Source organism: Oncorhynchus clarkii, chromosome 14 (genome assembly GCF_045791955.1).
Source record: "Oncorhynchus clarkii lewisi isolate Uvic-CL-2024 chromosome 14, UVic_Ocla_1.0, whole genome shotgun sequence".
NCBI lineage: Eukaryota > Metazoa > Chordata > Actinopteri > Salmoniformes > Salmonidae > Oncorhynchus > Oncorhynchus clarkii.
In genome coordinates, this window is record NC_092160.1 from 3685870 (window position 1) to 3830048 (window position 144179).

At 43.5% G+C, this 144179-nt stretch overlaps 1 protein-coding gene and 2 pseudogenes across 3 annotated transcripts; 2 read left to right on the forward strand and 1 right to left on the reverse strand.

The window, feature by feature from the left end:
* Positions 1 to 19214: 19214 nt before the first annotated feature.
* Positions 19215 to 83937, forward strand: LOC139366142 (peroxisome proliferator-activated receptor gamma coactivator 1-beta-like). 3 transcript variants are annotated; one of them, XM_071103288.1, is made up of 12 exons: positions 19215 to 19322; positions 62540 to 62725; positions 63753 to 63935; positions 70148 to 70279; positions 73772 to 74723; positions 74965 to 75010; positions 75505 to 75569; positions 77426 to 77963; positions 78077 to 78152; positions 78266 to 78384; positions 78512 to 78645; positions 79534 to 83937. In XM_071103288.1, exons 1-12 carry the CDS (start codon positions 19242 to 19244, stop codon positions 79623 to 79625), a joined length of 2604 nt encoding a protein of 867 aa, XP_070959389.1. In that variant the 5' UTR covers positions 19215 to 19241; the 3' UTR covers positions 79626 to 83937. The 3 variants fall into 3 exon arrangements, with proteins under 3 accessions (XP_070959389.1, XP_070959391.1, XP_070959390.1); XM_071103290.1 differs by lacking the exon at positions 19215 to 19322 and adding an exon at positions 39233 to 39283; XM_071103289.1 differs by lacking the exon at positions 19215 to 19322 and having other exon boundaries at positions 62601 to 62725; positions 63757 to 63935.
* A 1523-nt stretch (positions 83938 to 85460) lies between these two features.
* Positions 85461 to 105511, reverse strand: LOC139365911 (rod cGMP-specific 3',5'-cyclic phosphodiesterase subunit alpha-like; annotated as a pseudogene).
* A 6752-nt stretch (positions 105512 to 112263) lies between these two features.
* Positions 112264 to 113452, forward strand: LOC139365912 (sulfate transporter-like; annotated as a pseudogene).
* The last annotated feature ends 30727 nt before the right edge of the window (positions 113453 to 144179 follow it).

Sequence of the window (144179 nt, forward strand, 5' to 3'; positions counted from 1 at the left end):
ATTGAGGAACCCCTTACATCCTCCTGGGTGGCCGTCATACCGCTCGGGGGCTGAGATCTTGGTTTCCCAGTGCAGGTTCCCTGGAGGAACTACGACGACGCCTGTAGCACTTGGCGATGAGACGTGAACATTGGCTCCTCATTGGCTCCGCCCCAGCAGTGCTTCTTGGTGGGTTACAACCTTCTTGATCTGGGTGATCTCTGCTGGTTCCATGTTTTGGCAGAAGCTTGCTGTGACGTGGTGAGGTTGGGACCCAGGTGCAGAGAAGAGAGCAGTTGGGGAATCAGTGGTTCAGTATAAACATAATACTTTACTGAGAATCAGTAGCCACAGGATCACAGTACACTTGAGAAAACAACAAACACTAACTCTCGAAAACTCTCTCAGGAAACGAACCCACACGGTAAACAATTCAATCTTCTGCAAAGGACAACAGAAAACACACATCTTTTAACAGGGAAATCATAATGAGTAAAATGGACACATCTGAGTGTCATTAATGTCTCAAGGACGGTCTCTACCGCCCTCTGGTGACAGGTGGAACAAAGACAGGCACACTTGAAATGCGTTCCAGGTGACTACCTCATGAAGCTAGTTGAGAAAATGTCAAAAGTGTGCAAAGGGTGGCTACTGTGAAGAATCTCCAATATAAAATATATTTATTTGGTTACTACGTGATTCCATACACAGTTAAAGTCGGAAGTTTACATACACTTAAATTGTAGTCATTAATAAAACTAGTTTTTCAACCACTCCACAAATTTCTTGTCAACCAACTATAGTTTTGGCAAGTTGGCATCTACTTTGTGCATGACATAAGTCATTTTTCTAACAATTATTTACAGACAGATTATTTCACTTATAATTCACTGTATCACAATTCCAGTGAGTCAGTTTACATACACTAAGTTGACTGTGCCTTTAAACAGCTTGGAAAATTCCAGAAAATGATGTCATGGCTTTAGAAGCTTCTGATAAGCTAATTGACATCATTTGAGTCAATTGGAGGTGTACCTGTGGATGTATTTCAAGGCCTACCTTCAAACTCAGTGCCTCTTTCCTTTACATCATGGGAAAGTCAAAAGAAATCAGCCAAGACCTCCGAGAAATAATTGGAGACCTCCACAAGTCTGGTTCATCCTTGGGAGCAATTTCCAAATGCCTGAAGGTACCACATTCATCTGTAAAAACAATAGTATGCAAGTATGAACACCATGGGACCACGCAGCTGTCATACAGCTCAGGAAGGAGAAGCGTTCTGTCTCCTAGAGATGAACATACCTTGGTGCGAAAAGTGCAAATCAATCCCAGAACAACAGCAAAGGACCTTGTGAATATGCTGGAGGAAACAGGTACAAAAGTATCTATATCCACAGTAAAACGAGTCCTATATTGACATAACCTGAAAGGCCTCTCAGCAAGGAAGAAGCCACTGCTCCAAAACAGGCATGAAAAAAGCCAGGCTACGATTTGCAACTGCACATGGGGACGAAGATCGTACTTTTTGGAGAAATGTAATCTGGTCTGATGAAACAAAAATAGAACTGTTTGGTCATAATGACCATCATTATGTTTGCAAGCATCCCCCTTTTTCCTCCAATCTGAAGAACACCATCCCAACCGTGAAGCACGAAGGTGGCAGCATCATGTTGTGAGGGAGGGACTGGGGCACTTCACATAATAGATGGCATCAAGGGATAGGAAAATTATGTGGTTATATTGAAGCGACATCTCAAGACATCAGTCAGGAAGTTAATGCTTGGTTGCAAATGGGTCTTCCAAATGGACATTGACCCCAAGCATACTTCCAAAGTTGTGGCAAAATGGCTTAAGGTATTGGAGTGGCCATCACAAAGCCCTGACCTCAATCCTATAGAAAATTGTGGGCAGATCTCAAAAAGTGTGTGCGAGCAAGGAGGCCTACAAACCTGACTCAGGTACACCTGCTCTGTCAGGATCTGTACTATTATTCTGACATTTCACATTCTTAAAATAAAGTGGTGATCCTAACTGACCTAAGACAAGAAATTGTTACTAGGATTAAATGTCAGGAATTGTGAAAAACTGAGTTTAAATGTATTTGGCTAAGGTGTGTGTAAACTTCCGACTTCAACTGTATGTTATTTCATAGTTTTGGACAGATTGGAGTGGCAGCAAGTCTTAAACCTTAAATAGTTGAGGATTTAGCCATGTCATCTTGATCGGTTTTTCCCTGTAGTCGCTGCCACCGAGCTGCCTGTAAGCTACAGTGTAGTAGAGCCATGCAGAATGCTCCCTCCATGCTGCCGTGTTAAAATGTCAATGGTGCCTGGAGGTCACCCTTCACCCTCTTCTACCAGGCAGCTGACTCCTAGATGTGAAGCGACACCCCTGGAATGTTGGAACTAGCTGCTCATTTGGAACTAACCTTTCTCCAGTGGTAGGGGGGGGGGGGGGGGGAGAGATTATATATATATATATATATATATATATACACACACACTGGAGCTAGGCTGCTGACATATGCTTTTCTCGGCTATAGGAACCTGTAGCTGACCCCTGACCTCCTATAGCCTTGGAGGATTACTCTGTCCATCTCTACCAAGCTTGGATTAAGGAAACTCTGCATGCTACACATTGCACTTTAAAAAGCTTATTAAAACAGTGTTCCTTATTTAGGGCATATCAGATCATTTAAAGGTCTCCGGATTGGTATACTACATCAGTTAAATGGAGCTCATTAGCCTTCAATTCCATACTATAGACAGACAGACAGACAGACCCACCCACCCTACCTATTCACACACACCTTCAGTGACACCAGCCTGGCCAGTGGCCGTCCACCCACAGGGCATGCCAAGCTCTTGTTGACTCTAGGAAGGAGAGGCTTGATAAGTTACAGACACAAAGTTGTGAAAATAAGGTGATCTGACAGAAAACCTTGAAATTAGGATATTTTCGGTGTATGCTGCTTATGCAATAGTTGGCTACACAATGAACTATGCACTTTGCAGACTTGGTAATACACAGTATTAGTCATGTTATAACATATTAATAACCTTACACCCACGTCCCCTACATTCCTTGCAGCAATCACTTTGTACTTGCACTTCAGTCTAGCAGACACCAATCTGACTGATAGAGAAACTGATAACTGAATGCAATTCTATTCAGATTATAATCAGATGATCACATTTCTTGGGAAAGGGTGTGTGTTTGTGTCTCTTAGGTTCTAGATAACACTTTTTTTTAAATATCTAGAACCTAAAAGGGTTATTCACCTGTCCGCATAGGAGAACCCCTTTTTGTTCCATATAGAACCCTTTACACAGAGGGTTCTACATGGAACACAAGAGTTCTACCTGGAACCAAAAAAGGTTCTAACTGGAACCAAAAAGGCTTTTCCTGTGGTGGACAGCCAAAGACCAATTTGGAACCCTTTTTTCCTAAGAGTGTAATGAAGTGAACTGTATCTGTATAAAAGGCTAACAGTGAATGATGACAAGGAGTTTTATGGTGGCTGGCAGGCTGCCTAAGGTGAGCAGAGGTACTGCTGTGCCAGCCTCCAGACTCTAGCCTGGTATGTATCTGATCTGTGGCAAATTGATACACATCACGTGGGAGGGGACGTGTCATGATGGCGTCATGGTAGCTCTTATCCTAGCAGGGTTTTTGTCAGGTCCCTGTCCCCGTCACACTGTCTGTATACATATTGCAGCTTAGAAATGGCCTTGGTCTCAAAATGTGCATCCCAAATGGCACCGTAATGCCTATGCCGTGCCCTACATAGTGCACTATGTAGGGAATGTGGTGCCATTTGGGACACAGCACAGTCTCACATTGCACTCAGAGAGAACAGAGTTCAGATTATTACATGTTATTACTGTGGGCCGAGAGTTTTTCCTGAGCATGTGACCTGACTAGGAAAAACCCATGTCCCTAATTATGACTACATATGAGCAACAACTGCAGGTATTTGCTGCACATCTGGCTCGTCATTTTCACTCATTGGTACGGAGAAGGAAACAGTAGCTTTACCGAAAGCATACGAGACAATACGGAAGTATTTCAAAAAGCCCAGATGGAGGAGGTGTGGACTGCAGACCCCCCAGCCCACTGTGTTAGTCAGTATCAGTGAGACAGATGATGAGGAGGAGGAGGACGGTGAAGGTATTGGGATTTGCTTTCACAAGTGGTGTGTTGCATTGCAGACACAGTGACTGCCTGAGAGTGAATTGGATGGTGAACTGAATGCACCCCCAACCCACACAGATGAATCAGAAAGATTTCCTCTTTTCAGGCGTTGCGTGGTTCAGACTTCTTCTTTAAAAGGGCTGTACTCTTCCTGACTCAGTTGACGCCTGTGTATAAGGCCTGAGGGGAAATTCCTAGGCTGCGTCTGAAATGGTACCCTATTCCATATATAGTGCACTACTTTTCACCAGGGACCACAGGGCTCACAGTGCACTATATAGGAAAAAGCGTGCCATTATGGACATAGCTCTAGATTCTGTACATAACTGTGGAGGTATGTAGATCAAATTGTTTTGACTCCCTCCCCTCTTAGTATTCTGGTGGTGTTTCCGAAAGCTTGCAGAATTTTAGGATTTGTAGAGGTTATTTGGGGATTTTACTGTGGTCATGTGCTCTCTAATCTTGAGGTAATTATGGAAGACTTCCCCTTTTACCACATCAGGCCACCAGGGACAGCTGGCCCTGGCCATGTGTCGATGTGGCAACACTGAAAGATTGACACCAGCATTCTCTCTCCATCACATATCCCCCTCCTCCTAATAGCCCCTTCGTCTTTTCTTTCGATCCTCGCTAACCCTATTCTCACACTGTTTTCCAAGCAGCAGCGTTGGTCCATGAGTAGGCCTAGTGAGTGTCGCTATGACAACCGACAGTGAAAGGTTGACACCGGCACTCGCTCTTCCATCAAATATCCTCCCCCTCATATCTTCCCTTTTCTTCTTTCTCTATCCTCTCTAACCTTATTCTCCCTCTTCATTTCCACCAGCAGCCTCGGCCCATGAGGAGTTGTCGCTCTGACAACAGGCAGGGAAAGGTTGATGACATCCCCCTTTCTTCCATCACATATCCACCCACTTCATCCACAATTCTGTCAAAAGCATCCGCAGCCTGACTTAGAGGGAAAACCCTTCTTTAAAAGACGTCCAGGAAGTATAGATACAGGGACTCTATAATACAGCTGTTTAATGGATACATTTACCAAAAGACTCTTGATTGGTTAATAGGAGTGCACATATGTGTTGAACTTTCACTGTAAATACGATGCCTATTGCACTTTCCATATGAAATGTCTTTGGTCTTTTTAAGCACATGACTAAACCAATTTCCCCCTGGTGGGATAATAAAGTGTTCCTAATCTAATCCTCCTTGTAGTGCTATCTTCTTGTTCTTCTCTTTCTATCATCCCTACTATTCTAACCTCCCTCCGTATTCCCCCCAGCAGTACGCTCTGGGGTATATTGACGACCAGCTTGTTCTGGCCTTCTCAAGGCAGGAATAAGAAAGGCCAGGGTCATGTATTGTAATAGCCAGCATCCTCGGTGCAGGGTGAACTGCTGCTGGTATGGGCTCCCTCCCCCTTCCCTCCCCGCCTCCCTCTCATTGTGCTCAAACTAAGAAGACCCAGTAAGCTGGTGTTCTGGTTCAACTCCAACAACAGCTGTTTCCAAGGGAGGGAGAGACAGTGGATGTGTTTGTGCGAAGGGAAGGGGAATGGGTCCATGGTCTATACACCACATCACAGATCCAACTCTGGCTATGTGGTCATGTAATGTCCTTGTAACAATGTAATCATACTGAGGTGAAGCCAGCAAAGCCATAGTTGCAGACTGTCTGTTGTGGCCACAGCCAGAGTCCCTTAACCTTTACATGCCAGCACGATTGGTTCTGATTGAACATTTATTGGGTGACATATTATACAGTTGGGTGTAGTAAAAACATTCACTTCGATCGCCACCGGAGGAGTGAGCTTGGCAGGAAAGGTCTCTGCCCTGTCAATATATCATGACACACACACACACACGCCAGGATAGTATGAGAGAATACGATGTGTATATAAAGTGTGCAAGCCAGGCTGGATGGTTTAGTATTAGACGGACAGCTTTGTTTGGGTTCATAGAGATTACCCTGGGGCTAGTCACGTGGGAGAAAAAAAAATGAATGTATCTGATTGGTTCACAAGATGTCTTGAGTCATGCTGTATCTAAGCATTATTTCAAATCACTGATGTATCCATGGGTCTCCGGAATGGACCGTTAAAAGGGCTGAAAGCCAGCATTAGGAAATGCATGATTACATAAAAAGCTCTTTTAATGTGACAATTTGATGTACTGGGGGAAAATGTTCCCATCTAGAAATGCTGCTACATCATTCACAACGGTCCCGTATGGAACGTTACATTTACACCACAAAAAAAACGACTTTCCTCGGTGGATCCATCCTGGCAGGGTAGTGTGATGACGTGGTGTCGTCCTGGGATCCTAACAGATCCCTGTGCGTAATGTTACATTATGCTCTTTTCTCTGTATGAACCAAGGTGAATCCAGGAGGATTATATTGTATAATCTGCATATGACTAACACACCAGACACTGAACAGCAGAGAGGCTGGTGAGCATAGAGTCAGAGTCAAAGCAAGCCAAGGAGCCAGGAGACAAGAGTCTGTTTAACTGTCCGTGATGCTTTTTGAATTCTTCCCCTATTCATGCAAATGGCCTCATGCACAATTCAATTACTGCCCGTATCACCGGTAAAGAGGTGTGCTGCACTGAGATAAGAAGGCTCTGTTATAGAAGCTTTTATGTCTCTGTGTTTTTGGTGTGCGTGCATGCGCGTGAGCACGCGTGAGTGAATCTTTGTGTGTGGTTGTGTGTATGTTAAATGACCGTGTGTGTATGATGAGATTATGACCAATTCTCCTACACCCATTTCAGACTCCCAAAATGAGACGCTAGCCTCAAACTGGATTTAACTTTTGGTCCGAATGATTATAGAGGGAAGTGACTCTAAAGCCTTTCCACAGAGGGTTCCATATAGAACCCTTTCCACATAGAGGTTCTTCATGGAGCCCAAAATGGTTTTTACCTAGAACCAAAAAGGTTCCAAAGAAGTGTATCTGAAGAGTTTTTTTTTCTAAAACACTACTGTATATCCACTAAATTTTCACATTTGTGTTTTTTCATCAGAATGATTGTTTATGAGTACTTTCATGTGTGTGTTAGATATTAGTGTTCTCAGATGTTTTTTTTATTTTAGAGGCAGAAAAAAAATCATCAAATGTTAGCTTTTTCTCTTGCAAAACACTATATATCAATTGTTTGATAGAATGAAATGTTTGTATTAGAGGTCGACTGATTATGATTTTTCAATGCCGATACCGATACCGATTATTGGAGGGCCAAAAAAGCCGATACCGATTAATCGGACAATTTTTTAAATGTATTTTTTATTTGTAATAATGACAATTACAACAATACTGAATTGACACTTATTTTAACTTAATATAAAACATCAATAAAATCAATTTAGCCTCAAATAAATAATGAAACATGTTCAATTTGGTTTAAATAATGCAAAAACAAAGTGTTGGAGAAGAAAGTAATATGTGCCATGTAAAAATGTGTGCCATGTAAAATATGTGCCATGTAAAAAAGCTAACGTTTAAGTTCCTTGCTCAGAACATGAGAACGTTGGTGGTTCCTTTTAACATGAGACTTCAATATTCCAAGGTAAGAGGTTTTAGGTTGTAGTTAATATAGTATATATAGGACTATTTCTCTCTATACCATTTGTATTACATATACCTTTGACTATTGGATGTTCTTATAGGCACTATAGTATTGCCAGTGTAACAGTATAGCTTCCGTCCCCCCCCGTCCTTGCCCCTACCTGGGCTCGAACCAGAAACACATAGACAACAGCCACACTCGAAGCATCGTTACCCATCGCTCCACAAAAGCTGCGGCCCTTACAGAACCGTTCGATATTTTATCTAACGGGTGGCATCCCTAAGTCTAAATATTCTTGTTACATTGCACAACCTTCAATGTATGTCATAATTACGTAAAATTCTGGCAAATTAGTTCGCAATGAGCCAGGCAGCCCAAACTGTTGCATATACCGACTCTGCGTGCAATGAACGCAAGATAAATTACACAATTTCACCTGGTTAATATTGCCTGCTAAACTGGACCAGTAGTTATAACTAGTGATTATGATTGATTGTTTTTTATAAGATAAGTTTAATTCTAGCTAGCAATTTACCTTGGCTTCTACTACATTCGCGTAACAGGCAGGCTACTCGTGGAGTGCAATGGTTAGAGCGTTGGACTAGTTAACTGTGCGGTTGCAAGATTGGAACCCCTGAGCTGACAAGGTGAAAATCTGTCGTTCTGCCCCTGAACAAGGCAGTTAACCCACAGTTCCTAGGCAGTCATTGAAAATAAGAATGTGTTCTTAACTGACTTGCCTAGTTAAATAAAAGGTATAAAAAATAAAACATATATTTTTAAATAATTGGAAATCGGCGCCCAAAAATACCGATTTCTGATTGTTATGAAAACTTGAAATCGTCCCTAATTAATCGGCCATTCTGATTAATCGGTCGACCTCTAGTTTGTATCCTGTATATTGGACTGTGATATGTGGTTGTCTCACCTAGCTGTAAGTCGCTCTGGATAAGAGCATCTGTTAAATGACTAAAATGTCAAATACACAAGTTTTACATACTGATCTCAAATAACTGCATTTAATTATTTAAATAAAAACATGTCATAGATGTATCATTTGTACAGTTATTTAAAAAAACATTTGTTACATTTGACTGTATAAAAATGTCAAACTTATTTCTCTGAGAGTAAGGCAGATATGTAGCATTTAGCAAAAATAAATAAATAATTAATTGTTTCTCTAAAATGAAACCATCAAGTGGTAGATTTTAAACAAATACATTTCTGTCATTGAACAAACCTATGCCATGATTAGATAGTGAAAAAAACACACCAAGCTCTTTAATAATTTATTTAAACAATAAAATATATAATTTACTCAAATTTCTGAAAATGGATGTAGCGTTTTGGAATGAAACTTTCCATCTATCTCTTGCATGTTGTGTTTTAACTGTGCCATGAGGGATTCCTATGTTTGCCTGTATGGTCCAGAGCAGTGTGAAACTCATATAAGGAGGATAGAGAGGAGTTTCCCTTGGTACTTGCATATCCAGATCGCTTAAATGCCAAACATCTGGGATGCTTACCAGATATGCCTCTGTCTTTCCACGGAATGGACCAAAATATAACAACCGCCAATCTCTTTATCGGCTGCTCCCTGTATTGCTGTGTTCCCAGAGGCAACACAGCCCCCCCCCCCCCCCCTTCTTCTCTCACCCAACGGCACAACCCCCCAGGAGTGCCTGGCACTGGCCACCGTGGCTAGACTATATTTACCAAAGTATGCTACACCCACTGCATGCCCCTAATGTCCTTCAATCCTCAATAAATACCTCCGCTCCTATTGCTTACACTGCTTATTCTGACATGTGCCTGTCAATTTGTACGTGTGTGTGTGCACATGTTTGTGTGTGCACTATGTATTAATCGGGATTTACGTCTGTTTTGTCTGCGCGCGTGCTTGTGTGTGTGTGTGTGTGTGTGTGTGGAGGGGGGTGTATTTGAGGTCTTAAAAATCCAACTGAATGGGATCAATGTTTATTATACCCAACGCTAAGCATTGCTTCATTATTGCTAAACCTGGGAGGGTTGTGAAACGTGGGTCCCCTCCGGTGCTCTCCTCAAAAAATCAGTCTCTCCCTGGGGAGGGAGAGGCAGGGTGGGAGGCAAGGAGGAGGGAGGGAAGTGAGGTAGATGGGGAGGCAAGAGGGAGGGAGAAGGCAGGGAGGGGGAGGCATGAGAGAAGGGGAGGCAAGGGGGAGAGACGTGGGAGGCAGGGGGAGGTAGCATCAGGGCACCCAGAAGGCAATGCTCTGGCTCAGCCTCCAATACTAATCTGGCCTAGTTTGCCTGCCTGGACTACATCTTGCAGCGGTGCACTCACACAGCATTATAGCAGGTGGGCTGTCAACATCACAGGCTGACTCCAGCAGTCTAACCTCTCCCATTTCCCAGAAAACACACAGAGATCCAGCTGAGACCAAATCAGACAATTCAGCATTATCCTAGATTCTCTGTTCATCACTTCAAATCAATGTACACATGCAGATAGTCTATCTTAAGAAGGTAGCCAACATCCAGTCACCCAGTAGTCAGGGAATATCCTTATAGAATAGACTACTTAGTCTTAACACACATTCACATTTCTTTCCCCATTTACCAGTGCTTTGATTGCACCGCTTTGGTGTCCTGGAGGATAATAATTTAGTAGATAGGATAGAGACTCAGATCTCTCATTTCCCCAGTACGGGGTTCCACACCCTCTAATGTGAGCTTATCTTAATTACAGTCTGTCTCGCTGCCTGTCTGTCCAGCAGGAGCACAGAGGAAGGGCTTGGCTGGTGGTGGTGAGAAGGTGGAATGAAGCTTACTGGAACTATGAGCGAGAGAGTGTGTGTGTGAGAGAGAGAGAGACCTGCCAGGTCTGCAGACAGTGACAGATATCGTCCCCAGGCTCTAGGCCAGATGACCTGCCCCCTGACAGCCACCCATCAAGTGGTCACACGCACGCACACACACACAATCTCTCTCTGAGGGGAGGATGTCTGATCCTTACAGATTCACACACCTGCGTCACTCTAGTCCCAAGCTGTAGAAGCCTAACAGCTTTCTGTTGTGTGAGAATGCGAGCACAGAGTATGTGCGTTCATGTGTGTGCACATGAGTAGGGGGAGTGTGTGGTGTGTGAATCTTTTACGTCAAGGTGTGGAAAATCGTGCCTTTGGAATCACTTTGCTGGCTTAGCGTGTCTGACAACCCAAATTGTTCTATTCCCGACACCCCTCTATTCACAAAACAATGGCAGGAATGCTACATATCCCACAATGTACACACACTGTACTGACTCAGCCACTCTCAATGCAGTGCACACGTTCTCACAGGTCAAGGAAAAGACAGCCCCAAAGAAAATGCCACTGTCCATTGTCTAGACAGCAGTTTGTTTTCGATTTGTCAGAGTAATTAACCATTTTCGTCAGAACTTGTTTCTGCGGTCCTGTCATCGACAGTGCAGTACTGAGACTGAAGAGGAGCCAACATCCGCTGGGCGGGTTTGATATGTAACCTACCTGTAGCAACTCAGTGCATCACACTTCCTGGAAGAAAAAGTGGCAGTGGTGTAACAAACGGCTGGGTTTCTCCGTTCTGCTTCATCCTATGACTAATCATAGTTTCTTTGTTGTTGTTGCTTTTTAGTGTTAACACATTCCTACCCATCCAGGAACATATAGTAAATAATGTGTGTTTGCTCTTGATCAATATTCTGCGACGGTCCAAGAGACTTCTGGATTTGACATTCAGATCCATGTCGGGACAAAAGGAGGCAAACAACAGAATATGGATCTCTATTCATTTACACCTGTCGTTGTTCAAACAAGTCCAAAACGCAGAAGCTCCCCAAACGTGGAGAGGCTTTCCAAATGCAAGCGCTTTCCAAGCACAGTTTGCAGTTTGGTCTGTTGGTGATCATCATGGCTCTGTCCTCATTCCTCGATCTAGAAATGTTCAAATTTACAGGGGATGGGATATGACCAAATGTTACATACTATGATGGTAAAAAGGGCCTTTGGCATCCCTCTATCCCCTAGCCGCTAAATATAGCCCCACTCCTCTTTGCCCTAGGGCGATGTCTGGGGGTAGTGGCCCTGGGAGAAAGGGGAGGGAGGACTGGACGAGGTCTAAGCAGAGAAATGTCTGGCATGTGACCGCTCAGCCGGAGCAAAACTTTTCACCCCCACTGCTTGTTTGTGTTAGATCAGACGACTTGGAAACCCTTTATCACCTGAGTGACTGGTTGTGGCAGTTTGTTTAACCAGCCCGACAATAAAGTAGTGAGAAAGAGAGTGGTGAGCAGCGGAGGGAGCCGAGCTTGCCTGCCTGCCAGCATTGTGCTGGAAGAAAAAGGGAGTCGTGATGGAAAGGCACGTGTTGGCCGGGGGTATCGGGTCTCCAGCTCTCTCGCTCTAGCTCACTACAGACTCACTCTCCTTCCTCCTCCACTCAGAGACAAGAGCCCTGCCAGCCAATCACAGAGCGTTGAGCACGGAATCTTTTGCGTCTTTGTCGAGGCCTCTGACTTGCCTCCAAAATGAAAGCCGTTAAGCCGGAGGAGCGCTCAACGGGTTCAGTGTGCTGTGCTCTGCTGTATGCATATAGGACGCTATCACGTCACCGTGCCACACAGGTCATACTGCGGGTTAAGCATCCCCCTCAATACATTGCATTTTATACATGCCTCAGTGGAGAGACATTTAGGTTGCTGAACATCTGGCTGTTTTTTTCTACAGCTCTGTAGGTGATGCTCAGTCGTGAGAAGCACACGCACACCATTCATTCAAACTCTTTCCCGCTCTTGTTGTTAATTGTACATTGACTTATTAAGAGCATGTCAGTGATTTTATATGTATTGTAGATTTATCACTCAGTCCGGATTATCCACGTTACATGAATGACAGTGACCTAAGATTCGGATGAAATTGGATGCTATGAAGAGATGTCAGAATCAATTGTTGTTTTGTTTATACACATTACCAGAGATAAATGTGTGTAAGCTAAACGCTCAATGAAATCAATCAACCACAAGAAAAGCCACTAATTTCCAAATAGTGTCAAACAACTGCATCAAAAGTTGGCATGTAAATATAGAATAGGGCATTTCCGTTCTTCTCTCTTATAGAACTCTCCCAACCATACATTACTGACTGATAATGGACATGGTATCGATGACGCCAATTATTGACTTATGAGCTGACCTGTCCTCTTAACCCCCCCGATGGATCACAACAAAATTGTCAGTGATCAGTCACAGGTAGCGAGCGGTATGATAAGGAGGACCCAGACTAGAGCTTACCACTTACGGTGCATCAATCCCTAAAATGATCCACGCAATTAGATCAGACATGTGACTGGGGCTATGCCAGGCCGCGTGACATCGGGAAATGTTGTCGACGTGCGGCGAAAGCGACGTGTTGCTCTCTTTTCCTTCCCATTGATCACGACTGAGCAAAAGACCCCTGTTGCCAATCAACAACAGTGGCGTGCTAGCCCCCCCCCCCCTCTCGGAAAAGATTGTGTGAATCCGATTGATTGGCGTCCTTGAACAACTGGGGTAGGCTGGGCTGAACGTGCAGCAGGCAGCCTCGCTGTATTGACCTCCCACATCGCATCAGGCCTTTCCTCCTGACAGATCAATGAGATGATATAACTGATGAAATGGGGCACTCTACTGATTGATGACCATAGACAGCCTAGTTCTAGTAGTAGCCCACGACAACAACGTTTCCTAGTAGTCTACAGCAACATTTCCACTAGCCTGGTCCCGGTTCTGTTTGTGCAATTCCTATGGTCATTGTCATTGTAAAATCAAGTGTTTCGCATCTGAACACATAACTAAAAACTTTTCTGCAACACTTTTTAAACGTGTCAAGCTATTTAGAATTTAAATGAAAATACGTTAGTGTTTTTGTAAACATATTTATTTGCTGTAACACTTTTTAAATGCAAAAGCACGTTTATTCAGTACAATGCGTTTAAGTTTTAACACTATAGGGTGTAAAGCCGTATTTGCATATTTCCCAGCATGTCTTTTGAGTCAATGTGAGAGATACCCACCCATGACTGTCTTTGTTAGTGACAGAGACATGCCTGTTGCATTCATTAATTTCTATTCCTGAAGCCTTCACCAAGTGACTGCCAGAGTGAATGTGTTTCAATTCAAAGTGAACACTTTATGACTGCATATTATACATTTAATAAGGCCTTTAGTTATGGCCTAGTTATCCTCAACATTATGGTCTGAAAATCCTGGCTCATGGGCCACATCAGACCTGCAAGTCACATTATGCTGGTTTGTGAAGTGATTAGTAATTCCCGTCGGAATCCTGCCAGAGGGAAGAATTTGAATATTTCATCACCCCCAACCTGTACTCAGAGTGACTGCTAAGGTGAAGGTCTCAATAAACCATGTGCAGTAAGTTCAACCCCTTACAGATTGGAATAGTTTAGAAAAATGTTATTTATCTTTGTATAAGATAAATGAATCAATCAATGTGCATGAGGAAACATAGATATTAAAACAAACTATTCTAAACATAAACCTGCAACAAAGCATACCAGGAAAAATTATAATGAGGCCCCCCTCCCATGTCTTTTTCACGCTGAGAGTTAACTGAAATGAACTCAATACAGTTGAGTAACAACAACACCACGCAATTGAAAAGATGACAAGAATCAAATGACCTGTTCAGTGCTGAAATATAGGTAAGGTGACAAACATTCCTAACACTAACCAGGTTTCCATACAATTGGCGACAGATTTTTATGGTAATATTCTAGAATCGGCATTAAGAAAATATGCGCATTTTCCCACCAGTGGTGTGTTTCCACCAAATTGACTTGTTGTGGACAAAAATCTGTTTTCATGTACCCGATACCTCTACCGATAATTTTGTCACAAAAACTGCATTAAATAGCAAATGTGACTATTCTGATTTTAGCATGTGCGCTTTAGCAAACCAACAGCTCGCAGATACAGTACAGGTAGGCTATGCAAGTCTACCTGATGAGATTATTATGGTAGTCAAGCATTATTCATGTCACCAGAATAAGACCCTCAATATTTATTGGAAAGGAGCATCAAGATCACCACGCACTTTCACCACCCTGTGAAGTTTATCAGAATTTATAACATCTGTAGCCTAATAAACTGCATGGTTTCAAAATCAAATCAAATTTGATTGGTCACAGACACATGGTTAGCAGATGTTATTGCGAGTGTAGCGAAATGCTTGTGCTTCTAGTTCCGACAGGGCAGCAATATCAACAAGTAATCTAACAATTCCACAACAACCACCCAACACACACAAAACTAAGTAAAGGGATGGAATAAGAATATGTACATATAAATATATGGATGAGAAATGACCGAGCGGCATAGGCAAGATGCAAAAGCTGGTTTTAAAACCCTTTGCGATGAGACTCAAAATTAAGCTCAGGTGCATCCCGTTACCATTGATCACACTTGAGATGTTTTTACAACTTGATTGGAGTCCACCTGTGTTAAATTCAATTGATTGGACATGATTTGGAAAGGCACACACCTAGGTTCCACACATAGGTTCCACAGTTGACCGTACATGTTAGATCAAAAACCAACCCATGAGGTCAAAGGAAATGTCCGTAGAGCTTCGAGACAGGATTGTGTTGAGGCACAGCTCTGGGGAAGGGTACCAAAACATGTCTGCAAAAAAATTGCTTGGCCCCGGTGATGTACTGGTCCGTACGCACTACCCTCTGTAGTGCCTTGCGGTCGGAGGCCGAGCAATTGCCATACCAGGAAGTGATGCAACCCGTCAGAATGCTCTCGATGGTGCAGCTGTATCACCTTTTCAGGATCTGAGGACCCATGCCAAATCTTTTCAGTCTCCTGAGGGGGAATAGGTTTTGTCGTGCCCTCTTCACGACTGTCTTGGTGTGCTTGGACCATGTTAGTTTGTTGGTGATGTGGACGCCAAGGAACTTGAAACTCTTAACCTGCTCCACTACAGCCCCGTCGATGAGAGTAGGGGTGTGCTCGGTCCTCCTTTTCATGTAGTCCACAATCATCTCCTTTGTCTTGATCATGTTGAGGGAGAGGTTGTTGTCCTTGTACCACACGGTCAGGTCTCTGACTTCCTCCCCATAGGCTGTCTCATCATTGTCGGTGATCAGGCCTACCACTGTTGTGTCGTCAGCAAACTTAATGATGGTGTTGGAGTCGTGCCTGGCCGTACAGACATGAGTGAACAGGGAGTACAGGAAGGGAATGAGCACGCACCACTGAGGGGCCCCCGTGTTAAGGATCAGCGTGGTGGATGTGTTGTTACCTACCCTTACCACCTGGCGGCGGCCTGTCAGGAAGTCCAGGATCCAGTTGCAGAAGGAGGTATTTAGTCCCCGGGTCCTAAACTTAGTGATGAGCTTTGAGGGCACTATGTTGTTGAACGCTGAGCTGTAGTCAATAAATAGAATTCTCACATAGGTGTTTCTTTTGTCCAGGTGGGAAAGGGCAGTGTGATGTGCAATAGAGATTGCATCATCTGTGGATCTGTTGGTACAGTATGCAAATTGGAGTGGCTCTAGGGTTTCTGGGATAATGGTGTTGATGTGAGCCATAACCAGCCAGTATTTCATGGCTACAGATGTGAGTGCTACAGGTTGGTAGTCATTTAGGCAGATTACCTTAGTGTTCTTGGGCACAGGGACTATGGTGGTCTGCTTTAAACATGTTGGTATTACAGACTCACACAGGGAGAGGTTGAAAATGTCAGTGAAGACACTTGCCAGTTGGTTAGCGCATGCTCGAAGTACACGTCCTGGTAATCCGTCTGCCCCAGCGGCCTTGTGAATGTTGACCTGTTTAAAGGTCTTACTCACATCGGCTGCAGAGAGAGTGATCACACAGTCACCCGGAACAGCTGATGCTCTCACGCATGTTTCAGTGATACTTGCCTTGAAGCGAGCATAGAAGTAATTTAGTTTGTCTTGTAGGCTCGTGTCACTGGGCAGCTCTCGGCTGTGCTTCCCTTTGTAGTCTGTAATAGTTTGCAAGCCCTGCCATATCCGACGAGCGTAGGAGCCGGTATAGTACTATTCGATCTTAGTCCTACATTGACCCTTTGCCCGTGTGATGGTTCGTCGGAGGGCATAGCGGGATTTCTTATAAGCTTCCGTGTTAGAGTCCCGCTCTTTGAAAGCAGCAGCTCTACCCTTTAGCTCAGTGCAAATGTTGCCTGTAATCCATGGCTTCTGGTTGGGGTATGTACATACAGTCACTGTGGGGACGACGTCCCCGATGCACTTATTGATAAAGCCAGTGACTGATGTGGTGTACTCCTCAATGTCATCGGAAGAATCCCGGAACATATTCCAGTCTGTGCTAGCAAAACAGTCCTGTAGCTTAGCATCTGCTTCATAGACTGAGTCACTGGTGCTTCCTGCTTTAATTTTAGCTTGTAAGCAGGAATCAGGAGGATAGAGTCATGGTCAGATTTGCCAAATAGAGGGCGAGGGAGAGCTTTGTACGCGTCTTTGTGTGTGGCGTAAAGGTGGTCTAGAGTTTTTTTTCTCCCTCTGGTTGCACATTTAAGTTTCCCTGCATTAAAGTCTCCGGCCACTAGGAGCGCAGTCTCTGGATGAGCGTTTTCCTGTTTGCTTATTGTAGGAATACAGCTCATTGAGTGTGGTTTTAGTGCCAGCTTCGGTCTGTTGTGGTATGTAGACAGCTACGAAAAATACAGATGAAATCTCTCTAGGTAGATAGCGTGGTCTACAGCTTATCATGAGATACTCTACCACAGGCGAGCAAAACCCTGAGACTTCCTTAGATATCACCCCAATCTGAGTGATATTGTCTCCATTGAGGTGTAGTCTTTGTGAATTACTTATCAGTTAGGATCAAGGGCTAGGAACCAAGAAATGATATCCTAAAGACATATTTCAATTAATTATTTGCCTTGAAAATCAGAGCTGATTATTTATTTTCCAAGGACTTCTATTAGGTCAGCACAGGGATACATTCAACCTCGAGTTCAAGACACACAACCAACCACCAGCAAATTCATCTCAAGAACCTAAAATGTACATACAGAGCATCAATCATACTGTCAATCAAAAAGAGCATATTAGAACAAATCAAATTCTAATGAAATGACAAATGCATTATGCTTCTTTGATATACTGTGCAACATGCTTGGCCCACATTCATCTGTATTGCTGGAAGACTTGTCCAAGATGACAGGAAGATTACAGACGAACATTAATGCCAGCCTATGTGGGTTCTTTTTGGAACATCCTTAGATTAATTTATTTAAACCAAATGTCCAACACAACATGATGAAGACACATCATAGAAAAGGGTTAAGGGACCTAAAAATAGGAATGAGAGTACCGGTATATGATTTCTTAGACAGTGGCATAACAGAGTGAAGACGTAACAGCAATTGTCCCTGGCCTTGTCATGTTCAAAGCCCTACTGTCCAGTGGTGTGACATGCTGGCATCAGCTGCATACTAAAGCATAAAGGACTGTGTTTGTGCGCGTTTGTGTGTGGTGAGCAAACCAATTAGTTAGCTAATCACGTGTAAACCTTGCTAGGGCAATTGTACAATTCATAACCTTCATAAGATAGCTAAGTCAACAATAAGCATCACTAGCTGCCTGTGTTGAGTTGTGAATGGTAAATAAATGAAGTGGGGCATTGGGGAGTAGATGGAGGAACCACAATGTAGTAGCCTAGCTTAAACTTGTCCCTGAAACATGATCCAACTGATATGCAATCAGGAGGGGCAAAGGTGGGCCAAATGAGCAAACCATATATCCTTACCTGCTGTCAATAGGGATATTGTAGGCATAATAGCAAGGAATGACAAATGTCCATTTATTATATTTAGATTTTGATCACCATTTTTTTTTGGGGGGGGGGGGGGGGGTTGCCAAACCTAACCAGACCTCAACATGGGTGTTAGAAAAGGCACACTGTTGGAGTGGTGGCAAATGCCCTGAATTCTGTGCACTTTATGGATTACAGGAGTGTCAAAATAGAAAATAGAAAATGAAAATTGAAAAGTATGTTCAAATATGAGTTATAGATATGCAGTACTTTAAATTGTTAGGCTTGTTGTGTAAACAGATTAGTTGCTTTGCGTGTTTAACTTGTAAATGAGTCATCATCGTAGTCACCACACGCATTCTGAGTCCATTCTAGCCTGGCAGAAATTCATATTTTGCTCATATCAATGTTGTTTTTCCAAGCATTACTTATGTCAAGGTCAATATGCCTACACATCGATTGATTTGCACCTTTCGTGGGTAAATGTATCTAATTTGCTTATTCAAACAGTGTTATGACATCATTACTTACTAGGCTCGGTAATAGTATATCTGTATTCAGTCTATGCTGTCTATAACAACGCCCTCAACCGGCGACTAGCTGCAACTGCATGTGAACAGACCTGTATCACACTGTACTACATACAGTCTTTGCCTGTATACTCCGCTCTCTGACTTATCCGCTCTCATTCTCTAGAAAATGGCGGACTGCGCTTCACTGTTAGATGAGGAGCTCACTTCCTTTGTCTTCAATTACCTGACAGAAAACTCCGGGAGCCAGGTAAGGGATGTTCATATTCTATATGTGCAGGGTCAGGACTACATTGCCGGGGTTTCATGTTTGCATGTTATTCGCAGAAGCATGCGTAATTTCATCTTCATGTGTGCTCTGGCTGTAAGCATCACCGCTCTCGATAGCTAACCGGCGTCTTCAAACCTTGACGCCTGGGCTTCACGTGGAGTTTTAAGGAAATGTCATTAGCGCATACAACGTGGTGATAGGACGTCATAAAACATTTAGTTGAATAGTTTTGTTTGTGCTAAATGATTTTGGTTTTAACAGCGACATAACAATGTATATGTGGCTTTTAAAACGTTTACTCTACTTTTACTCCTTCTTACAATTGTTTTACTAACGTCAGTCGTGCCAAATCAGAGACTAACGTTAGTACTAATGGCATGAATGTGACTTGTGGCTCTTTAAACATTTGATATTGAAATAACTGTAAAATACGGATATGTTGGCAATATTTTTTATACAAAGGTTTGACTAACGTTATCTAGAAATATTGATGCATTTGTTATGTTGGTTCTACTACTACAATGCAATGTTCCCCCATCCTATCTACGTTAATAGCCAACAATCCATAAGCAATGGGTCGTTACGGGACGAAGCAAGGTTATGTTTTGATTCATGTTTCTGTTATTGCAAAACAATACAATTTGCTTGTGTTGACTAGCCTACTGTTTTACCATCACCAGCCATCTGAAAACGAAAGATATGTCAACTAGACCGGTAGGCTGCTGTTTCTGTATAGTACGCCTCTCACGGTTCAAAGTTTAGCAACTTCAATGCAACGAGAATGATGGTCGACGTCCTTGGCGTTTCAGGTGCTGCAAGAATGACGATGAGATTGACAAATGCGTAATATTGTGCCCGTCTGTGAAAAATTAATGCGATTATGTATTCGTAGCTAATCGTTTGCGTAAGCACCTTGTTACCGGTAGTTCCCAAAAGTGTCTGTCCTAGTGTAACAAAATAATTAGGGTGAAACATTCTGGATCTGATTCGCAATAGTGATATTAGCATTGTATAATTATATTCGTTGCGGTGTTACATACTGTTGCACGTTCATTTAGTCGGGTTGTTGGGTTGACAGTGCTATATGGTCATTGTAATAGTACTCGATTCTCGTGACCAGAATTATAGAACACGTAGTTGCTGCAGTCATGTGCTTTCTGCAGTTATGCGTAGTAGTACGGAGGCGGTTCCAGTGACGTGCATGAGCGACAGCTACACTCCCTTCTTTTGGTTGCATCATGTGACTGCTACTGCCGCCACTGCTGCTGCTTCTAAGCAGCCTAGATCACGACTTATGCTGCGTTCACAACGATGTGGGAAGGTGGTATTTACCACATACGACTGGGGAAAATATCTTGAACGCCCCTCCAACTGGTAATAAGTGGGAAACTCGTTTATCATCAGTGAGGTCTGATTCATCCCACATGATGACCTCTGCCGTCACCTACTAAGGAAATTACCTCGATAACATCATTTTCTATAGTTAAATGGAAACAACAAAACATTATTTATTAGAAGCAATCTATTAATATGTTTTTTAAACAATATAATTTGTTTACAAGCATGTTAGCTGTACTTTTAGTTTATGTTGGAAGTGGCTTGTTGGCCATTGGCCAATCAGCCTTACTCAACAAGTTCAAAGCACGTGAAAGCATCCAACTGGTTTTTACGACTTTACAACTGGTAATTACCACCTTCCCATTTCACCTGGTCTACTCAAGTCTTGTCCAGTTAAGAGGATCTAAAGATCAGGCCTACTTACACACAACCCTGCCTGAACCACATAGTTCTAGTTTAGAAATTGATCATGCTGGATCTTATGTCCTGTAGTATTTGCAGATCCATCTCAATCCATTTTTATTAAATTTTTTGGGAAATGCTTCATCAAATGTAATTATCCATTTTGATGTAAATATTTAAAAGCCTGTGCTATTATGTAGCCCAGTTATGTTCTTCCCCTAATATTAATGAGATACATACATAGCAAATTAATTTGTGTCGTTTGTTTCATCATAGCCTACATCATACAGAATGTGGTTTTTAACAGCTGCCAGTCAGTGGTTCATTTGATTCTGGTTGCTGAGAGAGTTGTTGTCCAAAAGGACTCCTGGCTCAGTCATCAAATGTATTATGGTCATATCAGCTTCGAAACAGAAGTCTTATGTTCCCAGATTTAGTCAGACAGAGAAACAATATAGCCCACTGCACCAGGCAGAGTCCTCACTTTGCTCAGCAGTCTCTCTCTCTGCAATGAAATGCTGTGTATTATTACACAGACACAGAGCTGTCCTGTCGTGATGGAATACTGCAGTGTTATGTGTTCAGCTTCCGTGATATGGGCTGAGTCACCTGTCAGCCCTAAAGTGCAGACCTATTCTGTAACTAGAGCAAATGCGTTAGGCTATGTCTATGAAATGAGGACTTCCTACCGTACCCCTCCCTGTCTCTCAGATGGAATAAATTAAATTAGCTTTGGTTATGCTGTGTACTGATTGACTGAAGATGATGGATAAGACTGGCCTTTGTTTTTGCTCAGGGGGGTTCGATGCTGGTTTAAACTGGGCACGATCCACAGGACACTTTGAAGAGAAGTGTCAGACAGTGGCTTATGTGTTTGGATGTTCACTGTGACATTACTGTATCTTTTAGCCCTATTTTAAATGGTGCTAATCTGGGAAACCAATCAATGAAACTGTTACAGAGATGATTCTTATCACTGATAAGGATGCTTCTTTTTTTACCTCTTATGTTTTTAAATGGATTTGAGTGGATTATCATAATATACAACCCACTGGGCACAGACATCATTTCAATGTCTGGTTTTAATTTACATTTGTTTGAGTTGTCAACCTAATGTGAGTTCAACGTGAAATCAACAAAAAATGCACCTTGTCATTGGATTTAGATTCAACGTTGAGTGAAAAAGAGATGGAAGTTCCTTACCTTGACGAGTTTCTGCAAACCCAATCAGTTTTTCACCATGATTCAAAGTCATTGAATATACATTTTGTTGTTGTTAATTAAAATGACGTGGAAACAACGTTGATTCAACCGGTTTTGACCAATTGGTGGAGCTAATGTTAACATAATGTTGATCTCGGAGTAGCATTTCCCCTATATTTTCAAATTTGCTCACATTATCATATGAGGGTCATCCTGAAAGATACCACCCACCCTTTAATGTTCATTACCCATATCCATTTGGAACATATTCAATATTTTCATGTTTCAATTTGTTCATCACTCAAAATGATCAAATCAAATGAGGATTAAGGAGTCTAATCTCCCAGAAGTGTTACTGGGAGGTTTTGCGTGTGTCACTGCCTGGCTGTGTGGTTTGTCACTGAGGATGTGAATGGTTGCTTCCTCTCCCAAAGCCCCAGAGATCCATCATCCGGCTGAGGCTTTAAAGCTCTGAGGCTTCTCCTCAGGGAGGCCTGAGGATGCACTGTCACGGATCACTGTACCGCTCCCCTCCCCTTCGCTCTGAGCCTCTATTTGCTTCCCAAATGGCACAATATTCCCTTTCATAGTGCACTACCTTTGCCCTGATGAGCTCTGCTCAAAAGTACAGACGCAGGATCTTAATTTGAGCCAATTTGCTGCAGCAACTATGAAACAGGTGATTAGATATCAATAATTGATGCAGACTAATACGTCTTCGGCTGATTGCACAACTGGCATCAAAGGTTAGCCTTTGCATGGACTCGTGAGGCACACACAGACTACATCACGCAGTTGGTTGTCTACATATTCAGGCTGTGTACTTCTAAGTCAATAAGGAGAAAATGTTTTTGCTTTTTATTGTGTTTTTATTATCTCTTGTCCTATGACTCATCTTTTGCTGTGCCAACATGCAAATGTCGTATCTTTTTGCATTTTCTTTTTGAAATTAGCCGTGGTTTTTAAACTCGTCTAGAAATATGATATTATGAAAGAATGGGTTATGTATAGTCAAGCCATACTGTTTTGCCTTTAAGATTAAGATTGAGTTATGTCCTTAATTAATTATTATCCAAGTGTTTTCTATTCATCACAACAACTAATGATATTGACAACACCATCATGAGGCTGTTTCATATTCTGTACCTTGCTTGGGGAAATACATCAAGGGCTTTAACATTATGCCTATGGGAGTAAATGACACGTTAGAGCTGAGAAAGGTCGAAACACAGATTCAGCACCCATAGTTAAAAGTAGTGCACTATATAGGGAATAGGGGGCCATTTGGGATGCACAAATTTACCCTGGAAAAGTTAGGAGCACAGGCAGCTGCTTCACTTTGTAGTCTGCCGTGTGTGTTTGCTTTTCCTGGCCACTAAAGCAGATGACTGTTGAGACAGGTCATCATATGCTGCAGAGGCCAGGACAGCAGCAGACTGTCTGAGGAGGCTGACTTATGCAAAGAGAAGTTGGAACTGGGTTGCCAGGTGTGCCCGTCCCCTGATGATATTCACCACCACCTGCTTTACTATTTAAATGTGCAATCAGGCATTTGGCCGTAGTCAGCATCCTCCAGGTCATTGTACTGTACCACAGGCAAACAAAGGATCTGCAGGTATTGTTGATGGATTAGGAGACAGATTGTGTGAATGTAGGGTCAACAGGCTTGCAAGTTAGTTTTTGAAGTTTATGGTTTTTATGGTGTGTATAAAACATTAGGAACACCTGAACAGACTGACCAGGTGAATCTAGGTGAAAGTTATGGTCCCGTATTGAAGTGGATTGAAAGGGTGACATCAATCATTGTAGATGAAGGGGAGGAGACAGGTGAAATAATAATTTTTAAGCCTTGAGACAGTTGAGACATGGATTGTGTATGTGTGCCATACAGAGGGTGATTGGGCAAGACAAAAGATTTAAGTGCCTTTTGAACAGGGTATGGTAGTAGGTCCTAGGCGCACAGTTTGAGTGTGTCAAGAACTGCAACGCTGCTGGGGTTTTCACACTCAACAGTTTCCCTTGTGTATCAAGAATGGTCCACCACCCAAAGAACATCCGGCCAACTTGACACAACTTTTGGAAGCATTGGGCCAGCATCCCAGTGGAACGCTTTCGACACCTTGTTTTGTCCATGCCCCGATGAATTGAGGCTGTTCTGAGGACAAAAGGGGGTTCAACTGAATATTAGGAAGTTGTTCCTAGTATTTTGTACACTCAGTGTATTGTGTTAAGACGAAATGGGCCTGAAGATTTCTTTCCTGAAAAAACATAAGATGAACGTTCATAATCATTTAGATGATTTAAAGCTGGAATCCTTAATGGTCAAACTGCCACGTCTGTTTGCGACAGTACAACAAGAAAGGAGTTACTGCAAAAAAAATATATATTTTTTTTTTCATTGTACAGGCGATAGAACAGAGTAATATATACTTTTACCATGTTATGTGATGCTCTTTACCTCCGCTTCATCAACAAACAATAACAATAATAATAACAACGGCCGTGGGGCGGATTCCCCTACAATGGCACCGTTTCCCCTACCATCTTTTCGGGACAGTTTGTAGTAGAAGTTTGTAAAACAGCGATTAATGAGAGAGCGAGAGGGTTGCAGTTGGTTCAGTTGTAAATTCAAGTCTGGTCAGGTTGAGTGGGCAACGGTCCAAGTCTTCATCAGCCCTGAGCCATGGTAAATTAACACATTCTCTAGCAGATAACACTTCACAGCCCAAAGAGTGGTCTTGCTTGATCATAACAGTGCGTGCTAGGGCAACAGAGTACAGACTCCTCTTCTGTCAAAGGCGTGGAGAGTGTGTGTATGCGCCAGTGCGTGCGTGTGGAATATGGATTGAGATACTTAAACCCTGAGGTTTAAATAGCCAGTCTGATCGGCATTGCTCACTAATTCAGAGTGTCAGGAGAACCATTAGATGTAGATATGAATAGATTAATTGAATAGAATTAAGCAATAAGGCACGAGGGGGTGTGGTACATGGCCAATATGCCACGTCTAGGGGTTGTTCTTAGGGTACGACGCAACGCGGCTTACCACAAACATCCTAGGTGTCTTATTGCTATTATTTGTTACCAACGTAATTAAAGCAGTACAAATACATTTTTTTTTGTCATACGGCTTTCAGCCAATCAGCATTCAGGGCTTGAACCACCCAGTTAATAATGTCCGAGGCAGCACTTTACATGTGATTCTGTTGTTATTATGCTGTTATTTATTTATCCCTAAAGCCCATCCATCTGATGATCTGGGTGATAAATGCATGACTTTTCCACAACAAACCCTCACTGTTGGCGGACCAACCGGTTGAGGCGGAAGCCTGCCTCATACTAAATGACCTCCACTCTTTGTAGTAAAGTCATGTGCACTCTAAATAGCCTGGTGGCCTGAGTAGCCAGAGGACGTGGCCAGGGTCAGAAAGCGTTCAGCGACGAACTCACTGAGATGTGGGCTCCTCTCTCTCTCTCTCTCTCTCTCTCTCTCTCTCTCTCTCTCTCTCTCTCTCTCTCTCTCTCTCGGGTGTGATTGTAAACCACGGAAAGGTTAAAGTAAAATTCCAAGGTCCTGATAGGGCAGTACTGTACGGTTTCGCCGTGTACCAGCCCTGCCATGGTAACTCAGCACATGGGACTGGGGAGGGCAAGCTCAGACTGGCAAGGGCTTACCTCCTAACACTGTCTGGGTTATGGATGGCAGCTCAACTCAATGTCATAACCTGCTCATTAAGTAGTGGTGTGTATTGTTCATGTTCAGAGCAGGAATGGACGTTGACTTCCTGTTCTTTAGTTTAACAAGTTTAGAACTCACCGGGTGACAGTAAATGCCTAATCTGTTATTATGTCAACTTGGTGGCCAGGCACAGGTGGTATGTAGTGCTTGACCTGCAGCTATAGCCTACTCGGTTATTTATTCTCCAGGCTGGATATTAGTGATGTATATCACATGCCCAATCAGAACCCAATAACCTTGTGTCAGACATCTCTCATGTTGTTCCTCTGTTGGCAGTTGAACACACAGCTCATGGCTATAACACTGTTCTTAAAAAAACTGGTCGCTAATGACTAGGGCAGGGAATTGCCAGGGACCTCACGATATGATATTATCACAATACCTAGGCGCCGATACGATATGTATTGCGATTCTCACGATTCTATATGTATTGTGATTCTCACGATTCTATATGTATTGCGATTCTCACGATTCTATATGTATTGTGATTCGATACTGCGATTTTTATTGCGATTTGATGTTCCAAACCTATTGCTCACCATATGACTGCTGCAGAGAGACAAGAGAAAGCAAAAGTAGTTTTTGTCAGTCATGGAATAGAAGTGCTGAAAACATGACGGCTCACTATTTAAAAGATGGAGAACAAGCTCTAGGTTGAAAAACAGGTGCAGGTTCAGCCGACTAGCGCAAGCTAACACACTTAAAAAAAAAAAAAAGTTCTTACTTTGACTCCAAGTATTGTTTTGTATCGCTATAATATCGGCCAAAATAATATTGCGATATGTAGCTGCATCAATCACTACTAATGACACAGCCAGGTATACAGAGCCTAGGACCGGCTGACAGTAATTGAAGTGAACAGAAATCCTGCATTTCTTTAAAGGCTAGGGTATTACTATTCTTATCAGCACGATTCCTTGTATTTCCGCTGCTCAAATGAAGGTGCAGTTTATAAATAGCTGCCATGGCAGTGGCACATTTCTGCATCTGCATGATGTGTTGTCAGGTTAGATGACCTGACCGTGTGAAGTCATGATGCCGTCTAATCATCATCAAGCTCTCTGGGGGATTACGACTCCTTACAACTACTCTCCTTACTGCAACCTGAACACAAGATAGAGTAAGAGTTACTGCCTGGTTGTCTTTCTATATGATCTCCCATCTGCACTATCCAGAGTGGCCTATCTGATCCTCACTGCTCTGTGATGTAGTAACCAGTTATGAAAGGGTAAACACGAACCTGCCCTGTGGAAATGGACCGGACAATTGATCTGACCCTTGTAACGTCATGAGTGCAGGCCATCACTATCATCATGATCTGACTGTTAACTTAACCTCGGAGTTATGAGTAGAACACTTTAACCATGATGGTGACCTTTTCATGGACGCCTGGCACACACTTTTAAAACTTCACCTGTGTTGTGTTGTGGTGCCACACCTTGGGGAATGGTGCCAGTGCAGGGCCTGAGGACCTGACGGCAGAAGGTAGCAGGGTTGTTTCCGTTAGCTGACAATTGCTGGGTTTTGGCCGATAAATTAAACTGTCGCCAGCGAAAATGACAGGGAGAAAAAAAAATTTCTTCTCCCGGTCATTTTCGCCGGCAACAGTTTTATTTATCAGCTTTTCATTTTTTTTATTGGCCAAAACCCAGTTATTTACTAATGGAAATACCAGTCGATGGAAATACATTTGACCATCATGCTTATAGGTCTATAGGTTAATTAGCATAATTTGGGGGCATTCAATTGGCTTTTGTGTATTTTCGTTAGTCATCATGCATCTTAGTTATCCAACACCACTATTTTTTTATTTTACCTTTATTTAACTAGGCAAGTCAGTTAAGAACAAATTCTTATTTTCAATGACGGCCTAGGAACAGTGGGTTAACTGCCTGTTCAGGGGCAGAACGGCAGTACCTTGTCAGCTCGGGGGTTTGAACTTGAAACCTTCCAGTTACTAATCCAACGCTCTAACCACTAGGCTACCCTGCCGCCCCCCACTATCACACATGCACTGCACACAGAGCCTATTTGAGCAGGATTTCTCCTGCAGCTCCTCAGTTGGTTGGTGCTGGAGTAATACATGCTTTTATAAGCCCATTCATTGCGCAACAATTCTAAATGCAATTGCGTGTTAAACAGTTTTGTTGCACCATTAAAAAGAGCTACTATTTTTATTTCTCAATTGGTAATTGAAGCGCGCCTCCCATTCACCATTCAAGTTGTATCAGCGCGTCACCCAACACTTTACAATGTGAGCTGGAGGCAGTATGCATTTTTAAAACATACTTAATTGTTTGAAACCTGAATGTTTTATTTCCTATTATGAGGCACGGCTTACCTTGCTTCATAGTAGCCTATTGCAAAATCCCACCATGGAAACTTGGAGGTAATTATTTTATAAAGACTTCATAGGCAGCGCGTGAATTTCAAGTTTGGGGAAGCTTACAATTGATCCTACCATTTCGACCATTCTGTGTGCCAGTTATGATTTTCAAATGCGCATTTTCGTGGAACAATTTCAATAATAAAGTTTTAATTTCTCAAAATCATTGTTGCATGGTTAAATATAAGTCTGAATTAAAATGATAACAATCTAAAAGTTAAAAGTCAACTAATGCTAGATCACCAGCCTCTGCCATATGGACATATTGATACACAGTAATCCATTGGCCGCTACGAAAATTAGCATATGGAACTCATAGCCTATAGGCCAATGCAGCAGTAGGCCTACAGTATAACCTCCATTGTTCTTTCACATGAGAATTGGTGATTATCAAGGGGGGTGGTTGTAGGAAAGATTTTTCTAATAGTTTAATGTGAAAAACTATGGTTTTAATTTATTATCATGTTAAAAAAACACTTTCCTACATTTCTGTGCAGCAGGCCAGGTAGTTCAATGCGTGCTCAGGCGCGCGCGCTCCCTCAACATTATCAGGGCAGAGAAACCAGGCACTTGCTTATTGCTCACATGGACCATTTCAAATCATATATATATATATATATACATTTTTTTTTTTTTTTACAAGGCTAGGGTATTATTTTACAAATCTCAGAAATAATGGTTATGAAATAAACCAAAACTGTATAACACTTTGTGAACTTTGCAAACAACGGTAAATGACTGTAATTAATACATGCATTAACAGAAATATGTAACCAAATGACGTGGATTAACGGTACATTTACTACTGGGGAATTGATACCATTTTTATTTAATAACTAGGGAAGTCAGTTAAGAACAAATTCTTATTTTCAATGACAGCCTAGGAACTGCCTTGTTCAGGGGCAGAACGACAGATATTTTTTTCAGCTCGGGGATTCGATCTTGCAACCTTTCGGTCACTAGTCACACGCTCTAACCACTAGGCTACATGCCGCCCCAAAAGAAACAATGAATGAGCAAGAATTGGTGGGAGACAGCTGAGCCATTCTGGAAAGAGACCCTATATCTTTGCCACACATCCCTCCCCTTTTCTTGCCTCAAGATTTTAAATTTCACTCAAGACACATTATCTTCACACATATTTCAGATGCTTTTCACTGACAGCCGCAACTCAATAATCAGCTAGGCTTATTCCCAAATAGGCATAGGCCTACGAGCTTGTGATTTGAAACAATCCACAGCTATTTTTTTTAATAGAAGCTAATGATCCTTGATTCCTCTGTGGCTAAGTCATGCTTTCTGGTGAAGTATTTTTAATGATTTAATTTTTTTCTGTTTAGGCAGGTGTAATTATATCATTTTGGCAAATGTATTTCCATTTACTTCCCTATTGGACCCAATGCCATGCCATTTCTCTCCTGTTCCATTGGTTTTCATATGAACTTTCTTTCGTTGTCCAGAAGCCAAAGGCACAATCCTAGTCGTGTTAGCAACCCATCCCAGTTGTTGCATCTTTAGATTCCCCCTCTTTCTAAGTTTCTAACAGAGATTTTCCTGTCACTTGTGGAACTGCTATCAGTTGTAGTGCAATAGTGTTTTCCCAGGTGCGTTGTTTAAAATGGTGTTTTCCTGCAAATGACATTTTGGCAAATGTTTGAAAATAACATTTTATTGGCTGCTTCATTACATTAGTTGCATGTTCTGTTAAGATGTATTACCATAATCAAAATGTGATTTGTGTCATTCTGAGCACGGTGGGTGGATGCCCTTATGGGTTATGCACCCAATGAATATGGATCTGGTAAATGTATCAAATGAAATAAATAAATACAAATCTTCCCAGTCACATTTTCCTCATGGAAACCCTGGTAGGTAGGTAGGTAGTAAACATGTTGCTGAGGGCTGCTACTGCCGTGGAGGGTGTAAATGTTACACAGTATGAAACTGTTTAGGTGAGTGAGTGATGGGGTGCACTGCAAGCCACTACCCACACACATGTGTAAAAAAAACATTCCACTCACAGAGAAGAAAAGGGCTCCGCTCAACAGTACAGGGATGCGAGAGGCTAGCAGTCTACTGGTAACGGTGTTCAGTGACCAGCACAGTGCCCTCCCGCGTCAACAAGGCAACACAGTGTTCCACCACACGGTGTGTTGGCTAGGGAAACTACAGGAGCAGGGGAGGGATCTGATTGGTGGCCTGGTTCTCTAGTGCCTCCCTAAACTCTCTGATTCCCTGACAGTGGCCTCCAGCCAGCCAGGCTGCTCAAAACCTGTACATTTCCATTATCTCTGTTCAGGCGGTTTGGCAACAGCAATGGCTGGTTCACCATTATGGCACCCAGCGTCGCAGGTGAACCCCCCCCCCCCCCCCCGCCACTGACCTAGTTCAACAGTGAACCTTTTGCTTGGCAGGCTTAGGTGTTGGTTGCGTGACTGGAGCTTGGGGGCTGAAGCTGGTTTTTGACTTGGGAGCTTGACTGGCTTTACTCACAGCAACCCTCTGACCCCTGCTGCCGCCCTGCACCATAAATGTCCTTCTCACACCCCGCCCCTCCCCACCACCCCCTACACTGCTCCCCCACCCCACCCTTAGGCTTTCTTGCTGTTCTAATAAGAGACCATTTCTCTGCTGACTGTCTAATGCACAGGTGGTGAAGGGCCTGGATACAACACTTTATTACCTTGTTTTGTAAGATAACTTTGTATTGGCTAGATGGTCTCTTCAGCTGGGATTTGTACAATTTTGTTCAAACTAGTGTTGGCTTGTCCTGTGTCTGCACATGATTACAACTAAGAATACCAACCCATCTCATAGTATTTCCTCCCACTCGAAACATACCAGATTCACTCTGTTGAAATACGGCGTGCCATGATGCAATACAGGTAACTCTTACAATCCTCAGTGAAGGCTGTTACCTTGAAAACCGGTTTCCACACTGTGAGTTCCTTCCAACATGCGTATTAAAAGGGTAGGCTACATCTCCCAAATAGGATCATAAAAATACTAAGAGAAAATATTGGTATAATTGTGGATTCCCATCCTTGACTTGCACAGAGAGAAATCAAATTGAAGATGACTCTCTCTCTCTCTCTCCTTTTGCGGGACATATCTTGGGATGATATTGTAGCTCTATGTCTTAGGTTTTTAATTTTTTTTTATTTATTTATTTTTATAACCTTTATTTAACTAGGCAAGTCAGTTAAGAACAAATTCTTATTTTCAATGACAGCCTAGGAACAGTGGGTTAACTGCCTGTTCAGGGGCAGAACGACAGATTTGTACCTTGTCAGCTCGGGGATTTGAACTTGCAACCTTCCGGTTACTAGTCCAACGCTCTAACCACTAGGCTACCCTGCTGCCCCGCCGCCCCGTTTGACTGATATGGAACCTGACGGAGCCCAGTGACATCTCCTACTCGCTGCATTTGACTGTTGCTGCTTCTGCCCCACTAGAAACTAGGTATAAGTAGCCTAAGTTAAACCTTTCTAACTTCATGGAAGAAAGTGGTGTGTTTCTGCGATAAAGGACTGGCTGTCTCGGTCCTCGAAAGCCCTTGTCTTCAACCACCGAGGGAAGAGTGAGTTAAGTCCTTTAGACAAGGTCTACTCTGGGCCCTCGTTGTTGTTCAATGCCAATGGGCACATTTTTTGCAATCACCAAAGAATGTTCCGGAGTCAGTTCTATTCCTTGTCAAAGCCTTGAATTCTGCCCACTCCACAAAATGCTTTTTCTTTCTCGTTCTCTCTCTCCCCCTGCATTAGTCCTTTCATGTACTCTCTCAGCACTCTTTGTGCTTTTCACTGCTTCACTGCTGCCTAGCCTGACCTTATTTTCAGCCTTTCTCCGTATTCGTCAACACAAGGAAGCAAGAGCCAACTCATTGGGACGACTGCAGATTCATTTGCATGTTTTTCTTTGAATAAATTATTCGAACCTGATGATATCAGTGCATCATCAGGTTCGTTACAGAATGGATTGTTTGACGCAGACAGGTGAAAACACACACACACACACACACACAAACACAGGAACACCTATTAGCAGAGACTGTAGGCGTTATCCCCATTTTTATTTATCATGTATCTAGTAAAAGTGTCAGTCACCTGGGCAGACGCCTGGATGAGGAAGGCAAACAGTGAACGGAGTTGACATGGGGATGCTCTCTGGCCCTGATGACTCATTGATTTATCTGCAGGTATTTGTCTTGAGGTGATTTTAGGAAAGATATGGAAAACGATTTGCACAGATTCCCACTCTGCCCACTTTCCAGACGCTTTCTCAAGGGACTGTTTCTGCTTTTCTCTACACTCTATTTAGATAACGTGGCCAAGGGGGAAGGTCTGTGGTTGGCTGCGAGTCTAGAAATGCAGAAGATATGTCTGCCTGGGAAGATTTGTACTTGTGCTAAGCCATTTTGGGTTTTCCTTTTGTCTGTAACTAGATCAAATGTTTCTCTGCTGTCTCCCTCTCTCTGCTGAAGGTGCTATGCTGAAGTCACAAGACTGAGCAGCAGCCTGATGCCTGATGATTTTTCTTCAAAGGCCACTCAAAAACAATCTTTAGGGATCTGTTTCATTAGTACATTGTCCCAAAATGTTCCGTGTGGCTCAGTTGGTAGAGCATGGTGCTTGCAATGCCAGAGTTGTGGGTTCAATTGCCATGGGGGACCAGTTAAAAAAAATGTATGCACTCACTCCTATAAATCGCTCTGGATAAGACGGTCTGCTAAATAACAACAACAAAAAAGCCCCACTCTGTTTGGAGAGAGTATGGCACTGTGCAGTGGAAAGGGAATGCATCATGTTCTGGTCTCAGACAGCTCATCAGGGACTCTAAAGGCCAAGCACATGTTTTAGAGGCTTCTGCCAAGCTGTGGTATCACTGACAATACAATCCTGCCTAATTAGGAGTCGGGTCATGTGGAGGCTGCTGAAGTTGTCCTTTCATGTTGGGGTACATGGCAGTGTTTGGGTGGTGTCACCATGATTGTCTGTTGATGGTGGTGGGCCATAGTGAGGACTGAATGCTTTCAGAGGGGTCTCTCTGTCTCTATCTGAAGGGTCATTAGAATGCGAGAGGCACATTGGGCCATTTGTTTCATGCTATTTAACCGCAAGGTTGGTACAAAACAAGGCTGAATAGAGCTGGAATTGTTAAGAACCTGTGGAGTAAGTTTTTCTAGAATGTTCTAGCACCATGTTCTTAGCAATGCAGCCGAGCTGAAGGAATAAGACATACCAGCAACACAGATTTAAATACGTTACAACTAGGGATGCACGATATATCGGAATCGGACGATATTAGCTAAAGATGCCAACATCGGCATCAGCCGGAAGTCTAGTTTAACAGCGATGTTAAAAACTGATGTCAAAGCTGCCGTGCATACCTATGTAACGTAGGTACATGACGTGATGACGCCACATACAATTTTGCTCTGCACGTGCAACACAGCATCCCTAACCTAGCCTACAATGTCTCATTTGTGGATCGAGTAGTCAACAAGTCGAGCAGTCATTTGAAAGAGTAAGAACATTTCTGCGAGACAACTCAAAGGCGAAATCCATTAAAGCCAAGATAATTGAGTTCATTGCCCTTGACAATCAACCATTCTCTGTCATGGGTGATATTGGCATTCTGGTCGACTGGTCGAGCACCGGTACACACTACCAAGTGTGCTATTTTTCAGATGTTGCTATACCGGATTTACACAGCTTCATGACATACATACTATGGAATGCCGTTTGGGTCTTTGCGTGTCAAAAAAGGTACAGTAGCACTGTCAAAGCTGTACAAAAAAGTATGTAAACACCAGCCACAAACAATGTGTTTTCAATACCGCGTTGGTAATAAAACATCATTTGTTCGACCGCAACTTCTGGGGTAGCTAGCTTTAGCTTGGTACCTAGCTAGCACCAATACATCCCGCCTGAAAACAATGACCAATAGAAACTGCAGTAATTTTCATTATTCTTAGCAATGATTTAGGAATCATTGTGACTAAGTATTAGCTAGGTTGCCACTTGTTGTTCGCCTATTGAAATTGAACTTCAGTTCATGAAAATAAATAGCTAGCCAGCTACTTAACCCAGTTGCCCAAAGCTAACGTTATAAGCAGCGAGTTAGCTTCATTTGGCTAGTGAGGCTCGACCGGACCGGGTTATGTGTTGTGAAGCTAGCCACAATAAGGATTAGGCACAATAGTGGACTTTGCGGTTTGCCTTCAAAATAAAAGTATGTCATTGACAGTGATGCAAATGAATACAAATTTTATTTTGAAGACTAACCGCAAAGTCCACTATTGTGGCTAATCCTTATTGTGGCTAGCTTCACACAGATGTGTCCGACCACCATTCATCAAATAAGAACCGTCTTATAAATTAGGGTTATTTTAGATGATGACACCTAGCTATATAGTTAGCTAGCTAACTATAGCTACTGAAACAGATTGTCGTTTTGCTATGTTTTTGGGGAAGAACATTGTTTGCATCCATGAGCTAGCTAGCTTTTTTTATGACCAGCACTGTAGGTGCGCAAGACAACTTTACCAGCATCATAGCATACGTATCGATGAATCATTGTGACATACAGTGCCTTGCAAAAGTATTCATCCCCCAACTGGCAGATTCATTAAATAGTACCCACAAAACACCAGTCTCAACGTCAACAGTGAAGAGGCAACTTCGGGATGCTGGCCTTTTGGCAGAGTTGCAAAGAAAAGCCATATCTCAGACTGGCCAATAAAAATAAAAGATTAAGATGGGCAAAAGAACACAGACACTGGACCGAGGAACTCTGCCTAGAAGTCCAGCATCCCAGAGTCGCCTCTTCACTGTTGAAATTGAGACTGGTGTTTTGCTGGTACTATTTAATGAAGCTGCCAGTTAAGGTCTTGTGAGACGTCTGTTTCTCAAACTACACTCTAATGTACTTGTCCTCTTGCTCAGTTGTGCGCCGGGGCCTCCCACTCCTCTTTCTATTCTGTTTAGCGCCCGTTTGCACTGTTCTATGACGGGAGTAGTACACAGCGTTGTACCCGATCTTAAGTTTCTTGGCAATTTCTCACATGGAATAGCCTTCATTTCTCAGAACAAGAATAGAGTGACGAGTTTCAGAAGAAAGTTCTTTGTTTCTGGCCATTTAGAGCCTGTAATCAAACCCACAAAAGCTGATGCTCCAGATACTCAATTAGTCTAAAGAAGGCCAAATTTATTGCTTCTTTAATCAGTCCAACAGTTTTCAGCTGTGCTAACATAATTGTAAAATAGTTTTCTAATGATCAATTAGCCTTTTAAAATTATAAACTTGGATTAACTAACACAACGTGCCATTGGAACACAGGAGTGATGGTTGCTGATAATGGTCCTCTGTACGCCTATGTAGATATTCCATAAAAAAGCTGCCATTTCCAGCTACAATAGTCATTTACAACATTATCAAAATCTACACTGTATTTCTGATCAATTTGATGTTGTTTTCAAGGACAAAATGTGTGCTTTTGTTTATAAAACAAGGTCATTTCTAAGCGACCCTAAAGTTTTGAACGGTAGTGTATCTTTTTTGACATGTAAAGACCCAAAGAAATCCTGGTTGAGAATGAAATGATTGAAGAAATGAACAATGAAAAAGCACAGCAAGTAAGTGAAATAAATCCTTTTTGATTATGTTTTACTGGTAATGGGGACATTTGTAAATGCCAACAAAATACTTTTTGTGTGTGTGTGTAACCTTTTATTTACAGTGCCTTGCGAAAGTATTCGCCCCCCTTGAACTTTGCGACCTTTTGCCACATTTCAGGCTTCAAACATAAAGATATAAAACTGTATTTTTTTGTGAAGAATCAACAACAAGTGGGACACAATCATGAAGTGGAACGACATTTATTGGATATTTCAAACTTTTTTAACAAATCAACAACTGAAAAATTGGGCGTGCAAAATTATTCAGCCCCTTAAGTTAATACTTTGTAGCGCCACCTTTTGCTGCGATTACAGCTGTAAGTCGCTTGGGGTATGTCTCTATCAGTTTTGCACATCGAGAGATTGAATTTTTTTCCCATACCTCCTTGCAAAACAGCTCGAGCTCAGTGAGGTTGGATGGAGAGCATTTGTGAACAGCAGTTTTCAGTTCTTTCCACAGATTCTCGATTGGATTCAGGTCTGGACTTTGACTTGGCCATTCTAACACCTGGATATGTTTATTTTTGAACCATTCCATTGTAGATTTTGCTTTATGTTTTGGATCATTGTCTTGTTGGAAGACAAATCTCCGTCCCAGTCTCAGGTCTTTTGCAGACTCCATCAGGTTTTCTTCCAGAATGGTCCTGTATTTGGCTCCATCCATCTTCCCTTCAATTTTAACCATCTTCCCTGTCCCTGCTGAAGAAAAGCAGGCCCAAACCATGATGCTGCCACCACCATGTTTGACAGTGGGGATGGTGTGTTCAGCTGTGTTGCTTTTACGCCAAACATAACGTTTTGCATTGTTGCCAAAAAGTTCAATTTTGGTTTCATCTGACCAGAGCACCTTCTTCCACATGTTTGGTGTGTCTCCCAGGTGGCTTGTGGCAAACTTTAAACTACACTTTTTATGGATATCTTTAAGAAATGGCTTTCTTCTTGCCACTCTTCCATAAAGGCCAGATTTGTGCAATATACGACTGATTGTTGTCCTATGGACAGAGTCTCCCACCTCAGCTGTAGATCTCTGCAGTTCATCCAGAGTGATCATGGGCCTCTTGGCTGCATCTCTGATCAGTCTTCTCCTTGTATGAGCTGAAAGTTTAGAGGGACGGCCAGGTCTTGGTAGATTTGCAGTGGTCTGATACGCCTTCCATTTCAATATTATCGCTTGCACAGTGCATCCTTGGGATGTTTAAAGCTTGGGAAATCTTTTTGTATCCAAATCCGGCTTTAAACTTCTTCACAACAGTATCTCGGACCTGCCTGGTGTGTTCCTTGTTCTTCATGATGCTCTCTGCGCTTTTAACGGACCTCTGAGACTATCACAGTGCAGGTGCATTTATACGGAGACTTGATTACACACAGGTGGATCGTATTTATCATCATTAGTCATTTAGGTCAACATTGGATCATTCAGAGATCCTCACTGAACTTCTGGAGAGAGTTTGCTGCACTGAAGTAAAGGGGCTGAATAATTTTGCACGCCCAATTTTTCAGTTTTTGATTTGTTAAAAAAGTTTGAAATATCCAATAAATGTCATTCCACTTCATGATTGTGTCCCACTTGTTGTTGATTATTCACAAAATAATACAGTTTTATATCTTTATGTTTGAAGCCTGAAATGTGGCAAAAGGTCGCAAAGTTCAAGGGGGCCGAATACTTTCGCAAGGCACTGTAACTATGCAAGTCAGTTAAGAACAAATTCTTATTTACTATTTTCTGCATTGTATAATAATAGTGAAATAACATACGGAATCATGTAGTAACCAAAAACTGTTAAACAAATTATTAAAAGTTGCCTTGATGACAGCTTTGCACACTCTTGGCATTCTCTCAACCAGCTTCACCTGGAATGATTTTCCAACAGTCTTGAAGGAGTTCCCACATGCTGAGCACTTGTTGGCTGCTTTTCCTTGATTCTTTGGTCCAAATCATCCCAAACCGTCTCAATTGGGTTGAGGTCAGGTGATTGTGAAGGCCAGGTCATCTGATGCATCACTCCATCACTCTCCTTGTTGGTCTAATGGCCCTTACATAGCCTGGAGGTGTGTTGGGTCATTGTCCTGTTGAAAAACAAATGATAGTCCCACTAAGCGCAAACCAGATGGGATGGTGTATCGCTGCAGAATGCTGTGGTAGCCATGCTGGTTAAGTGTGCCTTGAATTCAAAATAAATCACTGACAGTGTCACCAGCAAAGCACACCTCCTCCTCCAAGCTTCACGGTGGGAACCACACATGCGGGGATCATCCGTTCACCTACTCTCTCACAAAGGAACGTTGGTTGGAACCAAAATCTCAAATTTGGACTCATCAGACCAAAGGACAGATTTATGCCTGTCTAATGTTCATTGCTCGTGTTTCTTGGCCCAAGCAAGTCTCTTATTCTTATTGGTGTCTTTTAATGGTGGTTTCTTTGAAGCAATTCGACCATGAAGGCCTGATTCACACAGTCTCCTCTGAACAGTTGATGTTGAGATGTCTGTTACTTGAACTCTGTGAAGCATTTATTTGGGCTGCAATTTCTGAGACTGGTAACTCTCTAATGAACTTATCCTCTGCAGCTGAGGTAACTCTGGGTCTTCCTTTCCTGTGGCGGTCCTCATGAGAGCCATGGTTGAGAGCCATGGTTTCTTCAAGTGCGACTTAAAATGTTCTGGATTGACTGACCTCATGAAGCTGGTTGAGAGAATGCCAAGAATGTGCAAAGCTGTCATCAAGGCAAAGGGTGGCTACTTTGAAGAATCACAAATATAAAAATAGAAAATATATTTTGATTTGTTTTACACTTTTTTGGTTACTAGATAATTCCATGTGTTATTTCATAGTTGTGATGTTTTCACTATTATTCTACAATGTAGAAAATAGTAAAAATAAAGATAAACCCTTGAATAAGTAGGTGAAGGGGCAAGTTACTACATCTGCATGCAAGGGTAGTAACTTTTCACGTTTCACAATCCGTTACCATGAATGTGAGGCCAGTCGTGTGACGTTTCTGTAGGATTAGCAAAAGACTCCAGGGATGTGAGGGAAATGTGAATGTTGGTGAAATTAGTAAGTCATTCTGTCCTCTCGTCTAGCAGTGAATTCACCCTGTGCTGTGCTGCCGACTGACACCGACACCTGTCCTGAAATATTCTACGGCAGCACTTACAAAACACCAGGGAATTTTCAGCACACGATACCTCAGGTATTTGTCCGGCAGGTCTAGAGGGCTATTTTCTCTCTATATCACTGGCATTAATAATTAAACCACTAGCCTTGATGTTGTGGACTGTTCAGGGCTAGCTAACGATCTCTTGCGACACTAGTTGGAAACGTACTGGGGCACTTTCATCAAAGGTGCACATCCGTCACTGGTGAATCGTGTGTGTGTGCCACTGCCAGGGGCTTCCATTAGTGGAGTAGCGTGGATGACAGCGGAGCGTCAACAGCGCAGAGCACCCCCCCCCCCCCCCGGTCTTCTGGTGTCCCGCAGGGGTACTGAGCTGTGAAGGGGACATTCCTTTCTTTCGCCCCAATTCCTCCCTTCCTACACCAAGGCCTGCCCTCTCTCCTCTCCTCTGTGGACTGTCACGGGGGACACCTAGTCAGTGGGTGGACACTTCCTGATGACATGAGGTGGGATGGGAGGAGGTGGGACTGGACCCAAGAGGGGAGAGGGGCCTGGAGATGGATCACCTGGTGTCTCTTTCCACTGATCACCACGTACGGCACAAAGTCCTAAGAGGACCTCTTTCACAATCCCTCTTTCACTGTTTCCCTCCTCTACCTCTCCTATCTTCTTGGAGAGGACACAGTGTCACACAGTCAGTCAACAGCAGGAACATGATGCAGTGATTAACAGTACCAGGGGTTAGGGTTCTGCTCTGCCTCAGAACAATCACCAAAACAATTGCAACACGCTTCACACGCCTGCACTTGTTTGCTCTACTTTAGTTTAGCTCCTAAACCCGTGACCCTTATTGATACATTTCAAACACTTATATAGTGTATCACAATTAGCAAGAGTGGTTACACATAGTTAGGAAGAAGAATCAAATAAAGACAAGCCTAACCAATCACAGGGTGTTCTGTGGGACTTCTGGCGTGAAGGTCACCATGGTGCCATAAAGAGCTTCACTGCTCGAGGTCACCCGCTCCATCCTGAGGGTGACACCAGTGTAGCGTGTCCACATCCCTCCCCTCTACAGGGAAGAAACATGGGGCCGGGATAGGCCTTCAGAGTCTGGAATCACAAGGTCACTCGTGAGATGAAGTGAACTGGACGGGAGAACGAGCTTCACAGCCATGTATTATTTACTACTATTACTGCCTCAGCAAACAAGCGTATAGTGCTGCCTGCCTGCCTGCCTGGATACAGCGGCCCCATACGAGGAGGACTGAGACAGTTTGAACCTGCATGGCTTAAGGTTTACAGTAGAGCTGGGGAAAATGAAGCAGCCCCATGGTGGCCTATAGGCCTTGCTCTGAGAAAGAGAGAGATTGATGGAGAGTGGAGTCATTTGGTCCACATTATTCCTCCACTGGGTCTGTTTGTTTGAATTCATGTATAATCACCTTTTTGCGAAGTGTAATAAGAGAGATGAATAGAATAGTCTTGATTGTTACCTTTGTGAAGCAAGTGATTTTTACATGTGTTTGGGCTGGGGTCTTTGCTTTTGGGGACGTAGGCTTGTGTTGTGTGATTGCCATGGATCTGTGCGATAGCGGGACTGGCAGAGACCAGGCTGTTTGTGGAAATCTCAAAGGAAGATGCTCTTTGATCGGACAGCTGTGAAGTTCAAAGGACTAGCGCCTTGTCTGATGAGAGAACGCATGTCCTTTTGTAGTCGCCCATGTCCTTTTTAACCGGAGCTGCTGTTCTCTCTGATAAGATAGGCTGCACCGATGACACACACACACACACACACACACACCATTTTACAAAAAGAAATGGCCAAGTTAACGAAAGCCAGATTTGTGTAACTATTATTTTTAGCCAGTCAGTGGGCTTGTCTTGAGTTGACTGTATTTGGTGATTGATTGAGGAAGTCAAGCAGCCTAGCTGGGTTTAGTGCAGAATCTGCAGACGTTTTTCTCTGTCACTGTTTTACTCAGATGAGGTTTTTCTACCAAATATGGCAGTGGAGCTGGGGAGTCACATGCTGCTAGAGCCTCACAGTTCACTGACGTGGTTCTCATAGTCCCTGTTGTTTCAACAGTGTTTCAACAGGGTTATTCCACTGGGTAAACAAGTGTGCACCTCTAATCTCTTCCAATCATTTTCTTGGAAAAAAATGTACCGCTAACCAACACGACACCAATGTCAGATCTGCTCATGATGATTTACTCACACTATAAATGTTGTAACTGTATCATGGTGAAATAATGTTAGAGTTCACCGATTTCTCCACTAAAGTCTCGTCTCCAAAGGGAAAAATAGCCAACTCTGTAAGCTTTTAAGCTTTTTTAAATTTATTTAGTCAAGCTAGGAGGATCTTTTTTAGGGTTGTTGTGTCAAGGCAGAGCTGAGACTGTCTGCCATCTGTCAACTAAATGTTAAATGTGAACGTCCATTTCTGTGTGATGTTTTTCTCTATAACTCAATTAGACAGAATAAAGCCTATAAGACCCTGCAAATACAGGGAAACAGCAGTGGACTTAAAAACCATTACAGTAGTGTAATTCCTAACATTCTTTTAACCCTTAGAACAGTAATAGCTTAACCACTAAGCCCAGTTATCTCCTCACATTCAGTTATCTCCTCACATTCAGTTAAGCTCCCTCCCACAACAGCTATTCTGATTGACAGCACCTGCCCTTTTGCCTACTTCACCCAGGCACCCAAAATGGTAATGGAGGAAAGATAGCAGCCAGCGAGTCTCCCGGGCTGGACAGTCCAACGACGCTGCCCGGTCTCTAGTACTATTCTGTCTTTCTGTGTGAATGTGTGGAATTTAAGAGGCTAATTTGGCAAGACGTGCTACTGTTAGGCAGGCTGTCAGTCAGTGCTGCTAAGACTAAAGCCAATTGATGTTTCCCAATATGCATACTACCATGCTCCACACTCTCATGCGCCCAAGTTCGTTCTCCGACCACGTTCTCTTGGGTACTTTTCTTGTGAGGGCGAGAGTGTGGAGAATGCATAAAACAATACATTTGAGCAGCACTCCCACTCCCCACTACTGTATTAACTCACGCTTTACCTCCCCATTCACTGAACCTTCTTCCAGCCAGGACAATGGCAACAAAGCATATGTTTTACTTCATAATTATCAGCTAGACATGCAAATCTTAATAATCTAGCTAGCCAGCTATTTAAACAGGCAATAATGACCTAAAGCTAATGTGTTGCAAGGTAGATATACATTTTTTTGTAGGTAATTACCAATTCTTCGTTGCTAGCTAGCCATTTAGTCCTATTGACTTACTATGGACTGACCCATTCACTGAACCATCTTCCAAGCAGGACAACCATGGCAATGGAGACAAAACAAGATATACACAAAGCAACTGTTTTACTTCATAACTATCAGCTAGCTATATGTGAATCGTAATAATGTAGTTAACCAGATAGTTTAACATGCAAAGAAATACCAATATTATGCAAGATATATGTCAGTTCTTTGTGGGTAGCGAGCTCACATTTCTTTGTGGCTATCTGGCTAGCTAACAGTACTAGTAGCTAGCCAGTGAGCCCTATTGACTTATTATGGGCTTGTGATCTACGGTACGTAGGCAGGTAAACATGCCAAAATTAACACAGCATGTATTTATTAACGTATCAAATAAAATATTGGAGATTATGAGATGTGAATAGGCAACATTTCATTCCAAAGTTGGAGTCTATTTTCTCTTGCTTCAGCTCAAATAATGGCCGCCATTGATTTCAATACCTTTTGCGCAATTTTTTACATGGTTGCGTCATATTTCTTTGTATACTTTCCGTTGAAGCTTGCATCGCCGCATGCTTCAAAATATGTACAAATGGAGTACGCATTCAAGAAGTGCCCGCTGTGTCCATTTTGCATACTTTGATTTGGACTCATACTCCGACCCTCGCTCGCTCCGGTTTGGTAGTATGAATTTTGAGGAACACCCAATGTGTCCAGAGTGAGTCGTGATGATGAGCGCTGAAGGAAATCCTTTCTCGGTTGTCTGTGGTGAGGTGAACAGGAGGAAATGGCTGCCTTGTGGTTTGCCTTCCCCATCCCCCTTCAGGCATCCGTGGCGCTCTGAATCTCTGAGAGAGAGGGAGCGTTACTCCAAGTCTCGCGCCGTGATAAAAAGTGCCCCAAATGTCAGCCATTTGCGGAGATAATAAAGGGATGCACACAGCAGCACGTGGCGCTCTGTGGTGCAGATGGCGTCACGACGACGTCCTGAGGCAGACACACACACAGTCAAACTGTCATGCACCTCGCCACCATCCCTTATCACAGCATGCCACGCACGTGGCTTACACACAGGCGCACAGACACACACACACAAACACACTCTAAAACTGCAACATTTTCTCTCAGCTCCATAAAGTTAATTTCCTGCAATTCTATGCATTTTTCCATGGCATATCTTTCCTACATACTTTATATCTGCTTTTAGTCGTTTAAAAGTTTACACTGAATGCCTTTTTCCATCCCGATTATTTGGGGTAATTAATTAATTAACCCCCCCCCCCCCCCATTTAGTTTTTTCACTGTTTGGTCTTAGGGGGCCTGAAAAAACACTTAGGCGGCCCACCCAAGGATTTCAATGGCAAAAAAAATATCACACACACACACACACACACACACACACACACTGTCATGGAATCGTGCCTGGGACAGGGATCGGTGATCTTCAGGCAGTAACCCAGACGTGGCTGCATGGTGTAAATCTGCCCTGATTTATTTACGTTGACCATGTCCCTGTCAATATCAGATTGAGGAAGTCTTGGGGGGGCTGGGTTCATTGTTGACTGTTGTCGTGTGGGGTATGGGGCAGTGGGGGTGATTCAGCAGGGGGCTGGTTGATGAGAGCAGAGTGGAGAGAGGTGAGTAATGGGGTGGAAGTGCGGTGATGATGTGTCACAGAGACATCCCTCACCCTGTGTTTGGCGCTCAAGGACAGCAATGCTGATTATATTGGCAGTGGGCCAGCAAAGGCACAGGGGTGGGGTTTGGAGGAGGAGGGGAGGTAGGGGCACACCAGTCGTTGTGAGGTCGCTGGGGTTGTGACCGATATCTGAACACTCATCTGAAACATCGCTTAGTGTGCAACCTTAATCCGCCAGGGGCATTTCTTGGAATACACCAGAGTGTGATTCAGGTTAGCGTGGATTTACATTCATGATATGTACCCATTGATTCTTAAAGAATATAACTTATGCAGTAAGTGCCCCGTGAGCTTAGTTCAACTGTTGTACCCAATAGGAACCCAAAATATAAGCTTGTTTTACTCCAATGTTTGTAAAAGTACATTTACAACTCTTTATAGCCTCAAAACATGGCTAAAGCTATAGTTTCGATATCAAGGATGGTCAGTCCTTGCATCCATAGCTCTGTCTATTCATTTGAGAGTGGTTGCATTTCCCCAGACCCATTCCTCAGATTTTTACCGAAACAGTGGCGTGGAGAAAGCTTTTTGATTGTTTCAACTGCTGATTGCCACTTTAAGCATGCACTCTATAACCAGAGTATGTTACCAGTAAAATAATAACCCTTTATTATGTCTCTCTCTCTTTCTCTCTCTGCACACAAACACACTAGCAGCCTTGTAATTGTGTAGCGGAATCTCGTCAACATCAGGCCAAAAGTCACCTTTAATGCACTAGCAGCTCTGATAATTACCTACCGCATAATAGCTAATGATCACTGATTTGAGACAAACTCACATGAGTCCCTGAATTAAATTGTCATTTTTAGGGTTTGCAGAAAGGCTTAGTGATTAAGGCTGGTGGTACTCTGAGTGACACTGGTGATTGTTCACAGCAGGGGGGCTGTGAGAGGGTCTAGGGTGGTGTTGGTTGGGGTCTAGGGAGCATGGAGACGATCCAGCTCCAGCCGCCTGTTCTGCCTCTGTCAGTGAGCCGGACCTTGACAGTGATAGATTGGACAGACTGCGAAAGAGAGAATGACATCTGCTGTGACCTCACAGCTCCCCCCCCAACATCCCTCCCTCTGGATTTATTACACCCCAGGCACACACATGCTCCCTCCGTATCTGTGTGTGTGTGTGAGGGAGAGAGAGAGAGAGTGCCTAAAATCCCTGTAATGCCGTCATGCTTTGCATCATCCTGGACCTTGTCTTTTGTTTATGGAACTAGCCGACATAGTAAAAGTCCCTATGTGAGGTCACTGATCATAGAGCGGTGGCAGTTAGCATAGTGGTTTAGAGTGTTGGGCCAGTAACCGGAAGGGTCCCTTGTTCAAATCCAAGAGCCGTCTAGGTGAAAAATCTGTCGATGTGCCCTTGAGCAAGGCACTTAATCCTATTTGCTCCTGTAAATTGCTCTGGGTAAGATTGCCTGCTAAGTGACTAAAATGTAATGTGAAATGTAGAACCAAGTCCTCGCCTGTCTGGTAAACCTGAACACAGGTAAGAAACTCGTGAAGGCCAATGACACATTTCAAAGGGCTTCATAATCATTAGGGGAGATGGTAGGAGATTGTAAAGTACTGTAAAGGGGCCATCCTGACCATACCACAGCAGGGACTAACGCTAGAGCCTGTTTCTACTCAGAGATCTGCACATTAGTACCCTGTAAAGGTGCTACAGATCTGGTCACCAACGTACCAGCATACAGATGTAGGATCTTAATTCAACCAGTTTCTCACAGCAGGAAAATAATCCTACAGCAAATGGAAATGTGAATTGTGTGGATTATAATTAATGGAATTTTTTTGTAGGGGTTGATACATATTTTTTTATTGCAAATCAAGTCTGAAATGTGGAAAGTACAACTTTAGAAGCCTTTTAAACCTTGAATACGCTACGAAATTTCCTGCAAGAACTGGGTGATCAAATTAAGATCCTACATCTGTATGTCCATCCAGCAGCGAATGTGAATCTGGGCCAGGCAAGTGTAATAGGCCTTAGGGGACAAGGACCACTTTCTTAGCATTTCAATTAGCTCCCTCAGGAGGGCTCCTACTGTAGCTAGTAGCCTAGTCTTGGTGTAGGAGGAGGAAAGGGAGACATAGGATCTGCCTATTGCACCGCACGACTCCACTCTGCCATAGTGTCCTTGATGCCGGGCAGGGACGGACCGGTGTGCTGCGCTGTCAATGTGCCCTTCATAGCTTGTGTTGTGCGTATCAGCAGATTTGGGCAGACAGGCCGGAGGAAAGGTGTGGCCGTCCGTGGGGGTTTAACACCGCGTCGGTCGCTTAGCGCCAATCCCTGTACCTATGGCAGCCAGAGAAGTGGCTGCCCGTCTGTCTGTTCTTTTCCTACAGCACACCTCCCTTGATACCAGCAGACACACTGGCAGTGACACAGAAACAGACACAGCACCCTGCTACCAGAGCTGAGGGAGAGGGATAGATGAAGAGACAGAGAGAGAGAAAGAGGGAGAGCAGGGAGTTGTGAAAAGCACCAAACGTGATGTATTTTACAATGCTGCCGGGCTTGGAGGGAGAGGGAAAGAGGGGCTGCTAAAGGAGTGGAGACATTTTTTTTTGCTTAGAAACCACACATCTTTCTCTCTCCCTCCTACCTCTTTCTGTGTCCTGCTCTCTCTTGCTCACTCACACATGCCCCTTCCCCTCTTTCTCTCTACCTCTTTCTCTCTACCTCTTTCTGTCTCCGGCTATCTCTGACTCACTCACTCGCGCCTGCCCCTTCCCCTCTCCGGTTCTCTCCCTCTCACTCTCTCATGCTTTGAGTTCTCACTGCAGTCACGTGTGTGTGTGTGTGTGTGTGTGTGGTGCGCGTGCGTGGGTCGGCTAAGGATAGCAGCGTCTGCTAGGCTCCCTTTTCTCTGCCGCTGAAATGAAAGCAGCTGAATAGACCAGCTCGGTTAGCGACAGTGAAAAGATGTAAAGTCAGACGGGGGGGGTGTGTGTGACGGACCAACCAGCAAACCAACCACTGTTTCACCACTACAGCTCCTATCCTCCTCTGACAGACAGACACAGCTCATTCGGCTAATGAGAGGAGCGACGGTGGAGAACGTGTGTGAACTATCAGTCAGCGGGCAGACGGGCACTTTCTCCATCTGGCTCAAAGGGAGGGGCAGGGGGCTAAAGAGAAAGGTGTGACTGCACTGAGCGCGCCTGAACTGACTTCAAGTTGAATCTATTCTATCTCTATTCTTTCTCATTACTCAATGTTTATTTGAACTAGGCTCCTGCTTAACCTATAAAAACAGTCTGGTAGATGGTAGATAAGAACATGTGTATAATAAGTTACATATTCTCTTCATGTGTCACACAGGTGCTCTTCGGGGGGTTATTACTGTATTTGTCTCCTAGCAATGCTTTTGTTTAGGCATCCCTTGATTTCACCATGGAATGAATGCCTGAGTGAAAGTCCGTCGGAGGAAGAATGGGTCAAGGTGTAGCCTAGTCTCAACAGCTTATCTGGATGTGTCTGACAGACCTCTTTAGTGGCACTACTACCACCGCCCTCCCTCATGACTGGCTGCCAAGCAAGTTCAAGCTTCACAATCAAAGCAAATTGGAACGTTTTTTGTGGAAGGCAAGGCGCCCTTTGCGTCGCCCCCTCCCACCCTGATTTCAATAGAAGTCGTTGACTGTGAAAGGGCGTCCATTCTTTATTCTTATCATCAACCCAGGTCCATGATAAATGATTAAAGGGAGAAGGTGCCTGATGTTTTCTCTGCTTACACCCACTGTGGTGAATAGGACGTATTTGTAGTATTCTTCTCTCCGTTTGAAAGGACCAAATCTATCCGTCAAACTTCAGCACTTTTATTGGACTGGCCATGCAGGGAACAACACCGCAAACACGGTCTCTTTCTCTAGTACTAATGGATTTGTGCCAGGGCTCGGTACTCTTTTGAGTTTTGTCTCGGTCTGCATGCTCTCTAGATGGATCGAGGTATATACACTGTTCTCAGTTCAGTGAATGTGGACAGGCTCATAAGAGAGAGAGGGTGCAGGCTACTACCGGGTAGCTTAGCTTTTAGTGTAGCTTTACTGTGTTCACTAGGGAAAGGGGATCCTCTCCAATTAGAAATGAGTCAGGCCAAGGTGAGGCGGTGCACTGTGTGGAATACGACACGATGGCCCCCACCGCTCGTCGGGGGGGGGCTCTGTTTCCACCCATCTGTGCAAGAGTCCGGATATTTAGCACCCCGAAGGTCTGACCTTTTGGAGTGGCAAGGTGCTGAGAGACACCACAGGGATGTGATGGGACTGGCACATTGTATTCCCACCAGCCCATCCCTCTGAGGTGAAATAGCAGGTACAGAAGCAAGCAGCAGGTTGACCATCATCACATGAGTTCAGAGTGACTTCCATGGGTGCTCCAATCACATTTAGAATTACAGTTGTTCAGTTGTCACTAGTTTCCAGGGAGTAAACTGTTTGTTATTGTTAAATTGTGTTGAAAATACATCTGCAATGTTGTCCTCTAGGAAAATAGCATCATATTCCACACATAGTTGTCTGAATGCACTGAAGTATAAACAGAGAAGGATTTGTCTTGGTCACCTGCCAAGAAGAGAATTCATCACAATTTCTCAGAAAATGCAATTAATTTGGTTGGAACGCATGTGGCTTTGAAATGGCATGTCTAGGAGTACACACATAATCTACACTAAAAGACTATCAGATCAGACCCTTGCTTCACAAAGCTCATTAGTCTGTTAGCTTTATGACACGTGCGGTTCACAGGAGCTACTTTTTTTTGGGGGGGGGCATCCAACTGTGCTCTAATAGGCCTACATACAGCCGGGTTGATTGATGAATGGATTAGTCCATAGACCAATCAGATATGATCCAATTCCTAAACTCTGGAAAGTAATGCCAGACGACTGGAACAGGGGCTCCCATTCACGGCTTAGCTTACCTTGGTGAGGCATTTGTGCGCCATACATTTCATACAGGAGATGTATCCTGCGGTTTAAAAGGAATGGAATGTGTACATGGATTTTAGATGGCTGGAAGGACCTGATTAGCCCTTTCCCTCCATTAAGGGGGTCCCTGATGGGGAATGTGCCATTTCACCCAGAGGGAATTGGTCGTTAGCGGGGTACATCATCGGGGTAATACAGCCATCATACAGCCAGGACAACCCTCCTGCCCACTAACCCCCCCCTGCCCCTAACCCCCCCTGCTCTGCCGGTCCGCAGTCACGACCTTCTGTCCCTTCCTCTGTCTAGGTGCAGTGCTCAGCACATGTTAAGCTGGTGCAACGTCTTTAACATGACAGCCCGCTCTACCATAGACAGGAGGAAAACGGAAGTGGAAAAGAAATCTTGCCCTGCAGTAATTACCCCTTAAAGACCTTAACTGTTGGCTTAGCCTGGAAGATTCATTAGTGGCCAAAATCAGGTTGCCTGATAACCTCCTCTGAGTTGAGTGCTAGGCTAAATCATAGCCATGCCTAGCTAGCCCAGCAGTTTTTCCGCTGCAGCCGCGTCACAGAGAAATAGATGGTACATGAGGCGCCCTTTGAAGATGCTGAAACGGTCCATATGTACTTTTCCTCCGCAAACAAAACGAGTGATGAGTAGAAATATCTGACAAACCCATAGTAGAATAGTTTATCTATTTACCTAGTCGACTTGTTGTTGTGTGTTCTATGCCAGAGAATTATTCCTCTTGAGGTGCATTCAAGTTACAAGTGCCATAGGGAGAGAATTCCCAGAATTGAATATAGGCTTCAAAGATAGGCTACTCAAACCTCTACCAGCCGGTAGAGCACCGGTTTACACCTTATATGTCCTGCGTGTGGTCTAATGAGCAAAAGCCTGAATTAATATGATAGTTTACTGAGTTATTGAAAACGGCGCACAAGCCCACCGCGCACAAGCCCCCCCCCCCACACACACACACACACACACACACACACACTTCTACACAGAGGAAACAATATTAAGCTTAGGCCATAACTGAGTTCAGTTAGTACAGTGTCTTCCTGTCTACCATTTCCCGAGGCCAACGGCTCTGTGCTTTAAATAATACATACCTGTCAGTATCTCTCTGTTATTCCAGACCTAGTCATAATTTTAAAAAGGAGACAGTTCAACAGCCTTAGGCATAGGAGGGAGGCAGTGATAATAGGCGGATCCGCAGTAGATTGTTGTTGTTAAGGAGCATTGTGAAGGTACTTACTACTGGATATCAGCCCCCTAATGGCTACAGTAGGAAGGACGGCTAGCAGATGGCAGAGCCTTCTGCTTGACCATTAGATAGGATGAGTCACCCCCAACTTCCAAAGCTCACCTGGCCAAGAATCCCTGTGCAGCAGTGTCCTATAGACCTCTTTCTCACCCAACGACGGCTTCTTCCTCAAGGGCTGCATGGTAAAAAATGCTGAATCATAGAAAACACCTCATGTTGATGCAGGTTCCTGCTGAAGACTATAGGCTATGCTAGGCAGGCTGAGGGGGAACTGAGAGAGTAGATTTCAGAGCAGATATCTTAGGGGTTATGATGTCTGCCTTCTTATTGTGTCTCGTTTTATGTAGAACCGATTACCATACTGTCTGCATCTGTTTGAGAAGCAGATTTACAGAGTGTGAAGCTTGTCCTATGGGTCTGTGCAGGGGCAAACTGCCGGTTTGGGAGGTTGGAACCTACTGTCACTGAAATAACCTGCTTGGAGCAGCTGGCAGCCAATCAAAATACTATTTTATTGGTCACATATACATATTTTGCAGGATGTTATCACAGGTGCAGCAAAATGCTTATGTTTCAGTGCAATTATACCAAACCGTACAAAACAATACACACAAATACAACAACAAAAAATCAAAGAAAGGAATGAAGGAATATCAGAATGCGCAATGTCAGACCAAGCAGGAGTGTGAATTTTGAGGTTCACGGTGACCACTTTAGCACTGCCAGGCATTTTATTATCTACAGTCAGTCTGATTTCATTTATTAGGTTGTATTTAATGCCAGAGAGCATTTTTGGTCATGAGGATGTTGGATCAAAATGTGTTTTGCGTCAATCCAACTCTATTTATGCCATGGGGTCAAGTATTTTAGAGCGTCAAAGTAATTTCTTAGAGGTTGAAAACTGAGGACCTTATTGACTGTGTTGTCAGTGTACATGGTTAGCTGGGTCACCTTACATAATTGTGGATCTGATACTGTAGGGTCATACTGTTTAGCCCTATTGGTAATACAGGGTCATATAGCCCTAGGTCTTAAACAAAGAAAGGTCTTCGGACATCTCCTGACAAGGTTGGAGGTTTCTACTAGAGGTCGACCGATTATGATGTTTCAACGCCGATACCGATTTATTGGAGGACCATAAAAGCCGATACCGATTTAATCTGCCGATTTTTATTTATTTGTAATAATGACAATTGCAACAATACTGAATGAACACTTATTTTAACTTAATATAATACATCAATACAATCAATTTAGCCTCAAGTAAATAATGAAACATGTTCAATTTGGTTTAAGTAATGCAAAAACAAAGTGTTGGAGAAGAAAGTAAAAGTGCAATATGTTCAATGTAATATATGTGCCATGTAAGAAGGCTAACGTTTCAGTTTCTTGCTCAGAACATGAGAACATATGGTGGTTCCTTTTAACATGAGTCTTCAATATTCCCAGGTAAGAAGTTTTCGGTTGTAGTTATTATAGGAATTATAGGACTATTTTCCTCTATACCATTTGTATTTCATTAACCTTTGACTATTGGATGTTCTTATAGGCACTTTAGTATTGCCAGTGTAACAGTATAGCTTCCGTCCCTCTCCTCGCTCCTCCCTGGGCTTGAACCAGCAACACAATGACAATTAACGCGCGCTAACTAGCTAGCCATTTCACTTCGGTTACACGAGCCTCATCTCGGGAGTTGATAGGCTTGAAGTCATAAACCACGCAATGCTTGACGCACAACGAAGAGCTGCTGGCAAAATGCACGAAAGGGCTGTTTGAATGGATGTCTACGTGCCTGCTTCTGCCTACCACCGCTCAGTCAGATACTTGTATGCTCAGTCAGATTATATGCAACGCAGGACACGCTAGATAATATCTAGTAATATCATCAACCATGTGTAGTTAACTAGTGATTATGATTTTTTTTTATAAGATAAGTTTAATGTTAGCTATCAACTTACCTTGGCTTACTGCATTCGCGTAACTCCTTGTGGAGTGCAACGAGAGAGAGGCAGGTCGTTATTGCGTTGGACTAGTTAAGGTTGCAAGATTGGATCCCCCGAGCTGACAAGGTGAAAATCTGTCGTTCTGCCCCTGGATAAGGCAGTTAACCCACTGTTCCTAGGCCGTCATTGAAAATAAGAATGTGTTCTTAACTGACTTGTCTAGCTAAATAAAGATGTAAAAAAAAAAATCGCCAAATCGGCGCCAAAAATACAGATTTCCGATTTTTATGAAAACTTGAAATCGGCCCTAATTAATCGGCCATTCCGATTAATCGGCCGACCTCTAGTTTCTACAGTGTCTCAGTGTTTCTACAGCCAAATGGTCTGCTCGGAGTTGACCGTCGACCGCCAACGATGTGTGCGAGACTAGAACAGCTGTGTCTCAGTGCTGTCCTTTCAACCTTTGAATTCCAGCGGCAAAGATCAGCGCGGCTCTTCAGTCAATTCTTGGGTTTCAAAACAAACCCCATTCGTTCTTACAGGGCACCCCAAAATAGAGGGGCAGATATTTTCTACCTCGGTTTCTTGGCCACTATCAAACAGTAGACGGGGAAACCTGAGAAGATTTATGCTGGTGGCCGTGACACTCTGCATGACTTTGGTTTTAGTGCCAAACCTCCCACCCTCTCACCCTTCTTCCCTTCCTCCCCCTAGTCTAACTGTTCCCATACCCATAATGCAACTCTTTGGATGACTGCATTTGGGAACCGCTGGTCAAGTGAAGCCATTAATTTTTTCCCCATTCTGGTGCATCAGTACATTTTCCTGACGGGCAGCCCGAAAGCAAGAGAGCAAGAAAATATTTCCATATTTAAACTGAGAGACATATGCAGCAGGCCAGGGTTGCTGTGGGACAGTCCAGAGGAGAAGAATGTTCACTCCCATTAAAAGCGAGACACAGACGACTCTCTGTGACTCTCTTTGATCTGTGTGCCATGCGCTTTGCACCATTACATGGTTGTATTGGTGTTGTGGGACAGACACCTCACCTCTATGTTTAAGTGGATATGAATTACAATTCACATTCCTATTCCTCCCCATGCTCTTCATGCCCTGATTGCAGATTGCTGCTGCCTGTACATCACTCCTCAACACCATGAGACATGGCTCACAGAGCATAGCTCAAGGACACAGCGGTCTGGCTGGCTCCATCGCCCTGAAGATGAATTGCCCTCGCAGCTTATTGGGGGAATGGTCACCTGAGAAAGCCTAGTAATATCCCTAACAGTGTCTGCTGCTGCCTTGTCGCGCAGGCGAGACTGGAGAACTCAGCCGAGGAAAACACATTTTTTTTATTTGATTACAGAACAAGCCGTCTTCACTGATCAGCTATCAGGCAGTCGCTGACTGCTGCATTTGAATTAGACGGAGCTGGACCCCAGCCAGATTTGCCCCTGCGTCGTGATATGTCTGCTCCGCAGTCACCGATATGTGAGGTGACCAGGGCCAAGCTCGTTTCCTGTCTTTTTCCTTTCCCTCCCTCTCTCTTCCTCCCGCCCTCTCAGGCTGTCCTCTCCCTCATCCTCCCCTCTGTTTGTTATGCTGCATTATGTTAATCCAGTTAGTGGAAGGCATTTGCTACCTGCCCAACTGGCCGTCACTGATGAAGCGCCCTAATAAAACTAGTATGCTCCTGATTTGTCACACACCATACTCCGTCATCATAATTGAATGGCTGCTTTGCCCATAAATCAGGGTTAGAGTAGAGATGTGTATGATGAAGGATGTAGCGACCAGGTCATTAAGATTCCCTACTGTGATAGCTAGCCTGGCGGCATGATATCTGCCTGGTTTGGCTGAGCCCAGTCCTGGCTTGGTCCAACATAAACCACCCTCCATCACCTCTTCAGGTAATAATAACACCTTAGGTAACTGCGTTGTGCTGTGTTAGGTTGTGTTAAGAACATAACATGTGACACGGAATAACCTGCCAGCAAACTTACACAAAGGTGTTGAAATTTGAGAAGCGTGCGTCTCATTCCTCCACTGCAATGGGATATGGCCTCGGAAGTTCAGAAGTGCTGACTACCCCTCTATATCTCTTGCAGATCCTTCATCTCTTCCAACGTTTGGTAGCCAGCTCTATCTCTCTCCCCATACCATCTCTCCCCCCCCCACCCAGTCTTCTCCCACTCAGGCAGTCAGTTAATGGCAGGCATGCATTACCTTTTGGGTAATTGAAGTCTGGGTTGTCGTTTTAGCGTCATATCACCTAACAAACATTCAGCTGATTAGCAGCAGGGATTCAGAAATGAGCACGTGTCTGTGGTAAGCAAAGCAATAGACTAGCTAGCTGTTTGTGTTTCTATCTGGGAATACAAATATGAGTGCATTTTGGGTGATCATTAGCTCTCATTGCTAATGCTGCCATGCCCATTTGTCTCAGCCAGCCTGTCTCTGTCTACTCCCCTGGTCGCTCCAGTCTCCATCTCATTACCCTGTTGGATGGGCTGGCTGCTCCCAGGCTGGCGCTGCAGACAGCCCCGACAGCACTTGACAAAGCTCCGCTCTCATAGGATACGAATGGAGTCCTCCAGTAGAAAAGAAGCCATCAAAAATGTGTATCAAGACATTATGGCACGCTTTCCCTTCTCTCATCCCTCTCGCGGTATTTCTTATAAACGCCGTCAGTCTTATTGTGACCACGTCTGAGCGCTGTTTCAAGGATTGACATGCAGTTGATAGTGGAAGAAGATTTTAACTTGCCTGACTACCCAGCTCCAGCCAAACGCTACGCCACGCCAACAGCTGTTAGTTTCTTCTCCGCGATGAGTCTGGATCTGAGTACCTTCTTGATCCTTCACCGGATGTGAACACGTTCGGGGCCGTCTGATTGGTCCAGAAACCAATGGGTTTGGCCAGAGCCAGAACACACATGGTAACGCGGTGGTTTGAAAATGTGTTATTGGCTTTGATACTCTGATTGGTTAGAGACGATCCAACCGCTGATTACTTTATTTTGTACAACGTGCCTTGTGCCCCTCGTCACCACAAACAAATTCAATGACGGCAGTGTCAGACTAAAGTATTTAGCAAACGATGTCTAGATTTTGGCATGTTTGAAAAAAGGTAAATGTACGATTTCACAGCCTATATGACATAGAGTACACAGTGTTATGTGTACTGTATCTGTCTTTTGCCATCTTATGTTTAGATACTCATTTTAATAATTGATGATCAGATTTTAATAACATGTTCTCCCAGTGTTACTGAATCATGTTACCTCCCCAGGAGGACCTCCGGCTCCAAGTTGCACTTCACCAAGTCGGTCATTGCAGTTATTCTCCCCGTATCCTCACATACTGCTTATTAAAATAGGAGGGCGAGTGTCTGCAGCAACGGTATCTCTTTCTGCAGTGGTCGGCCTTTGTGCCTCAACAGGCAGTGTAATTAATCAGGGCGCATCACCGTCGCCGGAGAGGAGAGAAGAGGAGTAGAGAGGCGGGGGGGGGGGGGGGGGGGGGGGGGGGGGGGGATTTAGGGTCAATTCCCGGGGGATTGGTGGTGGAGTTCTGCGGTTCTGAAGGAGTGCAAGCTGGTCCAGTATAGTAGTCAGTGTAGGATCAGAGTCAGAACAGGTGAGTGTAGGAAGGTTTCTCAGAATGAGCTGTCTCTAAAACCAAAGCGAGGAAAGGTGCCAGTTATGACGTAAGAAGGGAAGTTGTCAGTCATCTGATTTGACGCAAAATGGAGATTTAGCCTAGGCTATGATAGTTGCATAGTCTGTACCTAATGTAAATGACAAGGGCTTGACATACAGACTGTGCAACTACACTATGTAAATATAAACACATTCCTGTCCAGTCGTCACATACAAACCGCAATTTTCAGACGGACTAAGAGACTTGTTAACCCTTGTGATCTCTTGCCCTGCCCTTACTGATAAGGTCCTTCACCATTCTCTCCAATCTCGTTAAGGATTTACAAACAGGGCCTTAAGGGCCCTAGATTACCAAGTGATCGGTTAAAAAAATAATGTGACCGAAATAATTGCTGTCACGCCTCGGACGACACGTGACAGGAAAGTCTCAGCAACCAGAGGTTTGTGTCGTAGAGAGAGGAGGAGTGGGGAAAGTGTCAATCTGTTACTACAGTGGAGCTTGGTTTCAATAAGCCTATACTACACCTGTACACCATCCTATTCTGTCTGGCATGGTTGGTTCCTATCGCACACACAATGTGATTGACACATTACCTATAGTAACAAAGTAGTGTTTTTTTTGAGTGGGGGTTGGTTTAAGCAGCAGGCGCTAATTGATAATGACGTTATTGAAAAGAACATCAGATACACGGATTTACAGGTGATGAATCGCAAGTATTGCAACTAGCCTGTAGTACAAACTGTCCCTGGAAACAACTTGATCTGCAAGCACCAGATATTTGACTCTGTTAGGAAGAGTTACTATAGTAACTGCATTCTTGTTCCTCTTCAACCCCAGTCTTAAACTGGTAACCTATTGTCCATTCCTTTCTAATGCAAAGATCTCCCCCAGAATGAACTGGTAGACTATCAAAGCCCTTGTTCTAAGCACTGAATCCGCTTTCCATTCAGATCCCATTACTGTCCTACCTAGTGGAGAGAGATTGTGTGCCTGAGAGCCCAGTGCTCTTCTCCCTCCATCCCTCCTCCATCTCAGCATCGCCCACCTCTTCCCCCGCACCGTGGACGTCCTTGACGCGCACTTGATACGCGCCTCATCCAGGACCACTCAGACTTAGTTTGACTACTAATCTGACAACAGTTAAATGGGATTCAAAAGGGGTGTGGCCACTGCACTGTTTGGTGACTGCTGAGGGCACCCAAGGAACACAAGGGTCCCGTAATAACTTCTCTAGGTCAGAGCACAGCTAATATTGGGTCATCTGTCAGAATCGGCCTTCGATCGTCATCAGCCCTTCTTCACACCAGCCGGTGGCTGATTTAGTCCAGATTTAGTGTCGTCGTGGGCGTGTGTTCCTGTCTGGATAGAGAACAGATTACAGTATGTTACTGTCAGAGTGTGACTGTCAGTGAGGGGTTGGATAGAGGTTAGGTGAGTGTAAAGGATCTATTCTACAAGAGTAAGCAGTGGCCAGGGGAAGGGCACCCAATCCAAACACCGCAATTGTTCTAATTCACGTTAAATCTCGACAATCCCTAGAAAATAAACAGGGGTTAAGAAGGTTTCCAAGACAATAACCCCCAGTTCTGCATCGCGAACAAACACAACAAAACACAAAACAATAGACAGTTTGGAGTGGCACAATGGATATATTAGCCAACTGTACTGCCAACTCTATTGTTTAGCAAGATGGACTCCTGGATGCTTCTCCTTGGGTCCTCAAACAGGAGCTCAATAAGATTCATATCTAATTACAACAATCGTCTTGTTGCTTCATGGGAGATAAAAGGTGCGCTGAAAGTGAGCCAATGTCTGATGGGACCGAGAGGGGCACTCAGGCACTCCATTTTTAAGCCATAAGGACACTGTACCCAGGCTAAACAAAGTAATAAACTGCTTACTGGACCTGTAAGGAAGACTTACGTATCAATCCCACTGAATGATGGCCATGACAGGAACGATCAGTAATTGAGTGTATAGTAGTACATGGCTCTCCCAGATCCCACTTTAACTGACCTACTTCTTCTACTAACCGACTGTTTGCAGTTAATAAAAATGGTTAGAGAGGAGACATCCTTCTTTTAGAGAGGCTTCTCATGAGGAACAAATCTAATAGCCCCCACTCACAAGTCACAATTCAAGCAGGACAAGTGCTTGCCAATCTGGAATTTCATTCATCAAAAGCCTCTCTCTCTCGTCAATATTCAGTTAGTCCATCTGTTTCTAGAGATGGGTCATATTAGTCACGTTAGGCTAGCTGTCATGTAGTCGAGGGTCAGGGGAAACTAACAGGATGCACATTGACCTTTGACCTCACAGGTAGACTTTACAAGTCATCACTACTCCTCATAGGAAAAGACTACAGAGACTCCTAGAGGAGTATTATAGACATGGCGGCTATTTGTTTGTTGTGGATTTGTTAAATGAGACGATTGAAGATGACGTTGGATTGAACCCATCTTGTCCATTCATTTGCATTTACAGTTACAGCTTGAGTGTCGTGTGCGTATGCGTGTCTGTCTGGCTTCCTAACTGTCTAGCCGTCTGTGTGTCTGTTTCCTGGAGAGGCTGAATAGAGCAGAGCCCATCTGCATTTGGCATGGCCAGAATCTAAAGCCTGGCTGGCCCGTCACAAGCAGCTTGTGTAAGAGCCAGTCATAAGACTGAGGATAACAGCTATATATAACATACCTTAGATAGCAAGGGGCTCAAAGGGAACAGGGCACCTAGATAAGAGCCTATTAGCTAGCAAGTGCTGGAGATGAATGAGCAACCCGTTTGCTTATTAAATCACAGGACTTGGTAGGTATTGCTGAATCTCAAGGGGTGGTCCTTTCTTCCTCCCAAAGGCTGGGTGGTCAGGAGTTTAGAACAGGAGCTCGCTCTCCCTCTCTCTCTCTTTCTCTCTGGTGTGGAGTTGAGCCCTTTTGATGGGCATAGTAAGATACCTCAAAGCTAAAGAGTTTACTATTTCTCTTTTGAAGACCTGAAAGTGAAGGACAGTTGTCTGTCAGTTCAGTTGGCTTACAACCCTCCTTGACCTCTTCCTTTTTTTTTAAAGATGTCATTGCACTGTAGTTGTCTGTTCATTCACAATCCAGACACCACAGTGGTCTTAGTAACAGTAGCTGTAACAGTAGTCAATGCTCCCTGTCCTCACTAGCCTACAGGTTGTCCTTGTATGGTTGTGCTTTGGGAGAGAGAGAGCGAGCAGCAGTGACCCGCACTGTGCGACTCGTTCCACTGACTTTGTAGCACATGACTGCACTTGTGACTGTGTGCGTTTTATGTAACACAACGCACGCTATAGAGAGCCTTCATACGCCGTCTGTAATTAGTTTTACGGGGAGTCGATATAGATGTCATTGCCGTTTTTGAATGAACGGAGAGGAAAGTGTCGCCTAAGCGAACACAAATGGAAATTCAACAAAGCATTGATTCTATTCTTTTTTTCTCCACCCCTCCCTTCCTATTTTGAATGCAGCATATCAAGGCTGTTGGTTGTAAGCAGACAGGGACATCTAAAAGAGTGCCCCCCCAAGTGTTCTAGTCACCTTAGGCCTTCTGTCGATGTCACATATTTGAGAGGTGGTGGTATACATGTCCCCCATAGCAGCTGCGAGGGAGCGAGAGAACAAGGTATGAGGTGGAAGACAGAAAAAGTAAGAACTCAGAGATAAGAACAGAAGAGCTGAAAGGAGGGTGCTGTTCTTGATAGTATCTTATGGCTGGATTAACAACGATGCGGCAGCCTACCAACAGTAGCATAATTATCTCTGTATGTAGTTCCACACAACACAGGGCCTGCTATGCCCCTCGGCCATGTCGTTATTCTAAATAAGAATTGGTTCTCAATGGACTTATTTGCTTAGATAAAGGTGAAATAAATTAACAGGGCTGAGCTAACACTGTTTTCATGTCTTAATTGGAAGTGGCTAATGCCACTTTAGAACACCGAAGTGTCTAGCTTATTTTGTTTGTCGGGTGACACATTTTTCCTTTTAGAGGCACTCTAAAATATCTACTCTGCGTTTGATACGTTGATTATTATTAAAAACCTTGTTTTGACTTAGCATCAATCCGCACCACGGCACATAGACGTGGCTTTAGACGATTCCTGCGTTTTGATTCCTGAACTGGGACACATTTAGCAGGACACAACGTTTTGGGAACGTTCAGATAGATATATGCTAAGTAGAACAAACACCCCTTCCTGACGTGTAGAATAAGGAATCACGCCGGCTCTATTTGTGGCATTTCTATCTGCAACGGTTGGCTACTGAACGTGGCCTTGGTGTTCAGTTCAGTTGATTGGCCACCAGTGTGGATTGGTGGGTGGAGTGTCAGAGGAGAAGACCCTTGAGTTGAATGGAGTGGCTTCTAATGCTCACTCCCATTATCCCTACAGTCAGTGTGTGAGCAGCATGTGATATGACTAAATGATTCTGGAGGCCAGATCCACTTCAAATAAGGCAATGGTGTGGTTCTGGTATGTGATTCAATCTGCCACTCTAGAGCATGGCTGCTGTGACTGCTCCTGATAATGGGTCATTATGCATGTCCATGTCACATCCCTCAAGTAACTGCAAATGCGTTAGCTGTGTGTGTGCGTGTGCGTGTGCGTGTGTGTGTGTGTGTGTGTGTGTGTGTGTGTGTGTGTGTGTGTGTGTGTGTGTGTGTGTGTGTGTGTGTGTGTGTGTGTGTGTGTGTGTGTGTGTGTGTGTGTGCCTGACCGTTCTGCCTGTGACCTTAAACCTTCAGAGCCCAAGGATGTTTTTATTGATTGATATCCAGGCAGTCTGCAAAGGAGACTGGAGAGAAGGGAGGGGAGAAAACAGGTAAAAAAGACCAAGCCTGCCTGGAAATAAAGAACGGTTGGACTTTGTTGAAATTGATTAGCCTGGCCTCTTATTTTCCTGAGAGGGACTAGAGGGGGGAGAAGGAGGATGGAGGGGGTGGGTGGAGGGGTAAACTTAGCTAGGGGGAGGGAATGAGTCAACTTCTGAGATATCACACCAGCCAGGCTGCCACCACAGCTCTCTCTCTCTCTCTCTCTCTCTCTCTCTCTCTCTCTCTCATAGAACATCTGAATTCAGTTTGCTTGAGTAACCAGTCATTTGTTCATTACACTACAACTGTGTTGCTCTACATCTGCAATTTATGAACTCATAAATGGTATCAATTTATTACACCCTAATCTTTGATCCAACAAACAGTTGCTAAAATGTCACTGAGTGTTGGTGTTATATCAAAGAGAACACACATCCTTCCTGTGATAAGGTTTGGGTACATCTCACTAACTAGACAAGGAGGCACTGATAGTTTGTGGCACATCTATGTCCTGAAAATGTAATATGTGTTAGAAAGGACAAAATGACACTTGTTCTACTTGTGTCTATGCGACCGCCCATCTCATTGTCCCCAGAAAGTGTCTTTGGAAGTGATGGCTGATGATTGGTTGAAACCGGGCTGACCCCAAAGCCAGTTTAATGAAATGAGTGGAATTGGATTGGATTGGATTGGTTAGCGGAGACGGTTGCGACGTGAAACAGAGCTGGAGTATTTAGTGTTAGTCACTCATCAAAGATGCATAGCTAGGGCTCTGTGGCACAGAATATTCAGGTTGTGGTTAGGCTACGCTAGGGACCTCCTGCAAACTGCATTGTCAAAGGCAGGCACACCCTGTGTCCCCTCTTCTGGCATTCCAAAGACAACAGGTGGAGAAGGCTATCAGCAACACACACACACACACACACACACACACACACACACACACACACACACACACACACACACACACACACACACACACACAGAGAGAGACAGTACAAGTCTCCTCCATGTCCTTCTCTCCACAGGCAGAGCCTATTTCCTGTTCTGTCCCTCTCTCCTTGAAATGTGGTTTCCATCTCTCCCCTGAGGTGACTAGGATCACTTCCCTTCACACTGGCTTATACCCCAAAATACTTTTACTATCCGTGGACCGCCAAGTCAACTGTGTTATATAATATCACACTTTCACTAGGGCTCATTAGGAGGCGGTGGTCTCAGTCTTTCACTAGGGCTCATTAGGAGGCGGTGGTCTCAGTCTTTCACTAGGGCTCATTAGGAGGCGGTGGTCTCAGTCTTTCACTAGGGCTCATTAGGAGACGGTGGTCTCAGTCTTTCACTAAGGCTCATTAGGAGACGGTGGTCTCAATCTTTCACTAGGGCTCATTAGGAGGCGGTGGTCTCAGTCTCGTGACTTTGTGTGGCACGTTTCATCACTATGTCCATCAGTTATAATGAGCGTGTGCAGAGAAATTAGGGGGGACTGTCTCTTTCAGAGGGCTCTGTGTCATTGACAACCACACTGTTCTGTACTGTAGTAGTTTACTCACTGTGTCATTAACATGAGCGTACTAATGCTGATGATTTTTCCCATTAAATTTACAAACTATTTGATATTTTATAAGATATCTTCAATGTACTGTGTTTCTTAATGAGTCGCCCTTTGATATAACAAGAGTCTAAAGTGACCTTTCCTCCCTCTTCTTCCTCCACTCCCTCCTTCCCTCTCTCTCTACAGTATGGGGAGGAGGAGGTCTGCTCGGACCGCCTGGACGCCGACTTCCCTGACATTGACCTCTCTCAGCTGGACGCCAGCGACTTTGACTCAGTCAACTGCCTCAGCGAGCTCCATTGGTGCAACGACCAATCAGACATCTCCGCTGCCTCCATTCAGTACAGCACAGGAGACCCTGAGTTTTTTGAGGTGAGACACTCGCCCCCCCCCCCCCCCCCCCCTCAGGATTCCACTAGCCTGGTCCCAGATCTGTTTGTGCTGTCTTGGAAACTGATCTGGCTACCAGGCTAGGATTCCACCAGGACCAACCCCTCCCACACCTATGTAATGGAACTCCAACATAGGGACTAGGACTAGAATAGCCCTGAGATATGGCTGTAGACTCCTATGGCGTAGGACTAGACTACACAGTGGACTACATTAGTGGTAAACTGAAGAGGCTCCAGTCTGAGTCTATGATAAGGTTGTAGACTCCCATCTTAGAATTCCCCTCTGTGATCGTTATCAATCTGTCTTAATGCACAGACCTCGTATAATGTGTTCATAAGCATCATCCACTAACACAACACTGTTGTTCCTGGGTCTATTTTCACCTTACCATCCACTTGATCATAATTCCTTGTTCAGATTGATTTTGGAGACATAGGAGTTGGATTGGGACGATTCCCCCCGGTCCTTGTTTTGGATGCCTGTGTGGAATCCCATTGATCTCCCAGCTTAGTTCATTTAACCTTCAGATGGGAGGGTGGGGGGTGTAAAATGAAACCTCGCTCACTTCCCGTAGGCTGTCTCCGCTCCGCTATCATCCCACCACCAGACTCGATGCTCCTTAGCAAGATGGCTGCTGTTGAAACGAACAACACAGTGTGTGGATGGTTGGCGCCCCTCAGACTACAGGGAAAGAGTGGAATTTTATAAGCAAAATACTCTGTGTTGTAAGGAACTATGTGAGTGGTATCCTCACTTACACCCCCACCTCCTCCTGCCCCCTAGAAGTGGGGAATGAACTGTGTTGTAAGTGGGTAGTGCGTTCACTGATGCCCTCTCGCTCTCCTGCCCCCTCCAGATAGAAGATGAGAATGAACTGTGTTGTAAGTGGGTAGTGCGTTCACTGATGCCCTCTCGCTCTCCTGCCCCCTCCAGATAGAAGATGAGAATGAACTGTGTTGTAAGTGGGTGGTGCGTTCACTGATGCCCTCTCTCCTGCCCCCTCCAGATAGATGAGAATGCGGCGCTGCTGGCTGCTCTCACAGACAGCCTGGACGGCATGGTGGAGGACGAGGTGGGGGGGCTGTCTGTGTTTCCCTCGCTGGGGGAGGGGTCTGAGGAGGACCTTCCCTTCCCTTCAGGCTCCCTGAGTGACGGCTCCCTGAGCTCAGAGACAGAAGACCCGTCTCTAGTAAGAACCCTTCCTCACTGTTTAAGGTGGATTTGGATGGGCCTCTGCTCTGACTACCCCACAGCATGGGTATGATAGGCAACAAAGGTCTGAATTTTTCTCATTTTGGGCTTTTCCATTCTTTTTAGCAACCACTACTTCTAATAAGAATGCTTTTTACCGGCAGGCAACCTGGCTGGACCACAACTGTGGTCTCTTAAAGAAACTGTGGCTCTCACCTCTTTTTGACCCCCCCTATCCTCCCCAACTCTCATTAAATCTTCCTTTTTTCCCCTTCCCCCCCATTGTTCTACTTCTCTCTCACTCCTTTGCCATCATAAAGGGGTAATATACTACTCTTGTGCCCATGTCTGCCTCCTAGGACCTAGCCCAGCCTCCTATAGCTCCAGCAGTTAAACTGGAGCCAACCCTGATGCAGAGTACCCTGTGACCCAGTCCCTCCCTTTTCCACCATTCTCCCCCCTCCCCCGTTACAACCCCCCCCCCTTTTCACACTGTCCTGCGGGATGCCTCCACCCCTCTCTCCCCTGCAACCTTCTCCTCTCAGAACCACGCTTCCAGGAAAAACATGTTTTTCTTTTCAACTGTTGTCCCTATCTACTCATGCTTGTTCTGGATTGCAACAGAAAACGGGTTGTCTTTTACAGAGAATACGATAGGATTTCATTACGTTAGGAAACATTTGGCTGGCTGCTATTCGGTGTGCTCGGATGAGCATGCAAGTGAACTTGGAAGTCTGGTGTAATATACTGTATGTCCTCTTATTGTTCTGTAATACATCCTTATTGTTCTTGTCCACAATAAAGCCAACATACTTCCTTAAGTTTCAAACAGACACACACTTTGGACTGGGTTTAAAGAGACAGAGATCTCACATTATCAAGGAAAGGGTTACAAAGGTCTTGTTGTGTTACAGCTCTGAGAGAAACGAGCTATGTACATACCTACATGTTCACTCACTTCCCCTACTCACTCTGTCTCTGAGATCATTGCAATTACAGGATAACATGCAGACTATATATATATATATATATACACACACACACGCACAGTATATCACAAAAGTGAGTACACCCCTCACATTTTTGTAAATATTTGAGTATATCTTTTCATGTGACAACACTGAAGAAATGACACTTTGCTACAATGAGTGTACCGCTTGTATACCAGTGTAAATTTGCTGTCCCCTCAAAATAACTCAACACACAGGCATTCATGTCTAAACCGCTGGAAACAAAAGTGAGTACACCCCTAAGTGAAAATGTCCAAATTGGGCCCAAAGAGTCAATATTTTGTGTGGCCACCGTCATTTTCCAGCACTGCCTTAACCCTCTTGGGCATGGAGTTCACCAGAGCTTCACAGGTTGCCACTGGAGTCCTCTTCCACTCCTCCATGACGACATCACGGAGCTGGTGGATGTTAGAGACGTTGCACTCATCCACCTTCCGTTTGAGGATGCCCCACAGATGCTCAATAGGGTTTAGGTCTGGAGACATGCTTGGCCAGTCCATCACCTTTACCCTCAGCTTCTTGAGCAAGGCAGTGGTCGTCTTGGAGGCGTGCTTGGGGTCGTTATCATGTTGGAATACTGCCCTGCGGCCCAGTCTCCGAAGGGAGGGGATCATGCTCTGCTTTAGTATGTCACAGTACATGTTGGCATTCATGGTTCCCTCAATGAACTGTAGCTCCCCAGTGCCGGCAGCACTCATGCAGCCCCAGACCATGACACGCCCACCACCATGCTTGACTGTAGGATAGACACACTTGTCTTTGTACTCCTCACCTGGTTGCCGCCACACACACTTGACACCATCTGAACCACATAAGTTTATCTTGGTCTCATCAGACCACAGGACATGGTTCCAGTAATCCATGTCCTTAGTCTGCTTGTCTTCCGCAAACTGTTTGCTGGCTTTCTTGTGCATCATCTTTAGAAGAGGCTTCCTTCTGGGACGACAGCCTATCAGACCAATTTGATGCAGTGTACGGCGTATTGTCTTGAGCACTGACAGGCTGACCCCCCACCCCTTCAACCTCTGCAGCAATGCTGGCAGCACTCATACGTCTATTTCCCAAAGACAACTTCTGGATATGATGCTGAGCACGTGCACTCAACTTCTTTGGTCGACCATGGCGACGCCTGTTCTGAGTGGAACCTGTCCAGTTAAACCTCTGTATGGTCTTGGCCACCGTGCTGCAGCTCAGTTTCAGGGTCTTAGCAATCTTCTTATAGCCCAGGCCATCTTTATGTAGAGCAACAATTCTTTTTTTCAGATCCTCGCAGAGAGTTCTTTGCCATGAGGTGCCATGTTGAACTTCCAGTGACCGGTCAGTATGAGGGAGTGTGAGAGCGATGACACCAAATTTAACACACCTGCTCCCCATTCACACCTGAGACCTTGTAACACTAACGAGTCACATGACACTGGGGAGGGAAAATGGCTTAATTGGGCCCAATTTGGACATTTTCACTTAGGGGTGTACTCACTTTTGTTGCCAGCGGTTTAGACACTAATGGCTGTGTTTTGAGGGGACAGCACATTTACACTGTTATACAAGCTATACACTCACTACTTTACATTGTAGCAGAGTCATTTCTTCAGTGTTGTCACATGAAAAGATGTATGCAAATATTTACAAAAATGTGAGGGGTGTACTCACTTTTGTGATATACTGTATATACACTGCTCAACAAAAATAAAGGGAACACTTAAACAACACAATGTAACTCCAAGTCAATCACACTTCTGTGAAATCAAACTGTCCACTTAGGAAGCAACACTGATTGACAATAAATTTCACATGCTGTTGTGCAAATGGAATAGACAACAGATGGAAATTTATAGGCAATTAGCAAGACACCCCCAATAAAGGCGTGGTTCTGCAGGTGGTGACCACAGACCACTTCTCAGATCCTATGCTTCCTGGCTGATGTTTTGGTCACTTTTGAATGCTGGCGGTGCTTTCACTCTAGTGGTAGCATGAGACTGAGTCTACAACCCACACAAGTGGCTCAGGTAGTGCAGCTCATCCAGGGTGACACATCAATGCGAGCTGTGGCAAGAAGGTTTGCTGTGTCTGTCAGCGTAGTGTCCAGAGCATGGAGGCGCTACCAAGAGACAGGCCAGTACATCAGGAGATGTGGAGGAGGCCGTAGGAGGGCAACAACCCAGCAGCAGGACCGCTACCTCTGCCTTTGTGCAAGGAGGAGCACTGCCAGAGCCCTGCAAAATGACCTCCAGCAGGCCACAAATGTGCATGTGTCTACTCAAATGGTCAGAAACAGACTCCATGAGGGTGGTATGAGGGCCCGACGTCCACAGGTGGGGGTTGTGCTTACAGCCCAACACCGTGCAGGACGTTTGGCATTTGCCAGAGAACACCAAGATTGGCAAATTCGCCACTGGCACCCTGTGCTCTTCACAGATGAATGCAGGTTCACACTGAGCACATGTGACAGAGTCTGGAAACGCAGTGGAGAACGTTCTGCTGCCTGCAACATCCTCCAGCATGACCGGTTTGGGGTTGGGTCAGTCATGGTGTGGGGTGGCATTTCTTTGGGGGGCCGCACAGCCCTCCATGTGCTCGCCAGAGGTAGCCTGACTGCCATTAGGTACCGAGATGAGATTCTCAGACCCCTTGTGAGAGCATATGCTGGTGCGGTTGGCCCTGGGTTCCTCCTAATGCAAGACAATGCTAGACCTCATGTGGCTGGAGTGTGTCAGCAGTTCCTGCAAGAGGAAGGCATTGATGCTATGGACTGGCCTGTCCGTTCCCCAGACCTGAATCCAATTGAGCACATCTGGGACATCATGTCTCGCTCCACCGACTGTCCAGGAGTTGGCGGATGCTTTAGTCCAGTTCTGGAAGAGATTCCTCAGGAGACCATCCGCCACCTCATCAGGAACATGCCCAGGCGTTGTAGGGAGGTCATACAGGCATGTGGAGGCCACACACACTACTGAGCCTCATTTTGACTTGTTTTAAGGTCATTACATCAAAGTTGGATCAGCCTGTAGTGTGGTTTTCCACTTTAATTTTGAGTGTGACTCCAAATCCAGACCTCCATGGGTTGATAAATTTGATTTCCATTGATAATTTTTGTGTGATTTTGTTGTCAGCACATTCAACTATGTAAAGAAAAAAGTATTTAATAAGAATATTTCATTCATTCAGATCTAGGATGTGTTATTTTAGTGTTCCCTTTATTTTTTTGAGCAGTGTATGTATATGTATATATATATATATATATATATATATATAGTAGTATACACACACCTACTGAAGGGACATTCTTCCCAATTTGATTACATGTCCCTCACGATGTCCTTAGGTGGCTTAAGAATCTTAATAGGATTTGGCACTGATAACAGCAATAAGACAAAATTAGCAAAAACTGGTATTATGCAACTGTTGTTGTGCATGCTAAGTCACGTAGATCCTATGGGCTAGAAGAGTGGAATGATGGCCAATGAGATGCCACCATTTCATTATAATGTTCATAGCTTTCTGCACTGTTTTTAGACTAAAAAAAGGGCCCATCCATATGGTGAAATGTGGTTTAACATGGTGACATGTACCAGTCCACCTTCCTCCCTCCCTGCCTGTCAGTCCCTTTCCATCCCAGAGACAGCCTAGAGGAGTTGCATGTGACCCTGGTGTTGTCATCACTGGTGTGTGAGTGGAGGAGGATTCCCTCTGCTGGCAGAAGCTGTAATTGCAGCTGATCTCAGTGTGTGTGTGTGTGGTGTTTTTGCCATTGAAATCCTTGGGTGGGCCGCCTGTTTTTTCAGACCGCCTAAGACCAAACAGTGTAAAAAATGTTTGGGGAAATGAATTAATTACCCCACATTAATCGGGATGGAAAAAGGCGTTCAGTGTAAACTTTTAAATGACTAAAAGCAGATATAAAGTATGTCGGAAAGATAATGGACCTATATATTTTTACAATATAATATTTGAGAACTAATAATCACCAAATAAAAGCTAGACAGTCAGAGGGAATGGGAGATTCCAAACAATTGATTTAGCAGTATTGATTTTGTTATTATGTTTGAGTAAAATAACATAGCATTAGCCATTGCAGGAAATTAGCTTTAAAATTGCAATATTTTCTCTCATCTCCATGGCAGAATATGTAGAATAGCAGGAAATTCACTTTAAAACTGGAACCTTTTCTCTCAGCTCCATGCAAAAAATGTGTAGCATCACAGGAAATTAGCTTTAAAACTGCAAAAAATGTCTCTCGGCTCCATGGAGAAATGTGTAGAATTGCAGGAAATTGGCAACAAAAAAAATCACACTTTTCTCTACACTGCCAAGATAAGGGCCTCTAAAACGTTCTCTAAAATTGCGTGCGTGCCTGAGTGTGCAAGACAGTGTGTGTGCGTGTATGAGGTTGTAAGCAGGCAGAGAACAAGGGCTGCAGAGAACAAGGGCTGCATTGAGCAAGGCAGACCAGGAAGTGGGCCAGAGTAGGGTAGTCTTTCATGGCATGGATGGGCCTGGCGTGCCAACAGAATTTTGTACACAGAGATGGAAACCTTCAGCGCCCCTTCACTTCCTCAATGAAACACCGAGAGGCACCATTGAAGCCCATGCCAAGTTGGCACATGCTGACAGGGATGGGCAACTCAATTAGCACTCTACTCATCTATTTCATCATCTGTTTCAACAAGCCTCTAAACGTGACATATAAGACCAGACACTATTTAGCTATCAGCCAAACATAACCAGCCGCATCATTCCCTCACATCTACAGTAGGCGCGCTCCGGTGCTATCCTCAGGCTGTGCCAAAACCAGTGCAGCTTAGGGGGATTGTTGTTGTAAGCAGATTTCTATCATCTGATGATTTCACATGCGATGCTGCTGCCTCAAAGTGTAGTGAAGGAAATGTGAGGAAGTAAAATACCCATTTGAAATGCAATGCGACAGCCTTACCACCCCATTGCAACGTACGCAGGAGAGCTATAGAATCCCATTTCCGTTTGATCTCATATTCACACAGCTTCCTCCTGCCAGCTTCGGTTTGAGTGCTATATTGTTCAAACGCTGGATGAAAGGAGAATAAAGAGGGGGAAATAGATTTGCGAGTGGATGAGTCATGTCAAGAGTGATAATACACGTTGATGCTACTGTATGTTCTGCTGATTGATTGATTTATTGGCAGACATGTACATTACAGTTGTCCCAACCCATGTCCCCCTACAGCTGAAAAAGCTCCTGCTGTCCCCCCCTAACGTGCCCACGGGCCTGGAATCACACAAAGAGGGCAGCAGCAACAGCGGGCATCGCCATTGCAGCAGGAGCCTGCATCTGAAACCTGTCAGGCCTTTGGTTAAGGTGAGTGAGTTGGAGCTCTGTGTGTGGTGTTCTAGAATAGAGCTGTCTAGCAGCTCAGAATAGAGCAGGGAAGGCAACACAAGAGACTTAAAGAGAGGGAGAGCGGATACATAGGCTCCACGACAGGAAAGGTTTTCTATAGCTCTGATCCTTAGTCCTTTTCTAGTTCATTCACTGCTCTGACACCGGATCCAGGATATGGGTTGAATAGGGGACCTAATCACCAAGGTAATGCTTAGATGATAGTGTTTTCAGAGACTAAAACATACAACAAGCTCTACGGAGAATAAACCTTACTGTCTGTCTCTCCGACATTTGCAACATTGTTTCAATAGTCAAATTCCATCTCAAACTGTTAAATCCCATAGTAATGAATGTGTAGGGAGTCGGGATGAGAGAGAGGCAGGCAGCGTTTCTCAACTAGTCAAAATCATGAATCAGCTAGCATCATTTTTATGGATATATACAGTGTATATATATATATATATACAAAGAAATGTCAATTGAAAAAAGTATCTAGACATTCCACCAAGGTCAACTCCCTTATACATTGCTTTAATTTTTTTTTTTAAATAAACAAAACCATCTAACACAACACTCACAAAAAAAAGAATACATAAATAAATCAAATAATTAAAAAGAACACCACCCTACTACACTATTTAAATCTATTTAGTCCTACCTCAGGCCAACAACCTGAAAGGATGGGAGACCACCTCTTAATACACCCTGTAACTATTCTGATGTCAAGTCTCACACACCCAAATGCCTCTCTGCAGCTGCCACCACAAGCTCAATTCTGTGCGACTCATGTTCCATCCCTGCAGTACAGTTGATAACCATTGCTATAAATGCAAAAAAAAATCCAATCTTACTGAAACATATATCACTTGTTGGCCTATGCATCTGTACTGGTACAGATCTACTACTCACACCACTCCTCTCAAGATCCCTCCCCCTTGACCCATCTTCCTCTACTTTCTTCACTGCCTCAGCATGTAACAACTTCTGCACTACTCTATCCCTGGAACCTTAAACATGCCTCTCTCGCACGGGACATTTCTGATCCCCAGCCCCATGAGCACCCCTACAATTAACACATACCACAACTTTCCCCAATGCTATGCATTCCTTTGTTTCATGCCCTTCTGCACACTTCTCACACCTAGGAACCTCCCTCCTACACATTGCTGCCACATGCCCATAAGCTTGACACCTGCAACAACGTAAAGTATTCTGCACAAAAGCTTAAAGAAGATAGCTTATATATAACATCACTTTGTGGGGCAAAACCTCAACATCAAAACTCAAAAGAACAGACATTGGTTCTTCTGTTTCACCACTCACGCCACCCTGTCTGCGTTGCACCAAACGACGAGCATTACAAACACTGGGAATCTTCCCCTTCAGTTGGTCAACTTTTACATTTACTGCTACCCCAGTAATCACTCCTTTCAATGGTGCCCTTTTCTTGAGAGCAAAATAATTCAAATTTCTTGCCCTAATTCGTTTAACATGGAGCGCCTTCTCCCTCTGACCAGCAGAAACACAAACTATTATCACAAGACCACTTCTGCTTACCCTCACCGATTCCACAGCACCCAACTCTATTTTCACCCACCCTGAACCCACAAATGGATCAGCCAAAAGGCAAGGGTCCACTTTTTCCAGGCTCCTCTTCATCCTGACCCTCGGTGCAAGCCTTGGGCTTTGAGAACTTCACCACACCTACCACCTCCGATACCTCACCCTCATTCACTTCCATTTCTCCCCCTGTCTTCAGCTCACTCTGCTTACACTTTCTTCCATTCTTCTTTAACAAACCATCGGCCCTTTTCCCACCATTTTTAACTGACTCACGCTCACTCTTTTCCTCCCTCTCTCTCTTAAACCTCCTCTGCCTCTCCTTTTCCCTCCATTCCTCCTCCGTATTCCAAGTATACCTCTCCTTACGATAGTACTGCACTTCTCCTGATATACATCTTGTTGTTGCCTTGTCAAGGGACGCCATTTAACCGGCTGTCACAATGTCCGTATAATCAGCACAAACCCCTGGAAATGTTGGGTAGCAACCCTAGATTTGTTTCGGGACTATATGTTGTGGAAGGATGAAATGGTATGAATAAATTCATCGAAATACTTTTTTTTAAAAAATGAAAATATGTACATTATTATTTAAATATGTTGGTGACCCGTTTGTATATAAGGGATAATGCCCTCGTAGCCGGTGTTTGGAGGATATATTGGCATGGTTTGCCGGCCCGAGATTTTGTGTCGGGCCTATCTACACCCCGTGCCAACATATCCTCCAAACACCGGCGATTCTGGCATTATCACTTAAAGACGAGCCATATCATTCTTTCCGCAGAAGTGTTTGTTGTTTGGTTCCTTGATCTGATCTATAGGCTATTCATCAAAGTAGCCTATTTTGCATTGATAACCAAATATAATCTCAGCGACTGTTTAAACAGTAAACCAATCAACAAGAATCCACTCAAAAAGGTATTTTGTTTATAAATAATAACTAGTGATTCCAGGCTATTGTGAAATGGTGGAACCTGCTATAGACAACCAGCTAGCCATGTGCTTTTTTTTCATTTTTTTTTCTTCATGACCACAACATGATGACGTTCTATTTTTAGCTGATATCGGAATCAATACACAAACAAGCATATCAAATTGGGATAATGATTTATGCTACTCCGGGAAGTATACAAATGTTTGCCAGGGCATATTTTATTTTTTATTTTATTTTTAATCTGATTATTTCACATGGAGATGTGGAAAGCTAAAAATGCTAGCTAGCTTGCTATGTTTTTAGCGAGGCTAAAGCTAGCTAGCCAGGCTGTCAGCTAGCTACTACTAATAAATTGAAATTAGCAAAGTTTTTTTATTTTTATATCTCCCTCTTGTGACTGGGACCGGTGTGGAGATCATGTTACCATAAGGTGTCCGTTGCTCCAAAAATCCGTCTCCACCCACGCGCATGCACGTAGATCAATGGCGTGAGGCTATTTTCTCATTTATCACCCTTGTCCTGCCCTGGCTTTTCCTTTACGGTGGTGGTGGCCGAGGCATGTGACATCTGTGGCATTAGAGTGAGTGGTGCTGAGGCTTTGGAGTGACAGATGGATGTAGTCTCGACCAGGAGAAAGGGCAGCTCTGGCAATGAGCTGGTGGTTACGTAAAGATAGAGTGCATCCTAGAATCTCTCTCTCTCTCTCTCTCTCTCTCTCTCTCTCTCTCTCTCTCTCTCTCTCTCTCTCTCAGTCATGATACTGGGAACGTTGGTATGATTATGAAGGAATGTTTTATAACTTTGAATCTTTGTGGCTCTCTGTGCTGGTTTTGGTTACTCATACGTTGAAATTGTTCCCTCGGCACTGTATGTTCTCATGGCCTAGACATTCCTTAATATTTTGGGCCATACAGTGCACAGAGGCTCACCAAGGTCATTTTATAGGTAGTAACTCTAACTCTTTCTTTCTGTAGCGTGAAAGCACACAGGAGCGTAAGCCCCGAGCGGTGCGACCAGCAGGACGTCTGTGCACAGAGCTCCACCGGCACCTGACCTCTGCACAGGAGGCGGAAGACACTCCTTCAGAGGATGAGGAGGACGAGGAGGAAGATGATGACGATGAGGACAGTGAGTCCGAGGAGGAAGAAGAGGAGGAGGAGTCCTCGAGCAGTGAGAGTGAACGCTCCACTCCCCTTGAGCCCACCAAGCCCCAGTTCTCCTCGGAGAAAGAACTCAAATCTGTGGTGGAGCTCATCAAGTATATGCACACATACTGCCTGCCCATGCGCAAGCAGGCTGGCTGGGAGCGCAAGGAGCGTGAGTGCCCAGGCCAGGTACGCAGGGCCAGGCCCGAGTGCCCCACGACCCTGATCCACCCGAACTGTCACAAGGCTGCCCCCCAGGCCCAGAGCTGCGCCCCTCGGCCGCGCCTCGCCTTTACCCGCAGACGGGAGGTTAAAGCCAACTCTCTCCTGCGCGAACTGCTCAAAGCGGTCAACTCCTTTGACGTGAGCAAGCCTTACAGACTCCACAGCCCCCCCTACACCCATAACAGAGATGCTATCACCAAGCCAGCGCATGACAGAAAGACTGAGACCCCTAGCCCGACTGCCAGCTCAACCAAACCAGAGTTTATGAAAGAGCGCGGCCTAGAGGTCCCTCTGAGCCCTGACCTGGAGGACGCCTCCTTCTCAGTCCGCCGCTCCCGCAGGCTCGCCTCTTTCCCCAGCCGCTTCGCCAAGAAGGTGCGTGCTGGCCGGGTGAGGGAGGAGCCTGCGTCCGGGGAGCGGCGCCCTGACGAGGAGGACAAGGCGGTCAAACACCCCCCGGGAGACGACCTGGAGAAAGACTCCGCCGCCAATAACAACAGTACTTCCCAAACCACGGCAGACGCAGCCGAACCCGATAACCTCTGCTGTCAAAACGGTAAGGCAAGATGGCGACGATGTCAGAAGCCCCAAGCTCTCAAAGCCTGTCCCGATTTTTCAGTCCACATGGCTCCATCATGCAGTATCTTTCTTCAATTTGATGTGAATGAATAACACACGTGCCACTGTTAAACGGCTGGTAAAATGTTGTTTTTATACCCGCTGAATCTGCTGTTGTGTTCTCTGACCATGTATCTAATCATTGGTACCAATGGCTCTTTCTGTCATTCTGATTGCAGAGAAACGCGCCTGCCTCTGTCTGCCGCTGACTCCCAAATCTACTGGGTTTGTTTTCCGTACTATAGTCCTATACACTACAATACATATACTGCTTGCCCATAGCCCCACTGGACTCACAAAGCTATTTTAATGTACACTTCTGGAAGTCTTCTGTGCGTGAAATGACTGTGCTGTTCTCTGGCCCCCTAGATAGTTTTTTTTGCAGCTTTGTGGACTCTGTAATATCCCCAAAGCACTCCACACAAGCCTTTCATGGTAACACAGATCCAAAAATAGACCTCAATAGGAGAAGGAGCTTGTACTGTAATACCAATCATAGACGGCTATAAAGGAAAGCTATTCTCATGTAGTTCACGTTCACAATGATAATGTAATACAATCTCCAACAAAATAAAATAAAAATCCTTTAAAAAAAAAAGTGAAATCAGAGCACCGAGCAGTACATCCTTTTGTCGCCCCACTACCCCTACCCCTGCACCCCCTTCCCCTGGCCCTGATGATGACTCTGCAATCTCTCTCTCTCTTTTCCCCATGATCAGAGACACACAGTATGCCAACAGGCCCTTTGAGCAGACTCTCAGCGTGGACCTGTGTGGCACAGCAGGTAATGTTGGGGCTTTGAGTTGGTGTTGATCACCTTGACATCTTTTACGCCTTGGCTTGACGAGACAACATTTTGGAGCTATATCCTTGTCTGTCAGAAGTAGCTTGTCTAGAGGGAAGTAAAGTCTAGCTAGCAAATATACTGTGTTGTAGACTGGTTTATCTCTTTGAGATATACTATTGCTAACTCAGCTCGGTAGCAAAGCAGCAGAGGAGAGGGGGAATGCATTTGTATCGTGTTGTGAAGAGCATGACTGGAGTCTAATGACGTGATCTGTCTCCTGGGTAAATGTCATCTTGACATGGCTAATTTGGTTGCATAGCTACTTGGGAAGTGGAGAAGACAAATATAACAATGCTTTACAGTGTCTGCCGCTGATATCTTCCTCAAAAGCCGTAATGTTAATAACAACTGAAAGTCAAATACGCACTTCGGTCAAAATGAATATGCGATTGTGTGCTCGCCTTGTGCCGTACCAAGGTGCTGTGTTACTGTAATGTTACAAAATAACAGCCTCAGAGCAATTTGTTGAATTGGGAAACCCATTGAAACACAGATAGAAGTGAACAGAGTAACAGACAGTACACCCAGTAACAGTTAAACATGAGCAGTGTTTTAAAACGTGACCAGTGAAATTGTCTGAACGGTTGACGTTTCTCTAATGTTAACCCGACAGACCAGTGAAATTGTCTGAACGGTTGACGTTTCTCTAATGTTAACCCGACAGACCAGTGAAATTGTCTGAACGGTTGACGTTTCTGTAATGTTAACCCGACAGACCAGTGAAATTGTCTGAAGGGTTGACGTTTCTCTAATGTTAACCCGACAGACCAGTGAAATTGTCTGAACGGTTGACGTTTCTCTAATGTTAACCCGACAGACCAGTGAAATTGTCTGAACGGTTGACGTTTCTCTAATGTTAACCCGACAGACCAGTGAAATTGTCTGAACGGTTGACGTTTCTGTAATGTCAACCCGACAGACCAGTGAAATTGTCTGAACGGTTGACGTTTCTCTAATGTTAACCCGACAGACCAGTGAAATTGTCTGAACGGTTGACGTTTCTCTAATGTTAACCCGACAGACCAGTGAAATTGTCTGAACGGTTGATGTTTCTGTAATGTTAACCTGACAGACCAGTGAAATTGTCTGAACGGTTGACGTTTCTGTAATGTTAACCCGACAGACCAGTGAAATTGTCTGAACGGTTGACGTTTCTGTAATGTTAACCCGACAGACCAGTGAAATTGTCTGAACGGTTGACGTTTCTCTAATGTTAACCCGACAGACCAGTGAAATTGTCTAAAGGGTTGACGTTTCTCTAATGTTAACCCGACAGACCAGTGAAATTGTCTGAACGGTTGACGTTTCTGTAATGTTAACCCGACAGACCAGTGAAAATGTCTGAACGGTTGACGTTTCTCTAATGTTAACCCGACAGACCAGTGAAATTGTCTGAACGGTTGATGTTTCTGTAATGTTAACCCGACAGACCAGTGAAATTGTCTGAACGGTTGACGTTTCTGTAATGTTAACCCGACAGACCAGTGAAATTGTCTGAACGGTTGACGTTTCTGTAATGTTAACCCGACAGACCAGTGAAATTGTCTGAACGGTTGACGTTTCTCTAATGTTAACCCGACAAACCAGTGAAATTGTCTGAACGGTTGATGTTTCTGTAATGTTAACCCGACAGACCAGTGAAATTGTCTGAACGGTTGACGTTTCTGTAATGTTAACCCAACAGACCAGTGAAATTGTCTGAACGGTTGACGTTTCTCTAATGTTAACCCAACAGACCTGTATGCCACCACTGTGAGGTACATGTGACTTAATAGAGTGGCCTGTATTTTCAGGCCTCACCCCTCCCACCACCCCCCCTCACAAGCAAGTGGAGGACGAGCTGTTCAAGCCAGAGGGGAAAGGAGAATCCACACCGAAGGCCTCGTGGCTGAGCCGGGCCCACTCCCGCAAGCTCCCCGAGCAGACTGAACTCTACGCCCAGCTCCGCAAGATGGGCCAGGCCATCGATGCAGAACCCAAAGTCCACAGGACGTTCGGAGACCACGACTACTGCCTGCTGAGTCTGGGGGAGAGCCGGAAGAGAACCGCCGCCATGCTGGCCCACTCGCTGTTCGGACGCTCCTCTCCGGAGGGGGACAGGGCTGAGTGCAGGGTCCAAGGGGACAAGGGGCTGGAACAGCAGCGTGAAGACAGGCTCTTTTCCAAGGTGCCAGAGTACCTGAGTAACGGTAACAGGGCTGACAGAAAGGGGGGCGCTTTATCCCCCCACAACTCAGATGAAGAGGGGGAACGCTCCTCCCGTTCCCCCTCCCCCATTCTCCACTCCAGCTGCTGCCAGCCCCACTCGCCTAGCAGCAAGCCCGACTTCAGGTGAGAATATAAACCACTGTCACATGCCAATGTCTTCTCTCATTGGCATGTGACTCAGGTTCTTCCATTAGCTCCCGTCTTATTCTGTCTCTGCTTTGTGTCTCTCTCCTCAGCTGTGAGAACTCTGAGACGTGCCACGGAGACAAGCAGAGAAACAACATCTCCAAATCTGTGCTTCAAATTGACGAGGTAAACACCAGTTCTGCTATTATGAGTTTTTTCCAGTGTGTGTGTGAAGTCGGCATGATTTTCCACTGCGGCAAGTGTCTTGTTCTGACGGTTGCCATTGTGTCGTTGCCTAGGACAACTGCCAAGTGTTCTACATACACAACCTGCCAAGCAGCGTCACACAAACGATGCTGCGCAAACGCTTCGAGGCCTTTGGAGACCCGGAGGACTGCAAAGTCATCACCAAACACGAGTAGGTCCTTTTTTTTATCAGCCTGCCTGGCCTGTCTGTGACCTTCCAGAGTACGGAATGTAGTGAAGGTGGGGACCACGTGCCCGAAACTCTCTGTCTTTTTGTGTGTGTTGATGTGTGCGCATAGGGAACGCTGTGGAGTCATCAAGTTCCGTCCGGCACCCAGCGGGCAGCAGATCCAGAGGCACAGACGAGAGCCGCTTTTCCAGAACGGAGGGGGTGGCATGCACAGGCTCAGCAGGAAGAGATACATAGATCTGGGTAAACAGAGATACAGTCAAAGTACAGTCAAACCATGAATGTAGAAAGTCGTTAAAGGTGCTACTCATTGGATTTCTTCGAATGTTTGCTTTGTAATGTTAGAAAATGTCCATTATATATATTATATAATAGTGGAATGATAGTGTTTCACAGTATTACCCACCAGTGTTGTGATTGGCTGTGGTATTTTCATATTGATTTCTCCTGCCCAGTGGCAACTGTTGTCAAACTGGGAAAGCTGTTCTGTCTTTGTTATCTTGTGGAAATGGCTCATTTCCTGTTTGCTAAAATTCGACAATGTTCACTCAGTTTCAGTTTATGTGAGAAAACATGTAGTGAATAGTGTGGGGAATCATTGTACCATCTCAATCGCTGTGAAATATATTTAGTATATATTTAGTATATTTCACAGCAATTTAGATGGTACAGTGATTCCCTACACTATTCGATGCTTGTTTTCTCACATAAAAAGTAATGCTGTGAAACTATCATTTCACTATTAGTGGCAGATATATTATGGACATCTTTCTGGAATTACAATGCAAAGGAAATGTGTAGCACCTTTTTAATTGTATTTATCCTTTATTTAACTAGGCAAGTCAGTTAAGAACACATTCTTATTTACAATGACACCTTACCGGGGAACAGTGGGTTAACTGCCTTGTTCAGAGGCAACCGAATTTTACCTTGTCAGCTCAGGGATTCGATCCAGCAACATTTTGGTTACTGGCCCAGCGCTCTAACCTGTAGGCTACCTGCCGCCCCAAAGGAGTATGATCTGTTGGATGGAGGCAACGCTGAGATATTGTACAAGTTGTATCTCCATGTAATGTTGACGGCTATGATGACACTGTTCTAACTAACAAAGCTGTGTGTTTCCTTCTCCAGACGAAGCTGGACCAGGGCCGGTGAAGAGCAAGTATGACGCCCTGGACTTTGACACCCTGCTGAAGGAGGCCCAGAAGAGCCTGCATCGCTGACGGTGACTCGGCTGGGCCTCGCCTTAGAACCCTCATACCAACCCCAGACTCGGCTCAGTACCTCAACCAAGGCACCTCGTCATGTTTACATTTTTAACATTGGAATAAGAAACGGGCCTTGTCTCTTTCAGCTGAGGATACTACAGAGGAAGCTAGCGGGGGTTGGAGGGATGGAGGAGAAAAAAAAGCAACGAAACAACATATAATGTATCTGAACACAAAAAGCTGCTTCCTGTCTGTGTTCATGACTTTGTTGTGACTCGTCGTGGTCCCGTTGAGAGCCGATGGGCGTGTGGGCGGGCGAGACCTCTGTAGCAAACCTTGCTCCCTCCGTTGGTCGTTGTGGTGTGTGTGTCTGCGTGTGTGTGTCGTTTTTTTGTACCCCCTTGGTCACTACTGGTGGAACTGCAAGCTGTATCCGCCATTACGTTCGTACGGTATATAACAAAACCTGCTTAATATTAGCAAAATTGTGGATGTTCAAACTGTGTGTGTTATGACATAAAATACAAAAACAAAAAAATATTTCGAACAGCTTAGAGTTTACAAATCGAAAATGAAAAGAAAAAAGAAAAAAAATCTTGTTTTTTGTCATTTTAGTGCTTCCTTGATTTAATCTATGCACTATAACGAGGTAATCATGTTTCCTCACTTGACTTCTTTCCCCTACTCTGCCACTCAACACTGCTATGCTGTTGGCTGCTTTACTTTATAGGTTACCTACCCACTGCTGCTAAGCTAGCCACTCTCACAACCTGGTTACGCTGATCTAGGATGGCAGTCACTTCCTATCCTACCAACTCCACATAAATGGGGCTATGACAACTAACGCTATTATGTCATGAAGTAAACTTCAAGGCATATTTACCATATGAAAACACACTCACTCTCCAGAGCAAAATCACAATCTATCCCAGCCAATTCTCTGCGCTGTTTGTACTATCTGAACATGTCTGATCTCAATCAGTAAGCATAACCCAGCCAAGAGTCAGACATTTACTCCAGGTTCTAGAATATAACCCATACTATAGTAATGGAATGTACACTTCACTGATCTGAATGTAGAGCCCTTACCCGAATCCAAGTCTCTGGAGTTGTGCTCCTTTAATAGAGCTCCATTGCAGCCTGTCTCTTTGTGATGCACCCAGCAGCATAGCTGAGGGAGAGAGTGTCCAAGGCTCACCGCACCATTCACACCAGAGCGAGGGATGGTAAATCAAAAGTCTGTTGAACTCTTGTTGAATTTTCCCAGAGATCTGGATGGTACCACATCAGACAAGCGTCTCCACCTCATTTAGATCCTTCTTCTCGGGTGCTCTCTCCCCCTTTTTACTCTTGCTCTTCCTCTTCTGAAACACTCATTTACTTCTCCCAAGCTATCCTTTCTTATTGGTGGAGGCGTTCAGCTTGCTTTTCCGACTAAAACTCCCATAATTCGCCTCGTGGCTAAAAACTAAAAAATAGTTTGCGTGTCAGTTTTTGGACCGTGTATCCAATGTGTACCTGGGTGTGTTGTCTGTCTGTCTCGTGTTCGAGTTGGCGCTGCCATCGCTGGGGATCCCAGAAGGACCCGTGGTCCTCTGGTGTGCTGGGAGACTGAAAACCAATTTTCTTCTCTCCCGCTCTCTTTCTTGTTTTCTTCAAAGACCAGGTCCCCCAGCCCCTCAATACTGTACAGCCTAGCTCTTCTGTGTGTGGGCATGGGGCCTCGTGCTGCCCCAGCCTTGGCAAACCTCCTTCCTTTTTTTTCTAACAGATTATCCCTGTCTCTCTCTCTCTCTCTTCCCCATTTATCTAATCTTCTCCATTTATCTAATCTTCTCTGTAACACACATGAAATTGAATGTTTACATCACTGAATTCTCGTTCGACTTTATTAGAGCGCAAACTAAGTACAAAGACGCCTTATTCAGTGTTAGAGTATCCTATCAGGATGTGCTTTCGTGGCTTACCCTAGTAGGTTTACTAAAGGAAAAAAAGGACAAATATTTAGTGCTATACATACTGATAAAAATCTAACAACAAAAACTTGCTAATCAAAAGAGGAAAAGCTGAATGACTATTTGTGCTTAGTATGTATACTACTAAAAAGTGAGAGAATGTGCTGGTTTACATAAAAAAATAAATATAATATATATAATGTGTATATAGCACTATACGTAGTGTAAACATGAAATGTATCGTTGTGTCTATACAGCGATTTGTAGATGTGCGTTATAAAGGTGGTGGGACACCATTGCAAATCAGACTGGCAAGGATAAACTGTTTAAAGATGCAAGGTTGAACAATACAGGGAGAAACTGAACTGAAGGGAATTTATTTTAAAATGACTTGACACGAGTCAAACACTGTTGTATAAAGTATCCCTTTAGATATGCTATAGAAAGTTGAATTTCTTTTTAAATGATTTCAATATTTTTGACGATTTTTTTCTTTTTTTTACGCAATTGAGATGCAATACATATATCTATGAGACAGCCTTTCTCAAAGATTGGAAGTGGTTATTTCAGTGGTTGGTTGTTAAAATAAATCCTTGAAAACTGATCCTGTACTGTATGTTGTAGAACTGCTGTTAAAAAAAGATATGATATAAAATGACTAATAATAATAATGTGGTCAGTCATGCCATACATAAAAAAAATCATGTATAACAATAATACCATTGCACATAAAGCCCCAAATAGTGAAATATCTGTTCACAACTTTCCATGAAAGGAGCTAGGCTTATTACGAACACATGTTGGTAGACGGGTTGTTAAACTTGTTGAAATTCAGTGGACCCTTGTATAATGATTGGCAACTTGTGAACACGTATGACTAATTTTTGGAGAGAGGGAAAGGAAACAGCGCTTTTTAGCCCCTGTTGAATATTCAGACTACTTGATGCCAGTGGAGTGCTTCCATCAGTAGAGTTGAATGACAACGAAACAAATTCTCATGAGGAGAGCCTTAAAAACAATAGGGGGAAACTTAAGCTATCACTATAGCTTTTAATATTACCGTTTTATCTCCTTTCAAATCCAATGTGTTTTATTATTATTACAACTTTTTTCAATACAGCCATATTATAAAAGGTATATAAATATATATACATATGAATATATATTTGTGTGTTTGTGTAGATATTAAGATGATATTATATACTTTCTTATAGAAAACTTTGATGTTGACCATTTTCCTCGGTGTTTCAGAGCACTTCGGCACATTTCAACAACTACTGTCAATCTAGGATTTGTTAGGTTGAGAGATGATCCAAATTGAGCCCCTTCCAAAGGTAACCCCCGTCAGAACAGAATGCAATTCTTCCCATTCTTCATTTCAGAAAATGGCAAGAAATTAACTTGAGGCAAGTTGACCAAAACTATATTTGATGTTGGCTTTAAATCGAATTCGGAGAGCCTTGTCAGATTGATTTTCTAACTGTCATTATCCAACTACATAGTCCACACAAATACATATTTAAGTTTTCCGATTTTATTTCATTGGAAAATGTCTCTTTAAACTCACCATGTTAATAAACTTGCCCTATAGAAAGAAAGTGCAATACTAGTCCTTGACTCACCATTGTTCACTGTACCCTGGATGTAAAATGACCATGTGTATCAAAGATTATTTTGTATCCCAACAGACAGAGCGCTTTCTGTCAACACACAGAAAACATCTGATAACATAATGGTAATGTGATGTCAATGGCCACTTTGGGGGCTGCAAACTGTCACAATCTAGCTAGCTGTGAGCGGGTCTTTGGTGGAAGAAAAATGGACATAAAAGGGCATACATTGTTTGTTTTTCCTGTTTAGATTTTTTCATTGCTATTGATTTTTTTGTTGTCTATTTACATCTAATAACTATCAAAATTCACAAAATGATTTCCTTTTTTAATGTAGTTTTGCTAAACGGTAAATACTGCTAGTAAGATTTTATATTTTTACATCTGTTATTTTACTTGTATTATTTTTTATTTATATGCCACTTAGTTTGGATGTCTTTTAATGGTGTTTTTTTCCCCTGTTTTGTGTGATTTCAGATGTCTTCAGAATGTGGAGACAAAATGCATTTCAGTACTTTTGAATTGTTAAAATCTAGTTTCGTAGCTACATTTATCTATAGACTGAAATTATCTGCTGTTATAAATTATATTTTAATTCATGTAAATAGTTTCAAAATGAAGACTATGGCTTCATTTTAAACTGAATACATTTCTCTTCAGAGATTGTTTACATTATTAAACTGTAGAAATGTTCCTCATATACTGTAAAAAGTACATATTTTATTGATTTGCCTCCAAAAAATAAAATCCTAATGAACAACATGTGAAGGTTTGGACATTATACTATCAAGTTGGGCATTAATTGATGTGTCAATGGTTGAGACTGTACACACGTACTGGAGCAAATAGAGTAGAGTAGGTCTTGAAGTATCCCTGTGCTACTATGATTGGGTGTTACACCACAAGGACAAGACAACACACAATCGCAGTAGTTCAAATAGTTGAATTCATATCTTTACAGTCCTTGTTTATGTGTTGCATATTCAGAGCCAATACATAAAGTGCATTGACACTGATACTATGCATACTAGACCTATACTATGCATACTTGACCTGCATCAACTAGTAATTACAATACAAGGAAGCAACAAAAGGGTATTTCTCTGGCTAAAAGGCTTACGCAGCAAATCAATTCAAATGAATTGAATACATACACATAGTTAGCAGATGTTATTGCGGTTGTTGCAAAATGCTTGTGTTCCTAGCTCCAACAGTACAGTAACATCTTAACAATTCACAACAATACACACCAATCTAAAGTAAAAGAATAGACTTGGGAAATATATAAATATTAGGATGAGCAATGTCGGAGTAGAGCAATGCCTACCATTCCCCCTGCTTTCTACAAGGAATAACATCTCATCTGACACAATCATATTTGGTATGATTCTATAATTCATTATTTTGATACAGTGGCTTGGGGAAGGGGAGGTGGGGTCCCTTGGAGTGTCTCTGTCAGCACTGAGCAGTTATTCTTGCTAAGGGGACATATCTAGCTAGCCTAGCAGGTGGACGGACACACTGACTGATGAAGGGCGACAGGTAGCCCAGCAGTTAAGAGCATTGGGCCAGCAACCGAAAGGTCGTTCGTTCAAATCCCAGAGCTCACTAGGTGAAAAATCTGCCAATGTGCCCTTGAGCAAGACACTTTAACCTTGTTGCTCTGGATAAGGGCGTCTGCTAAATGACTAGCATGTATCTTAAGGAGCCACTGGCCAGTTTTCCGCTCTTCTTGCATGTGGTTCACACATCAGTGTGATATTCTTTAACTGGATGTCTCTCATTCCTCTGCAGCCTCAGCCTCTATACGGCTACGCTGCCCTTGTGTCAGGACGAGACACTACGAGCATCGCTGAGCATCACAGCCCTATACGGGCAACCCTGACTGCAGCTCTCCCCTATTGGTGAAACACAGAGAGCGAGGCAGCAGCATCACCATCACGAGTGACGACACTACAATGCAGTGCTTAGCGAAGTGCTTGCGTGTGCTCACTACTGCGTGTCTAGCTGTGTGGTGTATAGTGGTGACGCACGGCTCTCCGCTACAGGAAAGGAAAACCCGCCTTCTGATCCCCTCTTCCAATCAGTTCTCATTCTACGCGCTCAATTAGGTTGCCACCCTCACGGGCATCGTTCTGTGTTTTGTAAGATTGTTATGTATGGCCCCAGTGGGACAGTTAACACACACACACACACACTATATCCTGAGGGAGGATGCAGCATCGCAGAGGGTATGATGCTAATGCTGTGGACTTAATTCTGCAGTGAGGGCCCAGTGCAGAGAGTTGAGTTACAGGTTTATGTACATTATTAATAACCATAGGATAACCACTGTTGAAATCAAAGATATATGTCTACATATACACTGCTCAAAAAAATAAAGGGAACACTAAAATAACACATCCTAGATCTGAATGAATGAAATATTCTTATTAAATACTTTTTTCTTTACATAGTTGAATGTGCTGACAACAAAATCACACAAAAATTATCAATGGAAATAACATTTATCAACCCATGGAGGTCTGGATTTGGAGTCACACTCAAAATTAAAGTAGAAAACCACACTACAGGCTGATCCAACTTTGATGTAATGTCCTTAAAACAAGTCAAAATGAGGCTCAGTAGTGTGTGTGGCCTCCACGTGCCTGTATGACCTCCCTACAACGCCTGGGCATGCTCCTGATGAGGTGGCGGATGGTCTCCTGAGGGATCTCCTCCCAGACCTGGACTAAAGCATCCGCCAACTCCTGGACAGTCTGTGGTGCAACATGTGAATTGTCACTTTAGAGGCTTTGCGTGTGGCTGAGTTTATAGAAAAATAGTGACGTTAATGTTTTTTGTGCTGAGACACTCAAGTACCCTGTTCATTTTTAAATCATGGATGGATGGAGCGAGACATGTCCCAGATGTGCTCAATTGGATTCTGGGGAACGGGCGGGCCAGTCCATAGCATCAATGCCTTCCTCTTGCAGGAACTGCTGACACACTACAGCCACATGAGGTCTAGCATTGTCTTGCATTAGGAGGAACCCAGGGCCAACCGCACCAGCATATGGTCTCACAAGGGGTCTGAGGATCTCATCTCGGTACCTACTGGCAGTCAGGCTACCTCTGGCGAGCACATGGAGGGCTGTGTGGCCCCGAAAGAAATGCCACCCCACACCATGACTGACCCACCGCCAAACCGGTCATGCTGGAGGATGTTGCAGGCAGCAGAACGTTCTCCACGGCGTCTCCAGACTCTGTCACGTCTGTCACATGTGCTCAATGTGAACCTGCTTTCATCTGTGAAGAGCACACAAATTCGCCTATGGCCTCCTCCACGTCTCCTGATGTACTGGCCTGTCTCCTGGTAGCGCCTCCATGCTCTGGATACTACGCTGTCAGACACAGCAAACCTTCTTGCCACAGCTCGCATTGATGTGCCATCCTGGATGAGCTGCACTACCTGAGCCACTTGTGTGGGTTGTAGACTCCGTCTAATGCTACCACTAGAGTGAAAGCACCGCCAGCATTCAAAAGTGACCAAAACATCAGCCAGGAAGCATAGGAACTGAGAAGTGGTCTGTGGTCACCACCTGCAGAACCACTCCTTTATTGGGGGTGTCTTGCTAATTGCCTATAATTTCCACCTGTTGTCTATTCTATTTGCACAACAGCATATGACATTTATTGTCAATCAGTGTTGCTTCCTAAGTGGACAGTTTGATTTCACAGAAGTGTGATTGACTTGGAGTTACACTGTGTTGTTTAAGTGTTCCCTTTATTTTTTTGAGCAGTGTATGTTTAGCCATTGGAAATGATACCCACCCACTTTATTCTAACCAAATTCCATATTTCTAAGTCAATTTTATATTGCCTAATCAACGAGGACAATCAGTTCATTGTAAATTCCACTAAAATGCCTAAGTATTCACATTCATTGCACAGGAATAGGCTGTGTTTGACATTGTCCACACCCTGCTCCATCCTGTGGATCCTGTAGCCTGATACAATTCCTTCCATATATAGGCCAGTGTACAGCATACTGTAAAGCTATGCTAGGCTAATGTTAACCAGCTCTTGTAAATCGATATCGGGTACAGGGACTGAAAGTTGGTGCTGAGAAGAATAGTCACTTTGGTCCAGGACTGGGAACTCTCTAGTCTAGTTGACAACACAGGTCTTTGACTGGGGGGCTGCTTCGGCTGCACTTCCTGTGTGAGAGATGGAACAACACAGGGTTAGAGTATTCACAAAGCGTCACAGACTAGAAGCGCTGATCTGGGATCAGGTCCTCCCTGTCCTTTTCCTCGTATTCATTAGGATCTAAAACTGATCCTAGATCAGCACTCCTACTCTGAGAAGCTTTATGAATATGGGCCCTGATCTCACATTGATTAAATGTAATTAGCCCCAGAGCATAAGCTATACATTGTTTGAAACAGAGATAGTCCAAGTTTTTGAGAGACAGTCTGCCATGTTTGGATTCCCCCCAAAATAGCTGCTCTTAGTAGTTTCCTCCATGTCTGAAGAGGACGTTTGGGGCATCTCTTAATGATATGGTCATTACTATGAGTGAGGTTCTTCACCAATGTTATAAATTCCACTGTGTAATAAATGTCAACAGTCTTAATCCCTGGTCTTTCCTGTGTCTGCCTGTGTGTCTCTTGGTGCTGTGTGTGTGTGTGTGTCCTTGTGTGTCTTACCCTGCTTGGCTGCGGTGGTGGCGACGGCTACCTCCTCTTTGGCCTCCTCCAGAGTGGCCAGCTTGGCTTTGTGCACCTCCTTCAGAGCATTCCACTCCCTTCTGTTGATCAGCAGGCGGTCCAGCATGGGAGTGATCTCCACCTGGAAACGAGAGAACTCCTAGAGGAGGTGGGAGGAGGTGGGAGGGGGGAGAAAAGGGGAAGAAGGAGAGGTGTGAGACAAGAGGGCGGTACAGTGCCTTGCAAAAGTATTCGGCCCCTTGAACTTTGCGACCTTTTGCAACATTTCAGGCTTCAAACATAAAGATATAAAACTGTATTTTTTGTGAAGAATCAACAACAAGTGGGACACAATCATGAAGTGGAACGACATTTATTGGATATTTCAAACTTTTTTAACAAATCAAAAACTGAAAAATTGGGCGTGCAAAATTATTCAGCCCCTTTACTTTCAGTGCAGCAAACTCTCTCCAGAAGTTCAGTGAGGATCTCTGAATGATCCAATGTTGACCTAAATGACTAATGATGATAAATACAATCCACCTGTGTGTAATCAAGTCTCCGTATAAATGCACCTGCACTGTGATAGTCTCAGAGGTCCGTTAAAAGCGCAGAGAGCATCATGAAGAACAAGGAACACACCAGGCAGGTCCGAGATACTGTTGTGAAGAAGTTTAAAGCCGGATTTGGATACAAAAAGATTTCCCAAGCTTTAAACATCCCAAGGAGCACTGTGCAAGCGATAATATTGAAATGGAAGGAGTATCAGACCACTGCAAATCTACCAAGACCTGGCCGTCCCTCTAAACTTTCAGCTCATACAAGGAGAAGACTGATCAAAGATGCAGCCAAGAGGCCCATGATCACTCTGGATGAACTGCAGAGATCTACAGCTGAGGTGGGAGACTCTGTCCATAGGACAACAATCAGTCGTATATTGCACAAATCTGGCCTTTATGGAAGAGTGGCAAGAAGAAAGCCATTTCTTAAAGATATCCATAAAAAGTGTAGTTTAAAGTTTGCCACAAGCCACCTGGGAGACACACCAAACATGTGGAAGAAGGTGCTCTGGTCAGATGAAACCAAAATTGAACTTTTTGGCAACAATGCAAAACGTTATGTCTGGCGTAAAAGCAACACAGCTGAACACACCATCCCCACTGTCAAACATGGTGGTGGCAGCATCATGGTTTGGGCCTGCTTTTCTTCAGCAGGCACAGGGAAGATGGTTAAAATTGATGGGAAGATGGATGGAGCCAAATACAGGACCATTCTGGAAGAAAACCTGATGGAGTCTGCAAAAGACCTGAGACTGGGACGGAGATTTGTCTTCCAACAAGACAATGATCCAAAACATAAAGCAAAATCTCCAATGGAATGGTTCAAAAATAAACATATCCAGGTGTTAGAATGGCCAAGTCAAAGTCCAGACCTGAATCCAATCGAGAATCTGTGGAAAGAACTGAAAACTGCTGTTCACAAATGCTCTCCATCCAACCTCACTGAGCTCAAGCTGTTTTGCAAGGAGGAATGGGAAAAAATGTCAGTCTCTCGATGTGCAAAACTGATAGAGACATAGCGACTTACAGTAATCACAGCAAAAGGTGGCGCTACAAAGTATTAACTTAAGGGGGCTGAATAATTTTGCACGCCCAATTTTTCAGTTTTTGATTTGTTAAAAAAGTTTGAAATATCCAATAAATGTCGTTCCACTTCATGATTGTGTCCCACTTGTTGTTGATTCTTCACAAAAAAATACAGTTTTATATCTTTATGTTTGAAGCCTGAAATGTGTCAAAAGGTCGCAAAGTTCAAGGGGGCCGAATACTTTCGCAAGGCACTGTAGATGAAGAAACGGAAAACATTCAGTTCAAAATACTAGTTAGATATATTTTGCTTGGTCTTCAGTGCCATCTAGTAGTTATTGATTCATGATAGAGATGCAGGGACTCAACTTGTACACAAAAGCACAGACAAAATCGATGAAACCACACTGCATCTTGGGAAGATCAGCTGATTTGGTCCTGTCCATCATTAGCTGGGGGGAAAGATATGAATCATGGGATTAGTAGTGCAAATGTATAGAAACAACAACTGGGCTCTACTTACTCCAGCTTAAGCAATCAAATAAACCTAAACTAAAATGTCCCATTCTGACACAAATGCTATTAAACTCCTAGGGAGCTGGCTGGGTAAAACGGTGTGAGTCAGGATATGGTCCAGTTGACTGGGCCGTGGTGACCGCTCTTTCTGACTCAGTGTACTACATAACAGGCAGTACATCACCACATGCCCAATGGGAATGCTCTCTCCCTCTCCCTCCCTCCATGCAGTTCTTACAATAGGCTGCTGCTCCAGCACAGTCCTCTCCAGGTCACCCTGCTCCCAGAACTCTGCAGCCACAGACAGCGCTACCTGCAGGCCCACACAGGAATGGTCACACACACAACACTGATTATGAAACTTACAGTATGATGATGTCCATAGCAACAAGAGTGCATTTGTTTGTGCACTCGTTAGTACGGAAATATTCTATTAAGATTTCATAGATACTGTTGTATGAAAGGCCTGCTCCTGATGCAATCCAGACCTCACGAGCAAAATGCCATTACAGAAAGGATATTCCACATTCCTCTCACATCCTTTGCTGAGAGCAACAGTGTACAGTAGTTCTGCAGTTACTATGCTGCCATATGAGAATAGCAGCAGGACTTCATTCTTCAAACATCTGTGTTAAATCCCCCATGTCCACCAGACATATGTGTTTTGTTTTGCCGGATGTCTAGCCTGCATTTTCCGTACTTGACACGTGGTAAAGCTAAGGCTAGCTTTGTCAAACAGAAATGTGCATTCTGTAGCACTAATTCCAATAAGTTTTGGGACACTGTAAAGTCCATGGAGAATAAGAGCACCTCCTCCCAGCTTCCCACTGCACTGCGGATAGGAAACACTGTCACCACCGTTAATCTACGATAATCTATCATTTCAATAAGCATTTTTCTATGGCTGGCCGTGCTTTCCACCAAGCTACCCCTACCCCGGCCAACATTTCAGCACCCCCTGCAGCAACTTGCCCAAGCCCCCCCCGCTTCTCCTTCACCCAAATCCAGACAACTGATGTTCTGAAAGAGCTGCAAAATCTGGATCCCTACAAATCAGCTGGGCTAGACATTCTGGACCCTCTCTTTCTAAAAAATATTGAAATTGTTGCAACCCCTATTACTATCCTATTCAAAATCTCTTTCGTATCGTCTGAGATCCCCAAAGATTGGAAAGCTGCAGCGGTCATCCCCCTCTTCAAAGGGGGAGACACTCTAGACCCAAACTGTTATAGACCTACAGTATATCCATCCTGCCCTGCCTTTCTAAAATCTTCGAAAGCCAAGTTAACATACAGATCACCGACAATTCCGAATCCCACCGTACCTTCTCCACTACGCAGTCTGGTTTCCGAGCTGGTCATGGGTGCATCTCAGCCACGCTCAAGGTCCTAAACAATATCATAACCTCCATCGATAAAAGACAGTACTGTGCAGCCGTCTTCATCGACCTGGCCCCAAGGCTTTCGACTCTGTCAATCACCTCATTCTTATCATCATACTCAATTGCGTTGGCTTCTCAAATGACTGCCTCGCCTGGTTCACCAACTACTTCTCAGGCAGAGTTCAGTGTGTCAAATCGAAGGGCCTGTTGTCCGGGCCTCTGGCAGTCTCTATGGGGGTGCAACAGGGTTCAATTCTCAGGCCGACTCTTTTCTCTGTATATACAGTGCCTTGCGAAAGTATTCGGCCCCCTTGAACTTTGCGACCTTTTGCCACATTTCAGGCTTCAAACATAAAGATATAAAACTGTATTTTTTTGTGAAGAATCAACAACAAGTGGGACACAATCATGAAGTGGAACGACATTTATTGGATATTTCAAACTTTTTTAACAAATCAAAAACTGAAAAATTGGGCGTGCAAAATTATTCAGCCCCCTTAAGTTAATACTTTGTAGCGCCACCTTTTGCTGCGATTACAGCTGTAAGTCGCTTGGGGTATGTCTCTATCAGTTTTGCACATCGAGAGACTGAAATTTTTTCCCATTCCTCCTTGCAAAACAGCTCGAGCTCAGTGAGGTTGGATGGAGAGCATTTGTGAACAGCAGTTTTCAGTTCTTTCCACAGATTCTCGATTGGATTCAGGTCTGGACTTTGACTTGGCCATTCTAACACCTGGATATGTTTATTTTTTAACCATTCCATTGTAGATTTTGCTTTATGCTTTGGATCATTGTCTTGTTGGAAGACAAATCTCCGTCCCAGTCTCAGGTCTTTTGCAGACTCCATCAGGTTCTCTTCCAGACTGGTCCTGTATTTGGCTCCATCCATCTTCCCATCAATTTTAACCATCTTCCCTGTCCCTGCTGAAGAAAAGCAGGCCCAAACCATGATGTTGCCACCACCATGTTTGACAGTGGGGATGGTGTGTTCAGCTGTGTTGCTTTTACGCCAAACATAACGTTTTGCATTGTTGCCAAAAAGTTCAATTTTGGTTTCATCTGACCAGAGCACCTTCTTCCACATGTTTGGTGTGTCTCCCAGGTGGCCTGTGGCAAACTTTAAACGACACTTTTTATGGATATCTTTAAGAAATGGCTTTCTTCTTGCCACTCTTCCATAAAGGCCAGATTTGTGCAATATACGACTGATTGTTGTCCTATGGACAGAGTCTCCCACCTCAGCTGTAGATCTCTGCAGTTCATCCAGAGTGATCATGGGCCTCTTGGCTGCATCTCTGATCAGTCTTCTCCTTGTATGAGCTGAAAGTTTAGAGGGACGGCCAGGTCTTGGTAGACTTGCAGTGGTCTGATACTCCTTCCATTTCAATATTATCGCTTGCACAGTGCTCCTTGGGATGTTTAAAGCTTGGGAAATCTTTTTGTATCCAAATCCGGCTTTTAACTTCTTCACAACAGTATCTCGGACCTGCCTGGTGTGTTCCTTGTTCTTCATGATGCTCTCTGCGCTTTTAACGGACCTCTGAGACTATCACAGTGCAGGTGCATTTATACGGAGACTTGATTACACACAGGTGGATTGTATTTATCATCATTAGTCATTTAGGTCAACATTGGATCATTCAGAGATCCTCACTGAACTTCTGGAGAGAGTTTGCTGCACTGAAAGTAAAGGGGCTGAATAATTTTGCACGCCCAATTTTTCAGTTTTTGATTTGTTAAAAAAGTTTGAAATATCCAATAAATGTCGTTCCACGTCATGATTGTGTCCCACTTGTTGTTGATTCTTCACAAAAAAATACAGTTTTATATCTTTATGTTTGAAGCCTGAAATGTGGCAAAAGGTCGCAAAGTTCAAAGGGGCCGAATACTTTCGCAAGGCACTGTATCAATGATGTCGCTCTTTCTGCTGGTGATTCTCTGATCCACCTCTACGCAGACGACACCATTCTGTATACATCTGGCCCTTCTTTGGACACTGTGCTAACTAACCTCCAAACAAGCTTCAACGCCATACAACAGTCCTTCCGTGGCCTCTAACTGCTTTTAAATGCTAGTAAAACTAAGTACATGCTCTTCAACCGATTGCTGCCCGCACCTTCCCACCAGACTATACAATATACCACCCACCACTGTGACATGTATGCTCTCGTTGGCTGGCCCTCACTACATATTCATCATCAAACCCACTGGCTTCAGGTCATCTATAAGTATTTGCTAGGTAAATCCCCTCCTTATCTCACGCTAGCAACACCCACCTGTAGCACACACTCCAGCAGGTATATTTCACTGGTCATCCCCAAAGCCAACACTTCCTTTGCCCGCCTTTCCTTCCAGTTCTCTGCTGCTAATGACTGGAACGAATTGCAAAAATCACTGAAGCTGGTGTCTTATATCTCCCTCTCTAACTTTAAGCATCAGCTGTCAGAGCAGCTTACCGATCACTGCAGCTGTACACAGTCCATCTGTAAATGGCACACCCAACTACCTCATCCCCATATTATTACTTACCCTCTTGCTCTTTTGCACCCCAGTATCTGTATTTGCACATCATCATCTGAACATCTATCACTTCAGTGTTAATGCTAAATTGCTATTATTTCACCTCTATGGCCTATTTATTGCCTTTACCTCCCTACTCTTCTACATTTACACACACTGTACATAGATTTTTCTATTGTGTTATTGACTGTACGTTTGTTTATGTGTAACTCTGTGTTGTCGTTTTTGTCACACTGCTTTGCTTTATCTTGGCCAAGTCGCAGTTGTAAATGAGAACTTGTTCTCAACTTGCCTGGTTAAATAAATGTGAATAAATGTGAAATATTTTATTTTTTAAATATATGCTTCACTTTTCAACTAGATAAAAGCTAGCTAGTTTGAGTCTGTGTGTGTACTTCCATTTGTACCACCTCAAGGTAAAGCAACGCACAAGTGGAAAATACTGAATGCATGCAGTACACAGAGTGCAACGCAGCTTTGGGGACTACTCCATTGACAATGAAAGTCTTTTGCCGGAACACAAAGAGTTTGATGCATTTGGTGGACATGAGGCATTACCTTGCTCTGGATCTCCCATGGTTTGGCGACAGCAGACAGATCACAGGCCGCCATCATCATAGCCCTGAGTATGTAGAGGTCAGATAGAGTGTGTTAGAGTTCAAAGGTCTGTAGGAAAAGCAGTTGTACAATTATTTTCTCCACACCTTAGTGAAAACATAATTGATGACGGATTGTGTTTTAAGTCTAATGTGGTCTTGGACCTGTAGCCAAAGACATCCATAGTTTATCTTTGTCTTAGTTTTTGTCCTGTCTTAGTTTAGTCTTTGTTTCTGCCCTGTTTAGTCTTTGTTTCTACCCTGTTTTGTCTTAGTGTCTACCCTGTTTTGTCTTAGTGTCTACCCTGTTTTGTCCTAGTGTCTACCCTGTTTTGTCCTAGTGTCTACCCTGTTTTGTCCTAGTGTCTACCCTGTTTTGTCCTAGTGTCTACCCTGTTTTGTCTTAGTGTCTACCCTGTTTTGTCTTAGTGTCTACCCTGTTTTGTCTTAGTGTCTACCCTGTTTTGTCTTAGTGTCTACCCTGTTTTGTCTTAGTGTCTACCCTGTTTTGTCTTAGTGTCTACCCTGTTTTGTCCTAGTGTCTACCCTGTTTTGTCTTAGTGTCTACCCTGTTTTGTCTTAGTGTCTACCCTGTTTTGTCCTAGTGTCTACCCTGTTTTGTCCTAGTGTCTACCCTGTTTTGTCCTAGTGCCTACCCTGTTTTGTCTTAGTGTCTACCCTGTTTTGTCTTAGTGTCTACCCTGTTTTGTCTTAGTGTCTACCCTGTTTTGTCCTAGTGTCTACCCTGTTTTGTCTTAGTGTCTACCCTGTTTTGTCTTAGTGTCTACCCTGTTTTGTCTTAGTGTCTACCCTGTTTTGTCTTAGTGTCTACCCTGTTTTGTCTTAGTGTCTACCCTGTTTTGTCTTAGTGTCTACCCTGTTTTGTTTGAAAAGTGAAATAATACAAAGGCATCCATAGTTTCCTCCATAGGGCACAACTACATTCATATGCCTAGGCCTACTACTCAGCTAGGAAATTCACCTAAATGACTATCGCCTTGCGAGTGGTCTCCTGTGTCATGTACTTGGTCCAATCATCCCAGCTCTCGTAGGTCTTGGATTTGTCCACCATCTTTTGGAACATGGTTATTTTCCTACAGACAGGAGAAAAATCATCCTCAGTTACCATGACTCAGGATGCCGTCCAAATGGAACCCTATACCCTGTATCTATTCCCTATATAGTCCATTACTTTTGACCATGGCCGATAGGGTTCTGTGCACTATGTAGGGAATAGGGTGCCATTTGGGACGAACAGACCATCTCTCTGCTCTCAGGTATGTACTGTATGTATTATGGGGACATGCATTTAAAAAATATTTGAGAAATACAGCGGTACCCACTCACTTGAAGTAGAGAGCGAGGTCGGTGGCGATGGTGGCGATGTCCATCAGATGTTTGACATGCTCATGCTGAGCACGACTTAGATTCGGACAAATATTTAAGGCCTGAAACAGGTACCAAGATAATACTTATGTTATCACATTCAAACTTAACATGTACTGTTGAATCTGGGAATACCAACACATATGTATAATATATCAAATGTATGAATAAGTAATAACAAACAAAGCCCGAGGATAATTCAAATATTCCAATCCCTAGAGGGAAGTATGAAGCCGCTGCCTGCCACAGTTCATGGTTCCGTGATGTTGTGAACACTGAAAGTTGCCTAATTATCTGATGGCTGGTGGGCAGATTCTCCCAGGCACATTCTGTGCCATCAGAACTGCATCATTCACAGTCTAGCTTCTCCAAGGGAGAAACTACCCCTCTCAGGTCAGAACCTAGAGAGGCTCAGGCAGCATCCCAAATAGAATCCTATTCATTATATAGCGCACTACTTTTGACTGGAGCCCTATGGGCTCTGGTCAAAACTGGTGCACTATGTACAGATAGGGCGCCATTTGTGAGGAAAACTCATTCACAAGATCTCTCAGCAGGGTCTTCCCAATCTCCAGATGGTGTCTCTCCAAGATGGAGGAGCCGTGGAGCTTGGCAAGAGGTTTTCCAGACCTGACAAACACAGGAGGGAGAGGAAGATTGAGATCGATTGCAAAGATAGATTAGCCATTGGTAAGTAACGAGTCATTGCTTTCTCAGTTGCTGTCTCTACACTTTTCCAGGTACATGTATCACTGTAGGCAGCAGACCTGCATTCAAATAGTATTGGTTTTCCTTCAAATACTTAAACTACGCTTGATTGAACTTACTCTAGCTTACTCTGGTACTCTAGACAGGCTCAAATCAAACATTCAGAATATTTGAAGGACAACAAACACTATTTGAACACAGTCATTCCATTACTTCACCTGGTAGAGGTTGTTTGTGCCTCTGTGGTCGATATCGTGGCATAAGCCGGCTGTTGGCCATGGTCATGGTCTCTAGGTCTGTGTAGTAACGCTTCAGGTCACCTGTCTAATGCAAAGATACAGAAAGTTAGGTTAGGTCACATGTCTAATGACGCAAGAAATTAGGTTAGGTCACATGTCTAATGACACAAGAAATTAGGTTAGGGCCAGGATTCATGGAGCTTCCCCCAGAAGCAGTACGGAGCCACACCTGTGCCTCTTATTAATGTCCTTGCAGTGACACCCTCTCCACCCCCACGCCGCTCCCAGCCTGCTCCTATGGAGACGCCTGGCTCTGTAGGCCTCATTAGAACCAATAAAGCATGGACCCACCGAGCTACACAGCCACACAGCCACGCAGGGCTGCTGATAATGAGCCTGACGCTCCTCTCTGCTCCTCCTCCCTCTGCGAGTTATGAATATCTGAGGAATTTACTGTGATTATACATTATAGGGACACTGCAGCGAGAGGAAGGGTCACGCTTGGATGACTCGTTACATTACATGGAAGGAGGGTATTGGTGTCAGGAGGTTCACAGCGCAGTAAAGATAGACTCTTACACCTGGCCGCCACAGCTTGAAGATGTATTACATGTATCAACTGTCACGGTATCATCATCCACGGTAATGTAGGTTATGTTTTTATCCCTGAGGGTTTGTGTAATGTAAGGCTTAATACGTCCCAAAGGGCACCCTTTTCCCTATAGAGTGCACTACAAGTAATACAAGTACCTGAGGAAGAGGGTGCAATTTGGGACTCTTACTTTTTGTAATAGAATGCTGGTTAGCTGTAGATGAGAGGAGGTACTCACCATGAGCAGAGTGAACATGGTCTGGCCCACGTTGAAGCCACGACTCCAGTTGTGGTAGGTGATCCGCCTGTAGCCCTTACTCAGGGAGTAACAGAACCTGGTGAGGGTCTGAGAGGAACATACATAGGGATAGTTATGGGTCAGCTAGTTATAGCAGAAACACATATCATAAAGCCAATGTAACCAGGGTAGCTAACATCTTCTACATTGGGATCCTATCAAATCATTAACTATAACCAGCATAAACTGTCATGATTTAGTTATTAAATGTTAATCATGCAATTGTTACGACTGAATTGTATAGCGTTGCTTTATTACACATTATTGAGCAGAACTATGCATCTGTAATGGAAGAAACGTGACTTGGTAACAGTAGGAACAAGAGACTCTTGCCAAGATGCTTCTTCATCAGAGATGTCTCACCTCGCGGGGGACGTGGAACTTGTCCACCACACCCAACTCGTAGTACATCTTAATGCCTAACTTGACCAGGTCTAAATGACTGTGCTCAAAGTCACAGAAGTGAAACTCAAAGATCTCCGACTTGGTAGAGGGCGGTAGAACTTCAGACTGTATGGAAACAGGGAAACAAAGTGCATTATGTAGACTACCAAGGCAGCTAGCCAGCCAGCCAGCCAGCCAGCCAGGCAGTCAGCCAGTCAGCCAGACAGCCGACAGAGGCAAATAGAAAATAAATGGAATAGTTGTTTACCAGGAGTGCTTCCAGGTCAGCCTCCTCACACTCATGTGGCTCCTTTCCAACCCTCTAAAAGCAAATAACATCAAAAGTGTTCACCTAGGATGACATAAAGCTATATCAATCCATTTCTGGATTCCCTGAAAACCACTGTTCTTTTTCTGTAAAAAAGTTCTGTCTAAATCTCACAGATAGTAACTAACATTCCACCATTGATTGATTACCCCGTATCTAGTATGGCAGGCTATTTACCATGTTATAAATTTGTTTTTCCCCACCTGTGTGTGAATAACTTGACTTTACCCACCAAGACATTCTGGGTCTCATTTGTCCTGCACTTGATGTGGTACAGCACCATGTCCTGGAAGATGTCCTTCCTGTTCTCTGGCTTGTTCCACTTGTCATAGGCGTCTGTGTTGCGCACAGACCAGCCAAGGAACTGGGTAAGAGACTGCAATGACCAACGATAGAGTTAGACTATTGTATTTCAGACCTTGGTTCACAAAATCAGTATACACAGGCACTATCAAACGGGATTTGAGAGGGGGATGTGGTACAATAACGATAGGGAAGCTATATTTTAAAATGGATTACTGTAACTTACAATGTTATTGATTCATATTTCAAAGGCTCTATAAAGTTATATTATGCGTTAGCTGGCACTATCCCTAATGTAAGAGTGGATGAGAGGAGAGGAGAGTAGAGGAGAGTAGAGGAGGAGGCTTGACTCCAACCAATAAATAATGCAGATGCTGTCAATGGCCTGTGTTTATTTATACAGCGGTGACTCAGTATCTTCGCTCTACTTCCCCCTCAGTAACACTTGAGAGTAGCATACCTCCATTAAAGTTGCATCCTGCTCGTCAAAGGGTTTCCCATCTTTCCTGAGGTCGAAGGTGGCCACTGCAACTATTTCTTCCTTCTGGGACAGCACCTTCTTAATGGTCAAGCCAGATGTATCTACAGGCCCTTTCTGAACAGGACAAGGAAACAGGAACCATCTGACGTCAATGGCTTTGCATCGGGTTCACAGCAGTACAAAAACAATATTTGACGACTTGAACCGGACATCCTTGACTTTGAACGTGTTCGTCCTCAGCGATGCATGACTTGGAACTAAAATTTGAAATACTTTGTATGGATAAGTCATTGCCAAGTGCTGGAAATAGCAGTATCAGTCTACTACAATGATACTCCACTTGGCCACAGGACTATAGCCCCTTCAGTAGCAGAGATAATATCTGTTTTGATTGATGCATTCACTCTTTAAGATCTGACGTCGACCCTGTTTGCGACGGGTGTCGGCATGCTACTGCTTTATTGATACATATGTTTTGGTCTTGCCCTTCACTACATAACTATCTGTCTGCCATCTTTAATACCATATCTAAAGTACTACAGGTACATTTTGCTCCTACTGCCATAACATCATTATTTGTTGGCAAGAAGGTTGATTTTACTTCGGGGGAAATCACCCTCTCCTCCTCATTTTGCGTGGATTAAAAATGTCTTACACTTTAGTAAATTGGAGAAGATATACCCTACGGGGTTCTACCGAAGGTGGCAGCCTTTCTTTAACTATGTAGAGACAATGCAATTTCCCTCTACTCCACTGCAAACTGCCTAGCCTAGTTTTGTATTTAATTTATTTACCTTTGTTAGGGTTTAATATTAGACTGACTTATTATTAGAATTGTTCTATTCATTTTGAAGACTAGCCGTGTTTTTAAAACTTTGTTGTTGTAATTTATTACGTGTTTTGTTATGAAAAGGTTACTTAAGAATTTCATATTCTTGTATGGCCATATACATTCCTACATCCTTCAAAAAGCATTTTTACATGGTATATTTGAATGTATAAAATGTGCAATATTCTGTATTTCAATCATTGTTTAAACTGGAACTGTGAAGAAATACCAATACAAATAGTTACAAAAAACAGCAATTATTTGTGCATTTGACAGCACTGAGCTAATCAGACAGAGATCTGATCTTACTTGGACGCTGAAGAAGTAATCCTGGGCTGCATTCATAATGTTACAGATCTGGAGGGGAGAAGAGGAAATATGGAAGAGAGGAGAGGATGATCATGGTCACTCAGATGAAAAGCACTGCACGATTAATTACAATATCCACAGAATTGCAATTATCCATCATTTCAGTGCAAGAGTACATTTCATTTCCAGGCTGTGTAAGTTTGACAGCTGCGTAATTAACTATAATGGCTTTCTGGTTGTCTGGTGCCCATGGATACCATGTACAGGGAAGAGAAGACATGGGCTGCATCCGGGAATGGCACACTACCATCCCCATGCACCCTGGTCATAAGTAGTACACTACATATTGAACAGGGTGCCATTTTGGATGCATTCATTCTTCAGTAAGTAAGGGAAGGCTTCTCAGCTCACCAGTCCCTCCTTAGACACGTAGGTGGGGCAGGCCACTGGCAAGAGCCCAGGGGTCCGGAGCAGGGTTATTGACAAGAACGGGGGAGATGGAGACAAGAACATGATACTATTACTTCAAAGTTCCAAGAAAAAAAGTACCAAATCAACTTCATTAATACATGCACCCAAATGTAATTGTGTGTGTAAAAGCTGCACATACAGTGCCTTGCGAAAGTATTCGGCCCCCTTGAACTTTGCGACCTTTTGCCACATTTCAGGCTTCAAACATAAAGATATAAAACTGTATTTTTTTGTGAAGAATCAACAACAAGTGGGACACAATCATGAAGTGGAACGACATTTATTGGATATTTAAAACTTTTTTAACAAATCAAAAACTGAAAAATTGGGCGTGCAAAATTATTTAGCCCCTTTACTTTCCGTGCAGCAAACTCTCTCCAGAAGTTCAGTGAGGATCTCTGAATGATCCAATGTTGACCTAAATGACTAATGATGATAAATACAATCCACCTGTGTGTAATCAAGTCTCCGTATAAATGCACCTGCACTGTGATAGTCTCAGAGGTCCGTTAAAAGCGCAGAGAGCATCATGAAGAACAAGGAACACACCAGACAGGTCCGAGATACTGTTGTGAAGAAGTTTAAAGCCGGATTTGGATACAAAAAGATTTCCCAAGCTTTAAACATCCCAAGGAGCACTGTGCAAGCGATAATATTGAAATGGAAGGAGTATCAGACCACTGCAAGTCTACCAAGACCTGGCCGTCCCTCTAAACTTTCAGCTCATACAAGGAGAAGACTGATCAGAGATGCATCCAAGAGGCCCATGATCACTCTGGATGAACTGCAGAGATCTACAGCTGAGGTGGGAGACTCTGTCCATAGGACAACAATCAGTCGTATATTGCACAAATCTGGCCTTTATGGAAGAGTGGCAAGAAGAAAGCCATTTCTTAAAGATATCCATAAAAAGTGTAGTTTAAAGTTTGCCACAAGCCACCTGGGAGACACACCAAACATGTGGAAGAAGGTGCTCTGGTCAGATGAAACCAAAATTGAACTTTTTGGCAACAATGCAAAACGTTATGTTTGGCGTAAAAGCAACACAGCTGAACACACCATCCCCACTGTCAAACATGGTGGTGGCAGCATCATGGTTTGGGCCTGCTTTTCTTCAGCAGGCACAGGGAAGATGGTTAAAATTGATGGGAAGATGGATGGAGCCAAATACAGGACCATTCTGGAAGAAAACCTGATGGAGTCTGCAAAAGACCTGAGACTGGGACGGAGATTTGTCTTCCAACAAGACAATAATCCAAAACATAAAGCAAAATCTACAATGGAATGGTTCAAAAATAAACATATCCAGGTGTTAGAATGGCCAAGTCAAAGTCCAGACCTGAATCCAATCGAGAATCTGTGGAAAGAACTGAAAACTGCTGTTCACAAATGCTCTCCATCCAACCTCACTGAGCTCGAGCTGTTTTGCAAGGAGGAATGGGAAAAAATTTCAGTCTCTCGATGTGCAAAACTGATAGAGACATACCCCAAGCGACTTACAGCTGTAATCGCAACAAAAGGTGGCGCTACAAAGTATTAACTTAAGGGGGCTGAATAATTTTGCACGCCCAATTTTTCAGTTTTTTATTTGTTAAAAAAGTTTGAAATATCCAATAAATGTCGTTCCACTTCATGATTGTGTCCCACTTGTTGTTGATTCTTCACAAAAAAATACAGTTTTATATCTTTATGTTTGAAGCCTGAAATGTGGCAAAAGGTCGCAAAGTTCAAGGGGGCCGAATACTTTCGCAAGGCACTGTAAATATGATAAGATAATGTCCTGGTATATAATTCGATTTTCTACATCATTGATGAAATTACTCCCGGTATAACTTTGAGCTCCTCTTTTCCATGTAAAATGTAGTCAATCACTTTGTAGAAGTTTACTTCCTGGAGATAAATGAGTTGCATGTCATTAGAATCAGATTGTATGAGTTGATGTATGAATACATAATTGGACACAGCAGTGTATGGACTCAGATCTGTACAGGTGATTTGTCTACTGTACTGTTTAGTCACTAGTCACTCACTCTGCCATCAGGAGTGTCTCTCAATATCTGTGATCTCCTCAAACACTTTACTGGCAGACCAGAGCAGGACCTATAAGGATGGGAGGAGGTGTAGTTATGGAGTCAAGCAGGAAAAGCATATCATTTAGTAATAAAGAAATATAAGCAGGCCTCATCATCAATATAATCTGGAGAGGTCTTACCTGTCCCCTTCTGGTCTCACAATTGTGATGGTAGCTCAGATGGAACACTCTTAGGATCAAGTTCACATAGTTGAGATACTTCAACAGAGTCTGTAAAGTGCAAAAACATCTACATTCAGTCTTACTTTAGCAGTGATGCATTTCTGAGCTTAATCTGTCAACATAAGCAGGCTGAGGGTCAGCGGCAGACTGGCAGGTCCATTCTTTGCCCAGTGGGCCTGTCTAACTTGGGTTTTTTGCACAAAATTATAATTATTTGGCTAATAATGTAGGCCTCAAGGGGGGAAAAAAGGTCCAATGTGGGGGGCCTCGTGAAAAAAAAAATGGGCTGGTGTGGGGGCCTCAAGGAAAATAATGGGCTGGTGTGTTAGAGATGCCAGGGCCGATTTTTGGTCCCAGTCCGCAGCTGCTGAGGGGAGTGGGTAGGGTTAGAGAGGTTACCTCTTCATCCTGCTTAGGGAAGTGGGGAGCTCCAATCTTGTTCACAGCTATCATAGCAGCCACCATATCCTTGCCGCTCATGATGGGGGCAGCCAGGACACTTTTGTTCTGATATTCTTGGATCTGGTCCACAAAGTCACTGTAGTGGCAGCTCTGAGGGGTAATCCAGAAAAAGGTTTTTAGAACTAATAAACGAGCATCTGTCAATGTACTGCATCTTGTTACATTGAATTGTTACTTTTGATCATAAATCCATTGTTGAGATCATTTAACTTGCATGTCACAGTGAATCCCTAGAGCAAAAGTCAAATAAAAAGTCAAATTATTATATTATTATGTAAAAACTAACTTCGATAACACTATTAAACTTTGCTAAAAACATAATATGCTTTTATGGAGACTCATATTAATCCAAGAATAAATGAATTCACTGTCATATCATCTAACGATAAGAACGGTTTGTTCTCTCAGTGTCATTGTGAGCTATTCTTGACTGGAGAATATGTATCATGATGAAAAACATCTGGATTAAAAGGAAAGGACATTACAGGCGACTTTGAATAAAATGAAGGTGAGATCTCTTGCAATTACGCTAACTTTGGGGAAAATGGCTTTGAGCTATGACCTTTAGAAATAATCCAGGATCGCTCTAATTCAGCTGAGATTAACGGGCTTTATCCCCTGCAGGCCCAGTAACACCCAGCAGCCATGCCTCCCTGCACAACCGATTGGTGGGGGAGGGGACTGCCTTGCCGTGGCAATCCCACGCCACACTTACATATCGCAGTAATGTTGGCTCTGTCTTTCACTAGGGAAAAGCAAGACACAGAGCTCGAACCATCCTCCCCCTAATTACCATAAATAATTCTGCCAACTATACCAGGGTGAACGGAGCAGTCTCTCTCAGGGGTTGGACACTCTGTAATCCTTGATATCAGTTGAGTAATCATATGTCTCTATTTCACAAAACAATGTTTCCTTTGTGAAGGTCTATTGACAGGAAAACATGTCTAATCATGGTACTTTGGCTGTATTACTTTGTTATTATTTGATAAAGGATATATTATCTGTGAGTGTTGGTGAATAACAAGGTTCTAGATGTGGATACTACGAATGTATCTGTAATCAAAGGCACTGCATGGTTTAATTTGAAAACAGCAAACACAAATCATTTTAATACAGGTATGGACAATGATGGCCGTCCACTGAGGATAAGTAGTAACGTGACAAACATATAAAGTATGAAATTAAGCTTGGCAATCATTTTCAAATGTTAAAAGTATTGGCTCTAATAAAAATTGACCTGGCTTTGAGGGAATTAGTATAACCAATGTGATGGCCTTATGCTGCCATCTAGAGGCAGTAGGCAAGTAGGCCTCTGAATCTGTCAGTACTAATGCTCTCATCTATATAGTGGAATGCAATACTTCAATACTTCACTACATTTCATAGAAATAAACATGTCCAATTGTATAAGATAACACAAACTGGGAGATCAACTGTAAAGTGGCGATTAGGTTCTTACCTGTATTGGGAATGTGATTTTTTTAAATCGCAAGGTTTCTCCACAATTGAGCTATCGCTTTATATGTTTACCTGTGAGACATCTGGAATGTTAACAGTCTTCTTAGTGGTGATCACATGGCCCACGATGCCAATGTCCATGGGAAAGACTATCTCACTATCCGGCTGGACCAGGCACTCCTCCAGGGTGGCGTCCTTGTGCACGTTGAAGAGTCTCGTGACCAGCCGTGCCGTTACGCATCCGGTGCATGAACAGGCTCATCTTCTCTGACCGAAAACATGAAGCTGAGATGTTTCGTGAAATTGAAGCCTTCTCCATCTGGTGGTTGTCCTGCAGGTCTCTGACCATGTCAAATATGATCTCACTCTCTTCCACCATGTTCAGCTCATGGAAGCTGCTGATATTCACTTGGGAAGTCTTGTTGTCTTGAAAAAGGTTAGAGATGACCTTCGGGCGGAACTTGGCATCATAGTATTGCTTGGAGAAGTCAGGGTTGCTGTCGAGAAACTTCTCCACCACATCTTTGTCCACGGCTGCCATTTCTCAGTTGCTGTGTGTGGTGTGTGTATCCTCCTTCTCCTCAGAGAGTACCTAAACTGACTGCAGGTAGTTGAGAAGAACTTAGCAGGATGGTTTTAAATGGTCATGTGTGTTGATAAGCCTGCATCCAATTACACATTGAGATTATAATACGGTATGTTATGTTCACATGTTGCCAGACGTATAGGCCTACCTGGAATTTGTCTCCTCAATGAATAACCTTTTGTAGGCCTACAGTACTCCTGGGTGTCACGGCCATCGTTCAAGGAAGACCAAGGTGCAGCGTGGTGAGCATACATTTTATTTTATTTAGTGAAATGTCATTGCTGGCCCCGGACTGGGGACCCTCGCTGGAGGCTCCGGACTGGAGACCGCCGCTGGAGGCTCCGGACTGGAGGCCGTCGCTGGAGGCCCCGGACTGGGGACCGTCGCTGGAGGCTCCGGACTGGAGACCGTCTCTGGAGGCTTCGTGCCATGGATCATCACTGGAGGCTTCATGCCATGGATCATCACTGGAGGCTTCTTGCCATGGATCATCACTGGAGGGAGGAGACGTATGGGCAGCCTGGTGTGTGGAGCTGCCACAGGGCTCACCAGGCTGGGGAGACATACAGGAGGCCTGGTTCTTGGAGCAGTCACAGGACACACCAGGCTGGGGAGACATACTGGAGGCTTGGTACTTGGCGGAGGCACCGGATACACTGGGCCGTGGAAGCGCACTGGAGGTCTCGAGCGCAGAGCCTGCACAACCCGCACGGGAGACACCGTGCGCTCCACCGCATAACACGGTGCCTGACCAGTACCGCTTCAGAGTTGACTCAGGTCTCCAACCTGACTCAGCCAATCTCCCGTGTCCCCCCCCCCCACCCCCCATAAATGTTTGGGGCTGCCTCTCGTTCCTACTTTGTTGCCGTGACTCCTGGTATCGTTGTCATTCCTCCCTTGCCACTTCCGCCTGTTTCCATGGCAGGGTCTTGTCCCCTGCCATAACCTGCTCCCATGTCCAAGATGTCCTCCACTCGCTCTTCTCCCGGGCCCAGGATCCATGCTCCTCCTGGCCACGCTGCTTGGTCCTTTGTTGTTGGGAAGTTCTCTCACGGCCGTCGTTCATTGAAGACCAAGGTGCAGCGTTGTGAGCGTACATTTTATTTTATTTAGTAAAATGTCGCCAACAAAACAAGACATAACAAAAACGCCGGTGAAGCTTACAAGGGCTATAGTGCCCCTCACAAAGATATCTCCCACAATGACAAAAGGGAAAAAATGCTGCCTAAGTATGATTCCCAATCAGAGACAACGATAGACAGCTGTTCCTGATTGAGAACCATACCCGGCCAAACAGATCAGGGTGTGATTTGCTCACCCAAATCACACCCTGACCAAACCAAATAGAGACATAAAAAGGCTCTCTAAGGTCAGGGCGTGACACTGGGTGTACAGAAAGTGCTACGGTAAATACCTTAAAGTGTCGTGAAAATAATTTGTAGCCTACTGTGCTTTCCAATAACTATTTTACTCACAGACTGAGTAGAAAAATGATCATGGCACTAAAAGCAATAAACAGTGGTAGAATGATTTTAACTGGTTTAGTGTATCACCCTCCTGCAGCTGAGTTAATAAATCATGTTATTAAATGTTGAAATGAGATGGAGTGAGACCTACCAAGCTCTTAAGTTCAAATATTTCCCAGAGTGTGAGTTTACAGCCTGTGTGACATGCTTGCCTAATGAAAACCTTACACTAAGCCTTGAGTTTTGGCAATGACAAATATGACAATATTTGTATCAAATACTCCTGACCTATATTTTCTGTCAGCCTGCAGGCTGCATGTCCTGTACTGTAGTGCAGGGGTTTTCAAACTGGAGTCCGTGGCCCTCCAAGTGTCAGCGGATGTAGTGTTTTATTTTAGAATTACACTTTTTGGGGGGGTGGGGGGGTTATGTGAACATAATTATTTTATGAATATCACTAGCTGTAAGAGATTACCATTGTGGATACCATTGTAATGTTATTGCGTCCAGTATGAAGGAAGTATTAGTGCAATGACTGGAAGTCTACAGGAACAATTAGCATTCTAGCTGTTCCTGTTCAGTCGACTCTGGGGAAGTAGATAAAGGGCTTCATTGTCAAAACTCTCTCTTTAATATGAAGGAAATTGCAGTAATTGGACATAATTACAGGGGTTTTTTTCTGTATAAAAAATTAGGCAGGACATGTACAGTAAGTGGTCATTTTCGGGATGGAAAAGCAGTACTTTCAGTGAGTGTCAACTTAAATGACCAAAACCAGATTGAAAGCATGCAGAAAATATATTGATCAAATCAAATAAAAGCTAGACAGTCAGGGAGAATCAAAAACAGGTATTCATGTCACATGCCCATTGATTTTCTTCTAATGTTTGAGCTGAGGAACACAGCCTTAGCCCTGGAAAAATGTGTAGAATTGCAGAACATTTGCTTGTCTGACAACTCTATACCAAACTGTGTAGAATTGCTGGAAATTTGCTTAAAAATGGCAACATTTCCTCACAGCTTCGTGGAAGAATTTCACTGGTTTGCCTGGGCAACAAAAGTTTGAAACCCCTGCTGTAGTGTATAGCCTTTGATCTATGTTTGTCCATGTATCTGCACCCAGATTTGACTACCCTATCAGGGGCAGCTGGTAATAGAATGCCAATGCATCCATGGGTTGGGTTTAGTGCAGGTGTCCCCAAATACATTCAGCCACAGGCCGATTTTTTCGTTGAGTGGATGGTCAGGGGTCCGGAACATAGTTATAAATGATTTGTACACTGCAAATTGACCATAATAACCTGAAACAGATATCGAATTTGACAAAAATAGAATAATTTCGAACCTTGATTACACTGGGATGACCATTTTGGGGGGCCAAATATAATCGGTCTGCCTATTGGGGGTCCCTGGTTTAGGATGTCTAGCATGTCAAAGTTACACTGCATGCCATTTGGGGGCAGTAAAGAGAATGCATCTGCAGCACTGTATAATTTCTCAATCACACTGACATACTACATTCATGTTGTGATGTTCTTAAGGATGATTCTTCAGACTGTTTTTCTCCCTTGAAAGATATAAGGTAAGAATAAAATGCAACCCTTTTTCTGATTCGAATGTGTGTGTCACGTGATGGGGGCGTTTGCGTTTTGCTTCATATGTCATGACGTACAAGCCGAGTGCTACGCTGAATCCCTGGCAGAACGATACATACAGGATCCAATGGTTTTGTTACTAATAACCCTATAAACGAAGATCAGGTGAGTAACGTATTAAAATGTGCATGTAGTCTAAACTGCTGTCAACAAAGTACAGGAGGTATCCTGGTGGTGCACACGTTGGCAATATGTTTACAATGGTCCCCATCCATAACATAATGTAATCTGTATTTACCGTTGTAAAAGTTATCAACAAATATTTTAAGCTATTATATAGATATTGATAGCCTAACAACTTTATTACAAAGACTTAATTGAATGTGTTCTTAAAACAAGGTTAAAGTCGTTATGCAGTGGTTCCCAAACTTTTTATTCACGTACCACTTTATCACCAGGGTCAGCGCACTCTCAAATGTTTTTTTTGTTGTTGCCACCTGTCGTCGACAGGTGTAGGTGTAGTACTGCTGGTAGTAGCAGTAGAGCTGGTATGTGTCTCTATGGGCCTTAATTTTTTAAAACAATTTATCTATTTTCGAGCAAACGGAATGAGCAGCAGTTAGTGGAATTCCCGCGAGTAACGGTTAGTGTGATTGGATGCTAATTATTTGACTAGGCTACCTGTATTTTACATGGTTGTTATTTCGCTAAACACTAGATGGTTTAATTTTATTTTGGGCAGTGAAACGAGGCTACTCAGGCGAGAGAGAACCTCAATCAGATGTACAGCCCCGTTGGAAACTATAAGTGGACTGTTTGAAAATGTGAAGAATTATATATATTTTTGAAATATTATAATAGTTGTTTTAAAAAAAAAATGTGAAACACATTTTTATTTGGCGTATACCCCCGGTGGCATTGTGCGCACAAAATGTTGGGAATACCTGATCTACAGGGTTATAAAAGTGTACTGTATAAAGTACATCCAAGTAGATGGCATGTCAATGTGACATGCACTTTTTGCATAGCTGTGTGGTTACTTAGGCAATACCACGTATTCCTCTCTCCTAGTCAGTTTCTTGCATGACCAGTTCATACTATTAACATAGCCATAGAGACCAGTGCTCTAAAACCCTGTTAGGGTTTAATATTTTCCCGATATTTTACAAATGTTCCATCCCGTGAATAAATAACTTTTCTCCCGGGTAACCGCACTAAAATGTTTGGATTTGATTGGAGCTTTGATCGACACGACAATTCTACCTAAACCTGATGAGCCCTACATTAAAGACATTTTATGAGCCCAAGACCAAAAAAAGGCCAAGTGATTGTTCCTTTATCCAATACATAGCCTATGATATGGCTACCGCCTATGATATGGCTACCAGACATATCAAAACAGAAATGTATAAAAATGCCAAAGATGTAGCTATATATGCTCTCTTGGTTAAATAAATGAAACAAGCTCCAGTAGGCTAATCATTTTGATTTTGGACTGTATAACTTAACTGGACTGTATAACTTAACTGGACTGTATAACGTAACTGGACTGTATAACGTTGTATTATATGGACTGGAATTACGCACCTCATTCAAACCATGAAGCTGGGAGAGAACATGCAATGCTGGTGCAGGACTTGCGGATTCATGCCCATAGGGGTCAGATTTGTCCTGTTTAAAATGAAAATAACTATTTATTTTATGTTTCTCTGTAATACTACTAGCCACATAGCAATTTTATGAAGTTTGCTTTAGCTAGCCGATAGGTTTCCAATCTCCCAACCTCAATCACTAGCTACCAAGAAGCCATTTCATTCTATCAATCAAGTTAGTTATACAAGCTAGCTACTCTATCTTAGGTGGCAAGGTTGGTAAGACTTCAGAAAAGCAAGCAATAACTAAATGTACTGAGTAAGACTCCCATACATTTCAATCTTTTACCCATATTTTTTAGCAGAGATGCAGAGAAGCATCCCTCCCCCATATGAAGTATACGTGACCCCAGTTTCAAGGAGCTAGGCAGATGTCGCACGGCACTACTTCACGGGAGAGACATTTGAACATACAGTGCCAGTCAAAAGTTTGGACACGCCTACATTCATTCAAGGGGGTTTTCTTTATTTTTACTATTTTCTACATTTGTAGAATAGTGATGACATCAAAACTATGAAATAAAACATATGGAATCATGTAGTAACCAAAGAAGTGTTAAATAAATCCAAATATATTTGAGATTCTTCAAGGTAGCCACCCTTTGCCTTGATGACACCTTTGCACACTGTTGGCATTCTCCTAACAGTCTTGCCAAAACTGTAGTTTGTTAACAAGTAATTTGTGGAGTGGTTGAAAAACAAGTTTTAATGACTCCAACCTAAAGTGTATGTTATCTTCTGACTTCAATTGTATGTTGAAAACGTTTTTGGGAGATGCGATAGATCACTTGGGATCATTCAATATTTTATTTTGTTGTTTGATGAAAAAAAACATCTACATTTAAATGGTGTAAGTATTCATTTCCATATAGTCCCACGGAAAGTTTCCACCTCTGAATATTCCCCCAAATGTGCAACCCTAATACAAACGATTTTCATCACTTTGCTACAGACAAATTGTAAATAATTTTTCCAGAATAAGTTTTCATCAATTAGAACTCAGTAATCTAGTGGATGTGACTTGTTCCATTTCATTCCCACCAATTGAGAGAGAGATATATTTCTTAGTAGTGAATACAGTAAAGTTGGATAAAAAAACAAAACATTTTAAAGATAAACAAATGATCTGGACCATTCAGAAATTACCGAATCAAAATGATTGTGTGATAAAATTGGTATTATCAGCAAAGAGCATGTGAGGTATGGTAGAAGACGCAGTGGCAAGGTCATTGATATAGATTAGGAATAACAAAGGTCAGATTATCCAACCCTGTGACACACCACAGGATAGCTTGGCCCTGGTAGATGCACAGCTATTTGCATAAACACATTGTTCTCTATCATAAACATAACCAATTACATGTATGATCATGAAAACCGTAATAATGCAATTTAGAAAGTAATATTTCATGATCAATCATGTCAAACACTGGATAAATCCAAAAAGATGCCAAGAGCGTATTCATTATTGTCAAGGGCTGTAAACATCTTATCCCCAAGTTGCAAAAGAGCCATATCTGTGGAGTAGTTTTTACGAAAATATAAAAAGATTATAGGTTCAAAAGATCATAGGTTCAACTCACTGACGCCATGCCACAATAAGGAAATAAATGTGTTTGCATGATTAATTCCTAAGCAAATGTCCTATCTGTGTTTTGGAGTTCAAAAGAGAAAATAAGGTAGCAGTCTTATTGCCACGTTCAGTGAAAACCTCCAAGAAACCTATAATGTATGTTCTCATTTACGCTAATAAAACCTCCCAGGAAAACTTTCAGGGAACCACAGTAAAACGTTCTCAGTATCTCCCTCAAACCCCAAAAAATGAAGGTGAATTGTTCACTTTAAAAACGTTTAGTTTTACAGGTCAGGAAATGCATGGCTTCGTTCTCAGAACCAATAGGAAACCAAAAATGTGTGTTCCCACAACTTCTAAGGGATCAAATGTGCTAGCTGGGTCTTGACTTTAACTGACTTTTTCTATCAAAAGGGGACAAGGTGGGCCTGATATGATGGCTGAAGAAGACTGCTGTGCCTCAGCAGATGAGGGAGCGAAGAGTGGACCACACGTCCCTTTAATGCTGAAGAGAAGGGAGAAGAAGCAGGAAAACTGGAAGGCAGCTGTTTCACACCAACTAAAAAAGCCGTGCACATGCAACTCAGAGCGAGCCAAGGCCAAGGTTCTGGGGTTCATCCCCATCCTAATTGGCTACCAACTCAGAGACTGGATCCTGGTTGACGTCATGTTTGGGTTGATAGTGGGCATCCTGCTGGTGCCCCAGTCCATCGCCTACTCTCTGCTGGCGGGCCAAGACTCTATCTACGGCCTCTACACCTCCTACTCCAGCATCATCTATATCCTGCTTGGCACCTCACGCCACATCTCTGTGGGCATCTTTGGGTGCTGTGCCTGCTGGTGGGCCAGGTGGTGGACAGGGAGCTAGGCCCTGGAAGGGTACCTCACAGAGAGTCGCGGTAACAACACTAGACTGGGCCTGGGGAACACTACTGTAAAAAGTAAACACAGAGCTAGGCCTGCTGGTTAGGGTGATGGTCTCAGCCTTCTGTGTGTTGGGGGGCACTTAGAGAGCCCAGGCCTTAGAGCTGGGCTAGGCCGGCCAATGGGAGCTTTACATGGACCTGGCATCCTACAAGGACCTGCAGACCCAGCCTGGGGTGGCCATCTTCCACTACGAGGCGCCCATCTACTACGCCAACCAGAGCCTGTTCAAGACGGCCCTGTACCGCTGCCTGGGCCTGAACCCCGTCAAGGAGAAGGCCAAGCAGAGGAAGCTGTAGAAACAGAGGACGAAACAGGAAGAAGTAGCCATGACAGCAGGAGAGGAGGGCAGGACTAAGATTAATAAAGAGACAGAGTTGACCACCGCCACCAAAATCTTCCTACCAAATCAAGTCAACTTTCACTCAGTGGTTATAGACTGCAGCCCCGTGCTGTTTCTGGACACAGCAGGGGTGAATGCATCGAAGGATGTCTGTAAGGATTATAAGGAGTTGGGGCACCAGGTGTTCCTGGCCCAGTGTAATCCCTCAGTACTGGAGTCACTGGACAGAGGTGGCTACTACCCTAAGGAAGAGAAGGAAAACATGTTTTTCACCATTAGCAATGCCGTCCACTACTCACAGAGCCTCTCATCTCAAAATGGAGAATGTGACACGTCCTGTTAACAGCTTTAAAGATTGTATAGCTACAGAAATAGATTTTAATACTAATGTAGGGTTGCACAATTCTGGGAAGTCCCTGGTTTTCCTGAAATCCCAGTTTGAGGATGTGTTCGAATACTCATACTAACCATACTATTTGTGACGTGAATTGAGTATATAGTATGCTTATTGGTCATAGTATGGATATAGTTAGTATGCCAAAATTTCCCGAATGTTGTACTAAATTCGCCAAAATACGTAGTATACATGCAATGTACACTATTTCTGTGCATTTAGGGCCCATATTGCAATTGTTCAGAAAATGGGTGTGGCTTCACAGCGTTTTCAGATTTGAGAACATGACTAATAACTAATTATGCCAAATGTTAAGAAAATGTTGATCAATGTAATAAAGTAATGACTTTTCAAACAAGTTACGTTACACATTATGTTGGCTGACAATTTGTTAGCTACACTGTCCTTACAAACTGCATAGCATTACAGCAGTATGTACCGATATGTTAGCTAGTTACCTAACATTAGTTGGCTACTAATACATCGAACTTGCCAGGCATAATGTTAACTATCTAACTACCAAACGTTTATTGACTTTAATATTCACATAATTCTTACCTAATTGGTATAGTCGTTGAGCGATTCATTGGACATGGTTAATTCCGTCTATCTACTCCTATTTCAGAGCACTCTCGTGCAGAATAACTGATGAATTTACGAATGCTCAACACTTGTAGAATATGGCCGGTGTCAGTAAATATAAAAAATAGCGTAATTAAATTGTTGCCCGCAGCAGAGTTAGTCACCAATGCTCTGGATGACATGAAAACAGCCTAACCAGCTCTGCTAGGGTGAGTAAAATTGATCAGTGAGGTGTGCTCTCATTTGTATGAGGAAGTAGCTAGCCAACGTTAGCCAGTTAGCTTGGGTGCTTGACTGCCGTTGAACGCTCGGATCACCTCTACTCCTCGGCTAGTGTCCAGTGTGTGCTCCGAGAGCGAAACATTCTGAATTTGCGAAAGGATAATCTGACAACGCTCTGGATTTATGAACACCCAGAGCGCACTCTGGCACTCCAGATTGAATTTACGAACACAACGAAATCGTAAAATGTCTAGCTAGTGATTTGTTATGCTAGCAAGACGTTGCATAGCAACAGCATCAACTTCCGGTAGACAGGCGAATCTCTAGTATGCTCAACTGGAAGGATACTGTTGGTTTACAGTATACTAAAATGAAGTAATAGTATGTAGTATATACACTCATTAAGTATGTAGTATACAGTATGTTAGTATGAGTATTCGAACACAGCTATGGAATGTGTGTGTGCCATTCAGAGGGTGAATGGGCAAGACAAAAGGTTTGAGTGCCTTTGAACATGGTATGTGTCTAGAACTGCGACGCTGTTGGGTTTTTCACTCAACAGTTTCTGTGTGTATCAAGAATGGTCCACCACACAAAGGGCACCCAGCCAACTTGACACAACTGTGAGAAGCATTGGAGTCAACATGGGCCAGCATCCCTGTCGAATGCTTTCGACACCTTGTAGCGTATTCTGAGGGAAAAATAGAAGTACAACTCAATATTAGGCAGCTGTTCCTAATGTTTTGTCTTATTCAGTGTACATATACAGTATCTATCTCAAACTACATAAAACACAACCAATATTGTTATTGTGCCATACAGGAACATGTGTAAATGTATCCAAGATGCTGTGCCTTTTTCGAGACACTTTTTGCAAGACTACAGATTATTTGATTTGAAAGTTGAATGTCATGTTTACAGTACAGCTACACAGTGTAACATTTTGAGCAAATATTGTGGACCAAAAATGAACTTTCTGTTACAATCTCATCTAAGATATAATCCATTGTCATGCTTTAGGACAATAGCAATGTTCTGAGATGGTTTTGGTCCATGATTTAACACCACATTTATTTCTCCATGTTTGGTTCTTGTGCAAACAGTGGGAATGTTACTGTTGTTGAATTTGTTTTGCCTTTTTCATTTTAATTCATTTAGGCAAGTCCGTTAAGAACAAATTCTTATTTACAATGACGGCCTACCCCGGCCAAACCCTATCCCGGACAATGCTAGGCCAATTGTACACCACCCTATGGGACTCCAAATCATGTGCCAGTTTTGATACAGTCTGGAATCAAACCAGGGTCTGTAGTGACATCTCTAGCACTGAGATGAAGTGCGTTAGGCCGCTGCGCCACTAGGGAGCCTTTGTTACTCTGGCAAAAATAGAGCTGCCGTCAATAAGATGAATGGTCATAGAGTCACTGAAGATGTCTGTTTTGAATACCATATAAGATTGTCAGTCTTATGTAGCTTTTGAAATGATACATTATTGTTTTTTTGACCTGCAACATGTTGAAGTAGTGATTGATATTGTGTTGTCTTAGCTTTTTGGAACCTAACTATTTACATTCAAGATGAATGAGATTGTAAGAAGTTCATTGACGTAGATCATAATATATATATATATATATTTCTACAGGCTGATGACTATGTTGATCGTACTCTTGATCACATTAACGAACCAAAAAATGCTGTGTCGTTATAATGCTATTACTATACATCAATGTCATTGTTTTTCTTTTTCAGATATGCTGTTATGATTGCATTCCATTTCCTATTTTCTTTGAATGCTTTAATTCCTGGAATACATGAATAGGTGCAATGATGAATGTATTGAAGCCAGTCAGGAATAACATTGCAATGAGTTGTGATGTTCTCTCACCTAGATGACTATGCAAAATCCAATGTTTACTGAAGCCTTTACAGGGGAGTGTGTATTCTCGCAACGTCCATATTATTGTGTTGAATTTGAAGGATGGTGTGGGGATGAATTTTAAAAAGCCCTGCCATGCCCTCCTCTAGTTACAAGCATGATTCAGGGATTTCGCTTATTAAAATGTACTTTTTACACAGTACAGAGTTCTCATACCCCTTTACTATAAAGAAAACTAACACACTTGTTTCTGTGTAGATGATGAGTTTATAGTGTACAGACAGATTGGCAGGCGTCCTGAGGGGGGTGTACTGCAAGAGGAGTTATTTGGCCGGTAGGGCTACTCAATGTGACCCCTGCCCTGAATGGGAGTAGTAGTGAAGGGCAGTCAGGTAGACGAGGTGAAAAATGCCTCCATTGACCAATTACAGCCTTCCGGACTGCTGTTCAGTGACACTCAGAATCCTCCACTCCAGCCAGCTTAGGCCATGCCAGAAGTTTAAATTTACTGAGAACGTTTCAGTTTTATATCAGAAAGATTTGGTGATACCAGTTCAAAAACAAAGCTTTATTTAAAAAAAAAAAAAATCTATAGCTTTTGTGCTTTCAGGGTTTGATGCCTTAATGCTTTATTATTTTTTTATTTTCAATGTATGTTTTTATTGTTGTTTAGTGTCCTCTTGTACTTTCAAGTGCCTCTGAGATTGTTATATCATGTTTTATGAAGTTCTGACTGTCCCTGTATTTACGTACACCAGTCTTTTGCTCAGATGTTGAAGTTAGGCTCTGAATGAGGCGAAAAGACGTATTTTCCGGACGTTGACTTATTATTCAACTTTCAGTCTGACCCGAAAATGAACCTGATGGACATTGGAAATGTGTTTTTTTGGTCCTTAAATGTTCATACATTTCGACTGCACATACATTCTCAATGAAGTTTGCATTATATCACGGTAACTTTTAAATCCATGTAATATAGAAAGAGGAGCCAACTGAAGATTGCAACATAGAATATTTATTATTGCTCCCATCTGTTACATGCACTTGTTGGCTTTTTCAAAAGCTTTAAGGCCCCCCATGCTCCTTTTTTATCACTTTTTTTTAATCATCACTGTCTAATAAATCACTGTTTTATTTCATGAAATTAACTCCATGTTTATTTTGTATCATTTATTTAGCTGAGCCTCCTTTTGGCATTGAAATGCTCAGTGATTATGTTGGCGTGTTACCAATTTAAATATATTTACATACAAAGCCCACATTGGCAGATTGGATCGTCTAGACTCCAGAGCAGGGGTCTCCAACCCTATTCTTGGAGAGCTAACCTGTAGGTTTTCACTCCAACCCCAGTTGTAACTCATTCAGTTTTTCGACCAGCTGATTATTAAAATCAGGTGTCATAGATTAGTGTTGGTGTGAATCTCACAGGAGGGTAGCTCTGCAGGAACGGTGTCGGAGATCACTGCTCTATAGCCTACCCCTTCAAAGTAGGAGACATATGCAAATAAAAGATGACTGGTCATCGGTCAGAATAATCAGATTAAATTGCGATGTCATGCTATGGGCTTAAACTCCATCCCACCTGAACAGGCTGAAATTACAGGCATGTTTTTTTCAATTAAAGGGCATTACCTTCATTTTCACAATTTTTGTTTTATTTTGACCTCGTAGTGCGGGTAGGAGCGTTGGGCTAGTAACCGAAAGGTTGCTGTATCGAATCCCCGAGCTGACCAGGTAAAAATCAGTCGTTCTGCCCCTGAGCAAAGCAGTTAACCCATTGTTCCCCAGGCGCTGATGACGTGGATGTCGATTTAAGGTATCCCCCCGCACCTCTCTGATTCAGAGGTGTTGGGTTAAATGCGGAAGACACATTTCAGTTGAATGCATTCAGTTATACAACTATGTATCCCCCTTTTTTCTTTTTTTGACTGCACTCCCCTGGTAAAATTGGCAGTGACGTTGTTCAAACCTTCTTTGGTATCATGGTGTTCCCACATTTTTGTGCATGCCGCCACCTACTGTGCAGGAGTGTTACATTTTGTGATACAAAAGGAAAGGAAAACAATTCACCACGAACTAACCCTACACCTATATAATACTATTTAATAAAAAAATAAAAATAATCCATTCCACTATTTGACCCTAACTGATTATTTCGTTCAACACACCTTAACTCTTCTGCAGGTAAACCTTGTACACCCAAGCATCTATTCTCTGTGATTTACATTCCATTTCTGCAGTACAGTTGATAACCATGGCGATGAATGCTAAGAAGCCAACATTAATGAAGCACAAATTCGTATCACTCTGTATTGGCCTAGGCCTACTGCTCAACCTTCACCCATCATACTTTGCTCTCTATACTGCCTCAGCATACGACACCTGTTTTACACCACTGCTGCAACATGACCATATGCCTGGCATCTAAAACACCTTAGAGGGTTTGGCACAAAGCTCTCACGGGAGAACTGACTTTGTCAGGTAAAGACTCAGCTTAAAACCTCAAAAGGACAGACAGTGTCTTCTCAGTTTCACCACACTCGCCAAACGACGGGGGTCAGATACAGGGAAACTTCAATTTCAGTTGTTCCACCTCAGCCTTTAACGCCACCCAGGAAGAAACACAGAAAATAATCAGAAGCTAACTCCACTAATTTAACAGTACTCAATTTATTTTCTACCCAGCCTGAGCCTACATATGGGTCAGCCAAAAGGCAGGGATCCACTTTCTCCAAAAATGTCACTTCCACTGGGCCAGAATTATCCTTTGCATTACCATCAGGCTGAGGTTCAGAGGACTTCACCACACCTGCCACCGCAGATAATGTATCCTCACTCACATCTAGCAAAATGGCGCAGACATACATGGCAGCTCTGCTTCAAGCTACTAAGCAACTTTGCAGCATTTCGTTTTTTTGTGTTTTATTTCTTACACTATTAACCCAGAATGTTTTTTGTGTTATTACACACAGTTGGAAATAACTTTTGGATATCAGAGCGGCAGTAACTCACCAGCACTACAAACAGGAATACGACTTTCCCGAATTGGATCCTTTGTTCTCACCCCCCAGAGCAATTGAACTTATCCCAGAGGCTGCTCCAAGACGCTGCCCGCGGAGAAAAGATATTCAGAGTGGACTTCTAGTCCGACTCAGGAGGTGGGCACACCATCCACCGCTTCCGAGTATATTACTCGTTAATGTTCAGTCTCTGGACAATGAAGTAGATGAGCTCAGGGTGAGGATCTCCTTCCAGAGAGACATCCGGGACTAACATTCTCTGTATCACGGAATCATGGCTCTCTCCAGATATACTGTCCCCGTCCATACAGCCAGCTGGGTTCTCCATACAACGCGCAGACAGGAATAAAGAGCTCTCTGAGAAGAAGAGTGGTGGTGGTGTATGTTTCATGATTAATCACTCATGGTGTGATTGCACTAATGTGCAGAAACTCAAGTCATTTTGTTCACCCGACTTAGAATACCTCACAAACAAATGCAGACAATTTCACCTCCCATGAGAATTCTCTTCGGTTATAGTCACAACCGTGTATATTCCCCCTCAAGCCGATACCACGACGACCCTCAAGCAACTACACTGGGCTTCATGCAAACTGGAAACCACATATCCTGAGGCTGCATTTATTGTAGCTGGGGATTTGAGATAAACACTACCAAAGTTCTACTAACACATTGACTGTAGTACTCACACTGGGAAAACACTCGACCACTGCTATTCTCTCTTCCGGGATGCCTACAAGGCCCACTCCCACCCTCCCTTCGGCAAATCAGATCACAACTCCAATTTGCTCCTCCATTCCTATAGACAGAAACTCAAACAGAAAGTACCCGTGCTAAGGTCTATTCAACACTGGTCTGACCAATCGGAATCCATGCTTCAAGATTGTTTTGATCACGCGGACTGGGATATGTTCCAGGTAGCCTCAGATAATAACATTGATGTATACATGGACACAGTGACTGAGTTCATCAGGAAGTGTATAGGGGATGTTGTTCCCACTGTGACTATTAAAACCTACCCAAACCATCAACCGTGGATAGATGGCAGCATTTGCACTAAACTGAAAGCGCGAACCACAGCATTTAACCATGGCAAGGTGACTGGGAATATGGTTGAATACAAACAGTGTAGTTATTCCCTCTGTAAGGCAATCAAACAGGCAAAATGTCAGAACAGCGACAAAGTGGAGTCTCAATTCAACAGCTCAGACACGAGATGTATGTGGCAGGGTTTACAGACAATCACGGATTGCAAGGGGAAAACCATCCACGTCACGGACACCGACATCTTGCTCCAAGACAAGCTTTGCCCGCTTTGAGGATAACACAGTGCCATCGATGCTGCCTGCTCCCACGGACTGTGGGCTCTCCTTCTCTGTGGCCGACGTAAGACATTTAAGCGTGTTAACCCTCGTGAGGCTGCCGGCCCAGACGGCATCCCTAGCCGTGTCCTCAGAGCATGCGCACACCAGCTGGTTGGAGTGTTCACGGACATTTTCAATCTCCCTATCCCAGTCTTGTCACGGTTTACTTCTGTTGAAGGAAAGGCGGACCAAAACGCGACGTGGTTTGTGTTCATCTTGAATTTAATTAAAGAAAGTGAGAACTGTGATGACACAAGCAATCAACATAGACAATCACCCACAAACAAACAGTGCAACCCAGGCTACCTAAGTATGATTCTCAATCAGAGACAACTAATGACACCTGCCTCTGATTGAGAACCATACTAGGCCGAAACATACAAAATCCCCAAATCATAGAAAAACAAACATAGACTTGCCACCCAACTCACGCCCTGACCATACTAAATAATTACAAAACAAAGGAAATAAAGGTCAGAACGTGACAAGTCTGCTGTCCCCACTTACTTGAAGATGTCCAACCATCCAACCAGAGGGCCAGTCAATCAGGGGGGTTGTACCACTGGAGCCATGAAAATCCCAAAACAGGAACATGGGGAGATTCAATAAGTAGAAGCTGTATGGACTCACTGTGATTGCCCGACACTCCCAGGTTAATGGGATCGTACTGTGAGTGACACGGCCAATGGAGCATCCGTCCAGTGCTCTGGGGTCCATGGGAATGGAGAGGAGTTGTTTGGAGATACCCAGCTCCGATACTAGAGTAGCATTCACGAAGCTCTCGCCAGCCCCAGAGTCAATGATTACCCGGAGAGATTTAGACTCATCACTCCACAGCAGGATAACATGGAACGGGGTTGGAGTAATAGGAGGCAGACGACTCTCAGTATGGTCTACCAGCTCACTCATACCTACTGATAAGCCTAGTCTTTTACTGGACGTGTGGATATGTAATGCCTTGTAGCACCACGATACAAGCAACTGTTGGAGCTCAGCCTGCGTAATCATTCCTTAGGTGACAATCTAGCCCTGCCCAGTTGCATAGGCTTTGGAGTAAACGAGTCACCCCTCCCGATGATTCCCGGGGGGGCTCGGGTGACATCCTCTCGGGAATGCAGGCATCGGGGACCTCCGGGGTTCTTCAGAGGCGAGAAAGCAGCCGTTGATGAGCGAGTGTGGCCGAGAACACACCTCCTCTCCCTCCTGTGTTCCCGTAACTCCCAAGGTGCGAGATCATCTTTAAATCTCCTCCGATAATCCATGAAGGAAGGTGTCGGACAGGGGACTCTGTGTTCCAGGTACTCACGGCGGACAACGTGTGAGAGTAACGCGTAGTCTGCCACACTATGGGAGTTTTGACATAGTAGAAGGAGCTTTTGAGCTGCCTCTCTCCCAGACACCGGAGAATCTAACACCTTCCTCACCTTCGCCACGAAATCATCCAGGCGAAGGCAAATAGCGGATTGTTGCTCCCAAACCGCCGTAGCACAGGTGAGCGCCCTTCCAGACCTCAGTGTTATGAGATACGCTATCTTTGAACGATCCAAAAGGAAACAAAGAGGGCTGCAGCTCAAAGATGAGGGAGCACTGGGAAAGAAACGCCTGGCAGGTTCCAGGGAAGCCAGGGTAGGCTGGACAAAATCACCACTGGTATGGGGATTACTGAGCATCCGGGTGGTCTCCGTTGTGGCCTGCTGCCTGATAGATAGTCTACGAAATTGTTCCAGTAATGATTTCAAACCCTGGTCATGGCGTTCTGCCAAAGTATGGAGTCCTTCCATAAGGTTCTGGAGTAGCTTTTCATGTCTTCCAAATGTGGCTCCATGCAGGGAGACAGTGTTGCGGAGCTGGTCCGAGTCTGCTGAGTCATTCAGGGCCAGTTCGTACTATAACGACACAGGACGAGACCCAAATGCAGACACAGGAGGCAGATGGTTCAAGTCTCTGATATTTATTAATAGACATGGGGCAGGCAAGAGGCAGGTCGAGGACACGCAGAAGTTCATAAACCAGGTTAGAGTCAGTTGGGTACAGGACGGCAGACAGGCTCGAGGTCAGGGCAGGCAGAATGGTATGGCAGACAGAAAAGGTCGGAACCGGAAGGACTAGAAGACAAGGTCTAGAAAAACAGGAGTACGGAAAAAACATGCTGGTAGTCTTGGCGAGACAAGACGAACTGGCAGCAGACAAACAGAAACCACTGGTATAAATACACAGGAGACAATGGGAACAGATGGGAGACACCTGGTGGGGGTTGGAGAAAAGCACAAGAAGACAGGTGAAACAGATCATGGTGTGACAGACAGCACTGTTGGACCTAGGAACACAAGCATTTTGCTACACCCGCAATAACATCTGCTATATATGTGTGTATAACCATTACGTTTTTTTGATGTGATTTGACTTGTTAAACGGGGGTTTTGTGAGTTGGTGCTAACACTCAACCCAAGGTACCAAATGCAAATTGATATGTGACACGTATTAATGCCAAAATAACATGCAAAACAGGCAAGCCCCCCCCAAATATGATTTAAAATGCTGTTTGAAGAGGTAGGGTTTCAAACGTATTTGGGAATATGGTGCAGGGACTCTGCTGTCCTAACTTCAGGAGGAAGCTGGTTCCACCATTGGGGTGCCAGGACAGAAAAGAGTTTGGACTGGGCTGAGTAGGAGCTGCCCTCCCATAGGGGGTGGGAGGGCCAAGAGACCTGAGGTGGCAGAATGGAGTGCTCGGGTTGGGGTGTACAGTTTGAGCATAGCTTGAAGGTAGGGAGGGGCAAGTCCTCTTGCTGTTCTGTAGGTAAGCACCATGATCTTGTAGTGGATGCGGGCTTCGTGGAGCAAGTGGAGCCAGTGGAGTATGCGGAGGAGTGGTGTGATATGAGAGAACTTGGGAAGGTTAAAAACCAGGCGGGCTGCAGCTTTCTAGGGTTGTCCAGGGTCACGTCAAGGTTCTCACTCTGGGAAGGCGACACTGTGGTGTTGTCAACCATGATGGAGCGGTCTTTAAGTGTGCATGCTTTCCCCGGGAGGGAGAGGAGCTCAGTCTTGTTGAGCTTGAGGTGGTGGGCCAACATCCAAGTTGAGATATCTGCCAGGCACGCAGAGATGCTTGTCGCCACCTGGGTGTCAGAAGGGTGGAAGGAGAAAAGTAGTTGAGTGTCATCTGCATAGCAATAATAGGAGGTAGGGGAGACCATCTATATGGTCTCGGAGCCGAGTGATTTGGTGTATAGAGAGAAGAGGAGAAGGCCTAGAACCTGCCAGGTAGGATGCAATCCAAGAGTGTGCAGAGACTGAGACGCCCAGCCCTGGAGGGTGGAGAGAAGGATATGATGGTTCACTGTATCGAAGGCGGCGAATAGATCTCGGAGGATGAGAACAGAGGAGAGAGAGAGTCAACTTTGGAAGTGCCGAGAGACTCCATGACACATACAAGAGCAATCTTGGTTGAGTGACCTGTCTTGAAGCCTGACTGGTTAGGGTCAAGAAGATCGTTCTGAGTGAGATAACAAGTAAGTTGATCAGAGACAGCACGCTCAAGTGTTTTGGAAAGAAAAGAAAGAAGGTATACAGGTCTATGGTTTTTGACGTCAGATGAGTTGAGTGTTGGTTTCTTGAGGGGAGCGACTCGGGCCATTTTGAAGTCAGAGGGGACGCAGCCAGTGGTCAGGGATGAGTTGATGGGAGGTCTCCAGAATTGGAGGTCTCCAGAAATGGTCTGGAGGATGGGATGGGGTTGAGCGGGCAGGTTGTCGGGCGGCCAGACCTCACTAGTCACAGGATTTCATCTGGAGAGAGAGGGGAGAAAGAGGTCAAGGCGTAGATTACCACCTTCTTTTCAAAGTGGTTGACAAAGTTGTCTGCAGAGAGGTAGGGGGGAGGGGGAGAGGGAGGAGGATTAAGGAGGGGGGAGATGGTGGAAAGGGGTTTCCTAGGGTTAGAGGCAGAAGCTTGGAATTTAGAGTGGTAGAAAGTGGCTTTAGCAGCGGATGCAAAGTGAGAGGGAGTGAAAGAATAATAGGTCTTCCTCTATTTTCGCTCAGCTGCCCCGGGAGGGAGAGGAGCACAGTTCTGTAAGCTCACAATGAGTCACTCAACCACGGAGAAGGAGGGGAGAGCCGAGCCTGCCGGGAGGAAAGGGGACAGTGCGAGTCATTGGATGTGGAAAGGGAGGACAGTAGGGTCGAAGAGGCAGAATCAGGAGACAAGAGGGAGAAGGATTTAGCAGAAGGGAGAGATGATAGGATAGAAGAGGAGAGAGTAGTGGGAGAGAGAGAGCGAAGATTGCGACGGCACATGACCATCTGGTAACCATGTGTATGTGACCATAACATTTGATTTGATCTGGGTAGGGGGCTGAGTGGTTAGGGTTGGAGGAAAGATAGACAGAAAAGGAAACAAAGTAATGATCAGAGACCTGGAGGTGGTGGTAGTGAGATTAGTGGGCGAGCAGCATCTAGTAACGATGAGATCAAGTGTATTGCCTGCCTTGTGAGTTGGAGGGGACTGGGAAAGGAGGAGGTCAAAAGAGGCAACTAGGGGAAAGAGAGAGTTGGAAAGAAATTAGTCGAAGGCAGACGGTGTGAGGTTGAAGCCGCCAAGTACGAAGAGTGGTGAGCCATCGTCAGGAAATGATCTTATCAAGGTGTCAAGCTCAACTGTCCAAGGGCACCTGGTGGGTGATAGATGACAATAATGTTAAGCTTGAGTGAACAAGTGGCAGTGACAGCAAGGAATTCAAATGAAGAGATGGACAGGTTTCTAAAAATGTCTGCTGTCAATTTCATTGTTGGGAATTGTATGTAGATTGATGAGGGGGAAAAAACCATTCAATCCATTTTAGAATAAGGCTGTAACGTAACAAAATGTGGAAAAAATCAAGGGGTCTGAATACTTTCCGAATGCACTGTATAGCCCAACTTTTGTATCACAACTAAATTTGCATAAATAACTTTAAATTAAGCATATACTGTCGGAGAACCTGTGTCTTTGTTCACCGCTCAATACAGAATAGCTGCATGTGCTCACTCCCTCAGAAATCTTGTGGAGAAAATATCCTTTCTATTTCATTCAGCTATGTTCAATTTTACTTTTCATACTATAATATAATGTCACGGAATTCTAAGTAAATCTTGTCTGCAAAATTGAACTAGTGTAGCCCACAGCCATATGGCATAGCCAAATCAGGGCCTAACATAAGGACAACTGTATGCTATTATTTTCTTCTGAAATAGACTACATTTTGTTCATATCATTTTTGTTTAGACCTGTCTAAAATAATTAATGGATTTATTGTGATGGTGAAGGCTATATGAAATGGATTTACTAGACTTTTTAAAATGTAACTGTTCCAAAGATCTGCATCAGTGGCTTGTAGGCGATGCGTGGGAAGCCAGGATATGTTAAATGTTCATTAATGGTCAATTACCATGAGACCGGCAGTTGTTTTTGCGTGACAATCACCGGCTGACAAAATTGAATGACCACCACAGCCCTGCTCAGGAGTCCTCTAGCTATAGAATGAAGCCACTACAATAATATTCTCAGTAACAGTTTTTTTTTTATGAACCTTTATTTTACTAAGCAAGTTATTTAAGAACAAATTCTTATTTACAATAATGGCCTGCTGGGGAGCAGTGGGTTAACTGCCTTGTTCAGTGGCAGAACAACAGATGTTTTACTTTGTCAGCTCGGGGATTCGACCCAGCAACCTTTCAGTTACTGGCCCAACGTTCTAACTGCTAGGCTACCTGCCACCCCTGTTACATAAATATTTTTTTATTGCTATAGCTGTGATATGTGGTTGTTTATCTACCTTATTTGAATGCACTGACTGTAAATCACTGTATAATAAAATTATATTTTTTTATAAACAACACTTACAAAGTATGCTGGGCATTATTCTATTGAGCTCCGCCTCCAAACCAGTACAAATTTGGTCGATCTGGACCAGACCAAATCTGAAAGAATCATAGACGTCTAGGCTATGTTTCACAAGTACAGCACAGTTCAGTAAGGTACAGTATGGTACAGTTTAGTTCATTAGAGTATGTTAGAGCATAGTAGGGTATATTATACTGTACTATACTCTACTGTACTCTAGTGTACTGAACTAAACTTGACTTTTCTTACTGTACTGTTCTCTAGTGTACTGTAGTGTACTATATCCAACTTTTCTTTAAAGTACTGTAATGTACTGTACTCTGCTGTACTGTGTTGTACTGTGATGTCCAAACTTGATTGGTTCAGATTTGGTCTGGAACAAATCTGAATCAATTATAGACATCTATGATTGGTTTAGATTTGTTCAGGTCTAAACTGGACAGTGGACATTGAAATCAAGGCCGGTCCAGACCACAACAAAATATTTAATAAAAAAAGACGTCCAGACAGCACCAAAAAAAAAATCATAAACTTGAAAAAACATGAGGCTAGACTTAAAAGAGGGCTGAACTGACTGATTTAGCTTCGGTTGGTCACAGATACCTTTAAATTGTCATAAACGTCAATCCAGAGCATCCCAAACATGCTCAATGGTGACAGGTCTAGTGAGTATGAAGGCAATGGAAAAACGGGGACATTTTCAGCTTCCAGGAAGTGTGTACAGATCCTAGCGTCATGGGGCCGTGCATGATCATGCTGAAACATGAGGTGATTGCACCAGATGAATGGCACGACAATGGGCCTAAGGATCTCGTCACGGTATCTCTGTGCATTCAAAATGCCATCGATAAAATGCAATTGTGTTCATTGTCCGTAGCTTATGTCTGCCCATACCATAACCCCACCACCACCATGGGGCACTCTGTTCACAACGTTGACATCAGCAAACTGCTCGCCCAGACGATGCCATACACGTGGTCTACGGTTATGAGGCTGTTTGGACGTACTACCAAATTCTCTAGAACAACATTCAGTTCTCTAGCAGCAGCTCTGGTGGACATTCCTGCAATTAGCATGCTAATTGCACACTCCTTCTGTCGCATTGTATTGTGTGACAAGACTGAACATTTTAGGGTGGCCTTTTATTGTCCCCAACACAAAGTTCACCAGTATAATGATCATGCTGTTTAATCGGCTTCTTGATATGCCACACTTGTCAGGTGGATGGATTATCTTATCTAGATTGATGTAGATATACCTATATCTATCCTACCCTGCCTTTCTATGGTCTTCGAAAGCCAAGTCAACAAACAGATTACCGACCATTTCGAATCTCACCATACCCTCTCTGCTATGCAATCTGGTTTCAGAGCTGGTCATGGGTGCACCTCAGCCACGCTCAAGGTCCTAAACGATATCTTAACCGCCATCGATAAGAAACATTACTGTGCAGCCGTATTCATTGATCTGGCCAAGGCTTTCGACTCTGTCAATTACCACATCCTCATCGGCAGACTCGACAGCCTTGGTTTCTCAAATGATTGCCTCGCCTGGTTCACCAACTACTTCTCTGATAGAGTTCTGTGTGTCAAATCGGAGGGTCTGCTGTCCGGACCTCTGGCAGTCTCTATGGGGGTGCCACAGGGTTCAATTCATGGACCGACTCTCTTCTCTGTATACATCAATGATGTCGCTCTTGCTGCTGGTGAGTCTCTGATCCACCTCTACGCAGACGACACCATTCTGTATACTTCCGGCCCTTCTTTGGACACTGTGTTAACAACCCTCCAGGCAAGCTTCAATGCCATACAACTCTCCTTCCGTGGCCTCCAATTGCTCTTAAATACAAGTAAAACTAAATGCATGCTCTTCAACCGATCACTGCCTGCACCTGCCCGCCTGTCCAACATCACTACTCTGGACGGCTCTGACTTAGAATTAGACTGTAAACTCTCCTTCCAGACCCACATCAAACATCTCCAATCCAAAGTTAAATCTAGAATTGGCTTCCTATTTCGCAACAAAGCATCCTTCACTCATGCTGCCAAACATACCCTTGTAAAACTGACCATCCTACCAATCCTCGACTTCGGCGATGTCATTTACGAAATAGCCTCCAATACCCTACTCAACAAATAAGAAATTTAAGATGTGTGTTATATCCAGCTCAGGGCTCCAGCTATGCATTTGGTTTGCTAACTTGCTAGCTAAGTGGCCAGATGTCAAGGTCAAGTATCTTGGTTACAGCAGAGAGATTCAATCCCCACCTGGATCAAGATCCCTGTTGCCCAAATAGTTTTGTGTATCAAAACAAAATATTTTCGGCAATAATGCCTTGGTGTGCACTTCTGGTAATACCGTATAACCTGGCTCAGAAACGATATGATGGTTTGAAAATCTTTATACCGCTCAATCCATTTTTTTTGCCATCTCAGAAATAGTCGAATAAAATGGACTACTTCAAAATGGAGAAGGCCTCAGATGTTGCTGCCTGATTTCTCACAGACGCCGTAATGGGACAGATACAATCATGCGATGTCTATCTATGTTTATGTGCTACACGCATCAGAGTTTCCCATGGTGTGCCGCGAAGGACTCTACTCAAGCCTTTATGTAGCCATAGCTCCTCGTACGGAGACAAACTGTAGTTACTGTAGTTAATCCAATAAAACAACAAGACTAAAAATGACACAAATACTATTCAAAACATAATTTAAGGTACCATAAATTAATCAAATTAAATAATTTAATTTAGTTCTGAACCCTGGGAACCCCAACTATTATCCTTGGAATCTCCCCAATCAGCTTTGCATTGGTATTGCCACTTCCTGTTTAGAGAGATGAAGACCAAATGGTGACAACAAACAATTCTGATTTCATTGATTAACAGTTATGATCACATACTTTGCAAATATGTGTCTATTTCTCATAAATAGTTATGTAATAAAAAAAATATACAACATTGAAATTGGTGGTTACAATATCTTCAGGTGTGATAGATTGTAAAAAGTAGGAAGAGTTGCTATTTATGTACAAACAATATTCATGGGATCATATTCTCTAAATATTACTGTTCTAAGAAATTTGAGATGTTGGTTGTAGATGTGGCCATAAGCCAAAATATGAATTTATATTAATTTGTAGCTGGGATTTACCACACAGATTAATGTAAACTCCTCGCTAATTGACCTAATTCTGACATATAGTCACCACAAGTACTTGTCCAGTGGTGTCTTTTGCTAATGATCTCAGTGATCACTGTCCTATTGCAGATACCAAACAGAAAAACACTGATCCACATATAATTATGAAGATACTTTTTTTAAAATTCTACCCACGGGTTGCTTCATTATATGTATTATTCTGAGCTTTCTATCAGCAGCATGCCTGACCCTGAATTTGCTCTAGAATTGTTCTCATCTATTTGTATCTCTCTGGCAGACAAACACCCCGTTGGTTCCATCTCAGACTCTGCTGGTGATCCCTCTAAATGTTGGAAAACAGTTCATGCACTGAAGCGTGGAAATTCCTCTCCTTCCTTGCCTAAGCAAGTTGTTTCAGACTCTGGCATCATTACTGAGAAAAAATAAGATAAGTCATGATTTTAATCAGCATTTTGTCTTGGCAGGGTCTTTTTTTCAAATAAATGGCGGTTTATTAATTTCCCCTGCTCTGTCAGCCGACTGCTCTTCCGTCTCCCAGGCTCTAGTTGGCTTTATGTAAGATCTGTCAACTTCCAGTGAATCTTTGTTTTCGTTTCAACAGCTTTCTGCTTGTGATGTGCTAAACACCTTGCTTTAGATTTTTGTTTTAAAAAATCCACGGGGGCTGATCTACTTTATCCTTTTTTTCGCTGCAGCTTTCTGCTCCCCTGATTGTGGAATGATTGACACATATTTTGAATCTGACGAAGATCTCGAGTGCTATACCCAGGGTTTGGTAGGTGGCCCATGTGCTCCGTCTTCACAAAGGTGGGGACCCCTCTGACCTAAAAAAATGATCTCCCGATCTCTAAACTGTCTTGCCTAGCGGACATTTCTGACTCTTTAATCAACTCAGCTTAGATCTTTCCTAGCTACGAAGTGTTTATCGATCGGATTTCAGGCCAGGTCATAGCATCATCTCTGCTGCATAACTGGTTTTAAATTATGTGGTAAATTGTATGGACAAAAGGAAACACTGTGCTGACCTTTTCATTGATCTGTCAAAGGCGTTTGATACCATTGACCACTCTACTCATTCAAAGATTGTCTGCAATTGGCCTGGATCTGGCGTCATGTAATTGGTTTAAAAACTGCCTACAAGTAAGGAAACAATATGTATTTTCTGATGGTGTTAAGTCAAGTTTCCTTGATATTACAAAAGGTATCCCACAGGGTTCAAATATGGGTCCTGTACTTTTTACTGTCTATATACAGTGCCTTCGGAAAGTATTCAGACCCGTTGACTTTTTCCACATTTTGTTATTCTGAAATTAATTAAATAGTTTTTTTCCTCATCAATCTACATACAATACCACATAATGCCAAAGCAAAAACAGGTTTTAAGATTTTTTTTGCTAATTTATAAAAACAAAAAACCTGAAATATCACATTTACGTAAGTATTCAGACCCTTTACTCAGTACTTTGTTGAAGCACCTTTAGCAGCGATTACAGCCTAGAGTCTTCTTGGGTATGACGCAACAAGCTTGGCACACCTGTATTCAGGGAGTTTCTCCCATTTTTCTCTTCAGATCCTCTCAAGCTCTGTCAGGTTGCATGGGGAGCGTTGATGTACATCTATTTTCAGATCTCTCCAGAGATGTTAGATTGGGTTCAAGTCCTGGCTCTGGCTGGGCCACTGAAGGGCATTCAGAGACTGTCCCGAAGCCACTCCTGCCTTGTTGTGGCTGTGTGCTTAGGGTCGTTGTTGGAAGGTGAACTTTTGACCCAGTCTGAGGTCCTGAGCGCTCTGGAGCAGGTTCTTTCTCTGTACCTTGCTCCGTTCATCTTTCTTTCTATTCTGACTAGTCTCCCAGTCCCTGCCACTGAAAAACCTCCCCACATCATGATGCTGCCACCACCATAGGGATGGGGCTATATTTCCTCCAGATGTGACACTTGGCATTCAGGCCAAAGAGTTCAATCTTGGTTTCATCAGACTTGAGAATCTTGCTTCTCATGGTCTGAGAGTCCTTTAGGTACCTTTTGGCAAATTCCAAGCGAGCTGTCATGTGCCTTTTGCTGAGGAGTGGCTTCCATCTGGCCCCTGCCATAAAGGCATGGTTGGTGGAGTGCTGCAGAGATTGTCCTTCTGGAAGGTTCTTCCATCTCCACAGAGGAACTCTGGAGCTACTGGCTATATGTCTAAAGTGACCATCATCTCCCTGACCAAGGCCCTTCCCCCACGATTGCTCAGTTTGGCCAGGCGGCCAGCTCTAGGAAGAGCCTTGGTGGTTCCAAACTTCTTCCATTTAAGAATGATGGAGGCCACTGTGCTCTTGGGGACCTTCAATGCTGCAGAAATGTTTCCATACCTTTCCCCAGATCTGTGCCTCGACACAATCCTGTCTCAGAGCTCTACGGACATGCACTTTCAAATGTGGGACCTTATATAGACAGGTTTGTGCCTTTCTAAATCATGTCCAATCAATTGAATGTACCACAGGTGGACTCAAATCAAATTGTAGAAACATCTCAAGGATTATCAATGGAAACAGGATGCACCTGAGCTCAATTTCGAGTCTCATAGCAAAGGGTCTGAATACTTATGTAAATAAGGCATTTTTGTTTTTTATTTGTAATACATTTGCAAAACTGTCTAAAAAACGTTTTTGCTTTGTCATTATGGTGTATTGTGTGTAGATTGATGAAGGGGGGAAAAACTATTTTATCCATTTCAGAGTAAGGCTGTAACATAACAAAATATGGAAAAAGTCAAAGGGTCTGAATAATTTCCGAATGCCCTGTATATTGTAATTAATTTGCCAGACTATATTATATCTTCATCCCATATGTATTGGAGGCAGTGCGATGTTACAGCTATCTTTAGACATATAGCTAGTTGGCCTACCGACCACTGAGGTAGCCTATATAATTAACCCAACCAAACTAGGCCTATCTAAAATGTGAAAATTATCAACGAAGTCACCAGGTAGCTTTTGTTCAGGCAAAGATGCGTCCATAGCATATTGCTAAACTGTATTTAAATGGAAAAAATTGCCAGGTGAAACCGTAGAAGATTAAATTTGTGCTTTCTGGTCACTAATCTGGATATGTGCGCCCGCCTTTGGTCATTGGTCAATAGAAAAAACACGCACGTTTTTGGTTCTGAAAAACAGATTAGATGTTTTGTTTTTTTATAATTTGGTGCAATGCTATAGGTCTATGTTAGTGACCAGATCGATTAAGCAAATGTATAAATATAAAATACAAATGGTAGGGTATATGTAGCTTCTTAAAATAAGTATTCCTTTTTTTTCCCCATTCAGTTTCACCTGGGGAAACCTTCTTGTTACCCCCATTGTGAGACCCACGGCGTTAGCTCACCCGACCAGAACAGGCAAACATTTATCTTCTGTTCTTAGTACGTTTAAAAAATGTTTACCGGCCAGGATATGTATGGCTTCGTACCCAGAACCATGTGGGAAAACACAAACTTACGATCCCACAACTTCCAAGGAAACAATGTTCTCGCTGGTTTTGGTTTCAGCATGACTTCCTATCAAAACAAAGGTAAAATAAAAACCTTATAGGATGAATGCATGGGAAGTCCTTTCCCGAACCCAAACAAATGTTACAACTGTGATACATCGTTTATGTGAGCAGCGCCAACAATACACAGATAAATATTACAAACATGTTTGCATGTTGTAACCGAGACAGGAATTAATGACTTGGCGTGTGGGTGTAGGTTCTTCCTACTCTTTACTCAAGGGCACGGCACTACCTTGATACTTGGTAACACCAATCTCGTGGTGAATGAGCTACCAATGTTCACCACGAGAGGGCAGCATATCCATGAGGATCTTTAATAAATATCAGTGACCACCTTTACATGCGCACAGTAATCAGAATAGTGGCTCACGTATACTCACAGACAATATTTTAACAGTTTTAGAAACCTCAGAGTGTTTTCTATCCAATGCTACCAAGTATATGCATATCCTAGCTTCTGGGCCTGAGTAACAGGCAGTTTACTTTGGGCACGTCAGTCATCCGAAATTCCGAACAGGTTAAGAAGGTCTTATTTGGGGATAAGCTGTTTACATGCACCTTTGATATCCCACTCATGAGTATCCATGTATCCATGAATAAACTGCATATTCCTCATTTACGTATATGGGTTAAATGGAATAGTAACTGAAATATGGATGCTGACCTCTCCCATGTAGCTTAATATAGTATTAACTACTGCAGAATTATGCATTTCTTGCAGTGAAATTATACCACAAATGTTCATTTTGTTTAGGCAACAGGAGTGGAGAAATATAATTTCCTTCTGTCAGCGTCTCTTGGGATAATGTGAATTAGCGTGTAATGTGTTATATTTGACACTGTTATACAAGTAAACAGTATTTAACCACATACAATATGCAGCCAAGACGAACTGAAGTCTTATCATAAACGTGTTTCGTCGATGACATTTGGACGTTTTGCACAGGACCAGTCTTTCCACTGTTTTGAAGTTATTGCGTTTTCTCCGCATCACTAAACGAAACAGACAACTTTACCGGTGTTAACTCGATTACTAATGCATTAATCTATCCATGTAAGACATTATTCTGGTGACCAGTTCTTTATTTATGTAGCCTTTGTCACGTTCTGACCATAGTTCTTTTGTGTTTGCCCTGTTTTAGTGTTGGTCAGGACGTGAGCTGGGTGGGCATTCTATGTTGTGTGTCTAGTTTGTCTATTTCTATGTTTGGCCTGATATGGTTCTCAATCAGAGGCAGGTGTTAGTCATTGTCTCTGATTGGGAACCATATTTAGGTAGCCTGTTTTGTGTTGGGATTTGTGGGTGGTTGTTTCCTGTCTTTGTGTTTTCTGCACCAGTTAGGACTGGTTTGTTTTTTGCCGTGTTTATTGTTTTGTATTATGTTTAGTTTTCTTATTAAAAAACGTGAACTATAACCACGCTGCGTTTTGGTCCGCCTCTCCTTCCCAGGAAGAAAGCCGTTACAGTCTTCTGGAGAAAATGTTACGACAGAAGAGAGAGAAGCTGCACGTATCAAACTATAGTTAACAAACAAATGGCCTACCAAAATGTCTGAAATTATAAGCAGAAACGTGTCAATTCGAGGTGCAAGTAGCCAGTAGTAAATTATCATAAAACATTATCGTGGATGGAACTGCGCAGGTAGCCATCTTTTTGACGTGATTTGTTTGACAAGCAGATGAAAACATCCTCACACAACACTCATGGTATGTGAACCTGAACCTGTGCAGACCGCAAGAAGAACAGTCAACGGGATAAGATGTTTATATGACACAGTGTCGCATTTTAGAACCGCACATCCCAGGCATCTTATCAGGCTTTCTCTTTACCGGAGACAAGCCTTTTCGGGTTATTGTAAACTGGATATGATCTTTATGTGCGGCAACTCAAAAAACAGAATACTCCCAAATAATAACTGGATATTGGTGAATATGTACTTGTGAATGAGGTCAATAAGTACATTGAAATGTGGACTCCAATGTTTAAAAAAAGTTATGTGAAGATGGAGAGGCCCACAAGCACCAGTTAATACTTTTCTGAGTTAATTTGTTTACTTCATTTCACAATGTTTCTTTCTGCCAAACAACATTAAATTATATGCATAAAATCGGCCAAGTCCTGAAATGAACACTATTGGTATAGAACAGTGTACACTAGAATAGTGAAATGGATTCTATTGAGAAATAAAGCTGAAACCTTATGTGGGTGTCTTTTTCCTAAGGCACAAATAGTACAGATTTGATGGTATTGAGGCTTTTATCACATTCTCATCACATACATTTATTTTCTTGTACTTCAAGCTGTCAGCCATTCTTCCACCATAATAGACGTGTTTCATCTGAAGAATGACAGTGGATCTGGATTCATCGAGCGAAGAAGGAATGACTGTCTCCACATCGTTACAAAACAGGTATGTCGTCCCGTTCTTTACTGCAGATGTTGGCATGGACACCCAGACAAAAATATGACACAATTGAACCCAGCAATTCTATTATTCACCGTCTTAAGCTTGGTTTTCCATTGAGATAATTGATGGATGAAGCAAAGCAATATCTTCCAAAAGGGCATTGGATTTTAAGATCCTAAAACTGTAGAAGGAACATTTCTATATTTCATCATGTCAGTTCAGATAGAGAAACCAGAACCTTATGTTTGCTGTCATGGAGTATTGTATCCCCCTCTCATCTTTTGGCACTGCCAACCACTATTTATGTCTTCCAGGCATTTAACTTCTCAATGACAGCAGCAGCAGCGAGTGCATGCAGGCATGACAGTGGACAGGCTAATGTCCCTCTCCCCCTCTCCTCCCTGTGGTGGTGTCTGGAACATCAGTCTCATCTGACTCCTGGCACACAACGACCTCCCCCTCTCCTGTCTTTGAGGAGGACGCAGAGGAAGGTTCTTTGTGCCGATTAGGGAGCCTGGACTAATGTGTCAGTGCCAGCAGAGTGGCCAGGACTGAGGACTCCGCATTGATTTTCCCCTGCAGGTGCTGTGGGACTGAGCCCTATAATGATGTGTAATTGTAATTGATTAGTGGTCATGAGCTGCTCTGTCAACAGAGCTCTGTTCTGGGTCGTACTATTTAGGCACCAAATAGAAGAAACGGACTGAAACAGGAAGGGATCACCTGAACTTGTCAAATAAGAAACGTTTCGCTACGGTGTGCTCTGATTAATATGACCGTGACCTGACCTTTCCTCTCCTGGGTCTGTCCGTGACTGTGTGAAAAGAAGATGTGACGTCCATCCTTGAGGTGAGACTGAGGTGAAACTCAGTCTTTAGTCTGACAACACAGTATCTGGTTCCTTTTCCCTTATTACTATGACAAAATGGATGGACAAGAGAAATCAGCAATTCTGTTTAACTGAACACCACTGTGTGATTGGAATGGCGCAGATGACTGCGAAGTTCAAATCAATGCACTGTTTTTCACAACGACGGTCAAACCACCAATTCTGTAGTGAGTCATGGTTCCAAGAAACTCAGGTCAGAAGATAAGGTAGGATTTTATTTGAGTTTTCTCCGTGAAATGTTAAGAGAATTTCTGTTAAAATGCCCTGGCTTGGTCATTATTGTAGCCTTGGGCGACAATGTATATCCTCAGCATACTTAGATCATGCATCTCCATAAAGTATGCTGTAATAATACTATGTGTGGTCCCAAAAAATACGTTGCACCGGGCCCACCACTCAGCGGCAGCTCTACCGTGGTCTGTGGTCTCAGTGATTTCTCTCACAGCAGGGGCAGCATTAACAGAGCAGCCATTTGCCGTAATAGCTTACAGATGGTTCTTATTTGACTTGTCAGCTGAGTCTACCGAGCCTAGATGTGCTGCTATTGACTACGGCACCAAATGAACCCCACTGTTGTCCTGTCACCCTCCCTGTTGTCTCTGTAATAGTCTCATCAAAGGAGAAAGTCTACTTGGCACTTTATTACCGTTGCTTCTTTAGCCTTCATTGGCAGTACACACCCTCATTATCAACAGTCGCTATTACGAAACTAAACCCACCCCAGTCAACACTGAAGTAGAGCATTTGATTCCTGGGACCCCCCATACGTAAACAACGTATGCACGCATGACCGCAAGTCACTTTGGATAAAAGTTTGCATGTACAGTATTATATTATTATGAATGAGCTGAAGTTGCTTACGTCTTTCTGTGCTACATTATTTCTCCATCCTGTTAAGTCTTTGAGGGGTATTCAGACCAGATGCCTTGGTTGGTATGTCTGTGACTGATGCCGATGCTGTTGCTGTGGGTTGTTTATCCCTTCATTCTCAGTCGACAGATGAACCAGTGTTCATGTCCCAGTGTGGGGTCACTGTGTGCCTGCCCTCTCCTGCTGTCCCCCGCTGTCTGCTGGGGAGAGGCAGTGTTCGCTCCCTGGCCCTCCAGACTCTTCTACAGGGCACATCTGAGGCACTCTTCAGCCCAAACCTCCCTCCAGCAACACTCCTCATAGCCCAGCCCTGCGCTTCCTCCATCCAGCCCTGCCTCCAGTGGAGAAATATGGCCAATAGTAGCCGGGCCAGGCGCTGCCTGCTCTCTGAGACCGGAGGGCTATCCAGCTGGCATGCTGTTGGCTAGGGTACGAATGCAACAGCTGCAGAGGAGGGAAGAGATAGAAAGATGGAGGAGAGGGGAAGAGATGATGGCCTAGTAGTGGGTGATGGCTAGAAGGGATCCCGCTTTTGTCAAATTAAACGCAAAAGTTAAATTTTTCAGCATTTTTCCTAACCTTAACTCTTTTCATAACCTTAACCTAATTCTCTTAACCTGCTATGTTAATCATCCTTACCTACTGTGTAAATTCTCCTAACCTGCTACGAAAAGTCTCCTTTCTAGCCATGACCCTAGTGGTGGTGCTAAAAAAGGACAGAAGCTCCCTCCCTACCAGTACCTAGAAGTACCCAGTAGCTCCTCAGATCAGATGTCCTAATTCAGTCATGTCCTCCTTTTCCATAAGATCAGCTCTTCTGCTTGGTCAGCTCCAGCAAGTTGAAGAAGCAGCGTGGCAGACATCCCGATCTCGAATCAGAATGAAAAATAGATTTTATGAGCAGGGCCTTGTTCCAACGTTCTAGTGCTCATCACATTTCTTCCCGGAAAAGTCATCGACATTCATCCAACACGGGCAAGTCTTCAGTGGGGTCTGGTCAGTGACTCAGGATCTTTCAATGTTTTTCACCCATTATCAGCACTGTAACAAATGATGATTGACAGCTGTGCTTTACAATGCATAGTTGCCTAGTCGTCAACCATTTACTGGTACTCGTATATTATAACTATCCGGAAAATACAAAAGACAACTGTTGAAGTGGCTGATACAAAGATTTCAATGTAGAAAAGGAAAATCAAATCAAATCAAAGTTTATTTGTCACGCGCGCCAAATGCTTACTTACAGGGTCTAACCAATAGTGCAAAAAAGCTATTAGGTGAACAATAGGTAAGTAAAGAAATAAAACAACAGTAAAAAGACAGGCTATTTACAGTAGCGAGGCTATAAAAGTAGTGAGGCAACATACAGACACCGGTTAGTCAGGCTGGTTGAGATGGTATGCACATGTAGATATGGTTAAAGTGACTATGGATATACAGTGGGGCAAAAAAGTATTTAGTCAGCCACCAATTGTGCAAGTTCTCCCACTTAAAAAGATGAGAGAGGCCTGTAATTTTCATCATAGGTACACTTCAACTATGACAGCCTGGTGCAGGTCTACAATTTTGTTTCTGGTGTCCTTTAACAGCTCTTTGGTCTTAGCCATAGTGGAGTTTGGAGTGTGACTGTTTGAGGTTGTGGACAGGTGTCTTTTATACTGATAACAAGTTCAAACAGGTGCCATTAATACAGGTAACGAGTGGAGGACAGAGGAGCCTCTTAAAAAAAATCCTACAATGTGATTTTCTGGATTTTTTTTTCTTCTAATTTTGTCTGTCATAGTTGAAGTGTACCTATGATTAAAATTCCTCTCTCATCTTTTTAAGTGGGAGGACTTGCACAATTGATGGCTGACTAAATACTTTTTTGCCCCACTGTATGATGAACAGAGAGTAGCAGTAGCGTAAAAGACGGGTTGGCGGGTGGTGGGACACAATGCAGATAGCCCGGTTAGCCAATGTGCGGGAGCACTGGTTGGTCGGCCCAATTGAGGTAGTATGTACAAGAATGTATAGTTAAAGTGACTATGCATATATGATATACAGAGAGTAGCAGCAGCGTAAAAGAGGGGTTGGGGGGGAGGCACACAATTCAAATAGTCCGGGTAGCCATTTGATTACCTGTTCAGGAGGCTTATGGCTTGGGGGTAAAAACTGTTGAGAAGCCTTTTTGTCCTAGACTTGGCACTTTGGTACCACTTGCCATGCTGTAGTAGAGAGAACAGTCTATGGCTGGGGTCTTTGACAATATTTAGGGCCTTCCTCTGACACCGCCTGGTATAGAGGTCCTGGATGGCAGGCAGCTTAGCCCCAGTGATGCACTGGGCCGTACGCACTACCCTCTGTAGTGCCTTGCGGTCAGAGGCCGAGCAATTGCCGTACCAGGCAGTGATGCAACCAGTCAGGATGCTCTCGATGTTGCAGCTGTAGAACCTTTTGAGGATCTCAGGACCCATGCCAAATCTTTTTAGTTTCCCGAGGGGGAATAGGCTTTGTCATGCCCTCTTCAAATCAAATTTTATTTGTCACATACACATGGTTAGCAGATGTTAATGCGAGTGTAGCGAAATGCTTGTGCTTCTAGTTCTGACAATACAGTAATAACCAACGAGTAATTTAACCTAACAGTTTCACAACAGCTACCTTATACAGACAAGTGTTAAGGGATGAAGAATATGTACATAAAGATATATGAATGAGTGATGGTACAGAACTGCATAGGCAAGATGTAGTGGATGGTATCGAGTACAGTATATACATATGAGATGAGTAATGTAGGGTATGTAAACATATTAATTGGCATTGTTTAAAGTGGCTAGTAATACATGTTATACATGTATGGATTTCATCAACCATGTTGTCAAGAGACTGGACATTGGCGAGTAGTATGCTAGGGAGTGGTGCGCGATGTGCCCGTCTCCGGAGCCTGACCAGAAGACCGTTTCGTCTGCCCCTTTTACGGCATCGTTGTATTGGTTCGCCTGCTGGGATCCGATCCATTGTCCCGGGTGGTGGGCAAAATACCGGATCCGCTTCGGGAAAGTCGTATTCCTGGTCGTAATGATGGTGAGTTGACGTTGCTCTTATATCCAGTAGTTCCTCCAGACTGTATGTAATAAAACCTAAGATTACCTGGGGTACCAATGTAATAAGTAACAGGTAAAAAAAACCAAAATACTGCATAGTTTCCTAGTCCCACGATCCTTAGCTTTAGTAACATACCCTTTTAAGTCTGTTTTACAAGGACATTCTGTTCAGGATTTATTTGTGTATTTGTTCAGATCAATCGTTATCAAACACTGTGAAGTGTCTATTTGTTCAATTCATTTTTAGTTGTTTATTGAACCTTTATTTAACTAGGCAAGACAGTTAAGAACAAATTCTTATTTACAATGACGGCCTACCCCGGCCGAATCCTCCCCTAACCGGGACGACGCTGGGCCAATTGTGCGCCGCCCAATGGGACTTCCGATCACGGCCGGTTGTAATACAGCCTGGGATCAAACCAGGGTCTGTAGTGATGCCTCTAACACTGCGATGCAGTGTCTTAGACCCCTGCGCCACTTGTCTATCAAACATTGTGAAGTAAGGTGCGGAAGGGGATGAACCGAGACCAGATGCTTCAAATGAACTACTTCCAAATGGAATCTGAGGTGAGCGCACTGTATGTAGATCCATCAGTCTGCAGGAGTCTTAATCTGTATACTAACATCCCTATTACTGGATCAATTAGAAGTCTAGAACCTTTGCACCCATGTGCTCCTATTAGAAAAACACAATAGTTAAATAACCCGCCAACTTAACTGTCTGTTGACTTGTCAAGACTATATTTGGTGTGGAGATCTATATGTGAGGTGCCCATATGCAAAGCTTTGGCTTTGATCCAAAAATAACCAAATGATACAGTGTATTTTGTGAACTCGGTGAAGCAGAGATAATAGGATGCCAACTCACATTCCAAACCCCCAATAATACATCTGTTTTGGATCCAGAGAAATCAGGCTTTCGCTGTCAAAACAGTCACCAAACACTTTGAGAATTTAAAGACAAGGCTATTAAATGTTATACCACAAAACTACTGGTTTTAACGAGATAATTTGTCCTTATATGATGCTTGCACTGTAAGCCTGCTGTGTGACTCAGAATGGACCACCCACTCCAAGGTAAATTAGACCATTAATCGTTTCTTACACAGAGGATCCAAATCTTATTTGCCAATAGTCTCTGTAAAAATGCTCAAAAGCTGTGGTGGTTAATTTCTTTACTATCAAACGAGGAGAGACAAACTTATCACAAGTCAGAGTTATACTTAAATCAAATCTTTATTAGTGAGAGCTTTGCAATAGCGATGGCTGGTCGATGAATCACCCTCAGACAATTAGCTGAGAGCCCTGACACAAAAGTACAAAGGTCTTTTATAGCTAAGATACACCCCTTTCAACCTATATGACGAACAACAGATACAGTATATAGAATGGGTCACAAGGTTAAGATCTGTATGAAAGATACCTATAATTCATAGAGGACAGTATCTGCACTCATCTTTGTGTACAGACCAGGGTCTGGCCCTGGGGTCATCTCACCCTGGTACCATATAGAACAGAAACACTACCTCATGCTCTGGAATGCGGTCTCTTTAGGTTTTATCACCCAAGAGACATTGTAAATCTCCTGTCAGTGTTATCTCCCAGAGGCCCATCCTCAGTAGAACACACAATAGTTATAAGAATACTCGATTCTGTTCCATAAAACAACTATTTGATGCAGTAAAAGTACTAGAACAATCTTGCAATTTCCCACCATAAAGCATTCTCTGAAATGTTAATAATGAGTGTTCAGGTTTGGGATCTCTATTTATTGTTGTTTCATATCTACAATTCCTTTCCAGTTAATGATCCCATCATGCGTCCAGTTCAAGGTCATGAATCATCATTCTGCAAGCCACACACAGCATTGCATTTTTATACTCTAAGGGTGGTCAGATAAAGCGCCATTACGTTGCATTTCACAGTTCTGACGTTTCATTAATGCTGGTTGACTTTAGCTGTGTCTATCTGATTCAAATGGTTAATTCTGAACTCTGCGGGTATTGTTAATTCCGAGCTGCACTTACGTGAGAATAACTTTGATTACACGTTTGATGTCAGCGTGGGTCTTGGTGTACACGGATCTAATTTCAGACAGGTAATTGCTGTGTGCTTTGCTATTGTTGTTTTGATCACATCAGGAGGGTGGTGAGGTAGCATACTGTTCCTTTTTTCCTCAACTGTCATGTCGCCTCCATCAATTTCAGAGGTATCGCGCCCTGCTAGTGTATGTAAATGCTTGGTAAGTGTGTCCATTTGTGACACAATCAGTCCTATGTGACATTCAGAGTGACTTTAATGAGTGACATGAAGGTTAATGTCCTCTGACTATCTTACTGCAGGATATGACTCACCGTAGTAAAATGATGCAGTGCAAGGGACACCTGACCCAAACCCTGTCTTAATAATCCTGTCCTCTGCCCATGTCTATCCAGTGACAATATGAAATTAGTAATATCCCTGCTCAGCCACGTCTCTGACTAGTGAGTCATCTTTCTATCATTGAGAAAATTAGTTTTTTAGTTTAGTTCAGTTAAATCAATTGTCTGTTTTTCGAAAAGTAATTTTCCTTCCGTTTCTCTCTCTTGCTCTCTCTCACACTCTCTGAGCAATCACCCTCAGCCACGTATCTGACTAGTGAGTCATCTTTCTATCATTTGAGAAAATGAGTTTTTTAGTTGTTTTTCGAAAACATTTTTTTCCTTCTGTTTTTCTGTTTCTCTTCCTCTCTCTCCCCTCATTTAAACTGACATGACATCAGTTCACAGGAAAGAAATACCTGACCTTAGAACGTCTGAATAAAGAAACCGACTGATTTCTCCGAGGTGATTGAAATCAACCGCTTGACCTCAGCTCGCCTCTGCTGTTCATCCCTCCCATTCTGTAGAGACTCTGTAAACTCACTCCCCCCATATCTCCCCTCTCACATAGCATGTTTGTCAACACAACACAGCTAACTCCCTCACACTGGACCGGACAACAACCTCCTTTTTTGGTGAAGTTCGGACCTGCTGACCAATATTCGTCCAACGGTTTCCATTCCTTCCAACACCAGACTGAGATAGAGATTATCCTCTGTCACGCCTCAGTGGAAGTTATTGGGCAAGAGCTAACGACTTGGCTATAATCAATGAATGTAGTGAACGTTACGCAACTTTTCACGCTTACAACCACGTCTGCCTTTACCATTACAGTATCCGGCATGATCTCATGAGAGTGTTAAAACCTCTTAGGGTTTGGCACCTTTTTTCTCCATTTACGCCTGAATGACGTGCCCAAAGTAAACTGCCTGTTGCTAAGGCTCTGAAGTTAGGATATGCATATACCATTGGTACCATTGGAAAGAAAACACTTTGAAGTTTGTAGAAATGTTCAAATAATGTAGTACAATATAACACAATAGATATGATAGGTGAAAATCCAAAGAAAAACCAACCTGAATTCTTTTTTATTTGAGAGACCATCTTCTTAGAAAGGCAACGGTCATATTGAAAATTCGCTCCCTGGATGCAATTCCTACGGTTTCCACAGGGTGTCAGTAGTCTATGTTCAAAGTTTCAGGCTTGTAACTTCAAAAACGAATAAGAAATATCAGTTTTAGTACAGGGACACAGTCCTGGAAATTCGTGTTAGCGTGCGCCATGAAGACAGGATGCACCTGCTTAAAATCGGTTTCCTTTTGAACATACTTCTTTTAGGGTATCTGAGGAGTAAATATAAACTTATTTTGACTTGTTGAAACAAAGTTTAGGGGTAGATTTTTGGATTCCTTTCTC

Excerpts from the sequence above, each read along its gene's own strand:
- LOC139366142 (XM_071103288.1), top strand. The coding sequence starts at position 19,242 with ATGGCGGACTGCGCTTCACTGTTAGATGAGGAGCTCACTTCCTTTGTC. Across the intron at positions 75,570-77,425 it reads GGACCTGTGTGGCACAGCAG|GCCTCACCCCTCCCACCACC; the intron begins GTAATGTTGGGG and ends CTGTATTTTCAG. Across the intron at positions 77,964-78,076 it reads AGCAGCAAGCCCGACTTCAG|CTGTGAGAACTCTGAGACGT; the intron begins GTGAGAATATAA and ends CTCTCTCCTCAG.